Consider the following 138,279-nt stretch of genomic DNA (forward strand, 5'->3'; position numbering starts at 1 on the left):
CCCCGAGGGGGCCCCTCTGAGGAAGCCCCTGTGTCTTTCGGGGAAGAAACGCGTTAGGGATAACGTGTATCGAGCCCTCCTTGAATGCCCATCAACTACTCTGCTGACAGCGCCGGCTGTTTGAAGTTTTTTTCAAGATACGAGTAAAATCAGCTACATTATAACAGGAGTGGATTCGGTGGCCTGTTTGGTATATTGAGTGTACGCTACTTGTCCCTGCTTAGTGGACGCTGGCAGATTTCTGACCCGCTACGAGAGGGATATACGAGCTACGGAAAAGCTGACAGATCCCCGACCCGCTACGTGAGTGATATACTATCTATGGAATTCCATTCATCTGCTTCTCCCAGTGCGGCCGCACGTGTGGAATAAAAGCCTTTCATCTCCATTACGGAATACACCAATTGTCATCACTTGGTGGGCGGAAGCCAGTATAGAGGACCGGCAATAGCCCCTGAAGTGTGCATACAACACTAAGGATGCGATCCTCTGGAATTCAATAACAGACCGTCGAGACAAACTCTGTGGACAAATTTGTTACCTGCTGGATACCATCTTTCTCAGGAACTGCCTCATCATGCAATTTCATCATAAGTGAGTACATCTCTTTTTTGATACTCCTAAATCCATTTTTTTCTTCAAACACAGCGCTTGGATCAAAAAACCCGTGACTCTTTGACCACTTTGATGGTTATTATATTATCAGCACTACTTGACACTTTGGGCCATATCAGGGAGGATTACATTTTATTTTCATTTATTTTTAATAAATATTTAATTTTTTTTACTTTACTGTTGGGGGCTTCGGGGAAATGTTAGGGGTATAAACAGATCTTCTGATATTTCTCTTTTAAAATAGAAAAAGAGATTGTGGACACAGAGTCCTCTATCTCTTTTTCTGCAGCCCCTGTTATAACTGAACACGAATCCTCTATGCTGAGTGTTCCTGTTCATTCATAACTTGAGGACATAGTATGTTTACCATGTCACAATCATGAATGAACAGGAGGTGATGTAGATCACTTCCCATTCATTCATAATTGGGGATACAGGAAACATACTATGTCCTCAGTTATTTACAAACACTCAGCCATCACTGACTGCTTGTACCTCTCTCCAGCCTGACTTGCTGTCACAGGAGGCTGAGCAAGCGGTGCGGGGAGGAAAGCTGACTCCTCCCCTGCACCGCTGGCCCGGCCTCCTGCGGCAGCCGACAGCTGTCTCCACCCCCACACCGCACTCCTGATCTGTCACAGGAGGCTGAGCGGGGCGGCTCCCCTGCACTCCTCAGCCTCCTATGACAAGTTTCTCACCTCCCTGCTGGATGCTGTGCTGTGTCAGAGGGGACACAGAACAGTGCCCATCAGGGAGGAGAGAAACCAGGCATGCACTGCAATTTCGGCCAAAAGTGCAATTTTTGCCTGATATGTTTCGAGGGCCAAAAAATTTTGGTGCATTCCTAGTTTTAACACTTCCCCACTCTATGCCAAACTAAAATAAACAGGTGTTGCCTGAAGTTGGACTTTAAGAATCAGATGTCACACATTTAAAGGGTTATTCACAAAAGGGTGAAGGGGTTGGAGAAGGCAGGAGAAGTGAACAATCTAGGACAACATATCTGATTCGGAAAAATTCTCCAATTCAGCTCACTTTCCAGTTCAGCTATGTTGTCCTAGATTGTTCACTTCTCCTGCCTTCTCCAAACTCTTCACTCTTTTGTGAATAACCCTGTCAGAAACATCTTGCAATGTGCAATATCACTGTTAGTTAAATCACCCTTTGTATGAAGCAGTAACATGACACAGAGGATTTTGCTACTGTTGGAACCCCAATATATTTGTTAAAGTAGTATTAAAACACACTTTTTTTTTTTACAATAATAAATCCAGATCACACAAATATACATTGCCCAGCAAGGTATTTCTTTACACTTACAATCATGTTTCCAAATAGCTTCAACTCTCTCTCAGCTCCTCTTCCCTGAACTTCCTGTCCAGTACTAGATCACAAGGAACAGCACAGTCTCCAGCAGCCATCCATCTACTAGCTTGAAGAAGGGAGGATGGAGGCGCGGGAGGGGAGGGACTTCCCTTGCTGTGCCTGTGTGTTTGTAGAGAGACACACAGATTACTAGCACACACAAGGGTGGCTCCATAGGACCCTGCAAGGGAAAGGAGCCACCCTACACCAGGATATCAGGGCCGGTGCTCAGATGATCCTGCAACAAGCTAAAACCTTTAAACATCAGGAAGCACTGTAAGTGATTTATCATGTTTCTACACTGGAAAACTGGCAGAGCCTAATCTTTATCTTATATCTTTCCTCCAGCATTGTAGTCAATTTTACTTGGTGAGTCATCTGTAGGACTTCCTGTAGTGAGGTGACAATCATCACCCCCTTCCAATGCAGCAGTGGAGTTGCCACCATTAGTACATACTCCTGCTGTAGGACTACAGGACACTGTGACTTGTGCATATAACCATGCCAATCACAGCTATCCAGCTATACTGCCTGATAGTGATATCATTGAATGTAAAAAGCCAGTGCAGCTCAGGAGGTAGTCACGTGACCACTAAAAAAAGCTACTAAAAAAAAAAAAAAAGTGCTTTGGGCCTTTTTTTTTTTTAATGCAACAGCGAAGACTCATTCCTATATGCCTGCATTATACTCTGCTTGTTGATCAACCTTTATCTTCATATCTACTTTAACCTCCCTGGCGGTCTGATTATGTCAGTATTTTTTCTTTTCAATTTTTCACTTTTGAATTTCCCGCCGGTTCTGCCCCCCTGCTACGCTGGCGCTCACAGGGAAGGAACCCGGAAGACGGATGCAGGCATCGGCCGGAGGACACAGCGGGGCTCGTAGGGACAAGGTAAGTGACGCTACAGTGTAATTCCGAGTGTGGCTCGGGGTTAACCGCTTTTGGTACTGAAAATTAACCCCGAGCCACACTAAGGATTACCGCCAGGATGGTTAAAGCTGAACTCCGGGAAGATATAAAAGACACAAAATAATGCAGCTCTGTGTACATGAATACATCATGAAATGTATTTTTCAAACCATTTAGTGTAGAGATAAGCTCATTAGGCTGCTTCTGCTTTCAGAGCCCATTCACATCATATGTCTTGGGGTTGCGCCGGACATTGTTTCCAGCACAGCCCCAACGCAAGACAAGGCAATTTGCCGAACATCTCAAGTGCGCCCGCCCCATGGCCCTTTGCGGCCGCCCGAGACTCTTCAGATGTTTGGATGGGAGCGCGCGGCGAAGACACAGGTAAGTTTAAACCTGTTTGAAAAGGTTTTTTTTTTTTCAGTTTTTGCATATATCTATCACTTTAAGCCTAAAATCATGTGCAGTATATCATATCACAAGATACACAATAGTACACAACTACTGTGTCAATGTTTCCATTATCTTTCTTCATGCATGCATTTGTGAATGGAATAATGGAATAACAACATTAAGCAGGATAACAGTGTAGAAGGATATCCTCTTACACTAAATAAGCCACAAGACCTGGACAGAAAATGGCTCTGCATGCTTTTAAACAGTAATGGCCTATTTCTTTAGCACACTAATCAATGCATCCAAGTCTAGGTGTGGTGTTTTTTCAGAAGTCATAGTAACTGGGCTAAGGTGCAAAGCACAGAAAACACTAACAGGTTTTACAAGGAAAATGTGTAAAAAAATAAAAAAGAAGGTGCCTGCAAGGAAGTTTGAGTCAAATGCAAATGTGACCTTAAAAACTTAAAATAACAGCTTTACAATAATCTGGATCGGTTCCAGGCAAACTGCTCAGAAACAATGAAACCAAAATGATGAAAAGTGATTTTTGACTTTTTTTTTTTTTTTTTAAATTGTGAAAGTGTGCATTTTTACAATCTTCTACTTGAAATGGAGTGTTTTATAGTTTCTAACACGTGTGCAGTATTACAGATAACACAATATAAAAATGACTTACTGTTCTGGTTACAACTGTCAAACTTTAGCTTTCCGATCACTTATATTCTAAAGCTGTTCTAAAGCATACACACTGTTATGATTTCGGCAGATTCCTGTGAAACTCTTATCAGTGCCGGCTCGACCAAAGTTGCTTGAGTAAGGAGGGGTGAACATTTCCATCTGAACAGTAACTACAGTCAATCAAATACAATCAATCATTCTTCAGGTATTTTGACTAACACGGTCCCATTGACATTGGAGGCAACCTGTTAGCTTCTGTTTGTTCAGCCCGCAGACTAAACGAAAGAGATCTAATAGTGTATGGCCAGCTTTAGGGCCAGCCAGTTCACACAAGGGCCGTGCATTAATTGCAACACACGGTATGGCGGTACCGCGCATTGCAGCACAGTGAAGCAGAGTGCAGCCAGGAGATGTGTTTGGGGTGCCACTGCAACACACCTGCTGCACTGTCACCCACGGTAGGTGTGTTGCATGGTACCGTGCATTAATCACATGAAAACGTGCAATATATGCACAGCTCTGGTGTGAACGGGCCCTTAGTGATGATGGTAACTAGGACAAATAGAAGTAAATCACAGCAAGAAAAACCTGACGGGGGTTCTAACTAATTTCTAAACACATTTTATTCAAAACCAGAAAAAAAGGTTTTGGCTAGACATACACTTTAAAAACAGGCCTATCGTCATTACACCATCCTGCTCCCCAAAAGGAAAAAAAAAAAGTAGTAGTTCTGAAATACCAAAGCTGAGGAAAAACTGCTTCAGGATCCCATGGCAGCCAAGGCATTGATCTTGTGATCAGTCACCATGAGTAGAGGTTCCTGTAGCAAATATAGTAAAATACTTCAAGACTTCTGCTAGTTGTCATCATATTCTAGGAGCCAAGTGGGGGTGTCATAAGAAAAAAATTGCCAATGCTGACTGGTGAAAATGCTAGTTCCCTGGCTGTCAGGTTGATTGACGCTTTGACTTCCCTGGTTTTCAGGTCACCGACCCCAAACACATATAGCGATGCGGATTTTCTCAGACTCATGCTTGTTCTCAGTCTGTTACACATGTATTCTCTACTGTTGGAACCCTTCAGTGTTACAAAGCTAAGCAATAAGTTAACATAAGCCACACTTGCTAGATGGCTGTAGGTTCTGAATGATATGGTATGACTCGATACAGAAGACCACCATGGAAGATCGTGTAATGAGCCTCTTTGCTCAGTTTACTTTATATTACGTACTGCACTGCCTGCTATCGTAGTTTGCAACAACAAAGTTACTGGGAATTCACATCCACATATCTAGAATATAAAAATAGTATCACTAATGACCATCATTTCCAAAAAAATCCTTTGTGGTGCGTCTATCCTAAAACCTGCCAGAAAGGAAAGCAGGGCCTCTAATGAAAGATCTGGTAATGAGTATTCTTCATTTTATGTACTGTACTGCCTGCAGGCTGCACAACAACAACGTTACTAGGAATTCAAATAATCATTTCTAGAATAGAAAAACAGTTTCACTAAGAAAGGAAAGATCTGTGGTGTCCCTACCCTACAGACCTGCCAGAAATATTTAGAATTCTACTACAAATATTTGGTTCCTTACAGTATAAAAGGAACAGGTCAACAAGTCAGTCAACATGTATGTTTTAAAATATATCTAATGTCGGCACCACCTGTGTAGAAAAATGTTAAAATCAAAAGTGCTTATTTTTGCCTAGGGTAAAAAATAAAAAGTTATGCTCACTCAATGCTCTTAGACCAGTCCCTGGAGCCTCTCTCTCCCCCTTCCCTGCATCGATCTAAGAGTAAATTAATTCTATTCACAGGGTATAGAATGTGAGGACACCAAGGGACATACCATCACTGCAGTGCAGGAGTCAGGCAGGAGTGAGTGCGGAGGTTCAGGGGAGTATAACTTTGTGATTTTTGAATCTAGGCAAAACAAGCACTTAACCTTTGCAGTGGAAAAGGTGTGGGTAGTAGCCCCACTGTAAGGGTTAATAAAAATGTTGTTCTCAAAGCTGTGTATGGCTAGCTTAGTCTTTACTACTCTACCCAACAATACATGCATTTGCTTCAAATTCACTTTATATATCCCACCCATTACAATGATACCACTGATGACTATCAAGGCAAGAAATCTTTAGTCCTACAGTTATTATTGTACTACAAGATATTAGCTTTCTAACAATATTGATAAAAGGTAAAGTCAGCAAAACCCTGATGACAGCAATTGTCTTCAGAGCAACACCTCTCTGTTTGTGTGTGTCAACAGGTCCATGAAAGTAGAACTGTGCTGTCGCTTAGGAAGAAGTAATCCCAGCTTGTCCTCAGGGTTTACATGCAGCGCGATCTCACTTACCTTTGTGTGGGTGTCCGCGTAAGGGAGGTGTCATCCTACTGGGATCTTTCTTGGCATTCTCCCCACCTCCACCTATCATCCTTGGCACCAGGAAGCACAGGCACAGTGCCAGGGACACTACCAGGAGAATGTGCTGGGAGCTACTTAGCACCATAGTGTCCTCCCGGTGTCCCCGCACACACACTGACACTCACACAGTCCGGGCTGTGCCCCACGCCTCGCTCTGCAGCTGATTGGCTGGCCCCGGAGAGTGACGTGTCTAAACTGGGGAAATGTATGCACACTTAAAGCATCATACAGAACAGGCCTTTGTGACCAGAATAACATAAGGGACGTTCCCTCCCGCACATATATTCTAGTACCATATTGCACGGATGGAGGTGATATCAATGCGGTGTAATATACTAGATAGGAGCCGTCTAATTGGCTCTGTCTGTCTTTGCGTTCCACGCTGGAATGCAAACACTCCCCCTGTGTCGCATGTGGTTTCCATGGTGACAATTGCTTCGCCTGGACAAATCAACTCATTGGTGCTTCCTGCAACTGTGTGTGACCCCCGCGATCAGAGCAGTGACCAGGTAAGTTCGTACCTTTATCAAACACTAAGGTCTTCAAGGGAGTCCTTTTAGGAAAGGCACACGGTGCTTAGGCCCAGGTCCGAACGAGGTTGCCTTTTGCAGAAACAAACCTGCATAACCAATATGTTTGCATTATATTACATTGCATTATTATATACTTATCAAGTTATTTTTGTAATGTTACAAAACATTTTGGGGAATGCTTCCTAAAGAGTACCAGTCCTGAATGGATTGCAAAAAAATCAGAATATTCACGTTTACGAATTGAGCTGACTTGCTCATAAAAGATACATACTTTCCCACTTATTTAGCTGTACTTTAATCTTAAAGTAATATTAATTACAATACAATGACAGTTGCCACCTACCGCAGCTGTTTGCAGGCTGTTCGCAAGTAATCGCACATGCTGCATTACCTGCGGACGACCGCATCTCAATGCAGACTGTTTGCGTCCAGGTACGCATATCCGCAGGTAATCTCAGCATGCACTGCCGATTTTGGATTTTTAAACAGTGATTATAAAATGATGTGCAGAGTCCTGCATTCCTGACTAGTATAAAATCTAAGCAGCAATGCCAATTATGAAAACATTGTAATAAACAAATGTGTATTAAGGATGCATTGTGCTTTTAAAGTGTGTACACCCCTACTAGTTAAATATATGTGAATAGATGTGGCCGTCAGGTTTCTTCACAGCGGGACTTAACTTGATGGACATTTGATTGCATATTATGAACTGGGTAGATTTTGAAGGATATTTCATTGCACTTTATAATGTAATAAGATTAATATGTATTTTATGCACGTTGGGCAATCTATTTATGTATATTTCGTTAGTAGGGTGCGTACATACTTCTAGGGCGCAGTGCATCTTTAATACACATAAAGCGAGCCATAAGTATTTATTTTTAACATTTTTACATTTCAGAATGACTCTTGAGATAAAGGGAGTAGCCGCCACTCCTAGAGGTCATACCCAGTCTTCATCAAAATCTCATCTTGCCAAGGTATAATGTTCCAGCCATCATTCTGTAATATTCAGATCTATGGAATTAGTTTAGCTGTGTTTCTTAGAATATGATATGCAAAACTGGAATGTTAATAATGTGGTAGAGCATTAGGGTTCAGAGAAATGTAATGCAAATGTTATGTGAGCACTGGTTTATGTTAGATAAAGTGTTTGGAGTGGAAGGTCATACTTAAAGTGACACTAAACTCAGGAGTTAAATCTTAAAACTGCATTCAAGTATACTAACAAACATGTATCTTATTTGTGTATCACTCAGCTGTAGATCCTCAAATCATCTCTGAATTCATGCTGACACTGTCCTTCCTTCTGGAGGGTGGCTACTTTTGTTCCCCATGGTGCCTGTGTGTGTTGTAAAGTAGTCACCGCTCCAAGCTCACTCCTGTGATGGACTACAGTCTCATATTTAGTTTACTAATTTGTATTAATATTATAGTCTATCATAGGAGTGAGCTTGGAGCGGTGGCTACTTTACAGCATAAGGAACATTGGGAACAAAAGTAGGCACCCTCCAGAAGGAATGACAGTGTCAGCATGAATTCAGAGATGAATTGAGCATCTGCAGCTGAGTGATACAAAAATAAGATACATTATTGTTAATAGTTAAAATACTTGAATGCATTTTTTGTAGGGCTGTGGAAATTAAAGATTAATTTGTCGATTAATCGTTAAACTTTTTGATCGATTAAAATTATTTTGATCGCCAATGAAAACACTCACCTCTCTGCCGACTTCCGGGAGTCCCGTCGGCGATCCGGTGACGTCGTGGACATCGACGTCACCGGACTCCTCCCCCTTCCCTTCGTTAGCCGACGCAGCCACTTGGGGAAGGGGGAGGAGTCCTGTGACGTCGATGTCCGTGATGGCTCACGAAGGGAAGGGGGGAGGAGTCCGGTGAAGTCTATGTCCGTGACGTCACCGGACTCCTCCCCCCTTCGTTAGCTGACGGAGCCACTTGGGCCGAGGAATTAGTTTAGCTGTGTTTCTTAGAATATGATATGCAAAACTGGAATGTTAATAATGTGGTAGAGCATTAGGGTTCAGAGAAATGTAATGCAAATGTTATGTGAGCACTGGTTTATGTTAGATAAAGTGTTTGGAGTGGAAGGTCATACTTAAAGTGACACTAAACTCAGGAGTTAAATCTTAAAACTGCATTCAAGTATACTAACAAACATGTATCTTATTTGTGTATCACTCAGCTGTAGATCCTCAAATCATCTCTGAATTCATGCTGACACTGTCCTTCCTTCTGGAGGGTGGCTACTTTTGTTCCCCATGGTGCCTGTGTGTGTTGTAAAGTAGTCACCGCTCCAAGCTCACTCCTGTGATGGACTACAGTCTCATATTTAGTTTACTAATTTGTATTAATATTATAGTCTATCATAGGAGTGAGCTTGGAGCGGTGGCTACTTTACAGCATAAGGAACATTGGGAACAAAAGTAGGCACCCTCCAGAAGGAATGACAGTGTCAGCATGAATTCAGAGATGAATTGAGCATCTGCAGCTGAGTGATACAAAAATAAGATACATTATTGTTAATAGTTAAAATACTTGAATGCATTTTTTGTAGGGCTGTGGAAATTAAAGATTAATTTGTCGATTAATCGTTAAACTTTTTGATCGATTAAAATTATTTTGATCGCCAATGAAAACACTCACCTCTCTGCCGACTTCCGGGAGTCCCGTCGGCGATCCGGTGACGTCGTGGACATCGACGTCACCGGACTCCTCCCCCTTCCCTTCGTTAGCCGACGCAGCCACTTGGGGAAGGGGGAGGAGTCCTGTGACGTCGATGTCCGTGATGGCTCACGAAGGGAAGGGGGGAGGAGTCCGGTGAAGTCTATGTCCGTGACGTCACCGGACTCCTCCCCCCTTCGTTAGCTGACGGAGCCACTTGGGCCGGTGAGTTTGCCCAAGAAACTTTCTACTCAAGCAACAGCCAAGGCATTGGCCTATACACATACAGCACAGCAATGAAGTAATAAAATGAACTAGGATCACACTAATCCAGCACGTTATTATTCCGTGTTGCCCCACTCAAGCGGCGGCCATATTGAGTGGGGCACGTGAGATTATAGGCCAATGTTGTTGGATCTGTATGTGCGTTATAATTAATCGAAATTAATCGATTATTCGATTAAAACAAATTTCGATTAATCGAACACGAAAATTTTAATCATTACCAGCCCTAATTTTTAGGATTTAACTCCTGAGTTTGGACTTGATGGGTTGGGTTGGGCTTGATGGACTTATGTCTTCAACCCCAAATACTATGTAAGTTTAGTGTCACTTTAAAGCAACCACTCTCTTGTTCAGACCTAAAAAAACCCTCTACAAATTAAATTGTGGCAGATCCTATCGGATTAAAATTGGTTGAACAAAGAAGAACCCCTTTAGTCTGGATCAGGATGTGCCCCCAACTGCCATCATCTTGTCTCCACTAGGTGTGGAGGAGTGGGTGGTGGCTGTGTGCAGTCAACTGTAGGTAAGGATATCTAATGATACAAGTACATATGAGAGCCTAGGCTGTGTTGGCATTTTGGGTGGGTTTTAATGTCAACCAAGGCAGAGTCAGTATTTTCAATTGCAGTTCAACCAGAGACCAATCTCTCTGACTGTGGATTGCATACAAACATGAAAGGGACAAAGTAAAGCCTAGTAATTGCAGAGTATGTGCTATACTTTGGTTTATTAGCTTGACATGGTCAGAGGTTCACTTTAAGAAATATTAAAGTTGACTTATCTGACCATGTTTTATGTTACACTCATATTCAAGGTTACTTACATAAATCAAGGGGTTCTTTTCCCTGCAGGCTATTGTATCCTTTTGAATTCAGCGTGGCTGTGCTTGGCTCATCATCCATTCATGGAACCTTTGACAAATTATGTGACTGGAGAATCTACAAGCCCCATCAGCCACTGTGGCAGAGGCACTTGTAGTTCTCAAATGGAATACAATTGAGATGATATCACTGTAATTTTTCTCCATTCATACGTCCTCCCATCCATGAATGTTTGTACTGAGGTATGGACATGAGAAAGAGTCTGCAGGAGCCTGAGCATTGCATCCGAGTTCCGCTGATCACGGTTGCCATACTTTAGTAGTTCCAATGTAAAAAAAAAAAAAGAAATATAAGAAATACACATTTTTCTTTTATGAAGAAATTTGCATTTATTATTTTTTTCTACAAGGTAGACTTTGCCTTTAAAGGGACACTTTTGCTCTGCCCAAAAATATATAAGAGTAAAATTATTAGGCTGTGTACACAATAGATATACTGCAGGGAGTGAGAAGTGTAAAGTCAAATAGCACAAATTACAAAGACAATGCACAGTTTCTTACATCCCAGTTGTACATTAATAGGTAAGGACCACATTTTAGACCCCTTAATCCTCAAATGAGTGGAATAAGGCTGGCTTTGGTCACATAACACTGTGCCCAAAACTACAAAATGCTGCATATGTAACGTATGTCCCACTGACATTCATGGATTATTAAAGTACCATACAGTTTGCTTGCCTCTTTTAACCTACCTCTTGCAGTTTAAAAAAATAAAGGTTTGTTGAGTTTTACTAAACAATAAGAACAGTAGAGGTACAGTAGGTACTGCAGGTCATAATTTCATATGCCCAAGTTATACCAAACGCCAGAATTGCAATAAGCTGAATATGAATGTATAATAAAACATGGTCAGAAAAGTAAACTAATCCTTCAACATTTGATTTATATTTTACAGTGTAAATTCTATGTTGTCTGTTAGGGCAGGTACATATGGGCCATAAATGCATGAAGGAACGGACACAATTTCCTTGCTTTATCAAGTGCTTGTGGGATGAGAAGCGGCTTATGTTAGTGCTTATGTGGCTAACTTAAGTCAATTGCAGGATTAATAGGGTTATTCACAAAAGGGAGAAGAATTTGGAGAAGGCAGGAGAAGTGAACAATCTAGGACAACGTAGCTGAACTGAAAAGTGAGCTGAATTGGAGAATTGTTCCAAATCAGCTAATTGTCCTAGATTGTTCACTTCTGCCTTCTCCACACTCTTCACCCTTTTGTGAATAACCCTGTAAGTCACAACCTAAAACACAGTACAGTCTTTCCCAGCTTGTTGTTGAGGGTCGCCAAACGCCACCTGTTAGAACCCCTGTGGCCCTCTGTGGGTAATCCTGTTTGACCTTTAGTTAGACGCTGCTGTCATTTCACTGCTCTGTTTCATACAGTTTAAGCTGAGTAGCACAGTCAACACTACAAAGCAGGTGTAGGACACATTGGCACTCCAGCTGTGGTGAAACTACAAATCCCATCATGCTTCCTAGAGTTATGTCTGCAATACCTCACGGGACTTGTTCCACAACAGCTGGAGTGTCGAGGTTGCCTGCCCCTGCTCTAAAGCATCTATGCAGTTTAACTGATGAACACAATTCTGTAGGTATGTGTAGACTTTAACTTTTGTAATCCATTATCAAAATAAATAAGAAAAAAATGCATTTCTACCAAGGGGTATTTCCTTTTTACAAATTAGGACTGCTGTTGATTTCTGAAGTGAAATGCCTGGATTTTGTTAAATGTAATAAAGTTATTTTAGTGGCTACAGACCTGAAGTCACGTTGTCATTTTGGCTAACATATTGAATATCTCTTCACTGGTGCAGGGCTGGCGATCACAGTCACAGGCTGCTGAAATTCGACCACCTGAGTAAGTACATGGCATCACTGTGCAATTTACATAAAACATTGACATCACTCAGTACTAGGAACACAGGGGCTGAAGTCTCCTCTGTGTAAAGCTGGCCATACACCTTACAACCATCTCACAACTTTCGTCTTGCGATGGTTGTAAGGTAATTACAAGCTTGTACGATCTTCCCATCTTGGATAGCAGATCGTACTTGTGATCAAGGGGAGGGCTTCGGATAACTGCAATGCTGAGTGGGCAATGTGCGCTTGCTCACACCGGCCCGTGCGGCATTTGTCTTACGAGCACGCCACTAACCCGCCGAAAATCGTACGATTTTTGGCTGGTTTTCCAACGTGCTCGTTATACAGTAGAAACGGTTGCACGCCTTCCATACACCTGCTGATTATCATACGAGAATCGGCTGGTGTATGGGCACCTTAAGACAGACATTAACCCTTTCGCTGCCAAGGACGTATGGCATACGGACCTACAAGAGCCATCCCAGGGAGGGATGAGAGTCTCCATGGATCCCCGCTGCTTGTAGGGTCTATGGCAGCGGATCATGCCCAGCATGCTATGAGTGCAACAATCTATCAGTTAATCAATCAGTCAAATTTGGCTTTGAATTGACCAGTCCAAATGATGAGCTCAAATTCCTGTTTATCTATACAAACCAAACAATATAAAAACAAGCAGTATATTCAATACGTTATTTATTTAGCATCATTTTATACAGCGGTGAATTTTTTATAACTAAAACCTGAAGGCACAGTGTACTTTGCCCACCTAGTTCCATCATTTGATATAATTTTTTGTTGACAAAGAGTTAGTTAATTATTATTGCAGTGTATTTTTGTGCCCCAAAAATATAACATCAATTTGTTTCTATGTGCGTACATATCCATAAACAATTTTAAATCAGTGCTCTAAGGCCCCTTTCACATGGGCATTCTGATCAGGTCGGCCTGTCAGTTTTTCAGTGGATTCAGACTGATATTTAACTGAAAAAGTTTAAAATCTTTTCTGAAAGTCAGAACCCTCAAAATCAATTTAGTTGAAATTATAACTAAAGTTCTTTGCCCAAATGACTGTCTCCTCTCAAGTTATTTGCAAGAGACCCACACATGTCAATTTTTCAGCACCATCAAAAGTATCTGAGATATTCCATTATGGGTCAACACTTACAGTTCCAAACATTTCTGTTTGGATTTACCACAGCCCCAAGAATCTTTTCAAAAGTCCTTCTGGCTCTGGTAGCTTGATTTCTCAAGTGCCCAACTTTACCATTATCCAGATTACTTTCTCTTGAATGTGGGGAAGAACCAACTTGTGGCAGTCAGATTGTACTCTGAAACATCTGCAAAATTTTGGTTGGCTGGTGAACAGACAGCAAAACCAATGTATTCCCTCCAAGTCTCTTCAGTATCTCAGAGTCCAGTTCAGCACTTGAGAAGGCAACGTCAAGCTAGCTACCTAGAAGGTTTGTTTGATTGAAAAATGTTTTAGAAAGGTCTTACCTCTCTATCTTTTAGCCCACCAATACATCCACCTTCTAGGGCAGACTCTCAAACATCCTGGAGCTGAGGGCAGCTTCCATGGCCCTAAAATCTTTTGAGTCTCTCCTGAGGGGTTGCAAGGTCAGATTGTGAATGAACAATTCCACCGCAGTTTCAACACACTGTTCGGCGCTCATGGTTCCGATGACAATATACCCTGTCAGTCCGCCTGATGATGGAATCTCCCACCTCCAGGATCTTCCTCTCATGACCCTCCATCCTGCTCCCATCCTCGCCAGAGTAGTCACTCCCCCTGCGGATAGAGGATGCGTCCTGCTTCAGCAGTGTCCCCCCTGAACTGGTATCCCCAACATCATGCAACTTGGCATATTTATTGGGGTGAATCAGATCAGGGCTGACCTCTCTCGCACTCTTCCCTCTCCCCCGCCTTCTAACAGTAACCCAGCTCCCCACCTCAGGATCCTGCTCCTCCGACCCCCCCCCCCTCATCCAGACCACCCTCCATGACAGCCTGGTGCGTTATGTCCAGACTCCTTTCCATTTAATTAATTCTCAAGGTTCTCTAAAAGATGCAGGAGTATAATGTAGAGGCAATAACGATCATCCTTTTCTAGCCTCGTCATGCCTGGTTTCTGCTGCAGGGGAATTAGAAGACAATAGCTCAATGTTTTTTTCTGATGAGAGAAGATCTTTCACTCCAGGGTCCTCTAAATCAGAGAGATGGCCAGGTTGACGTTAGTAAGCTGGAGGTTGAGAGGCGAAGTCTAGAGAAGAAGAGAAAATCACAGTCAGTGATGACGGGGAGTACATGCCGATGACGTAGGATGTCGAGTTCCAGTGTCTCCGCCGGACACGAGCGCAGCCGATGGAAGTAGTGGCCGGATTCCTATAGCTCCATACCCTGCTCGTCGGTTACTCAAGCAATATCTCCTATGTTCCCCACGAATGAGAGGGAAGAAAAAACGGCAACAGCCGCAGCCTGCCGCCCAGATGAGACGGAACTCCACGACACGAATTGGGACTTATTTCACAGGTACTCGATCACGGCTGTCACAGGGAGAGGGGGTAAAGATGGCGGCACCTGTCTCCCCAGTAGTGACAGGCCGTGACCATATTAATGCACAGGACTATGTTACAACTGATAAATCTGCATTTATCTCTGCCCAGGTTTCTCCTGGCGGGAGGCAGGGGGCAATAAAGAAAACAGGGCAGACTCCATATACTCATGTGCTGATGCAAGAAGGGGAAGAACAACAGGACATTAGGGAATGTTTACGTTCTCTCCAAAATAAGGAAGATATGGAAGGTTATATAACTTGACTGGAAGCAACATACAAGGAGGAGCTGCAGGCTATAAAAGTGGACATTACAAATATTGGAGAACGGGTAAGCGGTATGGAGGAGAGCATGGACATATATTTGTCTAGATTAAACACACACCAGCAGACTATTAATAAGCAGTCAAAACAGATTCAGGATATGATGTTCCGGATGGACGATATTGAAAACAGGAGCAGACGGAATAACCTGCGTTTACGCAGTATACCTGAGTCAGTGGAAACACGGAATCTTTTTTCAACAGTAAAGTTGGTATTAAATGCTATACTAGATCAAACCTCAGAGACTGAACGAGTAATTGATAGTACTCATAGAGTCCCAGGAGCACATAGAGGAGACCCCACGAGACCTAGAGATGTGATTTGCCGACTGCATTACTATGCTGAAAAAGAGGCTATTTTGATAGCAGCAAGAAATAAGAAAACAATATTACATGATGGATACACAGTGACTATCTTTCCAGACCTTTCAAAACAAACGTTGATGCTTAGAAGGGCTGTGAAGCCAATATTGGAGATCCTACAGGAAAGGAAGATGAGATACAGCTGGGGGTTCCCTTTCCAGCTAATAGTACATAGAGATGGCAGAACAGCTAGATTCAGAACATTGGAGGATTTACCAGGTTTTTTGGACATTTTGGAAATACCCCCAATGCAATTGCCAGAGTGGCCAAACGAATTAAAAGAACTAAACGAATTAATTATGGGAGAGACAATACAAAGAAAGGAATGGACAGTAATAAGGCCATGTGGAATACATAAGAAGTGAATAAAGGGAAAGGGATTTGCTTTGAGAAGGACATGGGGAGAGAGGGGTGGGATTATTCCAGCTATATCTCCACATTTTCTTTCTTCTTTTTTTTTTCTTTTCTTTCCTTTTTTTGTTTGTTTTACTATGGTATTTTTGTGGCGTGGTCTTCCCACTTCCTATACTATGCTTGTCATACTATTCTCTTTAGATAAAACGAAATGAAAGGGAAGTATGGGTAGTGGGAAGGTATAGATAACTATGAATAACTATAAATATGAGTAAAATATAAAAGAGATAAGAAGAGAGCGGGCCGTAGTAAGATATATGATAAATGGCTGGGCTTGTGTTGGGCGGAGAGCTGGGTGGATGATAATCTGGCCTGTATAACCCAGATATAGCCTTCAGCTTTAGGGCTTTCTTGTATGTTTAATGTGGGACATAGGGTAAATGTCCTGTATTGATGAATATAGGAAATGTGTAAATGTGGTGGGAATGGAAGGTACAGGTGAAACTCGAATAATTAGAATATCGTGGAAAAGTAATTGCAGTAAGTGCTGCAAAAGGGGCCCAAACCAAGTACTGAGTACCTATGCATGCTTGTACTTTTCAGAGGTCCGATATTGTTCTATGTACAATCCTTGTTTTATTGATTGCATGTAATAATCTACTTTTTTGAGGTTGTGGATTTGGGGTTCTTGGGGTTTTCATGAGCTGTAAGCCATAATCATCACAATTATGACAAATCACGGCTTGAATTATTTTGCATTGCATGTAATGAGTCTATCTCATATATTAGTTTCATCTTTTAAGTTGCATTAGTGAAATAAATGAACTTTGCACGATATTCTAATTATTCGAGTTTCACCTGTATATCGAGATATAGAATGAGGTATAGAATGAGACGAAAGTGAGAGTATGGTTGGAGAGATTGATATATCTTGGAGTGCCGGAACAGATCGTCTGCAAAACTCACACGGAAGGTCATATAGCCAAATTAATGGACTAGCATTGGTTACCTTTAATGTAAGGGGATTTAATAAACAAAAAAAGCGTTGACAGATCCTATACCATTTCCATAAAAAAAAAAATAGATATCTTATATCTACAAGAAACACATTTTAAGACGGGTTTAAATCCAGAGATAAGAAATAAATATTATACGAAATGGTTTCATAGTACAAACCCAGATAAAAAATCAAGAGGGGTATCTGTGGCAATACATAAAAATGCGCAAATTAATGTGATATATACAGTCACAGACGAAAGAGGGAGATTTGTGTTTATGAAATGTATTATTCACAATCAAATGTTTACATTGGCAAATATATACACCCCTAATAAGGGACAATACAAGTATTGTACGCGGGTTTTGCGTAGATTTGAACTATATGGGGCCGGTACAAGTCTAGTGATGGGAGATATGAATTTAACTTTTGATGCAGAGTTGGATACCACTGGTAAACCTTCCCTTCCAGGAAATGCCCTAAATAGACTTAGACGTACAATGAAAGATATGAGATTAGTAGATGGATGGCGCATATTATACCCAATGAAAAAAGACTACACTTATTACTCTACGGTCCATAAGTCATATAGCCGAATCGATCACATATGGATGCAACAGCGGCTTCTAGATTACGATCCAGAGATTGATACAAACCCGATATTATGGTCGGATCACACTCCGGTGACTTTAACATTAAAAATAGAAAAGGGGAATAAAGGAATGGGAACATGGAGACTAAATGACAACCTATTGAAAGATATAGATTGTCAGATAGATGTGACACAGACTATAAATAACTCCATAAAAGATCATCTTAATGACCCTACGTCAAGTCCTATTCAAGGGGAAGCTTTAACATGTGTGGAAAGAGGTATTTTGGTTAAACATGGATCTAGACTGAAGAAAGTGAGGGCAAGAAAGTTGAAGGGATTATTTCAGAAGTTATATGATTTGGAGGCTATGAACAAGGCGAATGTGAGGATTGAATATCAGGCTCAATTAAAAGAGACAAGAAGAGACATTCTCAATGTTCTGGACCAACAAACATTGATAGCAAGAGACTACAATAAGAAACAATATTATGAGGAAGGAAATAATTGTGGAAGGTTGTTAGCTAGAAAAATCCATCCAAGGGCCCCTACTACCTATATAACTCAAATTAAAGATGGAAATGGGACTATGCGATATTCACCATCCTCCATAGCGGAAACCTTTAGAAAATTCTATGCATCTCTATATTCAATACGAGGTAGATATGCAGACATGCCTCAAGATACATTTATAGGTAAAATAAGAGACTATGTAAAAGAATCTGGTATGCTTGATTATCTGATTATTTCAGATAATTATTTCAGAAAAAGAAATAAAAGTGGCAATAGCCTCCCTTCAGATTAATAAGGCAACGGGCCCTGATGGATATACGACCCGTTTTTATAATCAATTCAATTTGAGGAACAATTAAGACCCTTTTTCACGAAAGTATGTAACTAGCTCCCAAAACCAGGAAAGGACCTATCAGAATGCGGACATTTCTGCCCAATTTCCCTTATTAATATAGATCTTAAAGTTTATGCAAAAGTTTTGGCAACTAGATTAAAAAAGTTCTTACCTAAAATTATACATACAGATCAAACTGTTTTGTCCAAGGATGGGAAGCTAGGGACAGTACTACTAGGGTCATTAACCTGATAGCACTGGCTCAGAAAAATCATAACCCATTATGCCTTCTATCAGTCGATGCCGAGAAGGCTTTTGACAGAGTAAATTAGCACTTTCTCAGGGACTCTCTTTTACAACTGTGAATGGGAGAATCATTTGTTTCTAAGGTAATGGCATTATATATAAATCCCACGGCACGAGTAAGAGTAAATGGGATTATGTCTGATCCATTTCCCATATTAAACGGCACCCGTCAGGGATGCCCATTATCACCCCTGCTATATGTTATAGTAATGGAACAATTAGCTGCCACTATTAGACAAAATATCTCGATTAAGGGAATGATATCTCGAACACAACAACATAAAATGACTTTATATGCAGATGATCTACTCCTATTTATAACTTCTCCAGTAATATCAATACCTAATATACTTAAAGAATTTGAGAAATATGGGGAGTTAAGTAACTTCCATATAAATATATCGAAATCAGAATTTATAAATATATAATTAACGGATAAAACTCAACTTTATATTAGGGAGAGATACCCATTTAGGTGGCAGACAAGTTATATTTCATATTTGGGCATTAATATTCCTAAAGATTTAAATACATTATATGCTATTAATTTTCGAGATTGGATTGGCAAGATCTTTACTCCCTTTCTTACATGGAATTGCCTGCACCTATCTTGGTTGGGTAGGATAAATGTCCTAAAAATGGACGTTTTACCCAAGATCTTGTATAGGTTCCAGACAGTTCCAATTTTATTGCCGAGTTCCTTTTTTAAAAACCTAAAGGTAGCAGCAATTAAATTTGTGTGGGCTAATAAAACACCTCGGATTAGTGCGAAAGTATTAATGAGACCAAAACAAAGAGGAGGACTAGGAATGCCGGATTTTGCCTTGTACCACAAAGCGGTTATACTATCAAGAATACTAGACTGGATACATAGCGGTCAAAATAAAGGGGGAATAAAACTAGAAGAGGATATTTCACCTCTACCTCTAAGGAATATTCCTTGGCTGTCTATCGATCATAGACCATGTTGGTCAAATTTGCCATTCATAGTATACCCTGTTTTACGAACCTGGGACAGGTCTTTGATTAAGTATAATTTGTCTTCCAGGTTTGGGCCATTAACCCCTATTATGAGTAATCCGCAGTTTCTGCCAGGTATGCAAGTTACCTCCTTCCTAAATATTGAGAACACTAACCCTATACAAGTATGGCAGGTTTTAGAGACAGGAAAAGAGGAAATTAAAAAAGAATTTAAGTCCAGAAAGTCAGAACAATGGGAAATCTTGGATGGAATCCTTGCAGTTAAAGGATTTTATAAGATATCTCAGTAATAATAATGCTCTGAATAGACCATTCACTCCGTTTGAAAAATGATGTATATCAAGAACACCTATTAATCATGTTTTGGCAGTAGTATATGGTCTCATGAGGGAGGAAGATGCTAAGGGATACACAAAATATATGAAAAGATGGGAACAAGATATAGGGAGAGAACTGACGGAGAAAGAATGGGGAAGAGTTTTTATTACGTCATATGCCACGGTTACCTCCTTGTTTTACCAGGAAAAAAATTATAAAGTACTGTCTAGATGGAATAGTTGCCCAGAAGGAATAAAACATATTAATCCGGAAATATCTGATAGATGCTGGAGAGGCAAAAGGAGGAGGGAACTTCTCCTCCTAGAAAGGAGGGAACTTACCCGCATATTTGGTGGAGCTGCCCTTGAATACAGCCATTCTGGAAATTGATATTTGAAACTTACAGCTCTATGGAGTCATCAAACATAGAGGGTGGTCCTTTAATTGCACTATTATCTTTGATCCCCGGATCGATTAAAAATATAAAGGAAGACATCCTAAGATTCATGCTGTCGGCAGCTAGAGTTGATATATCTCGTAGATGGAAATCCACGGAAACACCTTTAGAAAGTTGGAGAAATATAATGGAGGAGATAAGATATATGGAAGAATTGAGGGCATGAGATGTCGATAGGAAGGATAAATATGATAAGACCTGGGAGGAGTGGGAAACATGTAGAGTCTAGAAGAGCGCGGGAAACGGTAGATAGGGGGGAAGAGAGAGATATAGAAGAGAAAAGTGTCATTAGTTGGATATAAAATAAAAATCATATTAAAATAAAAATCATATTAAAATAAAATTAACACATGGGACTCTTTCTGGTTGAGGGGGGTACAGATGATCCCTAAAAAGTGATGTAATATTGACATGGCATTCGATCTGTTAGATAGGGCAGTTAAGGGGTGAGAGTGGATAGAATGTTGGAGGGAGGAAGTTAAGGGGGATAGCGGATAATTATAGATGGGAAGATTAAAGAAATGGGAAAGGGTAGGGGTACACAAGTTTGTTTGGTTTTGATATATAAAGGAGGGAGGGATAGGGAGGGAGAGATAATTCACTAGGGGTGTAATAATAAACTAATAATATAGATTCCCAATTTAGGGCATCCTAAAACACAGGGAGGAGAGAGAGGGATTATACACAGGAAAAGGTGAGAAGGGGGTGAGAAAAGGGAGAGTAGGGGATAATGCACTATTTACTTGTAGTAAGTAAGATGTAGCACTGTTATTGTAGATATAAGGACACATATATATATATGAACAATAGAAGGGGAGAGTGGATTTGAGAACTTAGAATGGGCTTGAGTAAGCATAATAGAAGAGTTGGTCTGAGGACTTGATTGATTTTGTGGTGTTTGCACAAATGTTCACATAGAGACACAGGTCTATAAGACTGAATTATCCCTCCTAGGGAGAGTAAGTGTGAGAGAGAGGATGTAAGAAGGGTGTGGGCTAATGCATATATGTTTAATAAGCAAAACGGAAACATATATGAATTTTATAGTATTAATGACATGCCTGTATAATTTAATTGAATGTGAATAAGTGTATATTGATGAAACAAGAATAAAAACATATTAAACAAAAAAAAAAATAACACCATCAAGATGCAGATTTCAGCCATTTTCTGCCTTATCAACTGTCACTTATAAACAGTAGGCCTTGGTTCTATTAGTAATCCAATTCTTGAAGGGACCCTTCAGCTAGTTTTTCAAACATTAACTCTTGCTCATTGTGAACCAATTGAGTCAAAAGCGTTGAGGTATCTTACCATGAAAACAGCCTTTTTAATAACTGTAACTTTGGCTAGAAGGGTCTGGGCCCTTTTAGTAATAGAACCATTTTGCAGCATATTCCAGTACAAAGTACTGATATCAGTCTTAGAATGCTTGCATAAAGTTGTCTCCAATTTCTATCAGGACATGAAGCGAAATCTGCCTGCTTTATTTCCAAACACATGCTCAGAAGAAGTTTGGGAGAAGCTTAATGTGGTCCATCTGGCCTCTACCTATCTCTAGAGAACAGCATCGATAAGAAACTCTGACAGATTATTTGTGAAGAAAGGGTGAGGCAGCTGCGGCTAGAACAGTTTCATTTTGGATCATCAGAATCATCCAGTTCTTCTATAATGGTAATCATATCACTCCCCCTCTACAGTTCTCAGTGCACTCCACCAGAGGCGGGGCAACCTCCTGGGCATCCGTGGCTTGGGTTTCATTTAAGGAGATTCGCAAGGCAGCTAGCTGGTCTTCACAGAATTCCTTCCTGTCCTATTGGATGTGGTGGCCAGGGCAAATTCATGTTATGGTTGTGCCATACTTTTCTTTGTTTTTAGTCATTGTTGATAAAACTATTATATTTTTTGCACCTACGTTTTTTTCTCCTGTGATTATTATTATTGCTGCCTAATTCCCATCAGTGTTGTCATGGAGAAGAGCAAGCAGTATGCAAAGTTGTATTCTTTATACTTACCCTAACTTTCCTTTCATTGCGCCTCATTATGGCAGCACTGTTTCCCGTCCTTGTGCTTTCTTGTAGGACTGTCTTATGGTAATGCATGTGTGAAGGTAAGGAATTCTTTTATAGCTATGCTGGAGGGCTGTCCGGGGGTCAAGGGGATGGTGGCATACCCATCAGTTTTGCCATGGTATGACATGGGGAAAGGAAAATTACGATAAGTATAAAGAAATCAATTTTCTGTAATACTTACCAAGGAAAAATGGAGAGACCAGTAAACAAAAGCATCATAATTTCCTGTGCAGAGAAATTGAATTTAGTGGACATTGCTTCAAGGTAAGCATGGTTGCTGTCTTAAAATAAGATAGAGAAAAGGTCATATACGCCCTTTAAGTAAAGTCTCTCAAAACTAAAGCTGTGGTTAAGGGTGCTGTATCTACAAATAAAATAATTATTGGCTTAATGAATATTTAACCATCGCTATCAGTGGCGAACCTAAGTAACAAAGGGCCCTAGTGCAAGATTTTTTTTATGCCCCCCCCCCCCCTTCAATAAAAACCACAAACACAGCGCTCGGCCGGCTTTCACTTTCTCTCCTCCCCGCTGGGACACAGAGCAGCGCCCAGTGGGGAGGAAAGAAAGCAGGGATGCCATTTTCGGCCAATATGTTTTGGCGGCCAATATATGGTGCATCCCTAATATGCGCTTGTCCCGGGAACATAAAATAATAAAACTTTTAAAAATGTCACCTTACCTTAGCCTGGTGGTCAGTGGGGCTCCCTGGACCCTGGTTGTTGGGGGGGGTCTGTTGTGGCCGCAGCTGCTCCATCCCTCTGCCGCCTTTCTGCACATCCGACACTCCCGGCCAGTGGGGGGCGCCTGCCTTGGGCGCAGGGGCAGACTGACCGTGAGTCTTCTGCAGGCCGCACCAGCGGTAGTTTCGCCACTGATTGCTATACTCTTGTGTAGTAACTTATGTTCCTGTTTTATAAGCCAAAGCGTGATTATTTTTCCTTTAGCTCAAGATTATAGTGCAGGCCATACATGGGAGAATACAGTATCATTTAATCATTTCAAACAATTGCTTTCTTGAAAACAATAGTTTGACATAACAAATAAATACATTAACGTGATTGAACTTGATTGAGTTTTCCATCAGGGCTGATTGTTCCTTTTTGCCAATCAATACACCCATTTGGTGATGTGATTCTTTTGTCAAAACTATCATTAAATTTAACAATCACATTGTACATGTGTGACCAGCATTAGGTTTGCCCTTTCTAATCCTACATTTCTCATAATAGGTGTCATTACAAATAAATTATGAGCCATTGAACTTGGCTGCAAGTGTTGTAAAATAATAGCTCTAAGCGGGAGAAGCATGAGGAGAGAACCCTACATAGCCACCAAAGTCAAACTTTCCCTACAAAATTAGAAATGTAATTTCACTAGCGGTTCTTACTTGAAGTGCAACTCACACCATAAATACATATTTTGTCAGTTTTGGTTAAGTGTGGAGAAGGGTTAGCACTTCTATCATATTTTTATTCCCACTAACTTTCCATTAGGGAGATTTTTCTTCACTTTCTCTCATGGTAATAGGAAATAATCTGATAAGGCTGTAGACAACAATGAGGTGAGTGAAAATCACTCAGCCTCATAGTTCCAGCCAGCGTGTGACAATTAAACTGTCACACGTCAGCTTAATAGATCGGGAAGTGAGTGAACACATACCGTCGCTCGCTGACTTCTCGATCATCTCCCTGCAGAGAGCCTTTACTTTCAGTCACTGCTCCCCGCAGGGATTCCCCCCCTCCCTGCTCCAATCCTCCAGCGCTGAATGGAGGAACGGACGGGGGGGCGGGTACAGCTGGCTCTGCCACTAGATAGTCAGAGCCCGCTGTCACTCACGCAGCTGGGTGGATCTCGACAGTAATGTTGGGATCCGTCCCGGCTGCGGCGGTCTCAGTATACCGTAAGCTGTAGCTCGCGATATACTGAGCTTTGGGTCACGGGAGGACGCTAGTATATGTCCTCCCGTGACCCTAAAGAGAACTATGGGGAAAAGCACTTACCACATAGTTCTCTTTTAACTAGATTTTTCCTTTTTTACTGTCTTTGGTCCTGTTGGAGATACCCTCACTACCAGCCTTGTTCTGTTGCGAAGAGGGCATTAAAGCAAACCTGATAATTAGCCCTGCATGGGTAAAGCACAGGTTTGCTTCAAGATGAATTATGAATAATACCATATCTTTCTACATAAAGAGTTAGAGCTCAGAAGTCACATTTTGATTTACCTTTGAGAACCACTGTAATTTGTTGTCATGGTTTTTTTTTTATTGTTGGTGCACTTCTTTAAGCAGCCCCCAGTTCTCTTTATGAATTTTCAGGTAATGCTCCCTGCTAACTTTTATTTCCTGTTGAAAGACCGATCATTTCAGCCCAGGTGCATTTATGTGATATAACCCTGCAGACTCTACCACCTGTGTCACTGGAAGATAGAAGATTCTGAAGCTCTTGAATCTAAGTGATGACTTCAACCCAACTTCAGAGAAACATTCCCAGCGACAGGATCCAAGGGGAAAAAAACAGGGTGCTGTAGAGGGATGGGTTAGGTTTAAATTTATCAGACTTTCCCAGAGAGGGTTGTTAACATGTGATTTTACCATGGCTAAAAGTAGAAGAGCACACTATATCATTATTTGCTAGCCTCCTATAGGAGGTCATTTTTACACTATGTTCTCTTGTTCACTACACTGATGAAGAATGTAGTTTTACTAGTAGAGCTACCAATTTTAGAAAGATGTTAGCATTTGTACGTGCCATCTATTCCTTCCAAGGGTAGATCACATTTGCTGAATTTCTGGAATTGTTTATCATTTATGTTTTTCTTTGCTAAGACATCTTAGGTTTATGCTAAAGCATTACATTTCTATTTCAGAGTCCCTTGCCTTGACCTTGGAAAACTTGGGGATTCAGATGATGAGGTAATGGTCCATTAGTGTGTAAAATGAACACATTTTTGTTAATTATATGAAGCGGGATGGTGTTTGATCTCTGCTATTGGTGGGTCCCCTCTTGCAGCCTGTACTTGCTTTGGCTGGTCTTCTGCCACGTGCTGCTTTTGTGTCAGTTACATTCTTGATATGATGTATTGCTCAAAGTTTCCATTTTTCTTTTTGTCTTGAAAAAATACAATAAAAAATATCTGATTTAAAAAAAAATGACACACATGCCCACCCACACACTTGAATAGAGCTACATGTTTGAAATGGGTTTTTCTTTCCTGATAAATGATTGCGCTACAACATATGAACAGTGTCATTATATCTGCCCAGTTATGCTTGGAGACTGGAATAACACTACTGGTTATTTCTAAGGTATTTGAATAGCTAACAGAAATTTAAAAATCAGAATTGCCATCACAGTGTTAAATCTATGTCCTAGATGCCAGAGCACTCTGAGCTTTCCTGTATTGCATACTTACAAGAGACCATTACGCTTTGTTTAGACATTACAGATTTGTGGGTCAGCATTGTTCAGACATCAGATAGCAAATGCTGGTATTTTTACTAAGGGCCAACAATTTGACATGCCTTAAATTTAGACAGCTATTGAAATAGGAATCTTTTACTGCAGCACATTATTCTGGCAACTGAACTAAATTTAAACTATTGAAACTGCTTAACTGTAAACAAAAATGTTCAGATTTCACGTACATTTTTGCTACAACTTAAACCACAAAGTGCATTGAGCATTAAGCATAAATACCTAAATATAAATAGGGAAAATATTTGTCTAATAAATATATGTATTTATTTTATTTGTCAAATATTGTTTTATGATATGTATTAATATGCATAACAGAGTCAGTTTAAGCTCTGAAAGGTTCCTGATTGACCAGAACAGGTAGCTCAAGAGAGGTATCTTACAGGTTTCGAAGAAGTGGGTTTGGTCACTAAAGAAAAGAGTCTGGAGCACGGAGGTGCTCCTGTGTGGAATCAAAACTGCTGGGGCAGAGATTTCAGTGAACACCCTGTGAGTGTTCAGACCAGGGCAGCTGTACTGAAACCAGGACTCTTTGCTGATGAGGCAGCATCACAAGTATGACTAAAGGAGTCAGAGAGTAGGATGCATGGATTGTCTGTGTCTAGGCATGTTTGTGTTAAGAACAGTCAGGCACCTGTTACAGTTGAAAAGGGAACCTGAGCAACAGCAGAAAGGAGGCTTATGGGAGGAACCCTACACAGACATGGAGAGAATATGCATACTGCTGGCTGCTCCACCTAGAATTCAAGCCCAAGGACCGAGATAGCATCCGTGTATATTGTTATTTCTTTAGGGCATGAACATAATAATTTAAAACTATTATTTTCTACCATAGGACGCATACATGCCATTAGATAAAGGCTACCCAAGGTTTGGTCCTCCAGATTCATCTTCCACTGTTAGTTGGGGTACACCACTTAATACACCATATGCTCAACATTACCAACAACAACAGGTAAGTGTCTGCAAATTTGAATTAAAATAATATTCTAATATACAAGTTTGTTATATATTTGTGTTTTCCAGTTTGTTTTTTCAAATATGTGACTTTTTTGGCCTTATTTATTAAGCAGTGTACTGTATACAGGCATAGTAAGGTGGCTGTACTTACCTTCCAAGCATTGCATCCCTGCACCCTCATATGCTCCCTTAAAATTCTTGTGTCATTCTGTTCCTGGTGGATCTTGAACTGCATTAAGGACCCACCACTTGTATGACAGCATTTTGGCCTAGGGATTGGCTGTTGAGTCCTGGGTTGGGCTTTGCTCCCCATATCTGTAAGTACAAAGTTTCTATCTCTGCCCTTCTGGGTAAACAGGGCAGTGGGGGAGCATATGGATGGTAAGTACAGGCTCCTTTTTACCCCTGCTGTCTAAGGTTTCATTCACACATCTACCGTGCATCCAGGGATTATGATCTTTTTCTAACTGCATGTGATTGTATCACATGCAATTACATGCAGAGCGTCAGCAGACTACCACTTTCAGATGCGGCCATTGTCACCTGATCATTAACTTGAACGAGTAACAGCGTCCTCTTTTGAACTGCATATTTGGGATTCCTGCTGTAGAAATTCGTAGGTTGCTGCTGCAGGAATACCAAAATGCACATTCACTTCATGTGTGAATGTAACCTCAGGAATTGACTACTTTATTGTAATTGAGCTTAGTGTCTGCTTCATTATTGCAGTCCAGTTTGTGGCAGCTGTGAGTTGTAGGAATTCTGAGATTCTACTTATGCCCTAGTTTCGTTTGGGTGAGTTGTTAAAGGTTGTGACAAAGTGAACATATTACAAATAACAATACTAAGCAGTTAACTATGCCCATGGGGACTTACTCACCTTTATCTACTTAGTGCCCACTACCATTAACATATATATGCAAAACAAAATGTTTTTTTCTTGGTAATAAATGTATTATTACAGATGTATTTAAACATAACATATTTCCTGCATAAAAATCCATCTGTATATAGTGTTGTACTCCATCACCAAACACACCTACTTAGTTATATATCCTGCTCCATTGAGGAGCATAGGGACAAAGTCAAACACTTCCACTGTTGACGTTTCCCAGCTCTCGATGTCTTCTTTCGGTTTCTGTAACAAGTTTTATATATCGGGTACGATAGGTAGTTAACGTGGAGAACCCTATCCTCGTAATGGGGCTGCCGTCTTAGATATAGCTGGCAAGGAACAGCATTTCATAATACAGCCGTTCGTTCTGAAACAGACGCTGTTTGAGCCACCCCTAACATGGGATGAGACGCTTTGAAATAAAATAGATAAAAAAACCACAAGGTACACAAATATATATTAAATGCTACCCTAATCTCGTTAAATCTGTATTTGTCAAGCTCCCATACTGGTGCTATTAAATCTCTCTATAATGGGTATTCATAAGAAATCAGAATGTCATATTGTGCAATTCCTTTTTTTAATTTTTTTATACATCAGTCCTCTTCAAATAGGCTATACCAACCATTAGCTGTATGACTCTTCAGTTATATTATCCCTCTATTTTCTCAGCAGCTAAAACCAAGTGTACTGATGCAGCATAATAACATAATAAATATTTATCCCAAGTGTTTCTTCCGTGTGGTTACTTAGTAGTGAAAAGTTTATATATTTAGTCCTTACTTTAACCACCACAGGATACTTTGTATGAAAACCCTTAATCCCAATGCCAATTCACTTCATTTCCATCGGGATTTTTATCCCTCGTGATCTTGTCTCCGCTTAGACCAGCATCAAGGATACATTAAACACAATCCTCTCTTATAGTGAGTACTCCCTGTCTGATCCAATCAATGCTGTACATAGGGCGCCCTCTTAATCTCATATACACTGAGATATCCACATGCTTATACAAACTAGTTTGCAATTGTGTTTCATCCACACATTGGTTTCCACTGAGAGTCATCAGGAGTGCATCCGGACTACTAGTTGGGAATCAGCACTTTTTGAAGACTGTCACATATGAGGATAAAGTCCTGGTATCAAATTTGAACCATCACAATGATAGAGCATGCCAAGACACCTTCTGCTAGTGCACTTAATCCACTGAAATGTTTAGTCTCAGAGAGAGACTTCCTCAGGACGCATCTCTGAGATGAAAAATTTATTAGACTAGTGTTATAAGAGGGAATGGGAAAATCTATACTGTTCTGTTAAATTCAAGAAGTATAACAATAAGAAGCATAATAATTAACCCATAAATCTATCTCTGATCAGGTGAATTATGGGGAGACCAAGGTAGATGGCATTTTAACAATGTATAAACTTGTGGAACTGGAGGAGGCCTTTTTTATTGGTATGAGCTATGATTGAAAACGTCAACATGTTTTCTTTGCTGTTGTTTTTTTTTTAGCGATCTTCGGTTTAGGAATCAATGTATTGTTCACATTTATTGTAAGTGTTAATAGTTCTAATTGTGTTTTATTATAGACTGTTACAAGACATGTTCCAGCCAATACCGAGGTAAGAGAATACATTGTGCAATGGGCTGTCAGAATACAATAACCGGCAGGGGAGATTCCTCCATCCATGCTCTTTAGCTGGGTGGGGATTTTTTCTTGTTCAGCCCCACAGCTGCTTTTTACAGAGTATTGCCAGCTATGGAATCATGGATTTACCGATCTGCATCTCATATAGACTCAGCTGGTCAATTTCTTCTCTTGTAACTGTAAGGTCCTGGCTTCAGTCCATTAAGAATGATGTTCGTGTACTTCCCTACTGGGATTTGAAAACACAAATCTGACTTTGTTTGGGCTGATTAATTAGAGCCACAGCGGCTTTCTTACTAGAACGGCTACTTTGTAACTCTTATGTGCCCCAACACATAATTTTTGTGTAACTCCCCTATGGGTAGCTGAAATATAAATCTGAATTTGCATAGCATAACTAATCAGATTTGTAGTTTACTAATCCCTCATGCATCTAAACTGCAAGGTACTGAAATCAATTCTTGAAGCCAGTGGCGACTCTAGGAACAATATATAGAGGGGGGGGCACATAAGATACCACAGTCAAAATGGGGGGGCACTAATAATTTTCACCACTAAATCATACCACTGAAAATAACTAAAGAAGTATATATAAATAAGATTACAAAATACGAGAGTAATGCGGTATGCGGTGATACCTTTTTATTGTACTAACCTAATACTTAGAAGACAAGCTTTCAAGAGTTTTTCTTTCTTCCTCAGGTATTGCTTCAGACTTGAGAAAGAGAGGAAAACTCTCAAAAGCTTTTCAATTTCAGCAAACACCAGTGCTGTGTAAATAATCACCTATAGCGATAGAGGACTACAAATCCCATTAATACATTATACAGTAATGCAGAATAATACCATCAGCTATAGAGGACTACAAATCCGAGCAAAACATAGAGCAATGCAGAATAATAGTATATACATTTGCCACATACTCTGTGCTGCTGCTCTACTCTGGGGTTCTGGCCTAATGTCTTGGGCAGAGCTTGTCAGGAGGGGTGGGGCGGGTCTTAGTAAGGGGAGATGTGTGGGTGGCAGAAGCGCTGTAAGCAGGCATTGCGTGGCTCCCCCGAAGGCTGCCGCAAGGTCCCCAGCCGGACCTAAGACACCTAAGTCAATTTGAAAAATGTAAGTGCTGGTATCGGTTTTTAGTATTGGGACAGAGGTCAGTTATGTGTGCGGATGACAGCAGTGTAACGCAGAGTGCGGAAGACAGCAGTGTAACGCAGAGTGTGGATGACAGCAGTGTAATGCAGAGTGCGGATGACAGCAGTGTAACGCAGAGTGCGGATGACAGCAGTGTAACGCAGAGTGCGGATGACAGCAGTGTAACGCAGAGTGCGGATGACAGCAGTGTAACGCAGAGTGCGGATGACAGCAGTGTAACGCAGAGTGCGGATGACAGCAGTGTAACGCAGAGTGCGGATGACAGCAGTGTAACGCAGAGTGCGGATGACAGCAGTGTAACGCAGAGTGCGGATGACAGCAATGTAACGCAAAGTGCGGATGACAACGGTGTAAGATAGAAAGGGACTTACAGTTTTGATGTACTAGATCATGTGCTCTGTCATGCCCTCTTCTTCCTCTCCGGGTGGTGGGTGGGTGGGGGGAAACAGCGATGTTTCTCCCATGTGAAGCTCCAAGCAGCCTTGATGCGTCTTCTCTGTCCCTACTCTGCTAAAATACATGAGCAGCCAATAAAGAGACCGCTGCCGTACAGTGAAACTGTACGGCAGCAGTCGATTTAAAGGGCAATTGCCCCCCCTGTAGAGACGCCTATGCTTGAAGCATCACATTTCTGGTAGTCCTGTCTGGGTCATGGAAATACAAATTTACATTTGCTTAATGTCATCTTCTAAAGCCATGATCTCTCTTCCTGCAAAACTGTTGTCTTGTATCCATCAGATATTGAATTCAATCCTAAGTGTTTGTCACTGTCCTGTCTGGGTATCCTAAAGGGTATTTTTAGCCAAATCTTTATATTGAGTTTAGGATAGAGCAAGGAAAGGGTTTTATTGTTGTCTGTGTCCATAATAGGGACATTTCCACTAACTTTCTTTTAGAATAGGAAGTCATTGGGATTCTCTGCAATGGGGGACACAAACATGAACACATATTTAGTGGAGTGGGGAAAGATTAGAACATCGAACAATGTTTTCATTTCTGTCTGTGCTTGCTTTTCCGTCCCTTTGATACCTGTATTTCTTGTATGGGCATCACAGGGACAGGAAGTGTCACAAACAGAAATGAAAACCTGAAAGAAATGTTAAAGGAGAACTATGAGGTGAGTGCTTTTCACTCACCTCATAGTCCTAGCCGACCTGTGACAATGAGACTGTCACAGGTTGGCTCAGTAGATCGGGAGGTGAGCGAACACATACCGGGTTCGCTCACCTCTCGATCCTGTCACGGCTCTCTGCCGTGACAGGGGAAGGGATGGATTCCCCTCTCCCTGCTCCGATCCGCCAGCACTGACTGGCGGAACGGACGGGGGAGGGGGCGGGTACAGCTGGCTCTGCCTCTAGATAGGCAGAGCCAGCTGTCACTCACGCAGCTGGGCGGATCCAGAAATCGATGTCGGGATCCGCTCCGGCTGCGGCGTCTCAGTATACCGCGAGCTGTAGCTCGCGGTATACTGAGCCTAGGGTGACAGGAGGACGCTAGTTTGTGTCCTCCCGTTACCCTAAGGAGAACTATGAGGAAAAGCCCTGACCCCATAGTTCTCCTTTAACTCATCTCCACTCTTTCCAAAATGAAAAAATATTGGAGTTAGTTGTTACAATTTACTGAACTCTTTCTGAAAATGCTACTTACTTGGCTGCCTCTGGTTTTAATAGTTTGATTCACTTATCCTGAATAAGCATTGTTAGACCAAAAGATCAGAACTCCTGATGTTATTCCAGGTCAGTGACATTGAATCTCATGAAGCTGCCGGATCAATATAAAAGCAACAAAGCTAGCAATTTTAGAGGAAGAACAATGACAGCCTCCATGTTTTTCCTCTACCATACAAGAAATGGACATATGGATTAATAGAGTATACATTAATTCCTGTCTTTTCTCCAGCTTTCTCATACACAGCTGAGAACAGTCCCTGAGAACTTGCCATCACCATCAGACAGATTCCGCATGAAGTACCAGCAGTATGAAGAGGAGATGAAGAACAACTATAAACAGTACACTCTGAGGGGAAAGGCCAAAGATGCACAGCATTTTGCAAAACAGGAGGTAATTACAAATGTCAATCCACTTTCATTTACTAAAAACAAATTAACTGCCACATTTTTCTCCTTAATCCATCATGATAACTAGAGGGTGTGCATTTCTATCTTGGCAGTATCATTTTCATATGTCGTGTTCATATGTTCTATTTCCAGGAATCCTGCTGTACTCATTACACATATACAAATTATTTCAGTGGAATTCCTATGGGGTTCCTGTGGTTTACTATATCAGCCAAGGCAAATACAATGTTTTAGGCACCCAATGATAAATACACAAGTAATAAAAAAAATTATTTAGGAAAATGTTATTTACGTTACAAATAAAAGCACCTATTAGACATTCTTCATCGAATAATGATTCCAACAACTGATGTTGAAGCAATGAAGGGGACCTCTTTGTCTAAATGAACATCTCCAAGCGCACCACCTGCCAATGCTGAATATCATAGCAATACTAATTCTAGAAAAGCTAATAGGATGACTTCCATCTCTCAATGCATCCATGCATATGTTTTAGTTCATACATGTTCGGAGGTAATAAGAGGGGTAATCTCTACACGTTTCACAGCTTGAGGTCCTGCTTCCTCAGGAGATAACTAGAGGTATGTTCATTGATGTTAGGCTGCCGTGCTATCACTCAGATGTGTAATAAGGGTATAAACAGGGGCACACAGAGGGGAGGACAACCACCTAGTGTGCCAAGGCTCATTCTGTAAGGGAGTGATCTCACGAAGACTCAACATTTTTAAAATAGTATCTTCAAACTGGTGGCAGGGTACAAGTAACATTTAACAATCAAATAATTCTCCTGCTAAGGTATAGACTACAACAGAGGTAAAGCCGTTCCTCTCCTCAGCCAGTTGTTATCAGCAGATGGCAGTGTATTTGATATTATAAGGTTATTTTCCATTGGAATCAATCATAGGGAAGGGAAGAAGCTTACCCTAAAAGATAAATAGACTAAACAACTTCCACATATATATTTCAGTATTCGGTGTCTAGGCCTGTTCATCACCCCACCTCCAGAGTGCCCAGCTTCAACCTATCCCTCATTGGGGTCTGCTGTCAGACCCAGTCCAGTGTGGTTTTAAGCATTTATATATTTGGATGCGTACCTGCAAGTAATTTACTGTCACATTTCCAGATACAATTTGATTTTCCTGCAAAAGTAAAATACTTAAAATGGCTTTCATGTACCAGAAATTAAATAATTCAATGGCAGTTTTAGAAGCAGCTGTAATCCAGTTTCTGGTATGGCCTTTACATTACTTGCACTGCTATTTCACACAAGTGTGTATGATAATTTATGTGGAGTAAACTGGGCAGACACCCCTGGTACAATCTTGATTTAAAAAACAACTAGTTCATTTGAAAAATCCAGCCTGGCTACTCAAGTGTTGCCCCCAAGAATCTGTGAGAAAAGGTTAGCTGAACTGATTTTTTCACTCTTGAGCCAAATATAGATAGAGGATATATTCTCCTATACAGAACAGGGGGTATACTGTATATTTAGCCTATATAAATACATAAATGGTCCATATAGTAAACATAGTGTAAATTTTAAGTTCATTTCAAAAGACAAGGGAGCACTATTTGTGCCTGGAGGAAAAGCGGTTTAAGGAGAACTATGAGGTGAGTGAAAGTCACTCAACTTTATAGTTGGAGCCGACATGTGACAATGAAACTGCCACAGGTCGGCTCAATAGATTGGGAAGTGAGCGAACACATACTGTCGCTCGCTCACTTCTCGATCATCTCGCTGCAGAGAGCACTCACGGCTCCCTGCAGGGATTCCCCCCTTCCCCTGTCCGATCCTCCAGCGCTGACTGGAGGAACGAGCGGGGGAGGGGACGGGTACAGCTGGCTCTGCCTCTAGAGAGGCAGAGCCAGCTGTCGATCACGCAGCTGGGTGGATCTCGACGGTAATGTCAGGATCCGTCCCTGCTGCGGTGGTCTCTGTATACTGCGAGTTGTAGCTTGCGATATACTGAGCTTTGGGTCTCGGGAGGACGCTAGTTTGTGTCCTCCCGTGATCCTTAGGAGAACTATGGGGAAAAACACTTACCCTATAGTTCTCCTTTAATGTCCTCATTCAAAAATCTTTTTTAACATAATGAGATTGTGTGATAGTTATCCACAAGAGTTAGTTCTAAGTAACTCAGTAGACTGTTTCAAAAAAGATCTGGATGGGTTTCTAAACATACAAAACATAACTGGTGATTTATCTATAAGAAATATATATCAGAAATACCACTGCAGATTGTTTTTTACAAGAAGTATCCGATTGCCTATTTGGATTAGGTTATGGCTCAGTCATCTCATGTTGCGGCATGCTGCGTTAGACAACCCACTCACATTAAAGGGGCCGAAATGGACTTTAATGCAAGAAAAAACGAAGGCTTGCTGCATTTTTTGGAGCATACCGTAAGGCAAAATGCACGATGCACATCATTCATTTTTAAAAGAGTTATGAGTTAGAGTTATGAGGAGAGTGAGAGTTAACGTGCAGCATAACACCAGGATGGGAAGGTGTGAGGGGGCCTCAGACGGGATTGTCTGTTATTACATTTAGACAAGAAGATTATTATTATATGATCCAATCAAAATCATGCTAATTGGGCAACAATCATCTTACATCTATGGTCGTTTTTATTGTATTAAAAAAAATCTAAGGGGTAACCAACCACCTGTATGGAAATACACATCTAGAAAGTTTGGTAGTTGATGTGATTTAAAGTAATTGTAACCTTTCTTTGATTATCAGAATCGCATTGGGTACAGTTTTATGCCCATAGGTATGATCAACTTCTTTTCCCCAAATAACATTTATTGTTAACTATCAGATCTCAACGCTAAGTATTAGGCCTCTTGCACACACAACGCAAGAGCAAAATTGTATATTGCGTATATGCGTGCACTATATGCAATCCCAGAATGCATCCATCGTAATAGAAATTTTAATGAACTGTGCGCGCACATGCGCGTAAAATGCACAGAAATACATTGCCTGGACCCATCTTGGGTCCATTCTGTTTTTGTGCATCTTTACGCAGCGCAAATATACGGCTCCATACGTAGCTCAGGGGTGTGGAATTCGTATGGCCTGACGCCCGGGACATGTAGTTCCGGGCAAGTGACTGGGGTGCCATTAGAAAATAATGGCACTGACAGCACAATCGGCAGGGGTGTGCGACCCGTGACTGCCTGGTCATCGTGCACGAAACCGAGCGGATGGCTGGGTGGTCACGGAATCGCACACCACCGCCGATCGTGCTGTCAGTGCCATTATTTTCTAATGGCACGCAGTCGTGCCGGGCAGATTGCGCATTTTCCTGCTGCAATACTGGCCGGACGATCCCACACGATCACAGTTAAAAACACTGCGCGGTGCATGTTGTGAAAATAGGTACATCTACCTTTTTTTCAGCGATTGCCACGCAGATGTAACCCCAAGTCTGCACCAACCCTAAAGGGTAAATTCACTTTCCCAAGTAATTTGGGAAAATGGAATTACCCGCACAAATCTCCCTCCCACTATACTTACCTTTCGGCGAACGGTCCTTCCCCTCCACCAGTACGGGTGTACTATCTGTACCTGTTCCATGTATTCTGAATTTCACTCGCAAATTGCAAGCACTCGTTGGTCAACGCGGTCACCTGACGGCACTGACCAATGAGAAGCGCTTCTTAGCACTGCTAAATACGGTTTTGGTTAAAATTATTTTTTTTGTATCAGGACAAGTAGATTGTCATGAGGGACAAGTAGATTCGGCACCCGCTTTAGTCCTTGGACAAGTAGTTTTTTCAAAAATTTCCACACCCCTGTAGCTATATGTATGGAGTCATTTTTTTCCATGCTGCATATGGGACAATATGCACGTACGCCTTAGGGATGCACCGATATATGAGCCGCCGAAACATATCGGCTTAACATGGCACTTTTGGCATAATGCCGAAAGTGCCATTTTCTGGCCTATACAGCGGTGCATCCTATTCTCTCCTCCTCGCTGGGCGCTGGTCTGTGTCCCAGCGGGGAGTAAAGAAACTGTGACAGGCGGCCGAGCGGGAGGAGAGCGCTGTGAGCGGTCACCGTCTCTCCTCCCACACCGCTCAGCCTCCTGTCACAGATCGGCAGAGCGGTGTGTGGGTGGAGACAGCCCACACTGTCACAGGAGGCTGAGCTCTCCTCCCTACTCCACTCACTCAGCCTCCTGTGACAGCGTGTCAGGAAGAAGAGTGAGGTACAAGCAGTCAGTGATCGCTGAGTGTTTGTAAATAATTGAGGACATAGCATGTTGACTATATCCTCAATTATATTTACATCACTTCCTGTTCATTCATGATTGTGGTTATAGTAAACATAATCTGTCCTCAAGTTGTGAATGAACAGGAACACTCAGTATAGAGGATTCCTGTTCAATTATAAGAGGGGAAGCAGAAAAAGAGATAGAGGACTTTGTGTCCTCAATCTCTTTTTCTATTTTAAAAGGGAAGTATGAAATCTCAGTTAAGTCAATCAGAAGAGCAGCCATCTGTGCAAAGTACTGTAATATTATTAGTTGACCAGCAGAGGTCTCACCACAGCTATAGAATTAAATACACAGTTGCAAATGTGATTTCCAATTGTGGAGAGACAGTTGTATATAAATGCTTATGTATACAGGGATAGTCTTTTAGGACTTGTTCACACCATGTCCAGACCAGATCTGGAGCAGCTCTGCAAACGTAGTGCAGTGCATTGTTGCTGCGTTTTACATGTTTCCAGTAAGTTGTTTTTTTTTTAGCTTAAAAGAGAACTATGGGGTAAGTGTTTTTCCCCATAGTCCTCTTAAGTAAAAAAAAACTCTGGTCCAGATCTGGTTTGGACATGGTGTGAACAAACCCTTAGGCTATGTTCACACCATGTCCAGAGCAGGTTTGGGGCAGATCTGCAAATGCAGTGCAGTGCATTTTTGCCACGATTTTGCTGCTTTTTTTTCTTCCTAGCTTAAGGGCCCTGCACACCATGTCCAGACTAGATGGGGCCTGGTGACGTCACACTCTCAATCTTAGGATATTTACTTTTTTGCAGTAGCTGGCCGGCTGTCACTATTTTAAATGTGAGTTTCTACATAATTTTTGTTTAAATAAATTTTACATACTGCACCATAAGGATTGTGTTCTGCTTTATTATGGTCACCTATTGGAGATGGAAGTTGGAGAAAGGGGGATCTAAGGACGGAGGACGCTGAAAGTCATTCTGACTTCATGTTAATGCGTGCTGGTTGAAAAAAGCATATATTGGCTGTTAATATACGGCCACTCTTTTGCGGTGAGTGTATACCCATTAGGGGAACCTCTTCTGTGAAGCACATTTAGGCCTGGTTCACACCTGACCGTTTTGTAGCGCGTCCTACGCTCGATGAACGCTCTACAAAGCGGTCAAAAAAATAAATAGCACTGTAGTCAATGGCCTCGTTCCCACCTGTCCGTATTTCCGCCCGTCCCGAACGCACTACAAAACGGCCCACGCATGAAAAGGTCCCGGAGCGTTTTTTGCTGCGTATTGGTCCGTTTTGTAGGGCGTTTTCCATTAGTATACTGCCAAGTAGCCTTTGGAATCACGCGACGGTCGCGCGGCTTTTGTACCGCGAATCGCGGTAAAAAAAAACGCGTGACGGTCGCGCGACAGACGCGCATATTACAATACTCATAGGTGTGAATGGGGCCTAAGGAGCACTGACTCTTTTTGGAACACATTTATTTATTTTCACATACAGTTGTGGGAGTTGCACAGATTTGGAAAGGAGTTTTTTTCCTCCTCTGTTTCATCTTATATATTTCGCTAACGTTTTTGTTTCACTGCTATTGGATTATATATATTTGTATTGTATAGATTCTTTTAGAATCATGTTTATGTTATGATGTAATTTATGTATTACCAGTTCCTTAATTTACACATAGGTCTTACGCACTCTATATTATAGTATGGTTATATAAATGTTTTGTTTGCATTCACACTAAAACACTATTTAGCACTTTTTAGTATGTTTAGATTCACAGAAAGGTTCTGAGCGCTCTATTAATTATTCTTCTGATGATTAAGGCTTCACAACCTTGATATTGCAGCTTTTAACTTTTTAATTTTTTTGTGAGAATTTTTATTTTCCATTAGCGCAGATTTCCCACCATTATCTTTAGATCTGTATGTGTTTCTGCAAACGTGGTGCGGTGCGTTGCGTTTGTGATGCGTTCCAGTGCGGGTTTTTTTTTTTACTACCTTCTCCATGTCATAGCTTCTGTTGCGTTGCGGTGCAATTGTGATGCGTTCCAGTGGCGGAAAAATGTGACATGCAGCATTTTTTTTCCTTCACTGGAACGGACTGGACTGGGGTAAACAGAGCCCAAAAATCACATACAAATGCATTGGGATGCATTTTTGGTGCGGGAGAAAAATTTAACGTACCGCATCTGATCCGGACATGGTGTAAATGGGCCCTATACTGGGCTTTTAGGTGCAGTCCAGTGCGTTTGCATGCATTTTCTATACGTTTCCTTGCGTTCCAGTGCATTCCAGACCAGAGAACATGAGACAAGCAGTGTGTTTTTGTCTGGACCGGAACGGGCGGCGCTGGTGTGAACGGAGCCCAGAAATATCATTGGGATACATTGGGAGGTTTTTTTGTTCCGGGAACTAACTGATCTGGTCTGGACATGATCCGGACATGGTGTGAACAAGCCCTTAAAGAATCCATTATTTTAAAAAAGTAGGTTATTTAATTGTGCCCTTCATCATTCATTCTTTAATACTTAATTTTAATTTCTTGATAAATGTCTTTAGATTTAAGGGCTCCTTTACACCAGCCCGTGTGCTCATCGCACTGTCCTGTGCCCGGAATGCATGGGATCGCATACACAAAGTCTCCTTGTATTCTGGGGCGGGAGGGGGCATGTCAATGGCACTGCAGGCACGCCCCCCGCACCGCAGTGCAATTGCCTGCACAGGACCGCATGGTAATACCCTGCGTTCCAGTGCGGTATGATCCGGACATGGTGTGAACAAGCCCAAAAAGCTTCTTGCTGCCTATCAGCATTTTTTTTCCACTTTACACTGAGCTGCACATGCGCAGTTCAGTGCACAGGCTCGGCATGCCGAGATGAACTAACTCCCATGTATTGGAGTTAAGTCATCTGGGCCTGGCCAATTAATCCGACAAAGTCCAGGAACCTGGAAGAAGCCTGGGGCGAAGACTGAAGTTGATATCCAAATGTGCAGCCAATTGAAACTCTGTTATCCGTCGGTTTTCTCTAATCAGGGCATCCGCTCTGTTGTTGTGGTCTTGTGTGCATGTTGATGGGCTACCAGAACGAGCTTTGTCAGTTACACCTGTTCTTTCCACTTTAAACCTTTCTACTCACTCAAAATCCATTTGTTGATTCATGATGCTATGACCATACTGAGCCAACATCCGAGAATGAATTTCCAATGGTTTCACTCCCTCTGTCCAAAGAAAGTGCACTACAGCACGTTGTCCTTCGATGGTGCAATCTCACAATGGCGCGTCCATGTTTCTCTCCACATGGCTACCACTCGACTAAAGGCGCTGTACTCGGTCTCTCTGATACTGTTCTGTTGCCACTCTACTTCTTTATTTTCTCCTTTTCACTAAGCATATGCCTTTTATACAGAACACCTTTTAGTTAGTTGTACTTTGAGTGTTTTAGACCAGTGGCAGTGTGACCATTGTAAGTTAGCTAGAATAGCGCAGCTATTATTAGATCAAGGTTATAGGGAAACATTTCCTCACTACCAACTAGGAAGCTATGCTTCTTTTCAGTGTTCAGAGAAAAGAAATAGTTTTTGCTCTAGAGAAAAAGAAAGAAACAAAAAGCTAACAAGTTACTGAAATACAACCTATACTTTTGAAACCTGATTAACAAGGTAGCCATACCTATTTAGAACATAACGAGGGGAATTTATCGGAATGCGAGCAGGGAGCATCAGGAGCAGATGCCTATAGTAATTAATCAGCAGGAATCAGCTTCTCTTTTTTTTCAATTTGCTCAGGTAATCTTTGAAAGTGAAAGAGAGAAGCTGATTGGTTACTATGGGCTACTATTCCAGATTCTGTCTGCTCCAGTTTTGATAAATTCCCTTCAAAATATTCTCTTTTTGTTTGTGCAATAGGATGTTCGATTTCTTCCCATGTATAAGTCTTTTTCTATGACCTCAACAAAAAACACTAGCGTAGTAGTGATCGGAAGCTATTAGGCCTCATTCACACTTGCGATGTCAAATCTGTGTTTATATTAGAGCACATTTCTGAATGCATATAAATGCATGAAATTACTTTTCAGTGGTATCAATCAGACTGGACATTTCCCTGCATTTAGGGCGGTTTACTTTATCTGCATTTGGAGAAAATAGAAATCTGTGCGCTCATAATCGGATTAGAGACTTTAAACGCGGCTATCCTATTGTAAACACTACTAAATACGTCTAAAAGCGACTAAACCTGCTTTAGGGCAGGTGAACACCATTTTCCGGACCAGACCTGGTCCGGAAAATGGTGTGAACCTGCCAGCAGTTCCAGTGCATCCCAGACCAGACAAAGTGAGACTTGCAGTATTTTTCTGGCCTGGTCTGGAATGGACTGCGCTGGTGTGGCCAAAAATAGCATAGGGATACATTAGGATGCATTCTGTGTCTGGGAACAATCTGGTCTGGTCTGGGATGATCTGGATGTGGTGTGAATGGCCCCTTAAAGCAGGAACTCATAAGCACAGAAAAAAGTGATCTGGGAAGCATAAACTTTGTTATTGCTCCTGCATTTAGACCATCTAAACGCAGCAGTAGCAGTGTGAATAAGAGCTACAGGGTGAGATTTGTGGCCAGGACTCATAGTCCAGGACATGGCAAAGACCAGTTTGTTTCTCTATTGTTATTTTCCATATGGACTGTTAAACCACAAGAGTTGGTGGCATAGTAAAAGTCACTAAAGGAGCTACTCTCTGTCTCGCATGGACTCCAATCATACTTTGCACAGTATCTTGTTCTAGACACTTTGTCAGTGAAGGAGACTTGAATGTCAGAGGAATCACGGCTTCCAAGTAACATTCTGGTGCTCCGATTGATTAGGTTTGCCTACAACGCTGGCCATGCCGACTGCAGGGTCAGCCCATCAGGATTCAGTTAGAGAGTGACCCAGCAGTGGCATACATCAACCATCAGCAAAGAGAAGTAGAAAGGATTCTGGCCTCATATTCCATTTACATCCCGGCAGCACCCAAATCCGAGGGAGTGGCCCCTTACCAAGTGGTGTTCCAGGACTTGTATAGGTGGAGGATGCCAAATATGGAGCTCAAAATGGAGTGCATTCTGGTAATGCTCATTACTCTGGATTGGCCTAGTTGGATCTGGCATTCCAACCTGATCACACTCCTGACATATGCTCCTTGGGATCTTCAAGATCATCTAGAGCTTGTGTCTCAAGGACCAATTTATCATCCACTTCACAGTCACTGGCTTTGACAGCACGACCGTTGAAGCCCAAGTCTTGAGGAACAGAAGTGTGTCCAAATTGGTTATTCCCTTTATGTCAAAAGCCAGGTCTACTATAGCACATTAAAGGCATACTTCTCTTGGTGCGAGGAAAGACGTTTTCATCCCAGGAAATACTCTCTAGGACGAATCCTCATCTTTTTTCATTCTGGACTAGATCAACAGTTGACTGTGAGTACCACCAAGGGCCTCATCTTGTCACTATTGATCTGGTTCTAGAGACCTCTTGCCTCCCTTTCTTTAATTGGGACTTTTGTTCAGGTTGTCTCTCCTGTAACTCTCCCGTGTGTTGACCCGCAATCTGAATTTGGTTCTCTCCAATTTTCAAAAACCACCTTTTGAACCTGTCGGGGTTACTTCCTTTTTCACTGTTACTCACAAGGTTGCTTTCCTTGTCACCATTAACTCTATGGGCATGGTGTTGTTGAGAAAACAAAAGGGAAAAGGGTGGAAGCCCCAGAGCCTTGGATGAGCAGCCCCTCAAGTCTGTGTGATAAACTGTTGAAAACTTTGAGTGTGCAACAGAAAACTTTTTGTCTATGGTGTTGTTGAGGCCTAGACCATCCTTGCTTCCTAAGGTGGTTTTGGCCTTTTTGGTCAACTAGGACATGGTTCTCCTGTCTCTTTGTCAGACTTCAGTGCATTAGAATGAGATATCCCTTCACTGTCAACTCTTAGTCTGCTGGGGCTGCTGACAAAACCCCAATCGAAGATGTCAATGCCAAGCAGCAGTCTTATAGCTTGAAAGTCTACACAAGAGAGACTTTTCCAGGTAAGTATCATGCATAAAATATGTTAATTGCACTTATCTTATGGGAAAGCTCTACTAAACCACTTGTGGAATATCAAAACCATGGAACTGAAAAGTAACCGCCATGTAACTATGAATTTGGCATGCATTTTTGTAAAACAAGTAATGCTAACATAATTTCAGCCTGTCATTCCAGAAGAGACTGATCTGAAATAGATTCATCCTGCATAAAGTAATTGCTTATTTATATCAGCAGTCTGTCATCTTACACCCACAAGTTAACTTTGTGTGACCAAGCTTCAGTAGTGCTTCTAATTGTGCTGTACATCTAAAACAAGATATATATATATATTGCTAGATAAGATTATCTTTCAGAAAAAGCATCTTTAGTTAGTAGATTTGATAGCCCTTGACCTGATGCTGATTGTAGCAATGCCTTTAGCCTCTGGACTATTGGCACCTATGTATGTGTTTTATGAAAGAAATACAATTCATTAGCCAATTGATTTACTTGCTCTGATTCTTCTCTGCTGCTGCAGCACCAGGAAGGACCGTCTGAGGAACCAGGTTTTTGTGCCATAACACCGTTGGATGATAAAGTTTACCTTCAGCAATGCGACACCAGCAAACCGTATTCTGCACAGCATAGCCTCAGGAAACTGGAAGCTGTAAGTTGTAGAACAAAAGTATGTACTATTATAATCCACTTGGGGAGCTACGTACCATGTAAAGACATATGACTTTAAAGACAATTGTAGTGGTAAATAGTAAAGCTGTTTATCAAGGTACCTCCAGCAAATATAAAGTGCATTGCACATGAAATAGAAACACATTTTCTGTCTCTGTAGGCTGTGTAGCAGCGCAGCATACTTGCCTGCACTACCCCTTCCCTCCCTAAGTGTCACTGGTTGTTAAAGACGCTGTATGGCCAACAGTTGACAGCCTTCTAACAACCAATGATTCTGACACTGGGCAGAGGCTAAGGGGCAACCTGAGGGACTAGTTCCCCATCAGGTCCACTCTGCTAGTGATTGACAGCAGTCAGTGGACCGATTCCGTAGTCAAAGCAGGCTGTCTATTGGCTATTAAATCAGCCCACTCCTACTGACAATCACTAGCAGAGCAAACCTGATGGAGAAATATAATCCTCCTGTCCCATCGCACTCCTGACCAGACAAAAACCCAATTCCAACTGGGTGGGTGCGGTGGTGACAACGGATGCCTCCGTGAAATGTAGATAGATTAAATTAGTCACTAGCACTCCATGATATTGAAGTCAATGCTGTTTATTGACTGAGATAACACACATCTCCTTAGCAACGTTTCAAGACCATGCGGCCCCGTCCTCAGGCAAACTGTTTGCCCCATCAGACCCATCAGAAAAATATTGCCCCATCAGACTCTGCCCACCTACTAGTAAAACTCCCCTAATTCTGTGCTGTTGTGAGACAGGTGCAGCCACTGTGGGATGTGGTGAGTTGCACTGAGGACAGCGTTTCTGTAACGGGCTCTCTGGCCTTAGTGTGCCTCCGCATTACAAATAGCAGTGCTTGCGCTCCAACAGGTACATGAATCTTGGACAAGCACCAGCATTTATTGAGCTGATGCACATAAATCTAAAGAGTGTCATATGAATTCCAGGGATTGTTTCTATTTTGAGTGTTTAAAACTAGGGAAAACTGAAATGTAACTCCTTTCTATAAGAAAATCTAGAATAATGTGCCGTGATTCTGGCTGAAATACTATTGAACAAAACATTTCAGGTGAAGTATTCTACTTTTTGATTGTCACAGTTTAAAGTGTCTGTGAAAACAAGGCCAAGTGCACAAGCAGAACAAATGCAGGGTAATTTCTCATGTTTATTCACGCAAGCTTATTCAGTAACACAGAGGGCACGTTCCCACGTATGCATTTGCAGCTACACATGTTTTTGGATGCTTTACTGCATCCATTTATGAATGTTTGTATTATTATATATAGATTTTTTTTACATTATTTTTGCATTTGTTATGAGTGAGAAACATTCAGAATAGTCATTTTCCATGAAGGCAAAATCAGAAATATGCATGATAAATGCATTTCTATGGAGAAATAGTGAAAAGAAATTTCAGCCAAGGTCCTGAATTAGGGCTGCAAGCAACTAATCGATTAATCGATAATAATAATCAATAATCGATTAGTTGCTTGGATCCCCTGGCTTTCTCCTCCAAACTTGGAGTAGGGCACAGCAAGCAGTGGGCGGGTGCAATAGCGAGCCTGCTATTGGCTATTCCAATTTGAAATGGCCACTAGCAGGTAGGGTATTGCACCCGCCCACTACCTGCTGTATTTACATTCAGCTGCCACCTGCGGAAGCTTGCCACTGGCAGCTGTCATTCCCTGGCTGAAGCTATACAAGCGCCATGTGCTTACAATACAATTGTTGAAATAAAAATTATAAAAAGGTGGGAAAAAAAGGTATTTTTGGCTTCGGCCTGACATATTCTGCTGTGGGAGGTGCGCTGCAGTGCTTTTCTTTTCAATGGCATACCAAATGCACTTTCCACCCACAGTGTGATCGCTAGGCACGCTATTGCAAAGCTGTGCGTTCCAGTACAGAGCGATTGCAAAAAAAATGTTCATGCAGTTTTATGTAACACTGCATTTGTGCATTTTATTTTAAAATAAGGATGGTGTTTATTTAATTTTTTTTATCCGAATAATTGATTGATCAAAAAAAATTATTGACCAACTAATCGATTATGAAAAAAAATCATTGGTTGCAGCCCTATCCTGAACATTGTTGATCTTTTGCAGCGGCATTCATTCCATACATTACTAGTCTTATGTGGTTGCACTGTACCCACGCAAGTCAAATTGTTGATTTTTACAATGGTTGGCATCATACAACAATTTGCCTACTTGTGGGAGTAGCTTTACTTGTGACCATAATCCACACTTCTAGAAGTGCTGTTGGGACACCTGAAGGACTTACATATGCAAGCAAAAAACCTCAGCTATAGATATACTGTAAATGGAAAACTACAGCCTTTTCTTCAGCAAGGTTACATTGATTAGTTGGTATACAATGTCTAGAGGTCACCTTTACTGGCTGGAGACACTCATTTTATAGTTATAAATCGGGAACTGACATCACTTTATTCAGCTTGTTTATTGTTGCTGAGTTTATCTTGACCGATATCTAACCTGCCACTATTTTAGTGGAGATAATCTTTTTTTTTTTGGTCTTGTTCTAACTAAGAACTTCTTTGCAACATAAACTTTATAAAGGGTTTGCTCAGTGCTGCAAGGTGTAAAACCAAACTGTGTTGCTTAGTTCTGCTTAGGATGTGTGCATTTTAATGCATTGCTAAGCAATGCTCTGTAGATGTTCAAGTGCTGAAGGGATTTACTGTGTTTTTTTTTGTACTGGATGATCCTGAATTTAATTGGAGATGTTGCTGACATTTCAGCTGCTTTAGGATATGCCTGAATTCTTAGCTCATGACGGGAGTCTGGCAGAGGCCTCCGTAGCAAAAAGCTTCCTTAGAAGAGCAGGATGAAATCCCCTTGTCACTTGTAAATCTCAACACTGTCTTGTGATGCGCATCAAGTTGATTATTCTATTTTCAGCTAAACTGAATTGTTTTATTTTGTTTTCACCTGGTTATAATTGCAGGAGGATATGGCTGCAGAGAGAAGAAAGCAAGCTGTTGTAGAGCAAGTTATGATAGACCAGCTATCTAGGTATGATATAATATGCAGACATACTAAATGCCATGCAAGACTCTTTTCACCTTTATCATACTGAAAGTAGATTCTCGAATCATACCCAACTGTGGCAAAGCAAAATTGTCCTCCCTCAGTGCTCCCAACCTATCAGATGCAGTGGAATGCTAGTCTGTCTTTTATTTATACTGGAGGTCTAAAGCTGGCCTTAATAACAATAGACAGCAATTGTATGTGCATTTGTTATCTGACAACTGACGATCATTCATTGTTATTGCAACACCGGCATGACTAGAAAACCAAGACAGGGCCCTTCATGTCCACCCACAAGCAGATGTCTTACCACTAGGGCTGCAACAACTAATCAACATAATCGATTATAATCGATTATTGAAAAAGTTGTCAATCGGCTTCCTATTGGTTGGCCCTGTTCACGGCTCCACACACGCTGCGCGCCACACCTCCTACCCACCTTACGCTCACCACTGCCAGACCCGCCCGCATCCACACGCCGCACCTCCTCCCCCGCCTCACACTCAATGTATTGCTGGGATTTGTTGTACTCCTATATAGCTGGTGGTATTCTGCATTGCGCTGTATAGAGGACTACAAATCCCAGCAATATTACATTATACAGCGCAATGCAGAAAACCACTAGCTATAGAGGACTACAAAACCCAGCAATAGTAGATTGTACAGAGCAATGCAGAATACCGCCAGCTATAATGTACTATTGCTGGGATTTGTTGTATTCCTCTATAGCTGCCGGTATTCTAAATTGTGCTGTATAATGTACTATTGCTGTGTTTTGGAGTCCTCTATAGCCGATGCCATTCTGCATTCATTGCTGTATAATTTTACACTTTTTATTTCACTATATTGCACACCACACTATCTTTTTTTCTTTTTTACTTCCACCGCTCCAAGCTTGCTCCTGTGATGGACTGCAATCTCAATACAAACTAGTAGTCCCATCACTGGAGCCATTTTTTAAAATGTATTTGATTTTTTATCCGATTAATCGAACTTAGTAATCGGCTAACTAATCGATTTTGAAAATAATCGTTAGCTGCAGCTCTACTTACTACCCACCATTGTCAGCAAAGAACTGGCCCATAGAGGGGTGTAACTAGAAATCACAGGGCTCCATAGCAAAATGTTGTATGGGGCCTCCCCCACCAAAAGAAATGTACCTATCTCCAGAACGCATTCTCATGCCTGTGCCATCTCCTTCTCTTCAGCTCTGCTCCTGCTGGCTCTGATATAAGAGCCGAAGAACAGATCACTTTGCCGCTCACTGCTACAGAGCCCACCACACACATGGCACAGCTCCCCAGAGACCCTGCAGAGCTCACTATAGACCCCACACAGCCCACCTCAGACCTCACAGAGCCCCCTTCAGACCTTGCAGAGCCCACCTCAGCAGCCACCGACAGGCCCCTGGTCTCCTCCTCCTTCACCCTCCCCTGCCACAGGTACTGACGATGCTGGGCCCCGGCCGCTACAGCCACACCCACCCTGGCCTAGCCCCGACCTCCTCCACCAACGCCGCCGTAGGGCCCCGGCCTCCTGACTAGGCCCACGTCTGCCCCGGACCCCATCTTGACCGCTAGTGTCGCTATGGGGATAGTTACGCCACTGGGCCCATATATGAGAAACTTAAGAGTTGGCTTTATAGAGTTGAACAGCTCAATTAAGAGCATTGTAACACCACAACTTGGCTAACTCTGGAAGCATCTTGTAAAACCACTTGGAAAATACAAGTCAGAACCTTGTATTTCCCGTTTTTCCAACATCCCGTGAATGCAGTATTTTTCAGGCGGTGAGCTGTCTGGATGATGCAGAGAGCATAGCTGACATGATAGCATCAGCGCTGCTCTTTGCATCAATATACTGAGTGCAGAGTGTGGTGCTCAGGGAAGGGAGCCATGATATTCTACACTTAGTCTTTCCTCAGGAAGACTGAGGTCATCTTGTGGTGAAGAAGAGGAACTGCTATGAACTGAAGGTGAATATTACAGCCACCTCTACTTTAATTTTTTTAAACACAGAGGTGGACATTTCAAAGAAACAAATTAGAGTTTGGTTTTAATGTAAACAATATTATTGATGTGGGACACACTTGTTTTAGAAATGAAGGCAGACATATTTGTTCCTCGTATATACATGCTGTGCTTCCTTTGCTTTTGGCAGTGGAGTGAAAGTCAGTTAAAAAAGCTCTGAAAAATGTGACTTATCTTGTAATTTTGTTATTTCACACTCATCTAGCAGGGAAGCTGGCTGCACTGTCTAATAAAACAGATGGCCAACAAAAGACAAATCTTTCAAATCTGTACTTGAAAATTTAATGAAAATACTGCACAGTGTGCAAATGTAATGTGAATAGCTAGTGAAAAGCTTTTTAAAGGTAAACATAATAAAAATACACAATAGGTTCCCTTTCATACAAAAGTCTACTCATCTGTGTAAACATAGGGCTTACTACACCAAACCTAAGCAGTTCATCTACATTTCCTATGTGCCCCCCAAAGCTCTACAACAGAAAAGTTAGAGCACAATTACTCCTGTTTTAAGATAAATGATGTGATGACATCAGCAAGCAATTATACTTCAAACCAGAAGGCAGCCTCTTTTGTCAAGTCTATTTACTCAGTTAATAGTTTGATAACATGTAACGTCATTTGTTTCTCATTATTATAATGTCAGCGTTTACATTTTGCTTTTGTAGCTGAAAGTGCATGCTGTGTTGTGTTCATAGGGCTGTTATCAGTGACCCAGAGCAAAATGCAAGTCCATCCATTCTGAATAATCCTCAGCGAGATGTAACATCTGCCCCACTCCGCTTCAAGAAGAGAACCTTACATGAGACCAAGTAACATATATATATATATCTATTCATTTTATGTGTCTGCACAAATCAAAACACAAGTTTTTACTGCTGCAGTCCTACTCTGATTTTCAGCAAACACAATACAGTACATTTAGTGCTTAGAAAAGTAAACAGCTTCTTTGAAGTTTTATTTTTTTTCGTTTTACTGTCACAGAACATTAATTACTGGTGGATTTTGTTTTCTTTTGACACCGATCAACAAAATTGTCTTTTTAATGTCAAAGTAAAAACAGAGTTCTGCAAAGTGATTTTAAATAATTACAATGGCAAAAGCACAAAATAATTATCTGTATAAGTATGTACCCCCTTTATTATGACACAACTAAGTCATCACTGGTGCAGTCAAATCTTTTAGAAGAAGTAACATAGTTATATGGACATCACCTTTGAAAAGTCAAGGGGCCACAAGTGACTAAATAAATATGTTCAGCTTCTGGAATGGGAGAATCAGTAACCTACACCAGGGCTCAAAATTTCCACTCGCCACCTCGCAATTGGCGAGTGAAAATTGCGTGGGGGCGAGTGGAAATCCAGGGGGGGGGGGGATGAAATTTTGAGCCCTGACCTACACAATGAAGATTAAAAAAAACAGATTGAAGCGGATTTGCTACAATAGCTGAGAATCATCACAAATAAATTATGTGAAAGTTACCTTCAATTATCCAATCATCTGCAGATGAACTAAGTAAGCATAAATTTGGTTTTCACATGATTGGATAATTAAAGTGAATATTCACACTTTTTTTGTTAAATGATCCTGAGCTCCTTTAGTGGATCAGCCTTGACAAGTCAGGGGATGGATAGGAAATCTCACTGAGTATGCCTTGCAGCACAGTTAAATCAATCATTGAGAGATTGAAAGAATACGGCACAGCTGTAAATATGCCAAGAGCGGGCCATCTAAATATAAATGACCATTCAAGCAGAAGATTAGTGAAGAAGGCCACCAAGATACCTATGACCACTGTAAAAGAGTTAGAGGCTTTAATGGCTGAGATTGGAGAGTATACAATGACTGTTCCCTAGGTGCTTCATCAGTCACAGCTTTATGGTAGCGTGGTAAGTAAAAGCTACTAAACAGCTCCACCAAATAGCTTCCTATGACATAAGCTAAACAGAAACTTGTAGTAGCAATTATTCACATATATTTGCATAATGCTACAGTATGTGGCTAATCACTGCACAGTATTGTAGTAGTACCATGTGTTCCATCTGTTAGTAATCCATTGCTAGTTTTCAATTAAATTAAGCTATTTTAACAGTACAGTTGAGCTACTAAAGTCAACTGTGTATCTTAGGCCTAACTTTCACTTTGTCTTGTTCTCTATATTCTCTATGGGGTCTATTCACAAAGCTGCCGAGGGCAGCCGAGTGAATGACCGATCTGAAGTGAAGTGAGCCGAACACTGTTCGGCTATTCACTTCAGGCTGGTACGGCTAATTTCAGCCGTACATCGGCTGAAATCAGCCGTACATCGGCTTGCTTCGAGTGGCTTCGGGTCGGCCAAACATGCTCAGCATGTTCGACCGACCCGAAGTGCAGAAGGAGTTCGACTCAGCCGATCCAACATCTGGATCATAGTATTTGAGGTTGAATAAAGACATTAGTCCATCAAGTCCAACCTATTAGGATCTCATTCTAGGAGTACCCGTACCCCTGTATATTACGGTCCCTTAAGAAATCGTCCAAAAGTTTCTTGAACAATTCCACATCACAGGATCGGCTGAGCCAAACCTCCGGCAGGCTTCTCACTGCTGTTCACTAGTTTACTATTGGCTATTGCAATTTGAAATAGCCAATAGTAATGTTTTGGTTTTTTTTTCTATTCTGACATCGATCGTGTCAGAATAAAGAAAAAAAGACAAAGCACTGTTTCTCTCCTTGGCGGCCGGGAGCAGGAGACTCCCGGGGCGCCAGGGAGAGTTTGCTGTTTGGAGATCAGTGTCCCTGGTTAGCAGTTAACCAGGGACGCTGATCTCTCTGAAAGTGGCCGGAGCCAGCCGTAAGATCACGGCTGGCTCCGCCCAACTGTCAGAATCAGGCCGACCTTCGGCTTTCAGCACGGCTCAGCCGAGCCGATGCATATGCGTTCGGCTCGGCTGAGCCGCTCGGCCATGATCGGGAGCTGTACGGGCTATTGTGAATAGCCCGTACAGCAGGCTCTCGGTTCGAATTAACCGATGGACTCCCGTAACCGAAGCTAGCCGAAGGATCGGCCGAAGCTACGGCTAGATCCTTCGGCAGCTTCGTGAATAGACCCCTATAAGTCCTCTTTTCTTTGATGCTTCTTACCTATATTTCTTACTACCTTTCTGGCAGTATATTGCATCATTTTTCACAAGCAGGTACCAGGTAGAAACCTTTTATCATTTGTTCACACTGTTTCCCCATTATGTTTCTTACATCCTTATCTCACCATTTTTCTCTCTGTGTATGACTCATGTTGTGACTGTATTAATAACATTTCAAAGCCATTTTAGAAGAACAAAGACCCTGCTAAGTAGATTAACTTGCTTGGAAATATCATGATATGAGATTCAATAAACTAAATACCAGTACAGCCAGAAGTTATACTCATCCATTGATTAAGAAGAAGGGAAACATTGGGCTAGAAACAATTCAAATTGTTATCGTGTTGTAAAGAATGTAAAGGAATCTTTGTTTTAGCTTTGTGCTTGGATAAGACCACCACCCCTTTTTGGACATGCAGTCAGTTTTGGTTTCAGATCTGTGTATCTCTGTGAGTATCTCTATAATGAAAATTGTATTATTACTCACAGAAATGGCTGGCATTTTTTGAAAATCAAACATATTCAGTTTACTGGTATATGCAGTCCCTTATTACAAAATATACCATGATGGATTCATGAGCAAGCCAGCAAAAACTCGCTCTCCTGAGTTTAGCGTCACTTTAAATGCAACCAAAATTGATAAACCTGTGTTCTTCTCATATGACAAATATAAAGCTGAAATCCAGTCAGATATAAACGACAAAAATTATTGCTGCTTTGTAATCATTAATACATCATTAACGGAGAGCAGCACCTTTGTGCATTTGCTTATATAATATGTTACCCCACCACCCCTAAATGCTGGCAACGAGGTCTTACTTTCAGCCACAATCCAGCAATGTTCACCTGCTCATGGCCGTAAAACCTTTCTTGAAAAAATGACCAGTTCATACTGTGCATGTGCCACAGCTCCATTCATACCTATGGATAAACCATACTAATGGCAGCCTCAAGTGGGCACCTGGAGTAAAGCTTTCTCATAGGAATGAATAGAGCCGTGTTGCGTTGCAGTACCAACTGGCCATTTTTGGAGAAAAAGCTGTATGCTTCCAATTGGGGCCACACAGTAAAGATCACTGAATTTGGGGCTGAATGTAAGTATAAGACCTGGTGGTGAGGACTCACTGGGGGGCGGGGGGACTTATTAAAGTAAAAATAAATGTTATGTTAGTAACTGAATGTGACTTAATTTTACCCTGTTGCAATGTACTTTACAATCTGTACAATAGCTTAGTGAGGGAGAGGAAAAAGAAGCACTAGGAACCAATAATGTGTGCTGCAGTGCGAGGAGCATGCTGAGAGGAAGAATGAGCAGAGTAACAGAAAGATGAGCTCATCAGTGTACTGCTTCCCATTAACAATTCAGTCACATTATGGGGATGGGAAGGGGACCTGTAAGTGAAAGTAAAACTGCATTAGAGAAAGGTAATGTCCCCTCCCCTACTAAACAGGGCTTTGTGCTTGGGGCAGAGCTGTGTAAATTTCAGAACTTGATGGGCTAAAGTAAAACTTCTTTGGCAACTAAAACAGCTCTCATATATTGACCCCATCACATATTGTGCTACAACACTTTTACCTATATATTTTTAGTAAAATACAGATAATAGCATTAATGTCTCTCCTGAGTACTTCAGTGGGGAAAAAAACACTTTTCTGTTTTGTTGCTATGTAATACTGTGTATTTCTAAAATAATATGAGATGTATAATGTTCTCTTAATGTATATAGGATAAAAACAAGGTCGACCTTAACGGAAAACATGCTTTCACACAGGCTATGCTTTGATGCAAGAATTCTATGCAGGTAATGGAACCTTAAAAGCGTTTAAAGTTAAAGTAAAACTAAATGAATACATTACTTATTTTAAAAATGATCAGCAGAAATTCCCATATTGTGAGGGGGTCACGTCAATCCTGAGGTCCTTGGGTTACTATCTATTCTCCAGCATTTTCTGTGGAGTTCTTAAAGAATACCTCCAGCCAAAGGTTTTTTGTATAATAGAGTGATGAACTGTCAGAACAGTTAGTTTTTCTTGCTGTCTGTGTCTCTTTCGGTGGGATATAACCTAACCAGAAGATAAGGTGCGGGGAAATCCAATATTTTAAGGTTGCCAATAAATTTGGATTACAGCTGATAACTTTCAATAGGAACACTTGTTTCGTTGACAGGAGTCAGAAGTGGGATTTCTCTTCATTTTGGAAAGATTTCCACTGGCTTACTGGACATTAAAGGGATAGCCTGGAAGTGGCCCTTGGGCACTGGGTTCTGTGTAGGCCGCTTTATAGGCTCTGTTCTGGTAAGTTAGCTGCAGAACGCTTTCCAGCTCCAGAAATGCTGGCATTGCCTAGCATCGGGAGCTATCTCAAGTACATAGGTTGCTGGGCACCTTTAACAATTTCCCATTTCTCACTGGTTTCCACTCCGGAAGGAGTTAGGACTGTGGGAATAAAGTATTCTGCTGGGTGGAGTGTTGCCTGCGCTCTGTGCTCCCTTTTGCATTATACAGCATTGAGGATCATCTCTCCGCTGCTGCTCCTGCTTTAAAAAAGCCATGTGGAACCTAGATCCTTGGTTTGTTTCTGCTGCCCACCTACGGTGACTTTTGGTCACTTTTAACCATCCAACCCTTACCTACCCAAGCCTGGTGGCTTGGTAATCCAGCTGTGAAATCAAGGAAGTAATTTCTTCATGTCTTCTGACAATTGACACAGGTGATTTGGCTGTCTCTGCAGCATTGAACTGTCCTGTTGGAAGGTCATCCGGTCCAAATTTAGTAGTGGCGTACATCACCCATCAGGGAGGAACCAAAAATATTATCATGGCAAAAGAAGTGGATTGGTTCCTGTCTTGAGTTTAACTTTATGTTTCCCTCTTGTCCGCTGCGTACCCGCTGGCATAGACAATTCACAGGCACACTTTCTCAGTCAGTAGTGCCTGAACCCAAGTGGCCCCTATGCCTGGAGGTGTTCCAGTACCTCTGTCACAGATGGAGGGTACCAGATGTGGATTTCCTAGCCTCCAGGTTTAACCACAATCTGGACAGGTTTATATTCAGGTACAAGGATCATCTAGCAAAGCAGTAGCAGTGGGCAGACTAAGCTGCTATCTGAACTGTGTCTGAACTAAGTTAAACAAAGTAGCAGTTCCTGCACTGTGCCTCAGCTGTTAAATAAGTTCAGTTAGGCCAGGGGTAGCCAAACTCCTGCCCTCCAGCTGTGCTGAAACTACAAATCCCATGATGCATCTCTCTCCAGGAGTCATGTCTGTAGCTGTGAGAATCTTGCAATGCCTCATGGGATTTTTAGTTCCACCACAGCTGGAGGGCCGGAGTTTGGCTACCCCTGAGTTAGGCTGTGAAAGGAACATGCCTGTTTGATGCTTAACAGCCATAGTTACAGAAAAAGATTAACTAGTGGACGTGACATTGTTTTTCCATTTTAGCTTTATTGATAAAAGGGTTTACTGGAGCATTTTAAATCTGGTGACAGTGTCTTTAAATTGGGATCAGAACAATTGATGGTTGCCTGATCAAAGATAGTTGATCCTGACCTGCCAAGCTGTGGATCTGGTCACCTGTTACAACTTCAGACTGGTGATCTGTTACTTTTGCTTTTGATTGTTTCCTGATTACATCTGTATGCTGCTAGTCCTAACTTCTACCCTGTCCTACCCTCATCTACACCCTATGATTTGGTGCTGTGTTCTGGTCCTGACTGTGTTGTCAGCTGTCACCATCTCACCAAACCTGAAATCATGCTCTAGTGCTAACATACGATGCATGCTATCAGCAGCTCTGCAGAAGAACAGAGACTGCTAGAGCCTGTGCCTTGGTAAGAGCCTTGTGCTACTTGCTGGAGAAACAGAGAAGCCATCTCATTCCATAACATGCATGAACTCTAACACATAGTTAATATGTAATATGTTAGAGGCCAGTCTGTCCAATCTGGGAGCCAGCAGGATTTTTTAGGAGCAAGCTCCATTGACAGCAACTAAAGAAAACCTTAAAAATTAGACACCAGCTGTAATCTTTACGGAGCGTTTGCTACCTGGCTCTTAGAATGTGTCCAGCCCTGCTGTAACATACACCATTGTATAAGATCCTAAAGTGTAGAATGCTGTTTATTGAAAATGCTGCTAAAACAAAGGCCTTACTCTCTTCCAAACAATGTTCAATCATTTCTATGACAAGCTAACAGCTAGCTAGTCTTTGTGCGCAATCACTTTACAGTAAAAAGTGTGACAATTCTTCCCTCGACAGCTCATATTAAATAAGGTAATTTGGAGTGATTACGAGAGGCTGGTTTGTGTGTTGAATGTTTGTCATACTGCATGCGACAGATAGGCCTATGAACATGGCTTCATATATAAGATTGATGTAAATCTATAGTGTGCACATCTGAGTCACTGCATCAAAGCCTTCACATTCAAGGGCAGAAAGTGCTTCACTGTGACCTTTATATGACATTATCAAGTGATTGAAATATAACCCAATAAAGGCTTATTTGATCCGAATAATCTTTAGCAGATTTTTGTAAGGTGTCATTTGTTTTTAAACAAGACACCTACGAATTTCCACCCTCTTCTTTTTAAAAGGATTTGAAATAGCTAATTCCTCTCCATATCTCCTTGATTCAATGATTACCTTAGAGGCATTGCAGCTTTACTTTCATTTGTCTTTCTAAAGGAACAGCCTAACACTGCTGGATTCTAAATAGATTATTTATATTGCTTTGTAATGGATACACAAGGACACAGAATTCACTTTTAACATGTTTTCATTTTATGTATGTGGGTTTTACCAGGCTTAAAGGGATCATTACAAGTCATATATAGATTCCCCAAAGAATTACTGACAAATCTTTCACCTATTCTTCAACAAATAATCGCTGTCATTTTTAGTCATACCATTCACCCATTCCTAAATGGTTAACTTCTGTATTTTAACATTTAAAAATGGAAAATGCTGCTGTATGTAACATTCTCTCCTTTTATAAAGTGGCAAACTTTATATTTTATTTTTTAGAGTATTATGTACAATGATTTAGAAAAATGTATGTTATGCAGCTAGTGTTTAGCTCTAGTTTTGTTTGGTTCTTAAGAATTGCTGCACTTCTCATTATTGTTCTCTATACTGTTTCATTTGAGAATCCTTCGTGTGCTCATATTCTATTCAAACCATTTCCATTTGTGTATTTCAAGAATCTGTACAGGCATTCTGAATGAAAGACAACTGACCCCAAACCTTTATGCTTTACCCGTAAAACAATTTTATGTTTAGTTTTGTTTTTAAAAACTATATTCAATTTGAAAATTGATTGGTCAATTTGTCAACATATTCACTCTATTATCTTAACTGCTGTGTTGTTTTCTGCTGTGAATAATTGCTCTTTAAATGTTTTTTACCTTTTTTCCATTTATTTTTATGGCAAAAAAAATATCTGCATTCTTTTTCTGTAACATGTGCAGCTTTGAAGTAACTTTTTAACAGTGATCATCTTAAAATCAGGTCAGCTCTGTGGCAGAAATTTATTTTTTAAAGATACACTCCAGTCAGACATGAACAATTTGCATTCAGGCTCACTCAGCGAACACAGCCTGCCTGCTGGATGGTATTCATATTGTACAGTTGAATGCCCTGCTTAGTACGTGTTTATGACTGCTGATATCTTAATATTGGGAATGGCTCCTTAATCAGAACTGGCAGAAAGGTAGTTCAGTGAGTGCATTGGTTCTGAACATGGTCCTTTTGCAGCTCATAGAAGGAAGTTGCACACCACAGAATCATGGGCCAAAAGGCTGCAGTTTGGATCAAAATTACAGTACAAAGTCATCTGGCATTCCATTGATCTCAGAAATTAGTAGTAATTGAGCTCCCAGAGCCCCCAGTCTCTTTGCTAGCCAAGGGCAGTGGATAGACAACATCAGCATGGGCACTTGGCATCCATTCACTATTGGAGATGGTGAACCCCCTAGCCTTACATATGAAGAGAGATGGTAGTTCTCAGGGTGTATTATTGCTACAAACTACGCTGTAATGACTGATCTGTTACCACTGCTGTTCTGTTTCCGGTTTTGCTTTTACATGCACTTAAGATATACAAGTTGGTCTATGTTACAGTCTGATCTGCATTGCTCTGTAATGCCGAGCTGTTCAATCTTTGACTGTCATTATGTTAAAGTGTTTATTTGCAATCTGCAGCTATTTAGTAGCAAAATAAAATTAAGGCTCACATATAGAGCCACTTGCCTTGCTAGCCATTGCTGAAAATGTACACGTAATGACATTAGTAATACATCAAGTGAGAAGGAAATCTCATAATGCCTTTTGTGGTATCCTCGCTTGAGTGTAATTTCCTTTAAAAGTCTATTAAATTGTTTCCTATATAAATCTCTGGCCTGTTGGTGGCTTTGGTGAATGGAATACGTTAAACATGAGTTTGTAGCTTCAAGGCATCTGATGATGTTATTTCTGTATAATAAGAATAAAAGACTGCCATGGATCACATTAGTCACTGTAAGCATGCCTCGCTTTACCAGGAAACAATGGCATAGCACTGGGGCAATGTTTCCTTTACTAACGGGCTATTATTAATTTTATTAAATGCCTGTATCGAAAAAAGCAACTATGTTTTGACTGTGCGTTCAATGAAAAAATACATTATATAATTTTTGTACATGGAAGCAAACTAAATGCCCTTTGTACATTGATCAAGATTGCAGTTTATGCTTTTTATAACTAGTTTAACCGATTCATATCTCCAGGCTTTGTCCGGAGTAATTTGTTCTTCTGCAGATGCATCTAAATGCGCTAAATATAGGTTTGCATTTGTAGTCTAGCCTAACAAATTATACATTGGAGTTATTTTTACACATGGTAGCAGATGCTAAATATTTTATGCATGTTAAATAGTAAGATAAAGGCAAAATGTTTCCAAAGTATATACTGTATTCTGTACAGGTAAATGTTGTCCGCACTACGGTAAGCTGTGTTGGTTCAGTTCACTCCTGGTCCCTGTTTACTCCCTGGACACTATAAAACTACACAGAAAAACTAAATCTAACAGCCTACTATTTAAATATATGTGCTGCAAGACTTAATTATTTAACGATTAACAATTTTCTCTATCTCCTCCAAAGTCCCACAAATATGTGCCAGTGAAGTCCACCTAATGCAGCTTCATGTGAAGGTGTGGCAATGATGCTGCCCTGCTCCTGAATTCAGAGCCACTCTCATGTAGGCTGTGCCTGCTTGCACCAGAATGGAATGAAAAAAATGTTGCAGGCGGCATGGCTATCAGCATTGCCACCCTAACGCACATGAACAGTACTTGTCAATGCACCTGAAGCACAGAAGACTAGAACGTACGGTACATAGAATGCTTTGTAGTTCCCTGCACTGCTACAAATGCTGCAGGTGCCTTTTTCATGCATTAAGGTGCACTGCCTGTCCATTAAAAATGAATGGGCTGCCTTAACACAGCGCCATAGTGCACAAAATGTGGGCCTTAATGCACGCACAAATGTAATGTGCTTTTACACATTTTTTGTAATAGTTGGAAGTGCAATTAGTGATCCAGAAAAAAAGCTACTCATCTTCAGGTGTGTGCGCACATAAAAATGGAAAGGCAGGTACCTATGTAAAAGGATAGGAGTTTCAGATGCATATACTCTATATTAAAGGAGAACTATGGCCAAACCCTTTTTGGTCATAGTTCTCTTCAGGGTCACAGGAGGACAAATAATAATGTCCTCCAGTGACCCAGAACTCTTGACCACTATATGTTGAGAGCGCAGAGCTGCGCTGCAGCCAGGACATATCCCAACAATACTGTTGAGATCTACCCTGCTGCCTGATTGACAGCTGGCTCTGCCTCTCTAGAAGCAGAGCCAGCTGTTCCCATCCATTTCTCCAGTCAGCGCTAGACAAACGGAGAGGGGAGAGAATCCGAACGGTGACTGACAGCCACCGCTCTTTGCAAGGAGTGGAGCAAGAAGTTGGCGATCGGCGGTATGTGTTCGGTGGCTTCCCGATCAATAGAGCCGACAGTGTCAGTGGTCGGCTGGAATTATGGGGATGAGTGTTTTTCACTCACCCCATAATTCACCTTTAAGAGCTGGGAAACATGGGCATATACGGTATGTGTACTTAAAGGAGAACTATGAGGTGAGTGCTTTTCACTCATCCTCATAATTCTAGCCGGCCTGTGACAATTAAACTGTCACAGGTCGGCTCAGTAGATCGGGAAGTGAGCGAACACATACCGGCGTTCGCTCACTTCTCGATCTTGTCACGGCAGAGAGCCGTGACAGGGGTGGGACTGGATTCCCCCCTCCCCGCTCCGATCCTCCAGCGCTGACTGGCGGAACGGACGGGGAGGGGGCAGGTACAGCTGGCTCTGCCTCTAGATAGGCAGAGCCAGCTGTCACTCACGCAGCTGGGCGAATCCAGACATAATTGTCCGTTTCAGCTGAGGCGTCTCAGTATACCGCGAGCTGTAGTGATGAAAGACACTAGTTTGCGTCCTCCCGTTACCCTTAGGTGAACTTTGGGGAAAAGCCCTAACCCCATAGTTCTCCTTTAAGTATTTACTCACATTTGCTGGCCATTCACTGGCATTTGTTGGCTATATTAACATTAGCTAAAGTGATGTTTATTGCAGGATAGACATACCATGTCTCTTTTACAATAAATGACTCCTACCTTCCTGTTTGCAGTCTTCTTTTGTGTGTACACTGTGTAGCATGTGCAGCTCAGTGTACAATCCCAGCTGTTTATGGATGAATGAACTCCAGTGCCCATGCAGAAGAAGCCGGGTAGAAGATGTCGGTGTCAGCAGCCAAGCTTGTGCATGTCACATAGCTGCAGCAGAGTATAGTAACACTTTAAAATGTGAATCTACAGCAGATGGATGCCGGCATAAGCAAGTGAGGATTGTATTCATTGTTAACACTTGACATATTACAATTGTGACTAGCAGCTGACACAGGACTAAGGGCCTTCATCCTAGTGTTAATTTAGTCAACTAAAATGTTTCGTCATAGTTTTCCTCATCTGCATGTTTTCACTGATGAAAATTAAATAAAAACTAAGTTAATAGGACTAAAACTATGAAGAAAATACAATGACATTTTTCTCTACTGGAGATTTAGTTGACAAAACTAAACCTAAAACTAAAAGAATTCACATGACTAAAATACGCATTTTAGTTTTAGTCGCATTTTAGTCGTCTAAATGATTTTAGTTTTAGTTTAGTTTTGTCGACTAAATCTCCAGTAGAGAACATTGCAATGTATTTTCTTCACTTAGTTTTTATTTAGTTTTCATCAGTGAAAACATGCAGATGACAAAAAATATGACGAAACATTTTAGTCGACTAAATTAACACTGCTTCATCCATGTGATAGTACTGGTGCTTGGGCTTTGGATGCTCAGGCACCAGCACTATCACATGGATGAAGCAGTGTTAATTTAGTCGACTAAAATGTTTCGTCATATTTTGCTATCATGTAGGAGGAAAGGGATTAAGTGACATATTTCCCATATCTTGAAGTACCAGGTATTTCTTTTTACCTCTGATGACCAGAGAGACGGATGGAGTAACAAAAAGAAGGTAATTACAAGTAAAGCACAGGTTTACTCTCCACTGAGTTTTTTGACGGTGCCACCTGGTGTCATCTGCAAATGTCATGGCAGTCATCAGAGTTACCTTAAAAGCACCTTAAAAGCACATATAGCTAAACAGATCTTAACTTTGTAAATTAGAGTCATGTTTTAAGGCACAGAATATAATGGGTGTTTTTCTATGAGCTTTTCATGCTTACACCTGTTATGAGAGAAACATGTTGGCTGCTTCTGCTGATTATTATTACTGAGAAGGCTAGTTGCCTCGCTTTCTGGAGTTCAGTACTCTAGGACTGTATCCAGACCAAGCATGCAGTAAGTGAAGTAGGGATGCACAGAAATTTCATCCGCCGAAACATTTTGGCCGAAAACGGCACTTTGGGCAAAATGCCGAAAGTATAGTTTTTTGGCCACAAATGCTGTGCTTTTCTAGTTTCTCTCCTACCTGCTGGGCGCTGCTCTGTATCCCCTCTGACACGTGTTCATTCATGAGTGTGGACATAGTAACTGATACTATCCCCTCAAATTATAAATGGACAGGAGCACTCAGTATAGAGGCTTCCTGTTCATTTATAACAGTGGCTGCAGAAAAAGAGATTTTGGACTCAATCTCTTTTTCTATTTCAAAATATCAGGTGTCTGTTTAAACGCCTGATATTTCACCAAAGCCCCCAACAGTAATGTAAAACAATAAAGCCCCAAAATAAAATATGATTTTTTTTTTTAAAGATTAGAAAGTGTGCTAGTTGAGCGGCTCCTCAGCCTCCCCCTATCGCAGCACGGTCAGTTCTCGTGCCAAGCAGCCATTCAAAATATGCTGCCCGGCGCCGAGTGTCAGCTTGAGGTGGGGTGTGTTGGAGGTATGGCCGTGAGGGAGCTTCATCCATACGTGCAGTGCTTACAGCTCCCTTGCGTGCCCTGTAGAGGTGCCTGGACCAGAGTAACATCACATTCTTACTCCGACCACCTCTACAGGGGGCACAAGGGAGCTGTACAAGCAATGCACATATGGATGGAACTCCGTCACAGCACAGCAGCCCACACTGGACCCAAGGCTGAGGCTCCACTCCAGTTCTTGTAAGTTAGGAAGACTGGGTGGATTTAAAAAAAAGTAAATAAACTTTTTTTTGAGTGTGTATGTGTGAAAATGTTTGTGAGTGTGCGAGATTGTGTCTGTGGTTGTGTGTGTCTGTCAGTGTTTTTAAGATCCCGTTCACACTAGTACAGTGTGTTAATTGAACAGTACCGGGCCTTCTGGCTCAGGAGGTGCGTTGTGTTAGCATTCATTTGCATGGCACCGCAAAGGCACATCCCGCCCAGTGTTCATTCGCCCACTTTAAAATGTGTGGTAACGCAATGCTGTGCATTCCAGTGCGGTGTGACTTGGGTCGTGACTTAATGACATGACCAAGGACAAATGTGGGTCCTGAAGTTACACAGGTTGAGAACCACTGCATTAAATAGTGCCTGTATTTGTTTTCTTTTTTTTCCTGTCAGTCTTAGCATGACAACACTCATCATTCACTATACTGTATCAGGACAACAGACACAGGACAAGACTGTAGACTGTTGAATCGCGTCTTTCTATTTTACAGATGGGGTTGCTCTGTAGTCCTCTAAGATAGCTGGGAATGATAGTAATTGAGAAGAGCCAGTGCAGACAAAGAGCACAGGAAGTTATGAACTCACAATATTCTGAGCAAGAGAAACAGTTTTTTAAAACTTATTAAACAGATATAACAAATAATTTTTAAAGGTATATTTAACCTCCTAAAAGCAATCAGATATTAAATGTGAGTTTTTGGGTTTAGACTCGCTTTATTGCACATAAATGAGTTAATGCAAGTGCATTAATGCATGTCATGACATCCAGGCAACATAGCCAAAGTGTTCAAAGTAAACACTAGTGGGGATATTGGCTAGTTGGAACATTGAGATCTCTGAAAAGCACGATGATGAATAACAATAATACATATGTAATGCAATGAAATGAAGTATTTTAAACTAAGCTGAAATGTAACATTTAAATCTCTTTCAGAAATGGGCGTGATGCCTGTAGGGAACTTATTGGGTTCTTTTTCGCCCATGATAAATCTATTACCATTTATGAATATCACCAGTTTGGAAGGAATAGGTAAGGTTGACTTTGTGTTGCAGCAAATGAAACAATGTGGAGAACATTAGCTTTTATCATGCTGAGGTACAGTACAACTAGGCAGAGTTCAGGCAGGATCCTTCCTCTCTTCTTTTGGAGAGACTTATTTGGTTTTATGATACAGAGGGAAGACTTTTTTTATTGCTAGAAACTGTACCCTATCATCCGCTGTTACTCTTTTGTTTGTCATGTCTTGTAATCATTTTCATCATGCAGTTAATTCAGCAACCAAAATCAGCATGTTTATTCACAAATAGACTGTCAAATTTTGCTTCTCTTTAGCTTGTATCATTTTGATATCTGTCAGTAGGCTCATTACCTCCCTCTCTATTTAAAGTCAATTTTGCGTTTAGCCCACAGTAGGGAAAGTAACAGGTTCACTTTACTGCAGTGAAGGAGCGTGTAATTCCTTTATCCCCATGCCGCCATGATTCGCAGCCACCTAAAATTCCTGTATTTGGAATTGCTGAGAAAGGTGAAGCTTACATAAGGTGGTTCATGTTTCCCTTGCTCACAAGTAACATTGCTCGGGCCTGGAACCTAATCACACAACATGATCATTGGATAGGGGACTATTGAGACTGGATTAGCTTTGATTCAATCCTGGGGTTCTTCCCACATAGTGGTTCCCAGGCCCAGCAACTGATTGCCCAGCATGATCATTAGACAGGGGGCCATTGAAGGGGATTAGTTTTGACTAAATCCTGAGGTTGATCCCATGGATTGGTGCTCAGGCCCGGCAAATAATTACCCAACATGATCATTGGGCAGGGGATCATTGGGAGGGGGTTAGCTTTGACTAAATCCTGGAGTTTGGAAAGTCAAGGCCTTACTAACAGAGTGAATAATTTATGTGACTATTTTCAAATGTTATCTATAACATTTTATTTAATTCCAATTGTCTTCTGCACACCATCTGAATAAGTACCTGCACAAGTTGCTAAACAGATAAAAGGGTTTTGTTGTTTAGAGCATCCTATCTGCGGTAGCTGGGTGTCATATAGTGGGTCTTTGGGGGTCAGCTAGCAAACCAGGGAGAGTTTAGACATGTGAGAGATATTACGCTTGAGACTACTAAAGCTTAATTATATATTGCAGACTCAGAATTCAGAATAAAGCAGGTATACTGTATAACATGGTGGTACTGATAACATCGCAAATTGAATGCACATAAGTACTAAAAATTTCATAAGCAATAACCGTTATAACTTTTGAAAACAGGCTTTTCCTTTTAGACCCCGTTGTCAGCTCTTAATCCAGAAATTCTGCTTTACAGCAGATATACTGCCTAAACACTGAGGCATTTATCACTTGTTCATACAGTTGTTTAAAGCTTTGTATACCTCATTAGCACAAGATGGGAAAGCCAATATAACATTTTGGGATTGTACAATGACATACAGTACAGAGCAACCAAATCTTGAGATGGGCTAAAAGGCATTAACATTTCCTTCACTAAAATGTTTGTGAAGTACAACCTTGTTTTCTTAAAACTGAAATTATTCATACTCACATCTCCTTTCTTTTAATTCTTCCAAAGAAAGTTTTTCTTTCCTTGTTTAGATACAGCAGTCATCAACATGGAAAATATTCCTCTATACCTCCGTGGCTAATTCTCTAGCTACTTTATAGCACTAGGAATGTGTAAATATTACAACTTGTTTGTTTTAAAGCCATGAAGCAAAATACAGTATATTTTAGACATACATTTATTTGCATTCTTTACCTAACACTCAAGTTGTTTATATTTTCTTAAAGGACACAAGCTTTACCTTTTATCCAGAAAGGAATTTATTCTCATAAATGTGGACGAAGAAAGGGAAAACCATATGAGCTTGATGATTTTTATTCTGTAAGTTTGTATTTTGCTTGTTGTTTAGCATTAGCTCATTCTATTATAGAAATGGACCTCATATCTTTATTTAACCAGACAGAAATTAGTTGGGCTGCTTCTAAGCTTCTTGAAAAATGTGTGTGTTCCATTCAGCGGAGAGAAAGCCATTTCATTGATTGGGACACCTTAGATCATGGGATGGTTTATGAGGACAGTAATTGCCCTAATTTATCTTGTAGATATGTGCTCTCCTTCAGTATTGTCATTACTTTTTTGCCCTCTGTTCATTATATAAAATATAAATAACTGTGTATGTCAATGAGAAGACAAATCAATCGTAGATCATGATGTCTTTATAGAGTATGAGTGAAGTAGATAAAACATACAGTTTTTTCAGCTGCTATACCAAATAACTATTTTTGTAATCAAAAAATAGATGTTTGTTGATAGGCATCACAATCTTTGGGATGGGTACTTGAAATGCATCACATACTGTAGTTGATATTTGTCCTTCATTATGGAATAACAGTGCTAAAATGATGAGAATCATATTAATGAATGCGAATTACAAGATACCATACATAATAATAAACATTACAGTTTTGAGTATCTCGTGCACAAACATTTCTGACTTTGTGGGTTTTATTCCAGAAAAGTACAGAATAGGTGTAAGAACACTTTTTGATGCTTCAGGTACAGAGAATAGAGGTAGACCTCTGAAAATGATGTTAAGTACATGACACTGAAAAATGTAAGAAATCTGTTAGCAGATATAAAGTGCAGGCACATACTAGATTGTCCATGGATATACACTATATTGCAAAAAGTTTTGAGACACCCCTCCAAATCATTGGATTCAGGTGTTCCAATCACCTCCATGGCCACAGGTGTATAAAATCAAGCACCTTGGCATGCAGACGCTTCTATAAACATTTGTGAATCCAAGTGTGGTACCATGATAGGTTGCCACCTGTGCAATAAGTCCATCCGTGAAATTTCCTTGCTACTAAATATTCCACGGTCAACTATTAGTGGTATTATAAGAAAGTGGAAGCAACTGGGAACAACAGCAACTAAGCCACGAAGTGGTAGGCCACGTAAAATGACGTCGCCAACTGTCTGCACAGTCAATAGCTACAGACCGAGCAGCTGCATCCAAGCCTTACATAACCAAGTGCAATGCAAAACGTCGGATGTAGTGGTGTAAAAAATGCCACCGCTGGACTCTAGAGAAGTGGAGATTTGTTCTCTGGAGTGACGATTCACGCATGTCTGTCTGGCAATCCGATGGACATGTCTGGGGTTGGCGGTTTCCAGGAGAACGGTACTTGCCTGACTGCATTGTGCCAAGTGTAAAGTTTGGTGGAGGGGGGATTATGGTGTGGGGTACAGTTTGGGGATGGCCCCTTCCTGTTCCAACATGACTGCACACCAGTGCACAAAGCAAGGTCCATAAAGACAGTAGCGAGCTATACAAATACATAGCTAGTGTGTATATGAATAATGTGTTTCATGATAGTTGATGAGCGCCATTAATATACTTGTAGTTACCCTGGCAATATTTAGGCATTTGGTTTCTTACCAAAGTAACCAACAGATGTGATCAGAGCTGTCCCCTGAGGCGGCCAGAAGAAGGGGGCTGAGCTGTCAGTAGGCTAGAGGCAAGAGGAGATGGGTGGCTGAGCTGTCAGCCGGCCGAGCGGCAGATGGCAGGAGGACGCCTAATTATGGGAATGCCCCTGGATGTGACATAATTATGGCCTAACCCATTTCATTTTGGTCAGGTATATAGACACAAATATAGAGAAACACTTTAAAATCCTATAAACTTTACAACCAACAACAACAACAAAAATCCCAAATTATTTAAATTTGCCTTAAAAATCCCCTCAGGCCCTGCAATGCTTTTTAAAGCAGAATGTTCTTAATACAGAACTTTAAAACTGTTTGCAGTGGTGGAACCTAGGTAAGTCTTAGTTTCATAGCCCTCTCCATGAAAATCTAAATGTATACTTGCATTATAACACATTTTTTTAAACTGGCATGCAAAGCCAGTGTCCACCTCTGATAGCAAAATTGTTCAAATAACAGTAACAACAATAGTAACTGAAAATATTAACACAATTGTTTCTACAATGTAACACCAAATAGATTCTATTTTGGTAATGCTCATGGGTCCCAAGTGTGTTTTATTTATGCCAATATTTCCGGTGTCCCTTAACATTTAAGGGTAAAAAAACATTTTCCTTTAAAGAGGTCTTTATCATTGTAATATATTCTGTTAAATTATGTGTGTCTGTCTTGGTCTGCTTTTTATAGTATTTGTATTACAGTAGCAGTAAAATAAATGAGCAAATATAACCACTGTTAGCTTAATATATTGCAGGGTAGACATGAACAAAATGTTTCTGACTACTTGTCTAAGCAGGAAGCAAGACTTCGCTCTGGGGACTGCAGAACTAGACTTTGAATTAAGAAACCTGCCACTACATGTCTTAACAGGGATTCATTGTAGAGCCATTTTTTTGGGTTTGTTTGTTTTACTTCACCTGAAATTGCTTGTGAAACTTCCACTGATTTTCAGTTTGAATTCTATATACAGACTGCCTCCTGCTATTGTCCTGTTTATAATCCTGAGCAATTGCCCTATTATACTGTCACGAAACATTACTGGGAGCTGAAGCGACAAAGGGTGGTTAAGATAAAAACAATTTGGAAGCTTAAATTGTGATGGAATGAAGGAAGATTGATGGCTTTCTATGCCCATGTTGTATTAGCTATTGACTAACCATGAAGCCTATTTATTTAAATTTGCTTTTTTTTACAATCTGTCTCCATAATGTGAAAATGAATACATCACTGGTCAACAGATCATCACATTCAATCAAATGCAACATAGCAGCTTTATCTTCTTCAAAAAGGAAAAAAGGGATGTGTATTTAGAAGGCTCTGGAGATAAGGAATACAAATGATAACATTTACAGACTTGCCTATTGTAATTGGCACGTTTCCACGCTGATTATACAGTCTGTAATTTCAGCCAAATGTAGTTCAACCATTACCTTCATTAGGTAGTTCCTTCATTAGTTCATCAAAAGCATATGAGTTAGAGTCAAGGAACAGTGTAAAGATTCATATCAAACCATTATTTTCAACTGATGGCTTAATTGTTTTTATACTTGTTACTAAGTCTTAGCTTTCTTACACACAAAATTATTCTCCTCCAGCTGTTTTCAGTACTATAGTGGGAAAGCGTACAAAAACACAGCCTTAGAATGCATTGGAATCTATAGTGTGAAAGAGCATAAACCAGTTCTTCGTCGAGACCAGTGGCCTCTGAACCTGCTGCATCTTACTTGCTGGCATTGCTTTCACGTTTTGGTTTCATGTTTCCATTTAGACACTTCTGTGATTCACAGATCATTTGGGCACTGCACAGCCAGACATATGCACTTTTATCTTCAGGATTACTTTTGCAATTTCCTGTGCCACCCTTTCACCACTAACTTGTTCAGTGATCAATAAATCAACATCATCATTATCCAATGGGCAGACAGGTGGAAATTATATAGATGAATCCTGAAAAGCACAGTCATCTTCTTGGCTATGAAGCATGGCAAAAGTGTGTAAATCACAACAGGGGATAAACAAAAGTACAAATCCTGTACAAACACTGCATTAAACACATAATTCACAGACCTTCTGTGTTTGCTTTATTTAAACATAGGAGAAATTGATAAACAAACTTTATACTTCCCAGATCAATTTCCTGTGCATTTAAATGTACACGTATTTAGACACGATGCACAGATTTCAGTTTTTTTTCGAAACGCAGCTAAACTGAATGCGCCTTAAAGCAAGTTATTGTACAAGCACTTATGTGAACCGGTCTTAAACACATTTTTTCTAGTCATAACATTATAATTTATTTCACAGGAAAACATTGCAGAGCCATTGGCCCTGCGCTATTACAAATCATATTCAAAAATACATTTGATAAAATATAACAAGAATGTTGGTTTTGTGCATCCATTTTCATAGAATGAACATTCACAGAGATTATTTATAAATGGACCTCTTAGTAAAACTTGGCAACCTCCTATATTTGAAAGAATGGAGCTCACTAAATGAGGGTAAAGTGGGTCCACAACCAAAAGTTTTTTCCCCCATTTTGTTCTGCATATTACTGTAGGACCAAGGTTACTGTGACCTCTGTCAAGTATTAATTGCTATCTGTGTCTCTGCTGGAGGAATTCCATTACACTGCATCCAGAATGGAGAAAGGTTAGAACCTTTGTCAGGTTATTACTATCTACTATCCTTCTGGAGAGATTTTCCCCACTTCTGGTTCCTGTGATGACCCTGGTCACCAGGACTGCAAGTGAAGTGAAATCTCTTTAAGGGTGACACAGGCAGCAGTAAAAAACTAGAAACATGTTTGAGCTAAAGTAGTGAAGTTAGAAAGATGAAATCCAATAATATTTCCGATATAATAATGCACACTGAATTATTGTGTATCAAAGTCAAATAAATATGTATTCCTTATAATATTATGTAAATCTGCTCTTTGCAGGGAGCAAACCTCACTTTTCTCACAGTGCATCATCAAAGTCTTTCGGAAAGCTTGAAGAAAAATCCTATACTTACCATACGAATCACAGCCATTGATGATGCAATGAAATCCCTGAGGTATAAGTAACATTGGATTAAATTATTAAAGATAGATAGATAGATAGATAGATAGATAGATAGATAGATAGATAGATAGATAGATATTGGCATTTATATTTAGAGTTGCTGGATCATTTTTCAAAGTTATGTGCATTAAATGGCTAACAAATTATTATGTAAAGCTTTTTTTTGCCTCAAATGTAATACCATCTGGCTTCGTTAATGCGGAATGTAGAGTGCAGTAACCCATAGCAGCTAATCAGATTTCAGTTAAATATAGTCAAGTCAGATAAAATATTATTTCTAATTGGTTACTATGGATTGCTGTACTTGAATAAACCATGCTGCACATGTAATCAGTAAAAAAAAAGCCTTTAAGGGGTAAATTAATAAAAGTGAACTGTAGTGAAGTAATGTGTTCACTGCTAACACCCACTCAGATGCAGTGAAAGTTCTAGTCCAAACTAGTTTAGGTCTAAACTTGCAGACGTTTTAATTTGCTTGAACTGAAACAATGTTACTTTTGTTATGCACATGCATTGTTAATGCAGACCTTGTGCTATACAAGGTATGAATATGTGGCAACCCCAACCTCTGCTTACAAAACAATAGAATAAAGCAATAAAGAAAGAACATTAAAAGAAAAATGTAAAAAATGCTTACCTTACACTTGGCTCCCACTCGGCTCACATAGGCAGGGGTGACAATGCTGAGTCTTCTTGCAGCTTCCTGAGAAAGCTGAGAATGTGCTCCTGCATACTGTTCACAAGATTTGTGGTCCTCAGCTTTCCCAAGATCCTGCTATGAGGACCAGTGATGTTAGCGACAGGAAGCAGGCATTAACTGGGAGTTAGGGGGGTATTTTTTATGTTTTTCATTCAATGTTAATTTTTTTTTTGTTATAATCAATTTTTATGTAATAAGGGTTGGGGCTGCTCACTATGTGTACCTTGTATTTTAATGTAAGGTGAGGAGTTTTTAATGTTAAACTGCTGTCTTTGCTAGATCTCTTTATTGTCTTCTGTTAATGCTCTTCATGTCTTCCTCTTGCTGTTTTGCAGAAGGCCCTTATAGGTAATAGATTTAAATCCGTGAACGTTAGATGCTCAAACTTGTTTGCTTATCTCTGCCTTGTAAGCACTTAGTCTGTCTCCTGTTCAGGTCATCCTGCCTGGTCAGCTTTCCAGGTCTCTTCTCCTGTAACTCATTCTGCTCTCCACGCTGCTTGTAATGCTTCCTGGCGCTCCTCTGCTGTTTCCAGCACTACTGCTGCTTGGCGTTCAGTTTCCCAGGCAGCATGGCTGCTTACCTGACTCTGCCTCCCCTTTGCCTCTCCTTGGCTATGTCATGCGGTTTCCCAAGCAACGCGCCCTGATGTTCACCATCTTGTTGCCAATGTGGCTGTAGCTTGCTCCCTTCCCCTTGTGTCTCATTGGCCCTCGGTCTGCTGGAACCTTATTTATAACTCACAAGCCCTGCACCCAGGGCTTGTGATAGGTTTTTCCATGCTAGCGACAGGGCTTGTGACAGGTTTTTCTCACTAGCTGCCAGTGTGGAACCTGAATCCTGACCTGCCTGTTATCCTGCCACTTGGATCAACCCTTTACCTGTTTATCGACCATGTCTACTACCTGCTGCCTAGGCCAACCCTTGTCTGTTTACCGATCATGTATTTTGCCTGCTGCCTGGACTGATCCTTTGCCTGTTCTCTGACCATGTCTCTTGCCCGCCGCCTGCACCTACTTTTTGCCCATTAACTGGGCCCTTTAGCCTGTTTCCTGGACCAAATCTTGCCTGTTTACCACATCTCTTGCCTGCTGCCTGGACTGATCCCAGTGTATATTATACTGACTAGGCCATACCAGCTGCCTGGCCCTAACCTAGCTCAATGGTTTACCGTCATGCTTAGTAAGCAGATGTCTCATCCGTTGGTCCAGGCTGATGTCCTACCTTGAACTGTCAGCATTGCCATTGACTATGCAACTGTTGGGGCATCTTGCTTTCTCCATCCTCAGCGGACACCTGTACCTCTCTTGCAGGGCAATCAAAGGCCTGGGAATTTAGTTTGTCTCCTTCCCCAGCATTGTCTAACATGGATCCTTTTTTCCAGGCAATACTGCTCTGAATTTTCACCACCTGGCTTCCTGATTGGCCAGCTTTCCAACCAATCAGGAAGCTGGGCGGCGAGTCATTACACAGCGCCCAGCTTCCTGATTGGCTGGGAAGCTGGCTCCATGCTCCCTCGTCACCAAGTGATGAGGGAGTATGAAGTCAGCTTTCCGGTCAATCAGGAAGCCAGGAAGTGTGTAATGATTCGCTGCCCGGCTTCCTGATACCAGAAGTTCCAGTATCGGCATAGGCATTGGGAGCATTTGGGCAAGTACGAGTACTTGCCGAAATATTCAATATCGGCACCAATACAAATACTAGTATCAGTATCAGTGCATCCCTAGTTCCCATGTAGGGGTCAGGGGATAGAACTACAGCGTGATACGACCAAAACGCTGGCTTGAGTGCTGGAATGGAGAGAAAGCAGGAGGCTTCCTACCTACTATCTTTTTTTGCAAGAAACTTTAATCTGGAAACTGACATTAGGTTTTCTGTAAATCCTGTTCATACAATTTGTACCAGTTACCATCTGTATTTGATACAGGATGCTTTGTTGTATACATATAAAGTAGCTATTTCTGTTTGAGGAGCTCAAGTTGAGAATGTATGGGGTTTACTTTGATATTATTAGAAAATGCCCCTTATTAGTACTGACAAGGTAGGAAAGTGGTAAGTACATTTAGACACCATACGCCGCAACCCCCTTGTGCTACTTGCAATACTTTAATTTCTTCTATTATTGGAACACTGAGCAGAGCATTCAAGCTGCGTAGATAATATTCAATCATAGAATTACATGTGTCTTTAATGTTATTTTCTCCTCACACATTCATATGTTCTGGTTCCATTTTTAGAATGCGGTAAATAATATTGGTTCCCTGTTTTCAGAGCACCTACATAATTAATTTAATTACATCTCTAATTACTAGAACTTGGAAGGCTCTATGGCCAAACCTAGATATAAACAGACTTTAGTACTAAATTATAATGTGCATCACTGACAGCCTAATACCTAAGTGCTTAGGAGATCAATGTTAAAAGCAATGTTCTATAGACAGAATCATTTTTTTACCTTAATTTAAACAATGATTTATATTGTTGTATAGTATATATAAATAGACCACCTAGTTCCCAATTAAGTTTTAAGCTCTGTTCCTTAAATGATTATGCTCTGTTCAGTAAAATGCATGACATTCATATTAAAATGTCTTTTATTGTGATGAATGAAGGCATACCATAAGAACATCACAAACTATTTATTGGCTTAATAACACCTTAGAAAAGCTGTAAATTTGTTAACATAGACATCTTTGTATTTAACTGTCTGCCTTTACACTTCAGTAATTTCCCTGTTAGGAGCTACCATGCCATCCAAAGCTCTGTTGTTGTCCTCAAGCCTCTGTTCTTTGCTCATTCAAAGATCTAGCCATTTAGAGGTACACTTGGGGATAATAACAAGCACTTCTGAAAGCACTTTTTATTGCTCCTTTATATTTTCCAGTTTGTACTGGTGGTATGGTACTTGGTCTGCCCTTCCCTGTTCTTACTGGAAAAGAAAGGTGCTAATTGCACATGCATTGATTCAGCCTGTTTGCTGAGATACACAAGAAACAGCTGCAGACCCCAGCTCTAAAGTCATGAACAGATGTCTCCATGCTCGTCATTCTCTGGAACACATTGTAGACAAAAGAGACAGTTCCGAAGCCAAAAGGCTAAGGGCTGGAAGTCATGAAGGGCTTTTTAGTCAATTATAGGACCTTCACAAACATTTAAGATTGTGTAAAAATATCATATTTTATTAAAGACATAAAACATACGAAACATAACAACATATATGCATATTGGTGCTCAGCCTAAACTTGGTAAGCATAAACCTTGTATAAAGTTGTTATGAGTAAATATAGCTGGATAAAACAAAAACTGTGTCTGTCTTCATTTCAGGCTGCAAAGCAACAAAATGTGATTATTTTAAAGGGGGGTGATTCTTTTCTATACCCACTGTAGACTTGGCAAACTGCTTCAGTTTGGTATTTTGCCTAACCTTAAACACTTTTGAGTATTAAGCTATTTTGTGGTATTCCCAGGCGTAATGGGAAGTTTAATCCATCTAGTTTGTGTTGCAGTTTCCTGGGGCTTCCTGCCAGTTGGGTGTCCCTGAACAATTTCTATTGGCAGACTCCCAGATGACATCTGTGTAAAATGCCCAAAGCACCTCACATAATGATGACAGTTTCATGAGATTCCTATGTTCTCACTTTTTCAGGGTCAATCTCAAAGAAAATAGGTGTGAACCTGTTGTTCACTGGCAGGATGACGATAACATTATTTTAGCAGTACAAGGTATGTGATCAGTTTTCAATCTTTGCTATCACCATCAACCTTCATTTGCTAAAGAAGTTAAAGTTTTCCATTTCTCTGTACTGCTGCAACACTGTCTTTACCTGACTTCACATTCCCTTTGTACAGTGTTGTGGTTTTCATTGATACAGAGTTTAAAATAAATTATTTATGACCTGAAAATTATTTAATCTTTTATAGACGCGATGAAAGAAAAGTTGAAGAACAGAAGTGTTCGAACTCTTACAGGTTTGGGGAAACTCTTCCGACAACTTGACAAAAATGGAAGTGGATGCTTAGGGAAAACAGAATACAAGCAGGCTCTAAAAACCTATCACTTGGATATGTCTGAGAAAGTAAGTGTTGCTTTCATGACAAAAATATAGTTGTTACTAATATGCAGATGATGAGAATTTTTTTTACTTCATTAGGATGCTCTGCCATTGACAGCTAGTGTTACAGTAGCCTGCAAATACGTGATTTCTGTAAAGTTGACTTGAATTCTGCATCAATACACAGCACATGTACACTATGACAGGAAACTCATCTAATATTTATGTACAGGATATTCATATAACATTGCAGAATGAATATATTAGAACAAAATACATGGCATGATATCAAAAGGAAAGTGAGTTTACCAAAATAATGACCCATATAAATGAAATTTTGCACAGTGTGTTCACATTGGTGTGATGACCATTTAGTGTTGATGTGGCAGAAGTCTTCTACTAGATGAACCTGGAGCTGGGTCTTGTAGAAGACAACAATTTATGAGGAATACATGTTTCAATAGATAAATGTTCATTTCATGTGTGAACATTTTTAGTAGTAGTGGTGTTTTAACATCTTGGTAATCTTGGTAAATTGAGCCTAATGTGTTAGAGTCTCAGTGAAAGTCAGGAAAATTCCCAAATCACCTACAGACTAAGCAGAAATATAGCTAAAATAATATTTTTTTTCCTATACCGATAGGAAGTAATAGAAATCATAATATGTGTGTGATATACACTGAGTGGCCAGATTATTATGACCACCTGATGTTTGTAGGCAAATTAGCTATAATTAGCAATAATTTCGCACTGAATTTGCTAGAGGGCCAGACCATTATAAATAGGGAAGCAGGTTGTTTGTCACGACAGTAGAAGTGATTTTGTTCTGAAGATATGGGTAAACAACGCAATTTAATAGCCTTTGAACGTGGGATGATTGTTGGCGCTCGGAGCCATGGAGCGAGTATCAGCAAAACAGCAGAATTCGTTAAATGTTCAAGAGCAGCTGTTGTTAAAGTGTTTAAAGACTGGACTGTCAATCGAAAATCTGGGTCTGAACATGCAAATTGTGTCCGTCAGTCAATGTTAGGGCAGAACGGAGAGTGGCAAGACTGGTACAAGACAACAGAAGGGCAACAGTGCAGTGTCAGATTCCTCGCATCACCTTTCAACATCTCGTGGAGTCACGAGGCGGCCCAACAAAGTAATCTCGTGGAGTCATCTCGTGGCCCAACGAAGTACTGATGGGGTGGTCATACTAATCTGGCCACTCAGTGTATATTATATGGAGGTTCACATTTGAATTCTCAATATTTTAGTTGCTTATTCATCACTGTCCTAGGTCCTACAGACTAATTGTGTCTGACATGTTTCTAGCTATGTCTCTGTTGTATTGATTGTGTCTGACATGTTTCTGTCTGTGTCACTACAGTACTGATTGTGTCTGTGGATATGTTTCAGGCTCACTATGGTACTGATTGTTTCTGAGGACATATTTCTCACTTTCACACAGGTCATCATACTACTTATTTTTAGCTGTCTGTTGACATTTTTCTGGCTTTGCCATTATGGTACTGATTGTACCTGTATACATGTTTCTTGCTGCATCGGTTCCGATTGTGCCTGATGACTGGTAAGGAGGTTTGGGTCAATTATAAGTGGGGGAATCCACTTTTCTTGCAGGATTTTTGTGGTATAAGGGTCTGATATGGATTATCAGGGTAACCTAGATAATATTTTTTTTTACCCACTGAAACATACCAGGCCCATGCTCTGCAGAATGACAAAATATACAAAAAAAACATATGGGATCTAGAAAAAGGAAGGAGCAGCAAGTATGTGCCCCCCTCCTGACCAATACCAGGCCACCTGCTTCCTCACCTTTCCTGGCCAGCTAGGATGTATGCTCAGACAAGGATCTGGTATGGATTTTGTGGACTCCACGCCATTTATATTTGTTTCTTTTGCAAGGGACCCCCTTAAAATCCCTACCAGACCCTCATCAAGGATAAGGATGTAGAGGGGAATCCCCCGGCTGCTTTGTTTACAAACAGAATGAAGCCAGGTGGGAGATGTCATTAAGGATCAAATTTATTTTTTTTTCTTTCTAAATGTAATTTTTGCTGTAGTACATGCTACAGTTATGCCACTTTACGTGCTGGTTTAAGGCATCCCCCAAGCTTGTTATTTAAAGGAATTTTATATTTTTAGATCTTATTAAAAGAGATTCTCCCTGGTAACCTATATTTTTTTTATAACATTTATTTTGCTCTGGTACATGTCTCATTTGGCAGTGCCCAGTTACTTGTGCCCTTTTTTTTTTACTTAATTATTTTAAATTGGCATTGAAAAAGGCCAGAAAACAATGACAAGATTTGGATCTTATAGACTTCAATGGGGTTAGGGCATTATGTTCGGGCTCTGCAATTTTTTAAATCTGTTTGACAAATAGCCCGGAAATCAAATCAAGGCATGGATTTGGTAGGGTTGTTATGGTACCGGTTGCATCTCCGTGACAATGTTTCTGGCTGTGTTGAAGTGGCACTGAATGTTGTTTGTATAAATAAAAAGTGTAATTGCAGCCCTGATCCAACTGCTGTATATTTGGTGTTATACAACAGAACTACCCGCCATTTTTGCAAAGGCCAACTTTGCTGCCACCATCAGACTTATCACATCTGATCAAAATGGGATCATGATGGTATCTTGACATTATTACCAAGCACCACAACAGCTCTTCCACAATATATACAGCATACCTCAAATTATTTTGGGGCAAATAGTCATGATCTATTGCCAACTAAAATGCAAATTAAATATTTTGCATTAGTTACCAAGAAAAACGAATACTATTTTTTATTATATTTCTATAATAATTGTTTATTATATTGTATAAAAATGACACCCTGTCAGAAATTTGATCATATTGGTTACATATAAATAAAGCTTTAGGTAAAGTGTAAAAATTGAATGTTTAGTAGCTATTGAAACAATTCTGAACATTTGCCTAAAGGAACTCTACGTCAGTGCGCCCTGTCATAAATGTTGTCTGAAATTACTCATCTGCCAAGTCTGATTTGTAATCAATAGTCTAGAGTGGCAGGTTTTTCAAATCTATAACATGCACTGTTGGTGAATTTGTTATGCTAAGAAATATCCATTATTAACAAATACTAGCATGCACTGTGGCACACAATATTAGTATTTATTGTTAAAAGTGATCTTTTTTATCATATACATGTTATCATCTATTTATTGGTTCAGGTTATTGTATAATTTAGCTTGCAGATTTTATGAGGATGTTCAATTGAGCACGTTTTTGGTTATGGTACATTGTATTTGGTGTGTGTGTATATACAGTTGAAACTCGAATAATTAGAATATCGTGCGAAGTTCATTTATTTCACTAATGCAACTTAAAAGGTGAAACTAATATATAAGATAGACTCATTACATGCAAAGCAAGATCGCTCAAGCCGTGATTTGTCATAATTGTGATGATTATGGCTTACAGCTCATGAAAACCCCAAGAACCACAAATCCACAACCTCAAAAAAGTAGAATATTACATGCAATCAATAAAACAAGGATTGTACATAAAACAATATCGGACCTCTGAAAAATACAAGCATGCATATGTACTCAGTACTTGGTTTGGGCCCCTTTTGCAGAAATTACTGCAATTACTTTTGCACGATATTCTAATTATTCGAGTTTCACCTGTATACACATATTGGAAACTTGTGCGTAACATGTAAACAGGGAGGCTGTCATTGCTTGGCTTTCATTCTGAAAATGGTAGTTGCTTGCTTTAGTATTTTGAAATCACTAACCCAGAACAAGCATACAGATAAGGACTTTTCTCTGACTTTGCTTGTCTGTTTAATTGCACATCAGCACTGACTGTGCATGCTTTGTAATTGGACATATTGAGGACATTCTATTAAAGCTAAGTTGTCATTTTACTTTTTCTAAAAAAAAATTATTTAATAAGAGCGGGCACCACAGTGCATTACATATTACCTTTGTTGATATTAAACACCTCTTTTTTGTGCTCTTCTGATACTTTTTCCACTTTTTACAAAGAGTTAAGTTATCTGACCTGAACCAACCAATGCACCTCAGTAGCACTATCTTTAGTCAGTGGGATGCCACGTGCACCTAACTTAGTTTTAAGTTGTCACTCTGTTTTGCCTGATGAAGGAACCAGATGGGTTCCGAAGCGTTCACATGCTACACATTGTGATGTAACTTTATGCATGGAACAAAATAACTTTGTTTAAGGAACACTTGGAGCACTGGTGACTCTTTATCACGTTTACCTGATCTGGCCATTCGCTGTCATTGCAGCACCCCCCATTGGAAGTTGGGGCATACTCGGTCAGGAGTGCGGTGGGATCCTTATCAAACTTAGTTTTAGGGATGTAGTTACATCCCAACACTGAAAAAGTAGAGCCATCAAAACAGTAAAACAAGAATTAGATGGGGTGCATAGAAGAGGCTATCAAAGATAATTGAAGACACATTTTGGTTTCTAAACTTGGGCAGAACTTTCAAAAGTTTAAAGTGGCTGACGGGTTTGCTTTTTAAGGTGACCATACTGCGGCCTAATAGGTAATGCAACAGATTTGAACTTTTACTTGCGATAATTAGACTGAGTATTGGTTAAAATACAACTGATAAGGTACACGTTGCATTAAAAAATCTATGCATGCAAACGTTATGTGACATTATGTAACTCTGTTAAAAAAAAAAAAAAAAAAAAAAAATGGTTGGTTCCCCTCTGTAGAAAAAATGCTTTCTGTTCTAAAATGACACATCCTTTCACAGGCAAAAACAAGTAGAAACAATTGCTATGCCCTGCACTATTGAATTTCAAGTAGTATTGTTATGTAGCAATAATTGTAATCAAAGAGCACATGAATGTACTTGTCTACTTTATTTACGTATTATTCTATGCCATTTGTAAACCATTTAAATGACTCTAGAAAGGCTTCTCCACAATATAAAACAGCTAACTGCTGCTTTTCAGATGTTTGAAACCATATGGGATATTCTAGATGAAAACAATGAGGGAAGAGTGGACTATTCTGTATTTCTCCGTGCTCTTGTGGGAGAAATGAATGAGTACAGGAAATCATTGGTTCGAAAGGTAATGTTATAAATTTGCACTTTGTGTTTTATTAATATAGGGGTTTACATTTCTTCCTAGACAGCAGTGGGCTGTTTGATTAATGGTACATTAGTAAACCTTCTAAGATCAGAGAGTATCCATTTCTTCCTAAAGCCTTGGTTCTAGATTTCATCTAGGTTTTTAGGCATATATGTAGAAAGCCCAGATTCAGTTAAGCCCCCCAAGAGGGATATAGACTGTGTATACTAATGCTGGGAATGGCTGAACTGAATGAAGTGATGAATGGTGTAGGTGCCCTGTATGTTTATGAAGGAGGTAGACTGGTCAGATGACACCATGCCAGGAAGTAATTCACATAGGCGATATAATACCAAAGAGTTCAAATGTCCAAGGACCTGTAGCACACCTTACCGGACTTCCCATGTGGAAAAATGGGCGCTCGTAATGACTACGGATGGCGCCGTATCGGATAAAATGTTGTATGGATGTCACCAGCACTCCAAGTATGACAGAATACGTCAAGATTTTAGTGAATCTTCATTTTATTTTTGAAGTCACTTAAAGTGGAAACAAGCGCTTTCGGGGCCGCGCAGGGTCCCCTTCATCAGGCTTAAAGTGAACATTGCAGAGTTTACACCATCACCATTATATACACATACACAAGACTGATTAACACATAAGACCACCCTATTGACGTCATAGTGACGTCATAATTCCCGCCATAACAAAAGGTTAACCTTGTTACAAATGTCATGTTAAAATGCTATGACAGGCCACACCAAAATAGAACTCCATTGTCACAAATATATGTACCTGGATCATATTGTTCGTAGTTCATTCATGTTGTGATGTTATGTGTAGGTTCTGACCGCGAGGCTGAAAACCGGGTTGTCATGGTAACAGGGACGCTGTGATATAAAATCTTGACGTATTCTGTCATACTTGGAGTGCTGGTGACATCCATACAACATAATACCAAAGAGGTCTAAACTTTCTTTCCCAAGGGAACCTTTGCAACCTATGCCCACTGTTATGTTTAAGGTCATTAATATTATCTATAAAGATGACTTTAAATATTTTACAGTAAAAATAATACATTTAATATATAATATTGATGAATAAGGGGCATAGAAGTGAGATTTACAGCTTGAAATTGGTTTTACCTTTGTAATAATAATATTGCTTTTTTGTTGTCATTAAATAGATAGAATCAGTACATTTTTGAATTTAAGAACAAAAAAAGTGCAAAGAGTAATAAGTGGTATTACTGTCACTTAGGGGTGAATGGTAACTATATGCAAATAACCATGTTCTATTTTAGGCATTTATGAAACTGGACCCAAATAAAACTGGTGCAGTGTCTATGGTAGATGTGAGAAAGTTTTACTGTGCAAAGAAGCATCCCCAAGTATTCGCAGGTAAGTTGGTTTTAAACTAGTTATATGCAGGTAAAGTAGTCAGATGTCCCTCTAAATAGTGACTGTGATGTCAAACAACCAAAATCAATTATCTAAAATAAAAGAGGTTTATTTAAAAAAATTCAAAAAGGTATGTCCTTTGGTGAGTTGTTCATATCTTCCCACAGGTAAACATTTAAGGGTTGATTGCAATCATAATAGGTATCCCCAAGATGTTTGTTTTACAGAATTTGTTTTAATTAAAGACTAAAGGTCCATTAGAATTTACATGTGAGCTTACACATTAGAATCAGATTGTGCAGCGATGTTTAGATTTGGCAAAATTAGCTATTCAAATTGTATCTAATCAGGCAGTCCTTGCGCTACATAGTTTTTGGTAGTCACAGAGGAGATTTTACAATCGTATTGCATCCTCCAAGTGCAAGATATACATTTATTGCACAAAACATAATTTGGTTATTATCTGTTACACAGCATCCTACTGGGGCCTATTCAATAACAAAAGGTAAAATGCAACCGTGTACAGTGGCCCATGACAAAAATTAATAAATAGAAATTTCTGACTTTTCTGAAAATTAATAAATAGAAATTTCTGACTAAAACACTGTTGCATTAAACTTTTGATGGTATTATTAAACCAGATATATCCGTTTCCTGTTACATCATATGTAAACATTTGTATTTATGTATACATACAAATGTTTGGTATAGGGAAAAGGTTGCACAAAACTTCTGCCCCTTAGGGTGGCTATACATTAGAAAGCTGTCATACATGCAGACATAAACTGTCCACCCTAGATTAAACTGTGCAACACAAATCATTACAAACCAGTACATTTGGCTCAGCCGAGTCTACAAGAAAATGTCAAGTGAGGGACCAGAGGAGAGAGGAGCAGCCAGGTGTGCCCAGCCCTGCTTCTCACAGGGGAAACAATAATAAGAAGATTTTCTCCCTGAGAATAGTTGGTCAGTGGGTGTAATGGATCCCTGCCATCTGCGCATGTGCGGCCTGCATGTTCCCGGGAACGCGCCATCCCGCGCATGCGCAGAAACAGTAACCTGCGCGGAAGAAGATGCGCCATCCCGCGCATGCGCAGAAGCAGTAATCCATCAGTATGAAAATCTGCCATGATGGCGCACAGGAAATGACATCACTGGCCCTATATAAACCCAGCAGCAGTACCACCATGTTGCTGGTTTAATGTCAGCTAATCCTTGTTCCAGTTTGTTGATATCTTGCTTGATCCTTGTGACCCGGACTTCCTCGATTAACCTTGAATTCTGCCTGCCTTGACCTCGGAACTGTTATTTGACCATTCTTCTGCCTGACCCCTTTTGTACTGGAATTGCCTGCTTGGAACCTGACCTCGGATTGCCCATTGGATTACGGCTTGCACGGTGCTCAACACCACTGGCACTCATAACCACTGGTGTAAATATGAGGCCTACATCTGTCAAAGAGGGCAATAATTAAAAGGGATTTCCACTAGTTTCTGCCAATGTACATTGAATGTCTATGTTTAAATTATTTTTGAAGGTTCTAGGTTTGTGAAGTTGATCTGTAAATTCATAGAATACTGGCAGTCAAAATTAGGATTGCACAAGCATGCTCATAGTTTTACACCTCTGCAAATCAAACATTAGAGTATATATTATTCAGAGTTGTGTTCTTTACCTGGAAATAACGATAAGTTGGATCCCAGGCTCTCCAACATATGTTCACATTTCAGATAGTTTTTGTGCAAAGCAGCAGTATGTTAGCAGTGTTTTAGACATATGGCATTACTTCTTTATTGTGCCTTCAAGAAACCTCTATGAATGTTCACTAACAAGCATGTCAATCCTTGTATCAATGTGTTTTTAGCTCAAAATCCCTGGGGTACCAAAAAGGCCAAGTTTTTAACATTTCCCTGCATGTACCCAATTTGCATAAACTTATTGCTAATTACATTTAATTGGAAGCGATTTGCATATGTTTTGGATGCCTGTAAGCCTATTTATGGCTCTTGAGATCTGGAGATAAGGAATACTGCCATTTGTATTATGTAACATCATGTTGTATGTGTAATTCTAAACTTGTACAGGAAAGTCCCAGTTTTCAATTTTCCTTATTTTTAGGTACTGCATCAGAGGAAGAAATCAAATCTGCATTTTTGGAAACACTGGAGAGTGCTTGTACTAATCCCCAGGAAGTATCCTACAGTGAATTTGAAGATTATTACGAAGGACTGAGTATTGGCATCTTGAGTGATGAAGACTTCATTAATATTTTAAGGAATTCCTGGGGCATATAGGGAACTGCACACTGTACTAGTGACACTGTATCAAGACTTGTCCACATTAAAGCTTAAGCACAAGCTTTAACTTTAATTCTTACGATTAGAATCACTGAAGTGTGAATACATAGTTTGATAAAAGGCCTGCATTCCTTTAAAGATTGACCTGTGGTATTTGTACATGAAGGTATCAAAATAATTAAAACAAATCTTATTTTTGTGTTATTTAGCCTACAAAAAGTTAAAATGGTGGAAGTAGCTTAGTACATGATTTGTGAAAATGATATATTTACTATATGAATATAAAGTACACCTGCAACTTTGGAGAAAATAATATGCTTTAGATGAGATGGCTAAGGCATGGAGGCTTTTTTTTTTTTTTTTACTATGGAACATTTAAGCTATTTTAAATAATAAAATACATCCAAAAGATTCTGTGTGAAAGACTAAACAGGTCCTAAATCTAGTTACTATGTGATACAAAAAGTAAAAAATAATCCTTTACCTCTCCTGAGTAAGCCACATCCTCCTTCATTTGTGTTGCACATGCTCCTCCTCCAAGACACTGCAGCGCACAGTATAGGCAGATAAAGCAGTGTTGTCCATTCAGAAAGCAGTGGGCAGGACTAGGTGTGGCCAGCTGCTGTTTGACAAGCCACAGGCCTGTGAATCAGCGATGCCAATATTTACATGCCCCATGCAATGCCTAAATGATAGTGACAATTTCTTTGTGCATTTAGGAACAAAGGATTTTAAACTGTTTTATATCTGATTTGTTGAACTATTTGTAAATAGAGGAGCTCTGTAAACGTCGGGATATTTTTTAACAGGCTGGGAAAAGATAACACGGCAACAAATAAAATGTCATGGCATGGCAATGACATGACATAGGTGTACGGGCACATTAGTGCTATCCTGTTTTAATGTTGGATTATACCTTGTTTCTTAAAGACAGGTTGGCTTTAATTTGCAACCCTGACATTTCAAAACTTTTCTATTAATCTTCTACAGCAAGGCAGAAAAATAATAACATAACTATGGGTTAGTATTAATTTCTGTATTGAAAAGCTGAGTTATAAAAAGGCAAAATCTTTATAAAACAGGTATGTAATATATTATTGGGAATTAATGTTCCATAAGTGCAACATTGTTGACTTTACCGATGTAAGTGAAGGACAGCCCTTAAAGTTACACAAAGTAGTGGTTCTAAAATCCATTAAATATTAACAAATGTTTTGTGTTTAAGACTGGTGAAGCAAAGAACTCACATCCCAGTCCTTCCCTGCACTATGTTGTGTTTTAGTGAGCGGTTGTCAGTTATCCTGGCACAGGCACTAAATCTGTCAGAGTTAATTTGCATATTATCAACTCTGCCAGAGCCAGATAACCAGAAATAGCTGTACATATATTGAGATCTTCTCAGTGTGTTCAATACAGTGTATAAACAGATTATCATTTTGACTAGTGTTGTTATTTAAAGTCCATCTCAGACTGATACCTAAAGCCAACCTGTGAATTGCTTATTCAAGGCAAAGCAACAGGTTTGTTTTAACCTCCTCATCCCCACTAGCATATACTTGCCATTCCTTCTCTTCATTGCTGGTCTGTTTATCACTGTGTGCTGACAAAAATTCCCGTGACTTCAGGGCTTGGAGGAAAATATGACTCACTCCCTATGCATACCTTAAATCCATTAGGCATCCCTGGTTCCTCTCCTCCCTGTAATGGTAGTGGGCATTCTTCATTGTCTTAATGAAGTCAGCACATTATTATACTGTGAGCCCAGGCTGACATGGGGGCACACCCCTAGGATGTATGTCCAAGACAGGTGAAGCTCACAGGAAGCAGGCTGAATGATGTTGGCGCACAACATCCTCTCCATCATTGGCCATCATTCAGTCATTCAGTTTTTAAAAAGAGTGGAGAGGAGGCAAGTATTGCAGCAACAGCTGCCTCTAATTTACAACATGCTGGGCTGGCTTCTTTTTTTTTCTTTACACAGGGACTTTAATTGCAAGATATTACCCTAGAGTTTGCAGCTGTACTACTTAGCTCATCAAGGGTGAAATAACACCATTGTACTGACAGGACCAATCTCTATTTCCCTATAAAGTGGTTTGTTTGACACGTATCATAGATGTGAGCTTGTCTCCACCACCAGGAAACTAGAATCTTTTGTCAATAGTTGTTTTTACCCTGTAAATATGCAGTTAGGCAAACACAATGTCACCTTATCAAACCAAACTTAAATCAGAGACTCTCATTCTGCATATGCCTTAATGGATATTACTGCCATAATGAATGTAACAAAAATTGTTAGATCTAATTGTGTCTTTAATTACTTTTTTAATGTCTCTACAGAGTGTTATGCTTCTTTGTTGCTGTTTGCGTAGATGCAGAATTATTTATCTTGTTTATGTGCCAGTAAGTTTAGAAAAATGAAATAAAAATCTTCAAGTGCAAATAGTTTTCCTATTACATTGTGAGCTGTGCATTTTTATATTTGTACTTGTATATTTGTGTATGCCTGCTATCCAAATGAAATCCAGGGTAAGAATTAGGAGGAACACATTTATATAAAGAAAATCCCCTTTTTTCCAGTTAAAAGTCTATTTTACAAGAATGTGGTTATTAGTTCCTAACTAATTTAAGCTCCAGACCAAATTTCACATTTTAGCTATGATTAGTATTAAAGCCTTTTTTATACAAGAAATACATCTAAACAAATACTATTGACATTCTACAACAATTCTATTTAAAATCCAGCAGAAACACTTACATTTTATTAATCTCCTAGTCTCCTCCTCCAGTTACCTGTGCACTGCTGCCCTGAACTTCAGGTCATGGAGTATGCATTTAACATAACACCTGGTCACTGTGTTTCAGACTGCGCATATGAGCCCTGTTAGCCAATGTTAGGATGCTGGCTGCCTGTGATGGCATGCACCGGCAGCCTGAAAGGACAGTAAAAACAAGACCCAACTATGCTCCTCTTCCAAAAAAGTGATTGAAATTGTCTCCATTGGAGGAGGGGCCAGAGGTAGGTATTTCGTGGGTTTTGTCCTTATGGGCTGCCTGTGTATGCGGCATTGGCAGCGTATGCACGTTGTCCTGTAAATCCGATCGTTGGAGCACACACAAAAGTGCGGCTCCATGGAACCGTGTAAGGGAAACAAGCCACCCTAAAGGAGGATATCAGGACCGGTACTGAGGAGGCAAGCTTTAAAGGAGGCAACTTTAAAGGAATTTAAAGTTGTAACAACGAGAAACAGCAAATATTATAAGTAATTGAAAATGCACCTGAAATAACTTACAAAAGTTAAAGCTTTAAAGTGACACTAAACTCAGGAGGTAAATCTTAGAAATCCATTCAGTAATAACAAAAATGTATCTTATTTGTGTATCACTCAGCTGTAGATCCTCAAATCATCTTTGAATTCAACTGACGCTGTCCTTCCTTCTGGAGGGTGGCTACATTTGTTCCCCATGGTCCCTGTGTGTTGTAAAGTAGCCACCGCTCCAAGCTCACTCCCATTATAGACTACAATCTTACGTTTAGTTTACAAATTTGTATTGAGATTGTGGTCCATCAGGGGAGCAAGTTTCGAGCGGTGGCTTTACAGCACACATAGGGACTATGGGGAACAAAAGTTCATAGATGATTTGAGGGTCTTCAGCCAAGTGAAACACGTGTAAGCTACGTTTTTGTTAATTATTAGGGTACTTGAATGTATTTTTAAGATCCAAAATGCGTTTAGTGTCACTGCAATATCACTGAAACAATTCAGAATTTTTTTTAACAAACAAGGCTTTTTTTAGGTAATATTCTCTTCCAAGACACTTCATTTTCTGTAAATTGTAGTGTTAAAAAAAAGAAAACATTTTTTTTTTCAATTGGTCTTGTTTATCTTGACACCAAAATAATGTTTCTGGTACAAAGCATGATAAAATTATTTACAAAGTAAGTTATGAGAATCTTTTACATATTGTGTTGATGTTTCTATTTACACAAAAAAATTACAAACAAAATTAATGAAAACACCAGAAAATTCTACAATCGGAAAATGAATAAAAAATTGGATTTTGTTAAACCTGCTGTGTATAAGATGTGATTCTCTGTAAACATATGTATCATTCCTGTGTACTTTTCATACCTTTTCAATAAACATTTCTTTATGGAAAATTTAGGCAGAAACAAAAATAGGAAAGAAGAACAGGAAGATGAAGGAGTTAATTAGGGCTACTCACATAAAAAAGTTATAACTAAGCCCATTATTGGGTGAAACATGTCAGAATGAAGAGTATCCATTGCGGGACACTGTGTATCTGTGCGCTACAATAAATTGTGAGCAGACTGACTTTTTCTCTGTGAGTAACTGCTGAAGGAGCAAGACAGGCTTGACCTTTGACCGTTCTCCCTGGTTTTGCCGTGAAGGAGCAGTGATATTGGGCTATGGAAGTTAGTTATTTAGGACTAGTTATGGGTAAAAATGTTAAACTTTTTTTTCTTCTTCAGCAACCACTGTGTAAAGAAAATGCAGATACTTTGTAGCAAGGTGCTCAGATAGGCACAGCTAGCTACAAATGATAATATTGGTTTGATAAACAGATCTTGACCAGTCAAACTCTCTCAGCAGGTCCTGGTAACTACATGGGTTGGGCTTGAGATGCAACACATATGTTCTAGGGCCTTTACTAAGTAATTATATGTCATGGCTTTATAATAAGTGTGTAATTCAAGTTTTGCATAATCTACATAATCATTTTCCATAAACTCTAGTTTACTAAAGGCAAATAGGCTGTTGCAAGGGAATTTGCCCTTTGCAGGGGAGGTTTCCCCATAGCTTAGTTAATGAGGTGAAGCTCTGCTGATTTCCAACACCCAATTATGTGTAAGGAGAAAAATACTTTTTTAAAATTATCTATTACTATAATGTACACAACATACCTGACAGAACACAGATTATGCCTTCAACTGCCTTCTGGCAGAGGAAGCCGGTTCTGTATTGCACACTGTCTACTGTACAATGAAGGAGCAATGGGTTGCCAAAAATGCCTGCACAGTGTTGTAATTTATAACTGCTATTGGAGACACTGATTTTTTTTTTTTATTATTATTATTATTTTTATTTATATATTTTTTTTTTTTGGTGAGTCTGACCACTTTAGAGCACATTCCAACAGTTAAGAACTATAGAAATGATCCCTGAAAGGGATTGTGACACTGATTTTTTTAAAGTGAGATGACATCTAACCTCCGTTCAGCTTTCACAAATGAGCCCATGTCATCTGCAAAGACGTTGTATAATTCAAATACTGTATAATAGCAGATCACACTAACATGAAACCTCCCATATATAATATATATTTCTTGCATGCACTATATTCCTTACCTTTTTTGAATTTTGATGTCTCCTGTGGACTAGTGGAGTAGGAGGCTGGGAATGCCAACACTCTCTGGTTTCAACTATTTGAAATAACATCAGTGCAATACCAGCATTAGTTCAAGAAAAGCAGATGCTTTAAGCAGTCTATTATTACTTTACGGTCATTCTCTATATTTTAAAGAAAGTTTCAGATTTTCAATGTTTAATGTAGTATTTATGTCCTTTGGATGCATAATGCATAAAGGCAGTTGCGGTTTTTTTTTAGTTGTCATTAATGGAATATTGCATCTACATTGTTGTCAAACTGCAACCTTCTGACATTTGTATGTGTCCCACATTAAAGTGATATTAAACTCACTTAGAATGGGTGCTGCTTCTAGATTTTTTTACGTTTTTGTTTCCTGCAGAATCTGATGTTTCCCTGAGCATTGGTCCTGATATCCTGTCTTAGGGTGGCTCCTTTCTCTTGCAGGGTCCTATGGAACCACCCTTGTGTGTGCTAGTAAGTTGTGTGTCTCCACAAATACACAGGCACAGCAAAGCAAGCCACTCCCCTCCTCCCTTCTCCAAGCTAGCAGATGGACAGCTTCAGGAGATTTCTCTGTCCCTTGTGATCCTGTACTGGACAGGAAGTATATGGAAGCTGAGCTGAGAGAGTTGGGGCCAGCTTATCGGAAACATGATGACTGTGCGGACTCAGGAACAAATATAAAGAACCACTTTGCTAGGTGATGTACAGTATAGTTGTTGATCTGGACTCATTATTGGAAAAACATTTGAGAGTTTAATACTACTTGGAGTTATTCACCTACAGCAGTTGGATGATGTACATTATTTATTATTAGTTGCAACTTGTCCCTGACAAAGCTTGTCATTTCAGCCAGAGATGAAGAGCATAGAAACTTGCAACCTAAAAATTTGAAGCAATCATTTAAATTACATAGTATACTTCAGTCAGAATGTTCTTTCTGGTATAGACCAGATGCGCTGCATATTTTGGTTATTATGTCGTAATGAAAACTATTGCATTCCTCTCAGGACAATGCGGTCTCTGCTTTTGTTTGCATTTCTAGGCAGATGCTTGCTGTAAAGAATAGAATAGTGCTCTTGTTGAATTTCATGTAGGCCATCTTTTAGCCATGGAAACACAAACACAGTGCGCCTCCCTTGTATAGAAGTCTTTATTATTTAAATAATAAAAGCAAGAAATGTATTCACAGAACAGTCAGGATTTGAAAGCCTATAATGACAGAAATTTCGTCAGCACTGTGAGAACATCGGAACAACCACAGCATAGAACATGCAGACTGGAGTACATGTCCTTTTTACTGCATGACAACCTCAGTTAACACGTTTCTGGGGTGACGCCCACCTTCCATCTGGATGCAAGATATCTTTAAACATTTCCAATCAGGAGCTGCATCAGGTATGACACACAAAGCAATGGGATAATGAGCTTTAGGCCAACCAGAGCTCACTGCCACAGTCACATGACTGCCAGCTCTCTGGAGGTACACTATTAAAACTTTTTTGAGTAAGTTGAAGCTTTTCCAGCAATCGGGCGGCTTATTGCTCCTCCCCTTGTCCAATCTGGGAGCAGGGGAGGGGGAAGCACGCCCGATGTCAGTATAGACAGCAACGCCAGCTATTACAAAGCGGCTGGGAGACTGGAATGATAATAGAAACCAAAGGGATGAGGGGGCTGCTGATTAGCACATACAGACACGCAGACTAGTAGTAGTCATTGAAGCAAAATTCAAGATATAGAGCAAACATGTTTGCGCATTGCTGAAGCAAACTTCATGTTCCATATAGAATAGATAGTAGTTTTTGCATGTAGTCTCTCAGTGCTGCCCCTAGCTCTCACAGTCTAAGTGCTGCTAAAAGGGGGTAGAAGTGGCTGATATTAAGCAAAAGTTATACACTTAATGCATTTAATGATTTATTAATAAATACATAGCTGCATTAATGTGTGTCTTTTATATCTACCCGGAGTTTAGCAATGGCATAATTGACATGAACTGGTTTAGCAGATAGGTGATAAATAAAGCTAAATTCCATCTAAATATACAAAATATACCCATTAACATAGCAATGCATTCATTAAAACATTATATGTTATTTCTAATAACAACATGTGTAAGGCATAATTAGTCCCTTGTCCGACTGGAAGAAGGAGGGGTTGCACTAGCAGCTAATCAGGTGTTCTGATAAGGCACTGGCTGACAGAAGGAGGGAACAGAAAGATGACCTCATCAGCATTGTTCTGTTTCTTCATTGTACGGTCACAGACTAGGGGAAGGGAGGTGGCCATGTTATATTGTAACAGCGGCAGAGAAATTTAGTCTCCTGGCTGTGCTGTCTGTCAGGGTAGTATAAATCTCAGGACTGGATGGACAGAAAAATGCCAAACCCTTTGTCAGGAAAAATGGCTCCCTGAGGCCTCATTCACACTGTGTGAACTCGGGCCGTATATGTCCATGTGGCATGCACGCCCGTATAGGGCTGTTCCTGGGAGGATTGCAGGCAGCAGCCGGTTCTTCCCATGGGAGGACGCAGCTGTGCGCTATCATACGCACACCTGAACTGCACATCCATGTGGGTTTGGGTTTCCGTGCTCGGACGCGGACAGGATCCATCATGTCTGCGTCCGAGTACGGACAAGCGCACAGATGTGCAGATCTTGTGTGCGTATGGCTACGTCCTCCCGTAGGGAAGAACAGACTGCTACATGCAGCATCTGTCCCTCGCAGGAACGGCCCGATTCAGGCATGCACGCCGCACGAACGTGTATGGCCCAAGTTAACACAGTGTGAATGAGGCCTTATTTATACTTTATCTGTCTATTTAGCTGTTTTCCTGACATCCCGCTTTAATGTTTTCCAAATAAGTTTGTTGTTATGTTATATTTTCGTCTGTGCAAACATTTACCAAAGTGCCGTTCCCCTCCTCGGGCACTCTTGTGCTATTAGAGTTTGTGCCTTATCATTTATGCATAAACCATGTCCCTTGTAGTCAGAACATGTCTCATTACATATGGCCTTTGTCCACTGCAGAGCATGTTTTTGGGAATGATTTAAATAATGCAGGGCACTGAGTCATTTTGCAAAGGTTACTTTATATGGTTTGCAAACTACAAAGCCAAATTATTCTCTGCTTTATAAGCAATGATTCAAATGTTAAGTTTTAATTTACATACGCAGGACATGACAGAGATTGGTCACTTTAATTATATTTCATTTTTTTAACTTACGGGTCTATTCACTAAGCTGCCGAGGGCAGCCGAGTGAACAACCGACCCCAAGTGAAGTGAGCCGGACACTGTTCGGCTATTCACTTCAGGCTTGTACGGCTGATTTCAGCCGTACATCGGCTGAAATCAGCCGTACATCGGCTTGCTTCACATGGCTTCGGGTCGGCCAAACATGCTCAGCATATTCAGCCAATCCGAAGTGCAGAAGGAGTTCGACTCAGGCGATACAACATCTGGATCGGCTGAGCCGAACCCCCGGCAGGCTTCTCACTGCTGTTCGGGCTATTCTTATAGATGCCGAACAGCAGTGAGTGAAAAGCCAAATGTCGCTGAGCGGCATTCGGCTCTGCTGTTCTGCTCGGTCCCTCAGAGGTACCGAGCAGAACAGAAAAATAGTTTTAAAAGTTTTAAAAAAGTAAATAGAAAACGATTGTGCGGAGCTAGCAGTGACAGCTAGCTACGCCCAATAGTTTCCTATTCTCCGACGGCTCTGCTGCCGTCAAAAAAAACCTCTCCCGGGCGCTCTGGGAGCCTCCCGATCCCGACCGCCCAGGAGAGAAACACTGATTTTTCTTTTCTTTTTCTGTATTGTGACACGGAGCGATGTCAGAATAGAAAAAAAAATGTTTCCCATTGGAATGCATTGCTACATTCCTATTGGCTATTTCGATTTGCAATAGCCAATAGTAAACTAGCATTGTACCTGCCCTCTGCTGATGGACCTGATGGAGAACTGCAGCATAGGGCGGGTACAATGCTGGTTTACTATTGGCTATTGCAAATTGAAATAGCCAATAGGAATAAGGTACCGAGCAGAACAGAAAAATAGTTTTAAAAGTTTTAAAAAAGTAAATAGAAAACGATTGTGCGGAGCTAGCAGTGACAGCTAGCTACGCCCAATAGTTTCCTATTCTCCGACGGCTCTGCTGCCGTCAAAAAAAACCTCTCCCGGGCGCTCTGGGAGCCTCCCGATCCCGACCGCCCAGGAGAGAAACACTGATTTTTCTTTTCTTTTTCTGTATTGTGACACGGAGCGATGTCAGAATAGAAAAAAAAATGTTTCCCATTGGAATGCATTGCTACATTCCTATTGGCTATTTCGATTTGCAATAGCCAATAGTAAAACACTTTCATAGGAAGGGACGACTCATACACCTAAATTCGTAAGATCACGGCTGGCTCCGCCCAGCTGTCAGAAGCAGGCTGTCGGCCGGCCGCTCGACCAGCTTCGGCTTTCAGCACGGCTCAGCCGAGCCGAGGCATATGCGTTCGGCTCGACTGAGCCGCTCGGCCACGTTCAGAAGCTGTATGGGCTATTGTGAATAGCCCGTACAGCACCCCTTCGGTTCTACTGAACCGAAGTGGTCCTGGGGCCGGAGCTAGCCGAAGGATCGGCCAAAGCTACGGCTAGATCCTTCCGCAGCTTCGTGAATAGACCCCTTAGTTTTCCATTCGTTTAAGATGTATTTTTGTTAATTTGTTAAATGTTCTTGCTTTGTCAGGAGTGTATCATTTTCTTGAATGATAGCTGCAGTCAGAATAATAATCACATTTAAAACTAGGATAATGAATTATGCCCAGTTGGAATTTCTTTGCTTTAAATGTGCACTGTAGGTGTACCTGCACTATTCAATCTCCATCATCTGCATTGATTAACAATCAAGACATTACAACCTGTAGCTATCAATAATGCACATAGTGAGCCTGCTTTACTAAAAGAGTAAAGCGTAAAGCATGTTCACTTCCAAAGTGAATTTTCACTTATCTTAGTGAAAAAGGTAAAAAAATAAATGAAAATTAATTTTGCAAAGATTACCCAGTCATGTGCAAGGAACATTGACACATGACTGGATTACTGTAGTCAGCACAACTTTGCCATATTTACCAAGGAAAGGGAAGATTTACTTTGCAAATAGAAAATTAACTTTGGAAAGAGGAATTTATTTAGCTTAGTGATTGAGGTGAAGCTGTAATGACTTAAATAATCTAATCATGCACAAGAAAAAAAATCTATTTTTTAAAATCTTTCTGGGACATTATTTGGTATTTTTTGCAGTGTGAATTTTCAATTTCTTTAACCTCATTTAAAAGATAAGTAGAAAGTCAAAATGTTGTACTCCTTTAGTATCTTACAGTAGAGGCAATGTGTATGTCACAGGAAGACTAGAAGACTTGTCACCTTCTGAAATATTTATTAGTTGATCAGAACCTTTCTGATGAACAGTTTTAAACAAGCAAAGGCTTTTCTTGAATCTTGAGGCTTATAGTTCCCCTATAAATGTGTCTGACAACCTGCCATATAGAACTATTGAGGGTATTATTAAGGCACTGATCGAATTTAGGTGTATGAGTCATCCCTTCCTATGAAAGTGCGTTTGCACAGTTTTTGAGTAGTGACAGTAAATAGAAAACCATTGCGCGGAGCTAGCAATGACAGCTAGCTCCGCCCAACAGTTTTCTATTGGCCAGCGGTTCTGCTGCCGTCAAAAAAAACAAAAAAAAACTCTCCCGGGCGCTCTGGGAACCTACTGCTCCCGGCCGTCCAGGAGAGAAACATTGCTTTTTCTTTTTTTTTTCTTTATTCTGACACAGAGCCGTGTCAGAATAGAAAAAAATTTTAAAAAAAATTTGCCCATAGGAATTCATTGCTAGATTCCTATTGGCTATTTCAATTTGCAATAGCCAATAGTAAACTAGCATTGCACCCACCCTCTGCTGCAGTTCTCCATCAGGTCCATCAGCATAGGGCGGGTACAATGCTAGTTTACTATTGGCTATTGCAAATTGAAATAGACAATAGGAATGTAGCAATGCATTCCAATGGGAATTTTCTTTTTTTTTTCCTGACATCGCTCCGTGTCAGAATAAAGAAAAAAAAAGAAAAAGCAGTGTTCCTCTCCTGGGCGCCCGGGAGCGGGAGACTCCCGGAGCGCCCGGGAGAGTGTGCTGTCTGGTGATCAGTGTCCCTGGTTAGCTGGTAACCAGGGACGCTGATCTCTGAGTGACCGAAGCCAGCAGTAAGATCACGGCTTTCTCCGCCCAGCTGTCAGAAGCAGGCTGTCGGCCGGCCAATGGCTGGCCGCTCGGCCAGCTTCGGCTTTCAGCGTGGCTCAGCCGTGCCGAGGCATATGCCTTCGGCTCGACTGAGCCGCTCGGCTAAGTTCGGGAGCTGTACGGGCTATTGTGAATAGCCCGTACAGCAGCCCTTCGGTTCTACTGAACCGAAGGGGTCCTGGGGCCGAAGCTAGCCGAAGGATCAGCCGAAGCTACGGCTCGATCCCTCGGCTGCTTCGTGAATAGACCCCTATGAGGTTGAAAACTTCCGCCCAGCCATAAACTAAGCAAACGCGGTTTTCACAGAATTTTCACCACTAGATGGCAATGAGGAACGTAGTTAATTTCTAACCTTCTCTGCTCTGTCTAGTATGGCTGAGAAGAAGTTTTTAAATCAACCCCTATTAAAAGCAAATGTTTTAGTAGCATATGTTTGCAAAGCTATGTGAAATCCATACTGCCTCGTCAAGGCCCCTCTGTATATTGTGATCACTAACTCTAAGTGTGAACCTCTCTTCTTCAGGTCATAAGCAATATATATGGTTTTTATTGCTATCTGTTTCTCTGCTTGAAAAATTCACCCTTTGTGTTCTAGTTGTAATTGATAAGAGACTCATAACTTTTTAGTTGTCGCCAGAACAGGAATAGGGAGCAGATCTTTCAGTAGGAACATCTCGTGAAATAGGGAACTTTACTTTGGAGAACTTTCCACTCACTTCCTGTTGTATCTCCAGAATAGAAAGAGAAGGGAAATATGACAATAAAAAACAGATAGCAAAAAATAGATACATAAAAAAATGAACTGATAGTGGGGTTTAAGTACCCAAAACTAGAGAAAACTAAACAAAACTAACTTTGGCTCCATAAAAGTCTATAGGGGAATTTTCCTGAGTGAAAATAACCAGAGCTTCTATACTTTGCTTTAGATACAAATGTAAGTTACGTTGTATATTTTATATAAAATAACATTACTTAAAACTGTGTTTACTTTAAACATCAAGACAGGTATGGGAGAAGCTTTCTTCTCTCCATTTCCCATCCACACGATTGGCTCTTTTCTTTCCTTTCACTTCGTGTCACTTTATACTTTGTATATCAACTGCATTTAAATCTATCATAGTTTTATAAATACTAAAAGATTTTCTCCTTTAAACTCAGCTTTGAACAATGTTTGCTGTCATGAAGATTATTAGTTAATGCAAGTTTACATTATCTGCTAAATCATCAAATTAGTAATCCTTATGAGATTTAACAGACTGTAGATCTGATCGATTAGTATGTTATGTCGCTGCCTCCCACCATAAAAGAGCTAGGTACCAGTCATTTATCATCAATGTCAGTTTTAATATAGATCTGGCACTTATGATGTTACACAATGTAAACATTATTTTAATTCAAATGATAGCTATATCTAATCTATTCATTTTTTTAATGATTACAGGGCTGTGTGAAGTTATGTCTTTGTCTCTAGCCCTTTATGAAGATCTGTCATCTTGTGTAGTTTCTCAGACAGTCTTCTCCTTTAATTGCTGTGACACATAACAGGCAGGGCAGAGGAAGCACCAGGGCACGTTTGACTGCAATCTACCATGATAAACAACAAACAGAAATTTTGATCTCTAGTAGTATGTATATTACAGCCATTGAGACTGTACTGTACTTCAAACAGGAATTTAAACTCAACTCCCTGAGTAATCCAATAGTAGATATCAGAGATTGAGTCCTTTGAATCCTTTTAGAAAATATTTTCACCTTTTTTTTTTCATCCTTTGTTGCATCTCCAGCCTCTATGCAATCATTGTCATTGAGGGGGGTTTTCTGATGGTAGCCCTGTATCCAGGGTTCCAGTTTTACTTGCATAGGTATAAAAATGTCTGCTAAACCATCACACTATGTTGAGCTAAACTTGATGCCTGTATTGAATGATGTAAATACTAAGCTGAAGGCATGTTGCATCCTGCCGTTATCTACCAAGATTCAACCATAACCCACTTACTAGACCCACTCTAAAAAGAACTTGGCAATGGCTGACGTCACAGCTTCCCACTCCTTTGCTACGAAGACCCCCTCCCCAAATCATATTTAACAAAAATGAGTAAAAGATATTTCTACACTGTATGAGGAAGATGGGCACATATGGGACGTGCATTTCAAACCTTTTGTCTCCGTCAGAGTCATTTCAAAATCTGGCACAGATTCTACTTCACACCCCAAAGACTGAAAAAGCTAAACCATAGTCTCTCCTTAGCATGTTGGTGCTGTGGACAACCAGAAGGCAACTTCTTTCATATCTTTTGGCCTACTGAAGTCAAGTGACATCCTTCATTATTGATACAACCAATCATACCGTTGTAAGTCCCCCATTATGTGTTTGCTGCAACTTGGCTTCAACAAGGGTGGTAAAAGTTTTTGTGGCTCTCTTGTTACACTATGCCAGGAAGGCAATTTCTACGGACTGGAAAAATAACCATACCTCCCACATTGCAATGCTGAAAAAAACCTAGTCAATTCCAACCTTACCATCTACCAGAAAACCTTTAAAAACAGAGAATGCCAAGACAAATTCCTGAAAGTCTGGGTACCTTGGCTGAACAATCAATCACATCCACTGCAACTAACCTGCAATAATCCTTCCCTTTGATATCCATCTCTGTAACTCTGTAATTACAAAGTCTGCTCAATTGAGGCTCGTGTTCTTTACTCTCTTTATTCTACTACTGCACTTTAATGTTCAACTGTCATCAAGTGCTACATTAGTGTCTTGAGCTGACCCCTAAGACAAACTTCCCCTGTCTTAACTGTTTCCCCCCTCCCCCCATCATCTCTGGGGTCTTCCCTGTGAATATTAAATCCCTGTACTCTGTTTAAGTAGATAAAGACACATTTTTGTAATTTTGTAAAAATCCAAATAAACAGATTATATGAAAAATATGAGATCATCTTTTGTTGGAATACATGTTATTTTAATACATTTGAATATATAGTGTCATGCCATATGAAGGACACCTTTTTTGTTTATAATTTAACCAGTGGATATCGTTTAAAGAAAATCCTGGATATAAAAAAAATGCTTAATTTATTATCATCACAGGTCACAACCAGAAAATGTTGAATGTTGGTGGAAGTTATCCTCCAACTTCCTACTAAAACTTCCCTGCTTTTGGCTTCCTAATATGACAATTTTGACTTAAATATTTAATGGTTCATGCAACCTTCAATTTAGTGTGTACTGGGGAAATATGCATTGATGAAAGCCACAACATTTTATTCAGTGTTTCAAAATTTGTTACGCTGCCTGGAAAATATTTGTTTCTCCAAATACAAACAGAATAAATAACCCATGTATTTTATAATAAAATGTGAATCATAACTTGGCCACCTACTCTACTGCAGGAAACACTGTATTTTTTTATGTTGCTTTAGACATAATTATGATTTCTTTGTGGCTTGTTGACAGTTGGACCATATATTTGTTGCAAACCAAATTGTATGACTCATATCATCATCATCTGTTATCTCACTTACTAGCAAAGTGGCTTTAGTTCTAATGCACTGTTAACCATCCAGGCATCAGTTGAATTAGAATGATTGTCTTTTATGCTGATGTGACAGTCAGAACATATCCTATACATTTTTACATCTTACAAAAACATAGTTGAACAGTGAAAAGTCATATTTATTATAAGACAATGCAAGCCTACATACAGTTTTATGTTGCAAAAAGTAAAGTGGTAACAGCAGAAAAAAAGACGTCTTCTTAAAAAGTGTTTATAATACTTTTAAGGACAACATTAAAGCTCTTCACTCTGGAGTTGACCATGCAGTACTTTGTCACATCGGATGTCCTCAGTTTTCCATGTTTAATGACTGTCAGCATCATGCAACACACTTCCTCTAAGCCTGTGCTGTCATGAACCTGCCCCTGGATTGACTGGAGAGTGAAGGAGATGAGCTCATCTCTCTATCATTCTCCTTTCTCCTTCTATCACCATTGTCAGCACGTGAACTGACTGGCTCCTTGTGGTATCTCTTTGTTTCCTACTCTGAGCTCTGCTGTACACAGAGTAGAGGCTGATTCCAAGTCAAATGTACTTACACTGATTGCATTTAAAAGAATATATTTAATCATGTATTAGTAAATACACACATAGAGCTGTTTCGTTTACATTTGCCTACAGTTCAGCTTTGAAGTAGGTGTAAAGCTAATTTCCAACATCTCACATATGCCCTTGGTTGAGACTACAAGTGGCAAGATGTTAATGCACATTGTGCAGGAATGGTTTACCAGTGACACTATAAGGAAGCTAGTCCAGAGCAATGGTGTATAGCCAATGCTGGAATTTGTGTATGTAGGCAGGAAGGGGCTGACAAAGGCTGGAAGAGATCAGTAGTACTAGGATGTAAAAAGGGATATTAAAAGGTAAAAACAGTAGTTGATGGGAAAAAAACATGGCAATTGTTTATGATATATAGTGCATTAGCAAACTAAATATCAATACATTAGCTTTTAGATCTACTTTAAAGAAGAACTTTTCCAAACACTGTATGCATCTTACTTGACATTTTTTTGAAAAAAGAAAATGTCACTTTAAAGTGAACCCTTTGTGTTATTATATATTTTTTATATTGTATAATGGGACATCATTGTAACAATACTATCTAATAAGGTATATCACAGGGGGCAGATATTCCTGCCTCATAAACTCCTGTTGGATATACTCCTGGCATACAAAAAAACTATTTGTATAGTTAAATTAAAGTTCTTTCTCTGCCTGCTTCTGTTTGTAAATAAAGTGACTGGGGGATCCTGAGGGGTATGATGTTCTTGTCCCCATCAACATGTTAGCTGGTCCTCCCTTTCCTGGCCAGCCAGGCTCCATGTCTGTAAAAAGGTCTGGTATGGGGCCCCACACCATTTTCTTGTTTTTTTTCTTTTCATTGGGCCCCCCTTAAAATTCATATGCTTTTTTTTATAGCCAATGGTATGGGCCAGGTATGGTGTTAAAGTACATTCATCTACAATCAAAAAAATATTGCACCAATTCAACCTCCATGTGAGGATGACAGGAAAAAGCCTTTGCTGTCCAGAAAGAACATTACAGCAAGACTACAGTTTGCTACTGAACATGGTGGCAAAGACTAGGCCTTGTGGTGCTGTGGACTGATGAATGAAAGATAGTTTTTTGTCCACAGTAATAGTAAATATGTTTTGGCACAAACCGAAGACAGCATTATAGGAGAAAAAATTCATACCACTATGAAGCGTGGTGGTGGAAATGTTAGCATTTGGGGTTCCTTTGTTGCTTCAGGGCCTGGGCAGCTTGCTGTCATTGGTGTTGATTTCTTAAAGGCAAATAAGCTATTTACTTTGCAAGGGAATTTGCACTTTGCAATGGAATTTTACCTTAGCTTAGTAAATGTCATGAAAATTCACTTTGAATACCCAATCAAGTGCAAGGAAAATAAAATAGTATTATTGCTTGCACATGATTGGATAATGGAAGTCAGCAAAGCTTTACCTCATTCACTAAGGGAACATTCCCTTGCAAAGTGGAAGGCCTATTTACCCTTGGTATACCAAACCCCATGGAATCAACTATGAATTCTACATCATATAAAATTGTGCTTGATGGAAATGTGAAACCACCTGTACATAAGTTGAACCCAAAATAAATCTCTCAACACTATAATGATCTGAAGCATACTAGAAAATCCACCAAGAAATGGCAAAATGCCCACCAAGGAATGGCCCATGAGAAGCAATTTCTGGGGGCAATACCAGCTTTTGAGGCCAAGGGCGTACTTACTTTTTTTTTTAGAGTACACCATTACATCTATAGATATTTATGTTAAATAAATAATTAAAAAGGCATTTTTTCCTTCTGGTATATTACCTTTATCTGTAAGCACTGTTTGAATGAAGTCTAGTCTTTGCCTGTTCAAATATGTTGAAAACATCAACAATTTCCATAGGGTGTATTTACTTTTTCACATGACTGTAGTTCCTTATATGTAATTCCATATTCTCCATTTAAGGCACATTGTCTAACTTTTCTTTCTACTTGTCTATCCTTTTTCCATATTCATTGTTCCTTCAAGCATAGTGCTGCAACTATTTGGCGTACTGAAAAACTCATTCAAGTGAAGTAAAAAATTATTGTAATCCACGTTGGATTTGAATTCCTGACATTTGTAGGCAAACTTCTCTTAGCCTTTAGTTCCATTCCATTAACTAGTCACATTTCTTTACTAACAACCTTATGGTGTTTCTTTTATGATCTAGCTTTTAGATATTTAAGTTTATTTACCTTCAAATATGGAAGAAAAATTATTAACACAGCAATTGTGTGGGGACAAAAAGTAATCTCTCAGTCCTCACCCCACAAAGGAACAGGTCTACTGTGTCATGATAAAATCCCCCAAAAATGCAATACACTGACCAGCGCCAGGAAGGCCATCCAAAGGTCGGAATCCTTCACTGTGCATCCAGTAGAGGCTGCCCCGTTCCAGTCAGGGAGTCCAGAAGGCTATATGGTTTTGGTAAACCTAGCTTCTGTTACAGTACTCTTTTTGTTATGACTTCTTTTTGATATATTTCTGATTTGGATAACAAAGGAGAAGTGTGGAAGCACATGAAGTTGAAAGTGCCTATGACACACCTATGTCACTGTCCATCAGAAAAAAAGCCCTGAAGGAAACCAAGCCAGAGAACCAAAAAGGCCCTCCAACCTCCTCCACCCACAATACCTAAAAGAAAATAGGGAGGGTAAGAGCAGAAGAAGTAACATATGTAGCTGTGTATAAGACCAAAAGGGATGATGAGCACTTCTGGTCTGATCCACAATGCTGTTTGTCAGGAAAAATCACAGAGGGGAAGCATAACACCACCTCAGGCCACAGCTTAGGTAGAGGTCTACCCCAACTATTGAAACAGTCAAACATAGAAAGTGAAAAACTACCACCACGGTCCATAATAAAACCTAGAGCAGAAATTTATACCAGGTATGAAATACCCAGCCATTGGGTGCCTAGGATGAAATCCATTTATGAATAATAACTGGACCATCACACTGGGAGAGGCTGAATATGGGTGGGCATTGTGTGAGTTCTTTACTTGATCCAGAAATCCAAGAGGCTAGTTGATTGCAGGTATGGGGGAATCTTTATAGCTACTCAAAGGTACTGTCCTGTACCATGGGACATGCTGAGGTACCTGGGAAGATTATATATACCAACCAAACATCTAGCATTAAAGAGAAGCCAACAATGACAGTCTACATAATTCTCTCAGTGCATGATCTTTAAAAGCTGTACAGATTCTATGGAGAGGCACACAAGAAGGCAGTCACACTACCTTTTTTACACGGCAAGTGTCCATAAGTTCAGCCCTATTCACCATCAGAGAGGTAAACTGTATGAAGGAATATAACAGATAGAAAATATTGGATTGTTTTATGTGTTGTGGTGCAAGGGCATCAGAGCATTTTATGTCCATTTCACTTATTCATAAGGAACACATGCAGTTTAATGTTATAAATTCCTCTCTACTATCGTATGGATAATATTAAAGGAGGAATTGCCCATAGCTAAGATGGTATTCCCATTTAAAAATTGCTGAAATTAGTCTGATGTTGAATTACAATATTTAAATGCATAAAGCATGGCTGTGCATAAAAATATCTTCTTATCATGATTCATACCTTATATAACTGCTCACAACTGCTCACAGTGGAGCTCCAATATGTTTCACCCGCCTGCTATAAGTATGTCATCTAGTATAATGCTGGAATGTAACATACTTAGAGCTTCTTTGAACCTAATCTTTTCAGGATAGCCCTTGTTTTTTTGGCTGGGTTCACACCTGAGCATATTTTTTCAGCTCGTTTTTTTCACGTTTTTTTGTGCGTTTTTCCGTTCAGTGAAATGCGCGTTTCACTGGCGGTATGATTTATTTATTTATTTTTTCCTTTATTTTCTCTCTTTTAAAAAAAAATTTTTTTTAGTTTCATTTTTAAACTTCCCGCCGGCTCCGCCCCCCCTGCGACGCGGCCGCTCGCAAGGGTACGAAACCCAGAAGTCGGCAGCCGCCGGAAGACACAGCGGGGATCGCGGACAAGGTAAGATCTGTACGCTGTATTCCCGAGTGTGGCTCGGAGTTACCGCTTTGTTAACCCCGATCCACACTCGGGATTACCAATGGAAACGTGTGGCAAAACCCCCCAAAGATGCTCCTGTACTTCTTTGGGCGTAGGGCGTTTTGCAGCGCGTTCCTACGCGCTGTAAAACGCCCAGGTGGGAACCATGCCCATAGGCAATCATTGGTTTTCACATGTTGAGCGTTCTACAGCGCTGTAAAACGCCCAGGTGTGAACCAGTCTCAGTTTAGTTCAGCAGTTTAGTTCTTTTTGGTAAATTGAGTAACACTCAGACCTATCTGTTGCTGTTTATACAGTGGCAAATCTCACATTGTGTTACCAATCAAATAGTGAGAGAGCTGCCTGCCCTGAAAATAATCAGTGCTCATTTGGAACCGTTAAAGTAAAATTCCTGCCTTTCTTGCTGTCTTCCTTCTTCCCTTTCTTCCCCTCCTTCATAGCCCTCATCATTATCTAAATGGAGATGAGACAGTTTCCTGTTTCTAACTTTCTCTCTTACATATGAAGGCCTCTACTCTACAGTTCAGTTTAATTGGGGTGGCTTTGGGGTACAAGAGTCCACTATGAATCCACTGTGATTAGAGGGAGATTCTGAAAAAGAGAAAGCATAGCTAGTGATACATAAGCTACATTAAATGTATCCATTCCCCATTTTTTAACTGCGTTAGAACTATAAGTCTTAGCGTGTTCCACCTGTGCCCCACTTTATCTTTCTAGAACTGCAAGTCCAAGCATTTTTAATAGGTGCTTCTGTTTTTGTCAGGCTCAAAGACATGTCCCACCGGAAGATGGTAACTGTCGATGTTAGGTCCTGAGAGCAGCAGTAGTAGCTAATCACACAAAACTTTCTTGAGCTTTGCACTGGTATTGATTGTCTTTTTTGTGTTTTTCCCACCTTTTATTTTTGATACTACATTTGCACATCCCACAATTGCATATCACATGTAGTGTTCTACATTTCCCTGGGGGTATAAAAATAGGATTTTTGCACTCACTGCAAAATACTTTTCTACAATACTTCATAATTCCCTCCATTTCAGGATATATCTTTGTGTTGTCAGCCTGTTGCCACAGTTACCATGTATTCTGGAAGGCAGTATTCCTTTCTTCTAGTGGTTTACTATGTGCTACTCCAGAGCCTATGATGACGTGCAGGGAAATCACTAGCTGTGCCCCTTTTGATTTAAAAAAAGAAACCTCCTAGAGGTGGCAGCTATGCTCACAAGTAGGAAAATTAAAGTGACATTAAACCCTCAGATTTTGTAACATAAAACAATAGTGTAATGTGTGCCTTACTGTAATCCATGGTAGTTTCCCTTCTCTTTGCTGCTCTTCCTTTTAAATCTGTATCTGTTCTCATGCTCTGCAGAACTTATGTTTTGCAGCAGACTGCCTTGTCTCAGGAATGGATACACGGTGTCTGTGTATACGTTTCTATAGGCTTGTAACCTAAGCCAGCACTACAGGAAGAGGCCCTGAGCTGAAAAGGGAAGTTCTCCCAAAGCATGAGAGAACATGAGGATTTAAAAGGAAGAGTAGCAAAGAGAAGGGAAACAACCATGGATTACAGTAAGGCGCACATTATAGTACTGGTTTATGTTAAAAAATCTGAGGGTTTAATGTCACTTTAAGTCCTGTGCCCTGTGTATGCCAATAAACTAATGGAGAAAAGTATTTGATAGTGATTACAAAAAAAAAAGTTCACTAGCATACAAACACTTCTATAGACAGGCTTTTTACCATGTACTGAACACCTTTATTTTAATTTTCCTTTTTGCTCAGTGGTGGAAATATAGACAGGAGTAAAAATCAGTGATTCTGTCATTCATTTTTAACTGTTTATGTGTTTATATGGTGGTTCATATACACTGTCTGGCCAAAAAGGTCACCATCTGGATTTAACTAAGCAAAATGGTAAGAGTCTTCCATTGGATAATTACTAGGTTTAGCAATATTATGTCCCCAAAAAATGAGGTCAGCTGCTACCTGAATATACTTCCCTGATGACAATGCCAGGATTCATCGGGCTCAAACTGTGCAAGTGTGGTCCAAGGAGTATGATACCTCATTTTCACACATGGATTGGCCGCCACAGAGTCCAGACCATAACCCCATTGAGAATGTTTGGGATGTGCTGGAGAAGACTTTACACAGTGGTCTGACTCTCCCATCATCACTACAAGATCTTAGTGAAAAGTGAATGCAACTCTGGACAGAAATAAATGTTGTTACATTGCATGTAAAGAACATATCTGTTAAAACAGAACTCCAGGATAAGTAAATATTGTCTAAATACAAGAGCTAAATGTATTCTTACTTCAATATTGCTATGCTTTGTGTATTTCTTTCAGATCTGTGCAGGGATCCAGCATGACATTCTGCTTCTGTGCAGGAAGTTCCTGTGATAAAGACCAGTCACTGCTGCTCTCGCTCCTTGGGTAGGACTAGTTTCCACTGCACTTGTAGTTTTCTGCAGGCAGCCTGCAGTGGGTGAACTTGCTGGGCATTTCCTACAGCTTTGCTTTATGCACAGTGATTATGTTACCACTTTTACAAAGAAAAAAACGTCCATTTGGTGTACACAAAGTAGATTTATGTCCTTTGTGGCTATTGAGGAATATATTTAAAACAAAAAGTTTTTGTGCCTATAGTTTAGCTTTAATCGAACAATCGGGAAAAAAAACAGTTGCCATGATACATTTCTTATCCTATCTAATACTTTTTCTAGTGCTTCGTGGTAAGTTAATATTGTAAATAAGTCAGAATTTGCTTGCTGATTGTCTGAATTCTATCTGTTTTTGGCTTTAAACTTCTGAGGTCATATTCTTCATGTCATCCTCATACAAGCAAGAAATATATACTGACTTCTATGGAATGAAAAGCAGTGACACTTTTGTTACCTGATATAATTATGCTTTAGTTGTAGTTTGACAATCAAAAAAACATGTTTTGACACCTTGATTTGATTCTTCTGAAATCTGATGCTTCTAAATATATCTCCAATACAAAGTACTGTATATAATTGTACGTGTTTTGTCATGGAAATTGCCAGTGGTTTGTTTTAACACTGTTATGTAACAGTAGAGGTCAAATGCTTGTAAAGGTCAAATGCTTGCAGTCTTGCCAAATAAATTTACTTTTATAAATGCTGAAAAACCAGTGCATTTTAGGATCTTGCTTTCTAATGTGAGCTAGATTGTTGCATGCCAAGAAGCTACTTGTAATTCTTTCTAATATACTTATTTCACATATTTCAGACAGTTGTCTTTTCATGGGACTGTGAGCCAGGAAGTTAAAGGAATCTTTCTACAATACTAAATATAATTTGTTATGAACCCTATAGGGGAGGAACCAACCAAATAGTTAGTTCCTCCCCTATGGTGGCCCAGAGGTGCATTCTCCTCCCACTTGTACTGGTGGAAAAGCAGCAACACACACCTACCTTAAAAGGAGATCGAACTGAATCTTGCGCAGAGCAAAAGTAGCTGTTTCCATTTGTTTATCTTTTTGGGAGCATCCAAAGGGCCAGTGAGTGCATAATAGGCAAGCATGGTGCATAAGCATACTAGATTACAGAATTGCTGAAACTGGGCAAGTATTGTAATTTCAACTTTAATTTATACTCATGCATTGTAGGAAAAGTATAGCACCTTGAATATTACTAATAAACTAACAAATAATGGAATACATTATGCATGAAATAAGCCCCTCACCTAGTCAAACTCTTTGTAAGTACCATTAAAAGCTATCAGCATTCCAATACTACAATTAAAAAAGTCATAATGTGGCCCCAAGCTATACTAGAATCATTATTTTAATATTCATATTAAATTTGTTCATTTTAAGAGAGTGAATAAATCAAAAAAAGTTTAAAGAAGAACTCCAGGAAAACTTTTTCTTAAGTGGTCAATTTTAAGTGGTCAATTTCATTCAGAAATGAAACACAACAAGCGTGAGAGCTGTCAGTTACCGCTCTCTGACTTCTCTGCGCTTGTATCTCAAATGAAAACAAGGTAACAAATATTGTTACAATATGTAAATAATGAAAGAAGCTGAGAGATCTGTGTTATTCTGTAACAGCTTCTGCTTCAAAAAATGAAAACTCACTTTCTTTTGGCAGCTAAAATGACTGTCGCCAGATCATGCTTATCCCCTACCCTTTCCTTACTAAGAATACATAAATTGTATTGTACCTAAGGAGAAGCCTACTAGCACACTTGAAGACAGACTATTGAATTTAATGAAAGTCTGGACTCCCTGGATTCAATACACCTCTATGAACAAACCCACAACAATGCCTGTCTCAGGAAGGGATAAGCCATTATTACAAAAATTGGAGTAAGAATACATTTTCATATGCTGCTCCTAACAGTGTTAAATGTATATTTACCCCGGCAGTCTGGATATAATAAAATTATTCTTGTAAATATGAGTGTTTACTTTTTCTGGGTGCTGCAATATGCTGCAATGTCATTTATGTTATTATGACTTGATCAAACTGCCCGTTGACTGTATTTGTAAGTGATCATAACTCCCCATCCTTAAAATATTCTCTTCTGTCACCTTCTTTCCATCTGATGCTTGATGTCTGTTTTTACCCTCATAATAAACATCAGTGTTATTATCGCTGCACTCTGAATCAGCACAGATGTTCATAATCATTACAGCTGTATAGATGTCTTCTTGCACTTGATGAATATTGAGACAATTTTTTTTCTCAATAAACAACAAAAGAAATTAGCCACTTTGATAACATTTGAAAAGTGTATGCATCTGTCCTATTCATGTTGCTGCTTCATTGAGACTAGAAATTATTTTGGGTCAGAACAAAAGCCAAGAATAGCTTGAAATGATCAGAATATTTACATTTCATGCCAAGTTTGATTTTTGAACCAGATGATTGGAGGGTGATGTTCCTGGTGCCTTCAGGAGTTATTGGGATTCAACAGATTGAGCGTCATATGTTCTGTCAATATTTCTTTTGGGCATGATTGCTGAGTCACAGAGAATCATTAACCTTTGAAGAATGAAATCTGACCTTTGTTTATCTTGAAAAGGAAGGGTAACTTACAAGTCGAACCCGCCACCCCAATGACACGATGGGGCCCAAGCCTGGTTCGCAAGGGCTGGCTGTACCCCCCTATGAACAGACCTGCATGCTGTGATGACCAAACAAGATGATTTGGGGGTGGAGCCTAAGCTCTATTATACTGTGCGGGACTCACCATGCCTCCAAGTTGAACTCAGGAGAGCTTGCCAAACCCCCCTATTAACAGCCATGCATGCTGTGATGACCAAAGAAAAGGTGAGGAGAATTATCCCTGAAATTGACTTTTATAGCAGTACAAACCTAGCAAACGGTTTAAAGCCTTTCTTACCAACATGGATGTGACTTGGAATATGTGTGGATGGGCAGAGTTTAGGGCACCAGTTTTTCCAGCATTGACTCCTTAAATTAAGGCCAAAATGTACCTTTAAATAACACACATATCACCCAGGGAACGGCAATATCTGGTTGTTGTACAGGGGCAACAACCAGATGCCCCTGTACATTTTGCATCACTCCCGCTATGCTAATAGCGTATCTTCTTAGAAGCAGCACACTGCACGCGCGGGTTTAAGTAGTAACCAGCACGCGCTGTATGCAACTTCTAACAGCGTGGGAGACGGGAGGCTGCACTTGTTGGATCCAGGAATCAGGTGAGTAGTATTAAAAAAAAAAGTAGATGGGGGATGAGAGGTGCATGGATAGCCCCTTCTCAGCTTGGTTTCCATTCTGGTACGTGATACCCCTTCACATCAGAGTCCTCAGTTCCACTTTCACACCAGGAGCCACAGCTGTGGCAGCATGACAGAGATAATTTTTTTCTGTCTGTTGCCCACCACTCTTTTAGACCCACCTATTCAGCCTTATGCTACTAACTCACTGTATTAATTGGTATAATCTAATTTTATTAGGTTTTGCAGGGGTAAAATTAACATTGTCTATGAAGGTTCTCATTCATCCAGGTCCATGGTATATCTGTCAAGGCAACTGGACTTGCTGTATTTTTCTTGAACACGTTTCACTGGTCATCCAACCAGCTTTCTCAATTCAGAATGACTTGTACAAAACATTATCTGGGAACAGACAGTAGACCCCTCTCAGGCCAATTTTCAGCGGCATAAACTCTGTGACTTATAACATGGCAAAATACTTAGCCTGAGTCCTTGCTCCTTTGGCTGGAAATACACAACACCACATAAAGAACTCTCAGGATTTCAAAAACAAAATCAAGAACGTAATATTGGGCAGAGAAGAAACTATGATGTCACGTCCCTCTTCACCTGCATACCCACCACAGAGGCAATTGGAACAGTGAGAAAACGGTGGCTACTAGACAACACCCTAGGCAGCAGAACAGAACTTAACCCAGATCAAGTGTGTGCCTTATTGGACCTTTGCCTGAGTACCACCTATTTCAAGTACAAGGACAAGTTCTACAGGCAGAAACATGGCTGTGACATGGGATCGCCAGTTTCACCTATTGTGGCGAACCATTGAGGGGAGGGGATTTTGGGAGGGGAGGGGATTTTGAGAGGGGTCATTGAGGGGAATTTATGAAAACTGGAGCATACAAAATCGGGAGCAGATTTGCATTGCAATGTAACGTAAGCACATTTGAACTAAATGGGGGTAATTTATGAAGCTTCTATCTCTCATTTTTAAATCTCAACTGAACAAACTGAAAAGAGATGCTGATTGGTTGCCATGGGCAACTGCTCCAGATTCTTTCTGCTCCAGTTTTGATAAATTAGCCCCATTTAGTTTAAATGTGCTTACATAGTTGAAGCAATTGATTTCTTGGATTATAGATGGTATGGATATATGGGGTTGTGGTACATACAAAAAAAGTTCATCTGCGATTAGAGATAGTTTGGTGTGTAAGTAACCTGGATGTACCCCCTAGATAATTTGGTTGTCTCATAATGCTATCGCACAATGCTCCATTATTAGGACATATAGTAGGGCTGAGTGGGGGTATTGCTGACATGTTCCCTTACTGATGGTAAATCTCAATGATAGAGCATAATTAACCTTAACATTTACAGATGTGAACATTGGTCTAGGATTTTGTTAAGTAGGTTCTGTCCAATACCTATTTGTAGCAAGGTGTGTTTCAGAACTACCCAGTGGACCCTATCTAACTTCTTATTTGCGTCTACAGATAGTGGACACATAGGGGTCTATAAGGCTTAGGCATGGTACATTAATAGCAGTGTTTGTATAGTGTTGTCTTGTGCCCTGTGGCCCTGGCACAACCCCTACCTGGTCTTTGTGTAAGTTTCAGAAGGAGGGCTTGTAGTAGACATGTGTGATTAGTTTAATTCCAAACTAAAATTCGTACAAATTTCTGTAAATTCGGACATTTGAATGCATCGAAATTTCCAAATGACAGAAATAATGGATCTGAATGAATCCAAACCAATCAGAATGTTTGATAACAAAATTCGGATAGATCTGAATTTCATTCAGAAATGAAACACAACAACCGTGAGAGCTGTCATTTACCGCTCTCTGACTTCTCTGCGCTTGTATCTCAAATGAAAACAAGGTAACAAATATTGTTACAAAATGTAAATAATGAAAGAAGCTGAGAGATCTGTGTTATTCTGTAACAGCTTCTGCTTCTTTGAGGACACTTCCATCCTGAATGTAAAGAATCTGACAGCTGTCAAAGAATACACAAAAGTGTTCACCTGTTCACGGAAATAATAATAATTTAAAAAAAATACAGCGTGGGATCTCCCACCAATTCCTACCAGACCCCCTTAGATCTGGCAGGAATGTTATATGGGACCCCGATGTAAAAAAACCAAAACAAAACTGTGCAGTCCCCAGGCAATTAATGCCAGACCCTTTAGGTCTGGTAGGAATTTTAAGGGAAACTCCAATGCCAACAAAGTTTAAAAAAGGGGTCCCCCCTAAAATCCCATACCAGACCCTTAATCCAGGCAGCAGCCTGGCAGGGCAGGAAAAGGGGGAGACAAGCAAGCGCCTCCCTTCCCTCCATCATACCAGCATTTATGAGGGTTCATGCCGATGGGGACAAGGGCCTCTTCCCCACAACCCCGGCCCGGTGGTTGTTGGGGTCAGTGGGCAGGGGGGGCTCATCTGCATCTGGGTACCCCCTTCCACAAAGGGGGCACACAGATGCCACCCCCCTTGTGAATGAGTAAGTTGAATTAAAATGAGTGAGCTGGTATCTAATCCAATTTGGGGGGGTGGACAGTGGTGATAGGCCAAATACCTCAAAGGTATTAGGCAACCTATTGGGAGGTAGGTAGCTGAGGGGAGAGAGCTCAATGCAGTCCGAAGAAGATAGGTGGTGAGGACAGAGATTTGCATGGCAATCAGCCAGTCCAGGAGGCCTGGTGGTAGAATGTGAGTTTTCCCAAAAGCTTCGGGAGTTTTTTTGACTTTGTCCCATTGCCTGAAATATAAAACAGTAGAAAGGCATCATGGCACACTCACAAAACAGCATGTAAACTCAACAATTTGTTACCAGTTATTCAGTAAGGTGCACACGAAATGGGCTTTGAACAGTAAAACAGTAGAAAGGCATCATGGCACACTCACAAACCAGCATGTAAAACAACTTGTCTCACCACTAAGGATAATAACAGAGGTTTGGATACACGTCTTCTGCAGAGGATGTGAAAGCCGCACTGCCGCACATTGTTGAGTGCGTTTGTCGTTTGTTTTGCTTGACCGATTTGGTGCAGCGACGCATGGGGTTTCTCAGCTGCCATTGGGATGTGCGGGATCCCTTGTGTGTTTCTGTGCTTTTAAGGAGGCTGGGCTTCCTCCTGACAAACCTGCACCCAATTTGAAATCTTCTGCCCCCATGTGCTCCAAGATGGAGACTCTCATAGTTTAGAGTTAGGACCGCACTATAAGAGGTGCCTTGGCGCGGCAGTGCGGCTTTCACATCCTCTACAGAAGACGTGTATCCAAACCTCTGTCATTATCCTTAGTGGTGAGACAAGTTGTTTTACATGCTGGTTTGTGAGTGTGCCATGATGCCTTTCTACTGTTTTACTGTTCAAAGCCCATTTCGTGTGCACCTTACTGTATAACTGGTGACAAATTGTTGAGTGCGCTTGTCGTTTGTTTTGATTGCCTGAAATATAGACACATACTAGGTGGTGAACGCAACCATTTGAGACTCAAAGACATCTGTGACTCTGTTGTATAGATCCAAAAAGGGTTTGGAGTTCTGCAATAAAGTTCCGAAGTTCTGTAGCCTAGGGGGTGGGTGAATGGAGATTGTGTTGCAGCCTTTGCTCTCACAGTGAAGTAAGTCAATATGCCTTGCCCGGTAACTATTTCTGCTCGCCTGGTTGTATATCAGAGTGCAGGCTGTGCATAAAGGGAAAGAAGAGAGTTTTGTGCGGCGGTGGATGTTTTCCCCGGGATGCAGCGGGAGCTCTAGGTTTCTGCTGCTCACTCATGCACAAATCACTTCCCCCACACTGTATTAATTTACTAGCAATAATAATGTTCTATACTTTTTATTGTGTTCTACTGCAACAGACCACTCAGCACATGATGTGCTTTGTAAAGGAGAAATATACTAACATGGTGTAATCCTGGTGGGCTTTAGTGTGGAAAACTGAATCAGCTGGATACTATACATGTTATTCCTGGTAAGTCTGGGCAAAGTTAGGTCATCTCATAAATATGATCTATCTTTATGAACCAGGCTCTCAATGTTTCAAAAATAAAACCACATAAATATCTGCCACAAGATAACATGATTTGTCTGTCAAGGAAATGGTATAGTAACATAAACTGTTCTCTCTGCCCATCATCTCACTTGCATCTTTCTTCTCTGCAAAAGCAACCATCCAAAAGAATAACACACTGTTATACATATGCCTGGATGGTCTTTCTTAAAGAGGAACTCCAGGATTTTTAAACATTAACCCTTGCAGTCGGGGCTACCCCCGCACTGCAAGCTTTAACTGCTCATTTTTCTCTAGGTGACTAAATAAAGAAAGTACACTGACCTGATGCTCGATCCTGCGGCAGTGACTACTTACCCTTCTTGCCCTCCGCTCCAGCTGTGTTATGTTCCTCAGTGTCCTCACATCTAATACTCTGTATTAGATGTGACCGGTCCTTGGACCGCAAGAGCACAGGGGAGAAGAGACTGCGGTGTCCGTTCTAGCAGCCAGGTGGGATCGAGGATCGGGTGACTATTCTTTATGATCTGTAATTTAAACAATAAATGCTAATTTATTGATGCAAATTGTCACTCAATACAATCGCTTTTGGGGCTAAGCAGGGTCCCTTTCATCAGACCATTCTGTCATTTCTGAGTCTGATGAATGCGCCATCCCGAAAGCGCTTGTATTGAGTGACAATATGAGTCAATAACTGAACTTTTCTTTGCATTGACACATAATCCTGGTGTGCTGGTGACGTCTTTGTCAAGTAGGGAGATAAGTACCCACTCTACCCCACATACTGGATTAGACATGTGCGATTAACCAGTTGACATCCGCGGTGTTAAACCCCCTTCCCATCCAGGCCATTTTTCAGTATTCAGCGCTGATGTCCTCCTCCTCCTGGAGACATGCTGCAGTGCCGTCCGTCCGTTTTTTTACAACGGGCGGACGGCAAGTGGTTAAAATCCGAGCAAATTTTCCAAAATTCGGACACATCTGAATTTCTGAATCCCAATGCATCTGAATGTGTCCGAATCTGAATTTCTGTTTACGAATTTCGGATCCCGTTCGAATTTCGTTCAAAAACTAAACTGAATCGGACATGTGACTGTTCTGCCCAATCAGATGTGTTTTCGGTTTAATGCATCTGAATGAGTCTGAACACTAATTTTCATTACAGCAACATGGGAGCCATATACAGTATATACATATAATACTAAAGCTGAGACTCCTAGACCCGAATGGTATTCGGGATCCAAATTTCCGAATTGCATTCGGGGAGCTCCCAAACGCCTTTTGGGTCTGGGAGCCTCAGCTTTAGTAATATATGTATATGGCTCCCAGACCCTGAATGGAATTCGGGATCCAAACTCCCAAATTGCATTGTGGAGCTCCTGAACGCCATTTGGGTCTAGGAGCCTCAGCTTTAGTAATATATGTATATGGCTCCCAGACCCAAATGGTATTCGGGATCCAAACTCCCAAATTGCATTGGGGAGCTCCTGAATGCCATTCGGGTCTAGCAGCCTCAGCTTTAGTAATATATGTATATGGCTCCCAGACCCGAATGGCATTCGGGATCCAAACTCCCAAATTGCATTGGGGAGCCTCAGCTTTAGTGATATATGTATATGGCTCCCAGACCCGAATGGCATTTGGGAGCTCACGAATGCAATTCGGAAATTCGGATCCCGAATGCAATTCAGGTCTAGGAGATTCAGTTTTAGTATTAATATCTTCATTTTTCTGTGGTATTCGCAACGAATATTCGTAAACTCATCCAAAACTAACGAAAATTCGGATTTCGTCCGAAATAACGAAATATCAGTACCAAATTTTTCTGCAGCTTACATGTCTACACTGGATGTCCCCTATCTATCAGCTATTGTTTAATCTCACACTTGCAGAGGTTGTGATGGTGATTAAGAGGACATTCCAATATGGTGAGGCAAACCCTTCAAACCTTCATAGTCCTTGACAAGGCTGTTAACCACCAGAAGCCTTAGTAATAGCAGAGTATGAATGCAAACCCCAGGTTGCTAGGTATCCTCAACAGAAAAAGCTGCAGTGAGTCTGGGCACGGATTTCACCTGTAACTAGGTGACGGTTTGCCTGTATCTCAGATAAAACTCCATCCCTAACTGTTGAAGGAGGAAACCAAGGATCACTTTTGTGAAGGAAGAAGATGATATAGGCAAGACATAAAAAAAACAAAACATGTGTGGATTTTAAAATAGAGCGGATGAGTGTTTCATGAGGGGGCGAAGGATGTTACCAGTGGAGGGTGTGTGCAGACTGTGATATGAGTTGGTGCTGAAAGGACAGCTCCTTCTTCTCCAAGGAGACAGCAAGCGGCACCTCCAACCTTTAGGAGCCACCTCGGTTTTCTTCTGAGCTACACCCTGACCAAGGCTGAGATGACAAGGTTTTCTCATCCTTCTACGAGCTGGAGGATTCTTTGTTTGTGCTCTCGGTATTTAATGGCTACCGCCTGTTGTGAGCATGACATAGTTAAAGGCGAGGAAGAAGATGCTCCATAGAACGGACTGAAGCCACGAACACTATTCTCTCTAGGAGTTGGAGCAACAAAACACACAAAAAAACAAAAACAAGTAGTTTGCACTTGAAGATACCTCCTCGCCTTTGATCTTCCCGGGGAAAATATCAAAAAAGCCACTTTATTCGGGATGTGTTTGAGGTACGCTGGGCTCTGTGTGATGTATGGAGGAGAGATGCTATGCTGTGGATGACATGCATGTATGAATAGACACATCCTGCCAGCACCATGGCTGCGAGGATCTCTCCGGGGAGTGTAACGATCAGCCTAATCGGTGCTTATAAATTGGCATTCGTCTAGTCTGAGCAAGCCCCGTGCATAGGGACAAAGGAAGGTGACTGATCATATTCATTTCATGTGACTTGAGACTGCTCGTGATTAGTAGGCGGGGTGCTGAGTGACAGGTAGGAGGTGGCTGGAGAACTTCTATCTAGGCAGCAAGAAGTTTATTGGGGTTCTGACATGATGGGATGTCATCTGAGCTCATAGACAGACAGACAGAGAGCTGTCAGTTGTCACTGTGGCTGACTTTTGCATTTCCTCCCTTTTCCTTTCTGTGACCTCAGGAGCTGGGCTGCTATGACCTGCCACCCATGCGAGTCATGTCGGATCCAGAGATATGGGTAGGATGGATGAGAACGAGAGGATAATCCTCAACGTAGGGGGTACGAGACACGAGACATACCGGAGTACCCTAAAGACCGTGCCGGGGACCCGACTGGCACTACTGGCATGCGAATCGAACAGCGACCCTGCGCTGGAGCAGCAGCAACTCCCGGGACCCTTCCAGAGCGGCTGCCGGGGCAATGAGTTCTTCTTTGACAGGCACCCAGGGGTCTTCGCCTATGTCCTTAACTATTACCGCACTGGCAAGTTACACTGCCCGGCGGACGTGTGCGGACCCCTCTTCGAGGAGGAGCTGGCCTTTTGGGGGATCGATGAGACGGATGTGGAACCCTGTTGCTGGATGACCTACCGCCAGCATAGGGATGCCGAAGAAGCCTTGGACATCTTTGAGAATCCGGACTTGATCTCTGGGGAGCCATCGCCTATAGATGAGGATGAAGAAGACCCGGGGAAGAGGCTAGGGATAGAGGACGTGGTTGGTGCTGATGGAAAGGTTTGCCGATGGAGAAGGCTGCGACCTCGCATGTGGGCTTTATTTGAAGATCCGTATTCTTCCAGAGCCGCCAGGGTGAGTTCTGCCTTTATACTACAAGACTTGCAAACTGCTGCTAAACCTGTTGAATGACCTGTTGTTCTCTTGAGTCACAAAGGTCTCGCTCAGTGTTTAGCACCTACACCATCTATAGAGTTTACATTTTCCTGGCCATACACTGCCTTTTCTTCTCTAAAAGTGGTTCACTTCTCCATTAGAACAAGCCTGAAAGCAGTTAATGACTGTAATATAGGTTGCAATTCTCTGGAAGCATCTTAGAAAACTGATGCAAATGCTGTTGATGGAAAGGTTTTGGCTCTTTTTTTTATGACAGTGCTAGTTGTCTGGCTGTGGTGGCAGTCAGGGTGATCCTTTTATTTTAATGCTTTGCATCATTGACTCAGAACAAGTTTGCAGACAAAAACTCAATCAGGGTTATTCACAAAAGGAAGAAGCGTTTGGAGAAGGCAGGAGAAGTGAGCAATCTAGGACAACATCGCTGATTTGGAAAAATTCTCCAATTCAGCTCACTTTCCAGTTCAGCTATGTTGTCCTAGATTGTTCACTTCTCCTGCCTTCTCCAAACTGTTCACTTCTCCTGCCTTCACAAACTCTCTTTTAGTGAATAGCCCTGTAAGTTTTATTTGACTCTGGTTTGGCTCATTACCACAGATGCAAATAAGGCTGTACGGGCATGCAGCATAAATACACCTGTATTTCGGGCCCAAGAGCCCCAGCTGCTGCGTTTTTGTGTCCAAATGATTGTATGCACGAACATAATGTCACCAGCATACCGTGGTAAAGTGTTCAAAGAAACGTCTGTTTTTATTGACGCATATTGTCACTCATCAAGCACAACGCTTCAGGGCTGAGCAGGGTCCCCTTCATCGGGCTAAAAAATGAGGGGATATCCAGTAAGGAGTGCAGCAGGACATATATTTATAGAGTTTACATTTTTCTGGCCATACACTACCTTTTCTTCTCAATAAGCGGTTCACATCTCTATTAGAACAAGCCTGGAAGCAGTTAATGGCTGTAGGTCAAAGGATGGCTGTAGGTCAATGGCTCTATGTCAAAGGATTGTATTGATACAACATGCTATACATGGGTATACGCGTGTAAGTGCAAGTGCAAGTACCAGTGTTTACACACATACGCATATAGACATATGTTCCCGAATGCAAAACTTCAATATTTGGGAACTAACGCCAATGCATTTGTGCAAATGACGGTATTTGAGTTTACCTGGGTACAGCTTATTGTGTCCATAATGCCGGTCAGTACACTATGTGCATGGAGTTTGCATTTTCTCTCTGGGCTTGTGTTGGTTTCCCCCAGATATTTCAGTTTCCTCCCACACTCCAAAGACATGCTAGAAGGTTAATTGGCTCCTTTCTAAATTGGCCCTGTATGTATGCATGTGAGATAGATACCTTAGATTGTAAATCCCTCGAGGTCACGGACTGATATGAATGTGCAACTATGTAAAGCGCTGCGTAAATTGTCAGCGTTATATAAATACCTGTAATAAATAAATAGTAAAATAAGAAATACAATCCTGTGGACACAAAACTGCAGCAGCTGGGGTTTCTGGGTGCTGCAAATTCAGGCATCCATGGGAATTAGCCCTTACTGACTACATTCTTGTGGAAGTCAGTAAATCAAAGTATTGAAGCCAGAGGCATCATGGCAGGCATGCAACTAGTGTTTTTGAAAGGAAAACAGCAAGGATAGCATAAGCATTAATTACTAATTTACTAAAGGAATCCAATCATGTGTAAGCAATCCTGTTTTATTAATTTCCCTGGAAAATGGCTGGTTAAGGAAAGCCAACAAAGCTTCCCCTTACCAAGCTAAGTGAACATACACTTTGCAAAGTGAACATTAGAGAGAACAGCCCCTACTCCCTTAGCAAATCAAACCTAATGCAACAAAGCAACATAAAACCAACAGTCTGTATGTTTGCAGTTGCTAGTAAAAACCAGCATGTATGGCCAGAATAAAGATTGCATCATTTCCCCTATGGAAAAGGAAGTTATTCCCCACATCTGTCAAAAATGCTTTGCTTAGATCAGGAATGTCAAGTTGGTGTGAGAGTGACATGCCTGTCCTTGAGGAGCTGAGGCTTTTCAAGTAATTAAATGAAATTATGCCAAACTTTCATACTCTTCATTGCATTATTTTTCAGCTATGTACTTTTATAATGGTTACGTTACAGTACTCTAACCTAGTTAACACATTCACTTAATAAATATTTTTTTTAAAGATCTTAACACGTAGTTAATAATTGATGTAATGATCTCTTAATGGTTTTGTAGTATTTGCCATTCAATAAACACAGCTATTACTAGACCTAATGTGGCCATTTACTAATCTATCCTATCCAGTTGAGCATTTTATTTCATTTGAGTTAGACATACATGCTTTATGTAAGCCTTGTTTTTTTTTATCATTTTCACCAAGAGCTTTGCCTGTCTTTAGCCAGCATGCCTCTGTGTACCATTTAGTAAAGGATGTATTGAATAAGTCTGCTGTGCCCATCAAAGTGACAATAAACTCAGGAATTAAATCTTAAAAATCCATTCAATTACCTTAACTATTAACATAAATGTATCTTATTTGTGTATCACTCAGCTGCAGATCCTCAAATCATCTCTGAATTCATGCTGACACTGCCCTTCCTACTGGAGGGTGGCTACTTTTGTTCCCTATTGTCCCTGTGTGTGTTGTAAAGTAGCCACTGCTCCAAGCTCACTCCTACTCCACCCAGCTACTGTATGGTGTGCGTGTTTGTGTGTATCTTTTTTCTACAAGAACAAAAAAATGAAATTTGAACATTCAGTATGCAAGACAGAGACATTTTCTTATTTTTTGTCTAAATTTGAAGATCTCTCAGAAATATAAAATACTCGCTAATTTTTCTCATGATTGTGCTCCATGTGCATGTGATATATTGTTTGCAATACTTTGAAGGTAGTATAGACTCATGTCTTCCCATACTTATACCAGGTCTGCATTCCCAATGCATGAACTGTCCTCATAAGACAAATACATGGGTTGGTTTTGTTGTCTTCAGGGAATGCCAGCTACTTGGCTGTCATACTGATTAGTTGGCAATCATATTTTCTGAGCCACTGACTCAGAACTAGTATGCAGATCAGGAGTGATGGTTTTCATTGTGGCCTATTTTTTCTGGCTAATGATTCTGACCAGGATTGGATATTGGAGCTGGAGAATCACGGGGTAGTCAGGCAACTAGCATTCTCAGAAGGTGGTCAACAATGGCTACCTACGAATTACTGTCAGGACAGGTTTCCTTTGAATGTCTAGTGATGTCATAGAATCATCATAGAATTTTGATGGTAATGCAAGGAGATAATGAAATAGAATAGGCTTCTTGTATAAAACTTGTGGAAAGGGAAAAATGGAAGACTACAGTGGACAGGACAGTCCATTTTACAAGCATAAGGCTTATTTCTGATCATTTCTCCACACCTTTTCTGTAGCTCTCATTCCCTAACTAGGGCTTAACTATAGAGGGTCTAGGGGGAGCAACTATTTCTTGGTCCAGGAGACCGAGGGGCCCACCCATGACTGTTGCTTCCCTTCGTTAGCTTGGTGTCTGCTCTGTAGAGAAGATACCAATGTTTCACTTTCCTTTACATCATTTTTTCTCTGCTCAATTGGTGTTTGAGTGCCTGACTGGCTTACATGGATTGAAAAATGGGATATTATACCCATGCTCATATATTATATGAGCAGGACAGTCAAATGCTCTTGTATGATATGTTTGAATGTCAGTATGCCTCATTCAGTCAATGTCTCGGTTTACAATGACTCATTTTAACACCTGTAATACAATAGATTGACCTTAATGTGAGCCTGTGACCAGGCTATGGACATTTAAACATTTTATATTCATAACAAGCAGTAAATGATAACAAATTCTCACTGACCTCTGTAGATGCAATTGTAGATGCTGTAATGTAATATATCCTCAAAGTTCACAGCAGAAATGCAGCAGTTCTTTTTTTAGCAGCCCAGCCCCCTCCTTCCTCTCCCTGTGCACCTGCTCAGTATTTACTTGTATTACAATTACAGTATTTAATTGTACATTAGAGATTAGAAGGCTGGAGTCACTTCTGAGAGCTGGAACTGGTTGAACTGAGCTGCTTAGGCAAGAATGTTAGTGCTTCTGGTATAAACCTTGAGAATGAATTGCACCATAGTGCTTTCAGTCACAGAAGTCAGTGGTGGCTTGTTTTAAAACTCTTTTACTACTTGTTAAGAATATGAAAGTATTTAAATGTCAAAAGTCTTGTCATAAGTTAACTTTCAATAAAATTTCCGTATCATATATATATATGAATGGCGCGTTGAATCGATCACTGTCTTCTGGGGGTTTTGGTGGTGAAATCTGTGCAACTGACTTTCTGTCTCCGTTCACCTTTTGCACCCTTTACAGTGGGTTGTTACGCTCCCTACTGTTTGTTTTTTTGTTCATTTATATTGCGTTACCTATGTTTTTTAAAGAGATTGCAGCAGAGTGGAACCTTGCGACTGGTGGGATAACTGCCAGATACTCTAGGAAGGAAATCTTGCCTCTCGAGTCCCAATAAACATAATAAGCTTGTTTTTGGCAGAGAGTTTGTGGGATTTAGGCTTATTCATTGTATGTATTTGATGCATTAATTGTGCTTTTCCAATTTAATTGATTGCAGCTGTTTACTGTTGTAAAATACAGTCAGGTCCAAGATTCACTATATTTCTAAACCTAGAGAGAAAAAAACAAGTCAGAGAAAATTGTTGAATCCACGAAAATGTCACCATTAGCACACTGTGTAATGGCGAGTGGTGTGGTAACATACTGTTTATTTTACATATGCCACAGATGTGCTGCTGTGTTGTGTAAATATCTTACTATTAATAATTATTCGAATATCTTAGAATTATTATTTATATGCAAGCATATGTAGAAGTGGACCTTCTATGAAAGAGCAAGGTCTGTTTAGATCAGTGGTTCTCAACCTGTGTAACCTCAGGTCCCACATTTGTCCTTGGTCATTAAATAACAACCCAAGTCTGCAATGTCTGCACTGCAATGGAACGCATTGCATTACAATACCGCACGTTACGGTGCGGGCGTATGAACTGTGGGTGGGAGGTGCATTTGGGGTACCATTCAAATGAATGGCAATGCAACACACCTCCCACACCAGAATGCACGGTAGGTACAATTGCATGGCACAGTGCGGTAATTGCACACGTGCCAAGCAGCCATTCAAAATATGCTGCCCGGCGTCGAGTGTCAGCTTAGAGGTGGGATGGGGCTATGGCTACGAGGGAACTCCATCCATATGTGCATTGCTTACAGCTCCCTCATGTGTCCTATAGAGGTGCCTGGACCAGAGTGACATCGCATTCTGTCTCCCAGAACCTCTACAGGGTACCCAAGGGAGCTGTACAAAAGATGCATGTATGGATGGAGCTCCATCACAGCACAGCAGCCCACACTGGACCCCAGGCTGAGGATCCACTCCAGTTTTTTGTAAGGTAGGTGAATGGACCTCAAAAACACTGACATACAAACACCATCACAGACACAATCTCACACACTCACAGACATTCTCACACGCACACATGCACACTCCCAAAAATGTTACACTTAAAAAAAAACAATTTTAAGGTGCACACAGTCTCCCTAGTTGAGAACCAAGGGTTTAGATGACAACCCGCACCACCTGCATAAGAAAATATACAGTTGCTATAAGATATAGCATTTTAAGTAAAAATACCTTGGAACCTTGCTTCTGAGAGCTGTGGGTGATTTCACCATTCCTCACTGCTGCATAAAGGAGGAGCTGGGAGCTTGAAAATGTGTAAGAGTGCATTCTGCTACTATGCTGGAGCACATTCTGGTAGAATTTCAGAGCTAACCCCGCACAGGTGAGCCACAGTGACATCACCTGTACTTCCAGAAGACTTTGGAGTTCTGAGCATTTTTCCTTAAAATGCTGTACATTTGGCAACTATCTATTTACAATTCCCAGAGTCCCATTGGTTTTCTTAAAAGAGAGTACAGTGGTATTATCTATTTTCGGTTATGCTGTCTTTCTTTCTGATACTGACTATACATTTCAGCTTGATGTTGTGTAAATGGCATGCTTCCTTCAGCAAAGTTGATAAGGATACACAGATAAAATGGAATATGGAGACTAGAGCTCAGTCTGCTGGCTGGAAGTAATACTATATTATATTTATATGCAATTTTTCAGATTTGCCTGGCTAAAAAGGGAAACACATGCAGATAATGAATAAGGAAAATATATACAAATCCTCTGCACATTCTCTTCAATATTCCATATTTTTAACTTTCATGTACAGTTTTTCTCATCTTCATAAATAGTTACAACATTGGCAGATAAGCACAGTTGGCAGTATAGAGGATCTATACAAATCTAGTGTGAATTCAGGATCATTGTTTGTTTATTCCCATGTCTCAGAACATTCTAGTGCCACATGATACATCTTGGTGAAAGGATTACCAGTATAATGTTTGATTGTATGTGGATTTGAATTTGTCATCCTATGCCCCACTGAGTTGCTTAATTGAACTGATAAATAAAAAATAAAAAAGCAGATGTATGAAGATAATTACCTAATAGAACATACTGTGAGTATTTAACTCCTTGTATTTGTACTAGGCATAAACAGCAAAAGAAAACGAGAGCTGAAAATTCTGAATTTGTCTGGCACATTTTGCTTCAAATGAAATGCCAATGTTTAATCATGATTTAGGCAAAACAGCTAAGCCCTTGGCTATTCTTTGTGCAGCCATGTGTGTTATATACAGCATAAGTCCTTGAGAATGGGGGTAGGAGGTACATGTTAGACAAGTGACTGGCCTTCAAGCTATTCCTTTTTACTCTGTACCATCCTGCAGTGTATGTATGCATGTTTGTATAACAGAAGTATGTACTAGTGGTATAAGAATAAGTAATATATGTTGGCATGTTTTCTAGCTCCTCGGATAAAACCATTCAATGGCGCAGCAATGGTAATCCGTCAATAATAAAGATAAACTTTGTGCATGAATATACTGTGAATATCCCAGTGGATATTCACAGTATATTCATGAATCTATCATTAATAGATAATGTCTTTAAAATCTAGGTTAAAAACTGCCTACTGCTTAGTGAATATTTGAATGGAACCTTCAGCACTAGGGAGACATCATTAGTTGCCCTCTGATTACTGTGAATGTGTATGAGAGAGTAATCAGCCTTTTTAATATGTATATAGCATAATTTGTTTTGCATTAGATTTTTTGTTTTGTTTGTTTGTGGTAGCTTACTGTAATAGTTTAGGTTTTAAATAGACTAGTGTGGACTTTTTTTTAATGCAATTTAGCTTTTCCACTCACAAATCATTAGAAAAAAAATCCTCAAAAAGGAAATAACATAAATGTTTGCTAGGGGTATACTGTATGTTATATATTGCAATACTGTATGTATCTCCTTACATGTGGCATCTGACAGCTACTCAGCCTTTTTGTGTGGGCGCTTATGAATGTCAGCAGTGAATGTTTTCTGAGGTCATATGGTATGTTGCAAAAGCAGAGATGTTCTCTTACATGTGGCGACAGACAGAGGTGCTGAAGCTTAAAGCCCAACTGAGCGTTTTAATCAACTAAATACATTTCAGGTGCTTCAGAACAAAATCTGTGCAAAGTCTGAAGCTGGCCATACACCTATTACAATTATATGCAGATTTTCTATGGCCAGATGGAAAAGGTGCAACAGATTCCTCCATATACACTTAACTGTGTGGATGGAGTAATCTCCACCTGGGCCAATCTGTTGCACTTTTTCCATCTGACCACAGAAAATCTACAGATAATTGTAAGGTGTATGGGCACCTTTATACAGTTTGTTTTCATTTGAAAGAATAGAAAAGCCAGTCCCCTGCCAGGATGCTGTAGAGAAGGACTCTTGCTATCTGTGTGGAAGCAGTGGTTTCTCTGTAGAGGTCTGACACTCTCTCTGCTGAGTAAGAACTATAGCTCTCAACTTAGGAAAGTCCATGCTCACTGCTGTTTGGAGAGCTCTATCTCCGAATTAGCAGGGGGTGTGTTGGATCTCCACAGAGAGACCACTGCTTTCACTCACAGAGCAAGGGTCCTTCTCTACAGCATGGTGGCAGGGAACTGAGTTTTCTACTCAGGCTGTAAACTTTGTGCACATTTTGTTTTGATACTTGGCTTGGCTAACAGGTTGACAGCCTTTGGCGTAGTGCTCACTGCAAGATTTATTATTTAGCACCAATGAAAGCAACAGGTGTATGCTGCAATGTAATGTTATGTCTCACATTGCATTGCACTCTGGGGACTTATCATGAACACAGGTTTATGGACTAACAAAAAATCTACAACATTTCTTATTAAGATGGCACAACACCTATAGAGTATCTGCAGATTTTCTATGGTCAGATGGAAAAAGTGCAAAAGATTCCTCCATCTAGGTTAAACTGTGTGGAAGGAGGAATCTCCCACTGGGCCAAGCTTCAGTATTTTGCTAGTTGGCCCCGCTGACTGTCAAAAAACCTGAACAATCTGATTGGATGCAGGCATTGTTCAGGTGTTCTGAGAGCCAGCGGGGCCGACTAGCAAGATACTGAAGCTTGGCCCAGTGGGAGATTCTTCCATCCACACAGTTTAGCGTAGATGGAGGAATCTGTTGCACTTTTTCCATCTGACCATAGAAAATCTGCATATAATCTATAAGTGTATGTCCAGCTTTACAACACATTATATAATGTGCATTAGATTTTTCCTGTAAGGCTTCCTATTTGTAGCACTGTAACTGAAAGGCAACACTAATAGATAAATACATTGATTTCAGTGATGATCTGTGATCAGTTACTTTTAGTTCTAGTCTATACTGTTCCTGTTTTATAAATGAGTGAAGTGAAGAAAAGTATGATGAAGTGCAGTGAAGTCATTCTGAGCATAATTTTCCATAGCAGAATGTGAGATGAATTGCCCCGCTGTTCATATCAATCACCCAATAATAGGAAGAAGCCTAATTTTTTCAAATTTCTCTGTCTGTGACTGGATGCTTGACGTGAACACAGGAAATCAGAACCAGGATCACTTACCTCACTTTATTTCACTGCACTCCAATACATGTTATGGAAGTGGACTGTGTTCACAAACTGTTCTAATAGGATACGTTTGTCATTAGTTTTCATAGCTATTAACAGATGATAATAAACAAAAGAACTAGGATGCATATAAACATAATTACTTTACTTTATTTTAATTACTTCAAATACAGAATGAAAATGACATGTTGCTATTATTATGTTTTATAAACCATTATAGTTTTTTCATATATTTTGACAGTATTTATCTTCCTCTGTGAAACACGCAAGAATGCTTAGAAACCTCATATACAGTAGACCTATGCCCTCATTCACACCTATAACTTAGGTGCGATTAGGGATTCCTGTGGCAGGAACTTCTGATTTTCTGCAGCAGGAATTCCTAATCTGCCATTTTATCACTATCCCTGGATGCATGTTCGATGTGTCCAGGGACAGTGATTGATTCCTAACCTCACGTAATTGTCTCACATACGATTACATGCAGTGTGACAGTATTCTGCCGCTTTCAAATGCAGCTGCTGTCACCCCATCATTAACTTGAATGGGTGACAGCTGCCACTTGTAAATGGCAGATTAGGGATTACTGCTGCAGGATATTCCTGACACAGGAATCCCTAATCACACCTAAAGTATAGGTGTGATTGTAGCCTAACAATCATTCATAGCTTGATTTCAATTACGGTTATTTAACCATAACCATATTTAGTCTAACAGTGCAGCTGCTAGGAGACAGGGGCCACAGATAATCTATAACATAAAACAAATGGAAAGAACTTTAAATCACTAATGGTTTCAGGATGTAAAATGGGGAATTTGCAGTTGCGGAGTTGCAAACTTAAAATACTTTATTTTGGGTGCTGGGAGTTACTTTTCAAAGACTGCACACTGAAAATCAATTGCAATGAGAAAGTGGTAGAGAAAAATAGAGGATGTATTATAATTGTTTTGTGCAGATTGGTTTTCTGTACTGTAATAGGCTCCGTTAGCATACAAAGATGGGAGCTACCATCGCTGAATTGGTTTTATTAGTTCAAGCACTGGGGATGTTTTGGATAGAAAGTAGGGATGCTCAAATGCTCAAATACCTTCCCCGATACTGGAACTTCTGGTCAGAAGGTGGTTTCCTCGCCAGTCAGCATCGAGCCGACAAAACTGCGTGGAGTCCTGGCTTCTTGATTGCCCATGGAGCCGCCTCCATGGTACCGCTTCTGCTATCAGTACTCGGTATCGGCGAGTACCGAAATAAAAATATCGGCATTCATACTCGATACCGAAAAACCAGTATCGGTGCATCCCTGATAGAAAGAGAAAATCCCTGCACAGAGAGAGAAATCCCTGGTGGTCAGCAGAGTTTGCTGGAACTAGTGTCCCCATTGGGAAATTTCCCATCTATTCCTGTTATAATGACAACACAAAATTTGGGATTTTCTGCCCCTTACAGTGATAATGATCACCAGGACAAACGGAGAGGGTGAATCTCCCTAACGGGGACACAGAGAGCAATGAAAACCCAACAGGTGTGCAAATCACTCTCCACTCTATCCAAAACTAAAAAAAAAAAAAAAGGTTTTGGCTTCAGTTGCACTTTAAATATTTGCAATGTACAGAATTAGCCATCAACACACAATCTGCTTAGACTAGAATGTTTTTTTGCCAGGCAATCCTGATCCACAATACTAGTTTCCCATCTTGTGGTAGAGCTGGGTATAGTTAAAGCTCTGACTGTCAGTGCTCTATGTATTTGGTTTAGGTTTCAGTTGATTTGCATTTTTCGTAAGAGAGAAACATTATTGTTAAGGAAATGAGTAATGGTTTTGTATACATTTTTTTATTTTTGTTGCATTTTTGTTTTTTAAAATAATAAATATAATAATAATAAACACAACATATTGCATTAATATTTTTTATTTTCATATCCAACCAGCAGGTGCAGCTCCTGTCAGTTCTATTTCACATATTTTCCTCTTTCTTCTTACCTCCTGCTCAAAAAAAATCTATAGATAGTTTGAATGAAAAGAACAAAAGGAAGTAAGCTGTTTCATGACAAAATTATCCCAAAACTGCATTGTGCTGGTCTAAGATGGTTCTAATATCTAAGACCATACACATCATATCAAATAGTGTCCAGTGAAATACAGGAAAATCAGGGAGAACCCAGGAAAATATTATTCTAAATTATTTCACTTACCTGGTATTTTAACTCCCAACAGTTCACAACATTGATATACCACAAACAGATTTGCTAAAATGAGAGAATTCATTGTTTTTAAGCAGACTCACCCTTAGATATACTTTTCATGTTAAATATATTTGTATTAATTATTTGTAAGTGTAAAACTTGCAGGCATTTGTTACATCCCCCAGAGTTCACAGTGCTGCCCTCATAGTGCTGTTCTTTGTTTCTTTACAGATGGCTGATGGACAAGGACACAATATATTTTCTGTACTAAAATGCCATCACAGGGATGACACAATTATGTAATCCCAGTACCTATGTAATAGTTATTATGCTCTTGGCAATGTGTACATACTACGTCTCACAGCTCAACTCTTTCTGATCTCACCTTGTGACTTGCCAGAAATTAGCAATGTTGCAGTACAAGTGACTGATCATTGAGGGAGGGTGGGCCTGCAGCGGACTAATTACAGCTCCTCCCAGGACTAGTCACTGAGACTTGATTGGAGCTCAAGGATTGTTTTAAAATAATAATTAGTAAAGCTTTATTTAATTTTTATAACACTGTTGCAGTACACTGTGACATGTCAAGAATGTATTTATGTAAACTTGTTCCTTGTAGGCCTAGAAATGTGAACATAAAAGTGCAGTGGTAATTTAGGATATAACTTTTCCACACAATGTTTATGAACTCATCAAGAATAATTAAGGCCTACAACCAGAATAGTCACTTCCCACATCATGCTTTGGGATTTCAACACAAGTTAATTCTTCGGAATTTGAAAAAGGTTCTTGACGATCAGCTCCTCTCTCTCTCTCTCTTTTACATTTTCCTACTTCCATTTCTCTTCTCACAGAAGCAGCTGCCCAGTGTTCAAGAAACAACACTGCCACCTCCTAAATGCCACTCTTTTCTCTCTTTTTTTTTTGAAATTCCAAAGGGGATTTTCTATTGCAATACCGTGCTGCAACTGCGTACCCATACGGTTGCATTGCAGTCCCATTGCTGCTTGTCAAGCATGCTGTTTAAAATTTTCAGAAACTGTGGGCATCATGACCACAGCATGTGTACAAGCATGAGCGGCCTCTATATTAAGATTTAGGTGGGTGGTTGGCCCACTTTGCTTGCTATACATTTATAATTTACATTCTAACCATGGTTACTTTAATGGTCACGTGCAGCTTGTGTATGTAAAAATGATACTGTGTATTGTACCAAACTCTTGTAAAACTTTAATAAAAATCTGCTGAAATAAAAAGTATATACGGTCATTGGAGGTAATCCATGGTAGCAGAGAGCAGTCAAAACCAGCAAAAATGAAAAGAAAGTACATATCATTCAATAAAATGATCTAAGCAAATAGGGAACATAGTCACTGTCTCTGAAGAATACATTTGTCTTGTGACTACATGTAACAATATCACTTTGAAACACTAGAATACAAGGGAATTGAGGGTAGCACTTTGAGAAAATGGAATATTATAAATATCTTAGTGGTCTTAATATATGAATGAATAATATAGTTAAGGTCATGTGGATACAGATGTGTTGTTTTCTGTTTCAGATGAATAATTGTAGCACACTGAATTTGTACGCAGTGACAGTGTTCTAATATATGTATATTGTAGGAATGGTGGAAAGTTGTACATTAGGGATAAATAAGTAAAAATGGAGTGAGTGCTGCATATAGGGCCTGTCTGACAATAAACTGTGTTGCAGTGAAACCCCCACATATTACATTTTATCTTTGACTTTGTTTTTTGTGAACAATCTCAGTGCTTTACCAACCATAACAAAATGTTAAAGTGATCCTATAAATATAAACATTGGCTGCCCAACAGAGAATAATAGGGGTAGTTAAATGTGGCAAATCAAATCATTAAAAAATTTACCTTTAGCATACAATTCCTTATTACAAGCAACAGAGCACTTCCTCATATGTGACCATGCCTACACATACTCTTCTAGCCTCACAGGAGGCAATATGTAGTTTTATAGTCATACCCACCTACTCTTAATTCTGATTTATGGATTACATCAATGATATCATCAAGGGGTGGGGTCTAGGAGCTGCTGGTGATTCTGTAAGAATTTGCAACACTTTGGAGGTATGGAGCCCTTAAAAAGTCCCGCGTCTAATTCATGAAAGCCTTGTGACAGTTTTCTTAAGAGTTCTGATGTGTGTGACATATTCAGGTATTTCTTACTTTTACAATGTGTTGCTATGGCTGTGACAAATTCAAAACAAATTAGAATCAGTTCATAGATAACAAAACTGGAGGTAATCAAAACCAACTTTAAGTTGGCATACAGAGATAAGAATGCAAACATGCCCTGCTCTTTACTACACAGTGGGGCCATTGTTTAGTATAGAGCAGGCCATGTTTTTTCTGGAAATATGCCATGAATGTGACAGCTTCACTCAGGGCTCATTAATTGTAGTTGCCGGCATTCTAGCCCCATTCAGTTGCTGGCCAGGAGATTTCCCGGCCGGCAGCTGAATTTGAACAAAGGGGCCAGGAATGCTGGCTTACATGCTGGCTGACATAGACAACATGCTAGCGACCATGGAATCTGCCCACTGCCACCTGCTGCCAGTCTAAGATAAGGCAGACTTGATGGGGAACTAGGGAACTAGTCCCCCAGCATCACCCACCAGACTCCACCTACCCAACAGCACAACTTATCGGCTGCTGAAACTGTCTGTGATTCAAGCTCAGTGTCACTCCATCCCTCAGTGCAACCCCCCCATCCCCATGCCTTCAAGCGATAAATTCATGTACATGTTTCCAACAGGTACAATAATTTGTCACTAGAACCTACATTTGAAGTGTCGAGGAGCAATAGAATTCTAAAGAGTGCTTGTGTCGCTTTCTGAATTCCAGTGACTGCGTGTCATGGATGACAAAGTGGGCCTGGGCAAAAGAGCAGCTGCAGAATGCTAACTGTAAGTGCCATTTATCAGGTTGCCTAAGTCTATGTTTTAGTTAATGGTGTCAGATGAGGCACACATAGTAACTTGGACAGGGACCAAGACTACAAGACAAGCAAAACAAATGGCAAACGCACTCATCAATTTGTTACCAGCTTTACAGCAAGGTGCACATGGAAGGGCCTAATACAGTACAAACAGCAAAACGTTTTCCCAGCACATTCTCTAAGAGATGGAAACTCTCATAGTTTAGAGTTAGGAGCGCACTATCTAGAGGTGCCTTGGCGCTACTGTACGGCTTTCACATTTTCTGCAGAAGACGTGTATCTAAACCTCAGTTTTTAACCTTAGCGGTAAGACAAGTTTTTTTGCATGCTGGCTGACGAGTGTGCTGGGAAAACTATTTGCTGTCAAGACTACACTAATGACCTGACCTCTACAATTGCCTGTGCCTTGGCTCCAACATCATGACCTTTAAAGCTGATAGTAGTATGCATACTGATGTTAATTTTTTTAAGCCATCACTGCTTCACAGAGAGCTTTGAGGACAGTGATGTCCATTTGGAAACATTTTACATTGTGAGGCCCCATTCACATTTGAGCGTTTTATATCTTACAGCTTGAAACTAAAAAACACTCAACATTGAAAATCCAATTGTCTTCTATGGTGCTTTTTCACATCTAAGCACTGAAGCATCTAAAGCAAAATGCTTGTTGCTCCACAAAGTACACATTTTATTCTTGTTTCTCAGGTGCTCCCATTAACATTTCTATGGGACAAAAACACTCAATTCTGCTTCTGTACTGCAAGTAGTGCAATAAAACACTGGAAAAAGACATATACATTCAGTGGCAATGCAGCTTTAGTGTCTGTCCAGAGGCTTCTGATTTCTCTGTGGAAAAGCCTAGGCCATCTCTGGTGCATTTGTATGATCAGACTTCAATATCCAATGCCTATCAACTTATTCATGGGCTTTCCATTACAGTCTATGAGAGTTGGAATGTTAATATTCAAGGGGCATGAAGGTCAACTGGGAAGATTGTTAAACTAGCCTGTCACACAGCTGACGTTGTCGAGCTCTATTTCAGGTAATTATAACAAAACACATAATTGGTCAGAATGGGGAAAGGGAGGGACTCATTCGAAGTAGTTAATTTAATTTTAGAAAATCTAAACTGAGTGGTGCAGCAGTGAGGCAAGATAAGTAAGCATACTGCATCACAGTTACTGAGATAAACAATTTTATTTGAGCACAGAATTGTTTAGATGCCATGCAAACAACCTACATCTGTAAAGATATACAGTATATAAATAAAAAAATATGTATGAATTTGTATTATTTCACACATATGTAAGCTTTTTTTGTATTAATATGGTGATGATCAATAACTAACGTTCTGTGCCATTAGACAGAAAAGTCACAGTTTACACTCCAGAAATAGTTGAATGATTCCTTGGGAATGTTTTGATGGCTTTCTGGTCGATCAATAACAGGAAGCAGAAGCTGCACTTGGGATTCACATCTCTGAATTGTTAAAAAGACAGAACTGTATATGGTATCAGTTTACTGAGCTAAGAAAATCCATCTGACTTCTATTTTCTGCTCATGGTCTAAAATGTTACAAGTATCTTTATGTGAGACTGGAATGCAGAATTCTAAGTGCGGTCTTGTACACAGCAATAAAGCCATAACTTTGGTTTACTCACCAAGTTTATTGGTGTACACCTTTCTTTATATATTTTAAATTCTTTCAGCACAAATAAATAATGGCATATGCCAGTGTATCTTTATAAGGAGATGTTGGTATAAATTGGTTCTGAAATATGGTATTACTTGCAATGAGTACAGATAAATAAACAGCTCCTCCAAGTCTGAGATCTGACCCCAAATGACTGATTAGTGGAACTGTAGGTATTTTAATGGATGGTTTACTTTTAATTTTTAGTAAATAAAAATAAAAAAAAACAACAAACATCATCCTCTGACAGATGCCAGCCCAGAACAATAGGAATACAGGCTAATTGTCTGGGTCTGACTCAAGGATGTGGACCCTGGATACACTTGTGGGGCACCTAGGGGGGTAAGAAATGAAGAAAGGTGCAAGTAATATAGGCCGACTGGGAGCTGGGCTTGGTGGAGGATGACTGGGAGACTGGACAAAGCGGAATTCTGTGATGCCGAGTAGGTGTGGGATCCCCCAGGGTGCGGAGTCTAAGGGCCAGCTAGTATTCACTAGAATTCCTGATGGTGGAGATGGACTACTCTGCATATTGGCCCCAGGTCACGACCCCTAGGTTCACCCAACCCTGCCAACAGCAGACAATGGTTGACAAGAGACAAGACCAGTGATCAGGGCAGGCTGCAGACCAGATTCACCATGAGGCATGCCAAAGGTCAGGGCTGGTGGCAGATAAGGATTAATAGGAACAAGCCAAAGATCAGTACAGCAGGTTGGAATGTCGGAACAGCAACAAGAATAGTGGCTTCAACAGCGACCAGGGACTCAGCAACTAGTTAGGAAAAGCATTGCTTAGGCAGCATGCTGTGAGCTGCACTGAGTTTAAAAAGAGTGAGCAATAGGGAGGAACAACTGGATTGGCCATAAGTAGACAGCACTGATTGTCTGAGAAGCTGCATAAAATCAGCAGGTGGGATCGAGCAACGCCAAACCAGTGCAAGAGCAAGGTAAGAACAGAGCACATATAGTGGAAGTACAAACCACAGAAGGCTAGCTTCAGATGTGAACACAAAAGTTAGTAGAACTACACGTAACAGATCAGCTGCAATGCTGATCTGTGACAGTACTGACACTAATATAGCAAGAGGCCTATTAATGGTAAAGCCCTCTTGTATATATCACCCCATTTGCCTCTGAGGTTTAAGTTTATATTAACTTATATAAGTGGCAAACACTCTCAAAACACCAGTCTGATGATGATAGATATTAGCCCTACAAACAGAGTCACATATTTTGATGGGGCCAGCAGCTGGTGGCATACACGTATAGTTATTATCTTGTCTGTTAAATGTATGTTAATATAGATGATTGTTAAGTTGAATAGGACTGAGGTAAACCCATCCAGTTTTGCATATATTGTTAGTTTGGCTTCTGAATCTCTTACATTCATTTATTTGAGTTCAGCTTAATTTGATTGTAGGACATAGGGTTGCCACCTTTTCTTCAAGTGAAACCCGAACACTCTAGCGCCACTAAAAAATTTTTGGGGAGAATAGAGAGAGAGTGAGGAGAGGCAGCTAGGGGAGGGAGTAATGAGACCATCTATAGAGAACTGCAAATCCCAGCAATACATTATCCAGCAATACAAAATAATGTGAAGCTACATACTCTGTGCTGTTCTGAGTTGGCGCCCTGATGTCTTCAGGTGGCCTGGTGATTTGTGCCGGCTGTGCAACTCTCGGGTGGCCTGTGCAAAACTCGGGTTTCAGGGAGCCGGTGTTGTGTTGAATTACGTTCCCCTGCCGCTTGGCTATTTCTGTAACCCACCTCTTCATGCCTCTTCCCTTCAGCCGCATGGGGATCTACATAGCCCGGCCGCTCTTCTATCTCTGGTGATCTATCACTTAGAGGAAAGTCTCCTCGTTCTTCTCTGTGTGATAGAGCACCAGAGTTAGGAGAGCGGAGGAGCGATCACAGATGCGGCTGCTGAAGTCCTAGTCAAACGTGATCTCAGGCAGCCACATCGGCCTGAAACCCGAATCTTTCTCTGAGCTGCGGGCACCTGTAAACAGACACAGACTACCCGCAGCTCAGAGCAGTGACGACTCTAGGAACAATATATAGGGGGGGCACATACCACAATCCATACTGGGGGGGCACTAATAATTTTCACTAGCCTCCCTCTACATGTCCGGTACTTAGGCACTCCCACCTGCTTTAGACCACCACTGACTGTCCGTACGTCCGTGCTGTGGGAGGAGAATGGGAGCAGCCGGACAGATGATGTGTCCGGGTGCCCACTGGCAGGGCACCCGTACACAACACACCAAAACCGGACTGTCCGGTTGAAAACCGGACTGTCCGGTTGAAAACCGGACTGTCCGGTTGAAAACCGGACGGGTGGCAACCCTAGTAGGACAGCATAGTTTAATTGCCATCATAGACTCAAGTGCTTTACTAAAGCCTAAAGAGTGCTCTGTTGCAGCATGTATTCATTTGACAGTGCAAATGACCTGAATTTCAAATGAGACCTAAAATGTTAAATGTTTGCAAATTTAGTCTTGTTACAAGTTCCTTCCAGAAAATATGGCATCCGAGGCAAGTATTTTTGTGGCCTGTGCTGCACCACAGTGTCAGGTACCCAGCTGACATTTTTTTGGTCAAAAAGTCATCCCTCCCATTCCTCCATATGGAAGCTAATATTTCATTGTTGCTGGACCTTGCAGTTAGCGCAGCGGCAGTGCTAGCAGGATAACAATCTGTCATAACCACAGACAGATTGTTCAGCAGGCATGGGCAGGGACATCACATTTATTTTACAGCATGCTGGGTAAGGTTGATGATGGCTGGGAAGGATGCAGGATGAGGCACATTGATGGAGCTTAAGCCTTCAACTTAAGGATGGTGACAGCTCAATCACCTGTGCCTGCTCCCCCTCAATGGACTCATCTGAGGACTCATCAGGACCAGCAGTCCCCTCCAAGTGTCCAAGACCCTATATAACTAACCAGGCAAATGCTGCCACACTGTTTTGCAGCTGGTATGCTTGGGGAACAGGAGCCACACTGGGCTTGAGATTCTGTCAGTATTTCAGTGGAATGCTCCGAGGCAGCTAACCCCATGCCATCTTGTGTCTGGAAAGGTTGTGAGTGACATTGACACCAACCTGATGTCTCCCATTTGGCAGAGAAAGTTTACACAGGTGCCTTGCCTGCCACACATCCTCAACCTGGTGTTGCAGTGGTTCCTAGTTAAGTACCCAGGCTTTCATGATGTCCTGCAGTATGCCAGAAGGGCGTGCATCCAGTTTAAGTGGTCATACCTAGTGGAGCTCCCCTGACCAAAATTCAGCAGCAAAACACAAGCGGCCTGTCAACCAAATGATATGCGATATTCCTATGCACTCAAACTGAGTGCTGGCCATTCTACAGCTGCTGCACTTGCAGCAGTGGGCCAACGATAAGCATTTAAAAAACGATAAATATTTTTTATATTTGGACAATGATGGTTGGTGTTGGAGATAGCACGGTGTACACACATATATACAATGATAAGAATTTGTACAAGTACAAGTACTGAGGATCTGAGGTTCTTTTCACCATGTCAGTGGCTCCTGGTTTAGGACACATGTATCTTCTTGTCACCATTCAAAGAGGTGACTAGAACAGTGAGCTACGACGAGGTGGGAATCAGTTATATCATAACTCTGATGTTTTTGCTGGAGCACACACTGCCAAGAGTAGGACTCCTGGTGTCTCAAAGCCTGTGTGAGCCTTTAACAACTGACTCCATCCCTATGAGGCAACAGCAGGCAGAGGAGGAGCATGCAGAGTGTTGGGGTGTCAGTGGTGAGGAAGAGGACATAGGGCAGACTTCCAGAAGTATGTTTCACTCTGCCCAAATCTCGGCAGACCATATTTTCATTGTCTTCTGCTGCTGGAAATTTGTGGCTAATTTTCTTATTCATGCTGCTGTGCTTGTGCAAGGACCTGAGGATTCATGCTCTGAAGGAAAGGCACCATTACAGGCTGGCCACCCTTTTGAATCACTGATACAAGTAGAGATTGCCAGACCTCATCCTGTCATCTCATAGGGAGCAAAATATGTGCCTCTTTAAAGAGGTGCTGCAGAAGAACCTCATGGCTTCCTTTCCAGAGAGTGGCAGAATCACCTTTCGTGGCTAACATGTTTTAGATTCTCAGGCTTCTGAAAGGAAGAGCAGTGGTGGCTACGTAAGAGGGGCTTTAAAGCTGTAATTGAGAACACATCAACCAGGCCTGGGTGCTGGCCACAGTCACAGGCAAATCATAAGATCTCAGATTACCAGGTTAATCAGGATACAGGTGGTATGGGGACACCTATCGCACCTAGGAACTCCTGGACCTTTGGGTATCCAAGTTGGGCCACTGGCCAAAGTTTGACCAGAATCCAACCCAGCTGCTGGCCTTTCCTACAGTCAGTGTGCTGTCAGAGAGGGTATTTAATGCAGAGGGTGGTTTGGGACAGGGAATTGAATCCGCCCAGCAATGAGTACAAAACACCTGCAACTGATGCTAATGGATACATTTTGTACTTGGAAAGTGGCCCCAAAATCATTTTAAAACCTTAAACCAGTACCATCTGCCTCCTATACCAGCGTTTACTACTGCTGCTGACCTGACACCATAACAATCTACTGCATCTGCTGCAAATTGGGTATTTCTTTCTGCAGGGTCAATCCTTAATTTCGCTTCAAAGTTTGCGGTGTATTCTAGTGATCAGTCACATGCTCTGTGTCTCTTATTTTCAGCATATTCCAAGCTCCGCCAATCAAGAATATTTGTTGCTCTCTCTCCCCATTAAACTGTGGCCTAGTAAAAGTGCTTACATACAGTACATGGAGTCAATCAAACATTTTGCTGACTTTTTGCTGACTAGTATCCCTCCTGTTTAAAGTGTAACCTACCAAAGTGCTTAAATATTGTCTATGGAGTCACTAAAATATTTATTCCTTTTCATTTTAAATCTATATATATATAGATATATATATAGATATATATATCTATATATATCTATA

At 40.5% G+C, this 138,279-nt stretch overlaps 3 protein-coding genes across 8 annotated transcripts in view; 2 read left to right on the plus strand and 1 right to left on the minus strand.

The window, feature by feature from the left end:
- The window catches only part of CCDC107 (coiled-coil domain containing 107), a 22,325-nt gene extending 15,777 nt beyond the window's left edge, over window positions 1-6,548 (minus strand). Inside the window, exon 1 of the mRNA XM_018572713.1 lies at window positions 6,318-6,548. Within this exon, the coding sequence (XP_018428215.1) occupies window positions 6,318-6,471 (154 nt within the window). The 5' untranslated portion in view covers window positions 6,472-6,548. The remainder of the gene's footprint in view (window positions 1-6,317) is intronic.
- A 1,276-nt stretch (window positions 6,549-7,824) lies between these two features.
- On the plus strand, window positions 7,825-84,171 carry CAPS2 (calcyphosine 2). Its single transcript, XM_018572681.1, has 17 exons — window positions 7,825-7,902; window positions 12,580-12,623; window positions 25,657-25,702; window positions 27,100-27,219; window positions 32,823-32,984; window positions 43,818-43,940; window positions 46,931-46,998; window positions 49,739-49,852; window positions 53,890-53,964; window positions 63,822-63,917; window positions 65,697-65,790; window positions 70,346-70,461; window positions 74,816-74,892; window positions 75,091-75,245; window positions 80,194-80,313; window positions 81,617-81,713; window positions 83,832-84,171. Exons 1-17 carry the CDS (start codon window positions 7,825-7,827, stop codon window positions 84,005-84,007), a joined length of 1,761 nt encoding a protein of 586 aa, XP_018428183.1. The 3' UTR covers window positions 84,008-84,171.
- Window positions 84,172-116,602: 32,431 nt separating this feature from the next.
- KCNC2 (potassium voltage-gated channel subfamily C member 2) overlaps window positions 116,603-138,279 on the plus strand; it is a 191,225-nt gene continuing 169,548 nt past the window's right edge. For all 6 annotated transcript variants that reach the window (XM_018572867.1, XM_018572879.1, XM_018572885.1 and 3 more), the window contains exon 1: window positions 116,603-117,305. In XM_018572867.1, the coding sequence (XP_018428369.1) occupies window positions 116,730-117,305 (576 nt within the window). In that variant the 5' untranslated portion in view covers window positions 116,603-116,729. The remainder of the gene's footprint in view (window positions 117,306-138,279) is intronic.

The sequence above is a fragment of the Nanorana parkeri genome, unplaced genomic scaffold (genome assembly GCF_000935625.1).
Source record: "Nanorana parkeri isolate BGI_ZX_2015 unplaced genomic scaffold, ASM93562v1 scaffold45, whole genome shotgun sequence".
NCBI lineage: Eukaryota > Metazoa > Chordata > Amphibia > Anura > Dicroglossidae > Nanorana > Nanorana parkeri.

Bases quoted from the DNA above. Each gene is read 5' to 3' on its own strand.
- CAPS2 (XM_018572681.1), top strand. From the start codon at position 7,825: ATGACTCTTGAGATAAAGGGAGTAGCCGCCACTCCTAGAGGTCATACC. The intron at 27,220-32,822 runs GTAAGTGTCTGC...TCTTTTCTCCAG, and splicing joins AACATTACCAACAACAACAG to CTTTCTCATACACAGCTGAG. The intron at 75,246-80,193 runs GTAAGTGTTGCT...GCTGCTTTTCAG, and splicing joins ACTTGGATATGTCTGAGAAA to ATGTTTGAAACCATATGGGA.